The sequence below is a fragment of the Melopsittacus undulatus genome, chromosome 2 (assembly GCF_012275295.1).
Source record: "Melopsittacus undulatus isolate bMelUnd1 chromosome 2, bMelUnd1.mat.Z, whole genome shotgun sequence".
NCBI classification, from domain to species: Eukaryota; Metazoa; Chordata; class Aves; order Psittaciformes; family Psittaculidae; genus Melopsittacus; species Melopsittacus undulatus.
In genome coordinates, this window is record NC_047528.1 from 10,712,558 (window position 1) to 10,856,736 (window position 144,179).

Sequence of the window (144,179 nt, forward strand, 5' to 3'; positions counted from 1 at the left end):
TGAATGTTTCCAGGGCTGGGGAATTTTTCCTGTCTTCACAAGAGAGGTGTTCCAGCTCCCTGATCACCTTTGTGAACCTCCTCTGGATCTGCTCCATCAGGTCCATGTATTTCCTGTAGCGAGGACTCCAGAGCTGGACACAGTACTACATTTGGGGTCTCATGATATCAGAGTAGAGGGACAGTATCACATCCTTCCACTTGCTGGCTACCCTTCTTTCCATGCAGCCCAGTCTTGCTTCTGCCAGTAATCATCCACGCAGATTTCTGTGTTGCAAGAGCTTTTGCACCTAATTTATTCACATTTCCAAAAAGAAAAAAAGATGCAATTTAAAGAACTTTGGGGAAAGTGATGCTTTCCAGGTAATAAAATACAGAAATCCAGTGGATTTAATTTTTTACCCACAGATTCCCCTTAGGGTTTGAAGGCACTAAGAGACTCATTGCATTGCCTTTCATAAACTGGTTACCAAGCACTGCCACCAATTTTATCACACCACTACATGTTGCTCTGGGTAACCACCACCATCAAAAACTCTCCCTGGAAAAGTATCTTCTGGGATTTGGAGATTCTGATATGATGACATAGTTTCCTCTTCTTTTTCTTCTCCTGCATCTAAGGTTTGCTTATGCTTGCCTTAGTTTGTATGCCCAGGGGATTCCTGTTTCAGCCTGTTATCCTGGGGGAAATTAACATTCTCAGTGACACTGCACTACTTTCTTTCTATTGATTTCTTGCCCATGCAATGGAGGGAACATAATCCTAGGATAAGCATATTGTATGTGCCATTCTTTTACAGTGTTGATTGTTGGGGTAAAGACCACTGATGGACAAAAATAACCGTGTTCCTCCGCAGAGCACTGAAACACACAGTCTGAGCTATGGGAATGGTCCTGGGACATCTGTGACATGAGGCTCTTCACAGGGCCACAACTAATTCGTGCTTCTTCTTTGTCCCAGGATGGTAGCAAGCAGCAGCCAGTCCAGGCTGAAAGCAATTAGAGACCCATTCATCATCATAGCTTTGTTCTGTGGGTTGATTCACAGTAGCAAGGGAGGAAGCATCACCAAGGCCCCTCATGAGAAGCAAATTTAGCAGGAGCAGGTCCCAAGCTGTGATCCAGCTTCCCATCAGGAGCACAATACTCCCATCACCTTAGCCTCATAGGCAATCCATGCAAAGGAATAAAGGGAAATCTTATCTCCCTTTCTTCCCTTCTATAAGCGAGCAGATGAAATTCCATTTCTCTTTTTCCCTGCAGTCTCACAAGATCTCTTCTGATCAAAATACTGGAATTCCAAAAATCTTTGCTGGAAAAAAATCTACACCTTAATTCATCTTGGACTGCAGACTTCTAAATGTTAGTCAGATTATACTTGGTTACACTGCCTTGGCACTGGAGCTTGTACTGGAGCGAGGTCCATCAAAGAGGCAAAGTCATCTCACTTACTATATTATTGCTCCATTCTTGATTCTTTTTCTCTCTAGTTTATCCCTTTGCAATAATAAAGAGGCTTTTCACATGATTACTAGCTAAGATAACTAAGTTGCATAGCTATTCATCACTTAAATGTCCCTGCTATGAAATTCCATGCACAAAAGAAAAGGCATAACAAAAGCTTATTTGGAAAAGCAAATATTCCATGTCGGTGTATTCATTAATGGCTGCCTCACAGTCAAATTCTTGGCATATTATCATTGTGTTTTTTCCCAGCAAGACACAGAAATTGCTTGGCAAAGGATTCATCAAAGTACATAAGCATATGTTTTAAATAAATGCTTTAAGTTAGTCATATGGTCAAGTACTTTGCTAAACTGGGACCTGTATGTTACACAGTGGCTGCTTCCAGAGATCTGATCCACTAAAATGTACAGACATACAAGGAAGCGTAGGGTTGACAAAGGGAAAGAAAACTTCAAATCACATAAGGACTACCTCTGCTCCAGATAATACACAGTCTTAGTAACATAATGAGGTGTGAATTTAAATAGAAAATGGAACTATTTTACCAGTCATGGCTTACCCACAGCCTTGTCATCATCAGCCCATAAGTATGGAAGGACATCCATGAAAAATAGGCAAAGGCCACGTGGATAGAAAGAGAATAGGGAAAGGCAAAGATGATTCTGGGGAGATGAAGACAAATGACAGGTCAGAGCTGATGCCACTGGCAAACCAGCAGGAATGGCTGCATTAAGAAGATGAGAGGTGTGGATGAAGTAAAAGTACAATACTGGAAAAAGGAGCTTTCTGTGACACAGAATGAAATAATACAGACCTAAAAACCCAACTTACCACATGCAACACGTCTGATTTGTCCTGCTATAAGCATGGCTTGATATAAATATACTGTCATACTAGCAGTGACTGAGAGAAATCTGGCCATTTCATAGCTTATCACCTCAACATAATAATCTCTACACTGTTTGTGAACACGTGGGGATAAACATTTTGCTCCATTTCCATACACACATATATTTTCAAAGCCTGTTTTCCTATCCATCATTCAAAACTGATTCTTCAGCCTACCAGCCTTGCCTGAAATGTTATTGTCACAACAGCGTTTGAAGTGTTTTCCAAATAAAAGATAGGCACAGACATGCAAAACCTCTCTAAGGACTGCAGTTCCATGAAACCTGGAGTGTTCAGATAACAGAACAATGAGGAATGACTGGAAGATTCTCCTGTGCCTTCCCATAGTGAGTTTCAGAAAGAAAGAAATTAGTTGTAAATTAGCTTTTAATGTCAAGGTACTTTTCCAAGGAAACAAACAATGTCTTCCACACAAAGTTCAGGGTGCGTAGGTTTGTAGTGGAAGTCAGCTATTCATTAACATGCAAGTAAAGTGCTCAGTAAATATCAGCGTCTAATCATGCTGTTTTATGGTAACAAAGTTCCTGCTATTATGTCTCCTCTGTTAGATATGTGCTATGAGAAAGAAATGAATTTGAGACAAATTATCACCTCTAAAACCCATAAAAGCAAGAGCAAGGACTGCTTTTGTTCAAATGTGTTTTCTGTTTGGGGATGCATGAGCTATTAATCATCACTGTACAGGGAAGTGACCTCTTCCACTCCAAGAAATTAAGACAAGGTGGGCCCAGATTCTTATCCTAAACATATGAACTTAACAGGAGGGTGTCTCCTCTGCCTTCAGCATAAGCTTTCTGAATTTAAACAGGTACAAATGAGATCAGCATATTATAACCTTTCAGATACCTATGAGGAAATAGCAAACATAATTTCCAGACAGTTCCAGTAAGAGCATTATGTTAGTAATTTAATGACTAATTGCAAAATCTATTATCTTGGAGATTAAAAGATTTTGGAAGATTCAAGATCAGATTTCAGCTCAAGAAAAGCAGGAAACAAAAAAGAACAATAAACTAAATACTGGAAAACACATGCATGACTCAAAGTCCTGCAATAGAAACTGCTGTAAGCTTTCATACACATTAATATGATTAAAAACAATTACAAGATATGAGGGCGAAGTTGAGCTCTGTATCCAATGTGAATTAGAAACCTTCAGAGAACCACGGCAAAGGAAAAGGAGAGGTTAGAAAGAAGCATGAACCTTGATTTGCCAAACTTGAACAGCTAACGACTGAGAGGCCAAAGCAGAAATGCTTACCAGGCAAGAGAGTAACATCTGGACAAGGCTTAGGAGCTAACCTTCTTCAAAGGCCAGCCATTAGAACTGCCAGTGGCATGAAGCATCTGAGGCACACTAAAGCAACTTATTCAGCAGCATACAGCTAATGGAGCAAGGGAGCAACAACGCAGGACTGCTTGGAGAGGAAACTATTATGTTGAATGTGAAAAGGCTTATAAATATTGTTACAGGGACCTGGCTTTGTAAGAGACTGAGGGTTACACAGTGAGACGAAACATGAGCTCTCACTGGGTAAAAGTGACCTCTATAGGAAAGGCTAGTTTTGAAGACTCAAGTGGGACATAAATAATGCAAAAAGCCTTATGATGGCTCCTCTCAACAGGCTGAATTTAGCCTACTGTGCTTACCCTAATGACTAGGACAAAGAGGGTATTGGGGGCAAGAAAAACAGGGCAGAGATAGTCAAGGGTTGTTATGATTTTTCAAATGAGCTTCTGGGCCAGAGGTTTCATGCACATTTTAGTAGGTTTTGGATTATTTTCCTGTCTTTTATCTCAGTCTCTGAAATGAAAATAATCCTCAGTTTTCCAGACTATACATAACAGCTTCAAATACCCAGGAGGCATAGAAACACACAAATCTTTGGCTTATCTGGGAAAAAGAGAGTCCTGAGAGTAGTCACTGAAATGCAGGAAACTGAGCCATTAGTGGTGTTGGAGTAGATACAGATAATGTAAACTGATAGCACAGACTCAAAACATTAATACCCGAGAAAAATGAACACTGCACATTTGTATGTGCAAGGAGTTAGCCGGTTTGCAAAGAATGGTAAAATGGTGCAAAGGAGAAAAGCAAATTACAAACCCTTTACAGGAGGGCTGGAACACCTCTCATATGAATACAGGCTGAGAGAGTTGGGCTTGTTCAGCCTGGAGAAGAGAAGGCTCCAGGGAGACCTTAGTGCTGCTTCCAGTACCTAAAGGGGCCAACAAGAAATCTGGAGAAGGACTTTGTATGAGAACAAGTATTGACAGGACAAGGGGGAATGGCTTTGAACCGAAAGAGGGGAGATTTATATTAAGTATTAAGAAATTCTTCCCTGTGAGGGTGCTGAGGTGCTGGCACAGGGTGCCCAGAGAAGCTGTGGCTGCCCCATGCCTGGCAGTGTTCAAGGCCAAGTTGGACACAGGGGCTTGGATCAACCTGCTCTAGTGGAATTTATCCTTGCCTTCAGCAGGGGTTGGAACTGGATGAGCTTTAGAGTCCCTTCCAACCCAAACTGTTCTGGGATTCTATGATTCTATAAAGTTGTGAGATGAACCTGTTGGTGCCTTCTTCTTCTTCTGACCTTGTTGACGAGCTTCTAGCAACATACCGTTGTAAGACCCAAAAGCACAGCTTATCCCTTGCAATACATAGCTTAGATAACATCAGTGCTGCAGATCAGTTATGCAGTGATGATAGCAAATGAAGGTTATATACCAGCTAATTCAAGAAGGTCACAGAGGATTGGCACAAAAGAAGCATATCTGATTTAAACCGAAGTTGGCATTCCCTTGTCATGCGAAGGCACGTGAATGAGATTCCTGAACTACTCTTACATCACCACCAGAGGGTGACATATTTCAGTAATACCAACATTTACAGATGCACAGATGATAAGAACAGGAAGGATCTTCTGCATATGCAAATCTTACCTCTGCCAATAGACTCCACGGTATGATGTTAGCCATCCTTACAGTAAACTGTAATCACTCAGGGTCTAATAAACAAGCAAAGATGGACCAACTATGCCTTTTAAGGAAATCAGACTGGGAAAGAGAACCATGGACCCATTCTCTCAACCATTCAAGTCAGCCAGAGCCAAGGTGAGAGGCAGTGGGAAGGTCATGAGTGAGGCTGTAGGACAGAGGAGCACTGAGGAATCTGTGTGTAGAAAAAGACAGTGGGGAACTTTCCATACCTTTAACTCCTATGAAGTTGCTGACACATGCAGGAAAACACAGGTTTCCTTCTTCATTTTTACTTTGTACCCCAGCCCCTTTGTAACCATCTGATGCTTCCCCCAGCCATGATCCCACCTCCATGGGACCCTTCAACCTACACTTATTACCCTCAGAGGGTTCCTGGAAAGGGTTGCTCCAACATCTTCCCTGGGCAAAGAGGAGACGTGTATCCTCCTTTTATTCTCCACAGTAAACAGGAGAGAACCAGAAGGAAAAGGAGAACATGAAAAAGTATCTGTAGTCTGAACAGGCAAGGAAGACAAAGGGAGCATGAGAGAAAGTAATCTGAATCCCATCCATAGAGGGGAAACTAAAAGAAGGAGAGGTGAAGTCCAGAGAAGGTTGGCAGAGGAACTGGAAAAGCAATCCAGCTCTCCTAAAACTATTGCAGTATCAAGCTCAAACCTTCCTTTTTTAGATTTAATACAACAGAAAATAAGTATGTGTCCAATATCTGGCATTCAGCAGGTTTTTCAGCTAGGTTTTAAGGTAGCATAAATACCTAAAAGCCCCTCCGGTTTCCTACCACTAACAGAAGCAATTAAGGCTCATCAATACACTCCTCTGATTTTACCTTGAGCCTTGAAAATCCTTTGTTTTTTCTCCAAGTACTTTGCAGGTATTAAATATCGAAGCTGTAGGCTTTCCTTCTGCTTTGTTGAATGGTTTTCCCCCATTGCAATAAAAGAGCAATGCCATATACAGACTGAGATATATTTGTTTTCCTTCCTATGCCTCTTATACCACGTATCCATCAAGTTCAATGGCCCGTATTTTACTAAAATAGGTGTATTTGCTGATTTTTTCCCCAATATCTTCTGTTCTCTCTACCTTATCCATGTGCTTTCCTAGTCCCACTATCTGAAAGTAAAAACGACATTAGTGTCTGCAGACAAATTGTGGTGCAGTTCATGAATACAAATGGAGTGAAGGGTAACCAGAATCTCCCTCTGGTGTTGTCCTGCATGGCATTCATCCCTCCCTTCATGCCTCTTATTCCCTTAGGATTGCTTTGTCTATTGACAATTTCTCAAAACAGCTCATTATTTTAGCCAGCTGATTTTATTGTTGCTTCATAAAAAGCCTTTATTCTTCATCAACTTAAGAATTATTTCTACAGCCTCAGTGTAGCAACAAGATGGTTTGCTCTTGTTCTTTTTAAAAGGCTCGTATTTTAATCAAATCACAGTGTAATTACAGTATTTTACATAAATATCAACATAAAAACTGGATCTTAACTACGACATTCTCTATTGAGCCATCTAAGTACTTCTGTGTTCCCCATTACTTCTGCGTTTGACCAGCTCACATTACTTACTGTATTTTCATAGGGCAGAGCTATTTGCCTGGATAGAAAACTGGAGCAAGGACAGAGAGGTTGGAATATGGCTTCATCAAAAGAATAAACAGATCCAGACTTGCACTACTGATGGAGAGGCTGAGCTCTCCCAGCACACCCAGCCATGCATGCTCTGAGGTTCCCTCATGCAGGGACCAGCTCTGACACAGGGGTGCAGTCAGCCTGCCTCACCAGCCACAGTATTACACAAATGCTTTGTTTCTGAGCACCAGGACCACGTAGTCTGCTTGATAAAACCTTCTGTTGCATGAAACAGCTTCTAAAATACTCTGTAATGAAGTGGTTGTAATTTGACAGGGAGCAATATTTTCTCCATAAAATTTAATTCAACCTGTAGGATGTAGCACACTGTAATGGAAGTGTGACCAGCAGGTTGAATGAAGGAGGTGATTCTGACCCTCTGCTCCACTCCCTTGAGACCCCACTTGGAGTACCATGTGCAGTTCTGGTGCCTCCAGCATAAAAAGGACATGGAACTGCTGGAACAAGTCCAGAGAAGGCCATGAGGATGATCAGGGGACTGGAGCACCTCCTGTATGAAGACAGGCTGAGAAAGTTGGGGCTGTTCAGCCTGGAGACGAGAAGGCTGCATGGAGACCTCATAGCAGCTTTCCAGTATCTGAAGGGGGGCTATAGGGATGCTGGGGAGGGACTATTCATTAGGGACTGTAGTGATAGGACAAGGGGTAATGGGTTAAAACTTAAACAGGGGGGGATTTTGGTTATATCTTAGGCAGAAGCTCTTCCCTATGAGGGTGCTGAGGCACTGGCACAGGGTGTCCAGAGAAGCTGTGGCTGCCCCGTCCCTGGCAGTGTTCAAGGCCAGGCTGGAGAGGGCTTGGAGCAACCTGGTCTAGTGGAAGGTGTCCCTGTCTGTGGCAGGGGGTTGAAACTGGATGAGCTTTAAGGTCCTTTCCAACCCAAACCATTCCATGATTCATCCTCTAAAAGTGTGCAGGGTGCTCCTGAGGAAGCCTGTCAACTCTTTTGTGATACAGGCAACAAGCTGGACCTTTCTCACAAAGCCAGGATGGAGCTCAAACAGGAGCAGCAAGCAGCAGTAAATTTCCTCTTTATCATGAAATCCTTAATGAAGCAACTGAACTATTTTGAACTATTTGACATACCTGATTGTGGAAAGTAAAAGAGTTATTAAATTGTGCTGTTCTGCAATGTTCATTAATTTCTTTTTATATTAGCAGGTTTGCATTTACTTGGCAAAACTGATGACAGCAGAACTTCGATCAAAATGTCACGGGGTTACATGAGACAGTAAGTAGTTACAATAATGGTTTGGTTAAACTATCTCCTTTGGCCTCCTGGGAGGTAAACCGGGCTTACTGGGCTTTAATGCTGTCAAAAGACTCTTTGTGCAATACCATAAGGACATAAAAACATAGTGAGTTTTACTAGAGGGGAGCATAATTCTGAAGTTCAGCAGAAGGTGTATGTTTGTGTGCAGTGACTAAGCATATGCAAGTAGGAGGCAATTACAGATGGCTGGAAATATGCTACTACTGCAAAACACATATGATGTTTTGTATTCCAGAGCAGAAAGCAGAAAAGCTCTAAAGTACCAAGCTCAGCTACTAGCTGATACAGTGATGCTGAATTTGTGTTATTTAGGACCACAGCATCACATTCAGGAACTGCAGATCAGCAGCAAAAGTTTGCTCACTTCTCTTTTTGAATTGAAAGAACTTAATATGATCATGAAGAATTTACAGAGATAAGAGGAAGGTACCAAGTGGAAAACAGTAAGTTACACACAGTGAAAGCTGCATTAAAAGCAAAGCTATAAGTTAACTATGAGACAGCATGCTTGGAGCATATAGGAAATGAATCTATTAACTACATTTTTCTGGAGTGGTCAGCCAGCCTTCTCTGCTCCATTTGGGGTTGCCTTATCTGTTTCTTGCTGTACTACAGTTCTGAGATTGAGTTGGGCTCAACAAATACTGTGGCTGATTGTAAGCTATTAATTTGAGGTGTATTAATTCTCTTTGATACACTTCACGTGTATTTTTCACTATTATCTAAGCGGTTGCCTGCACATTGGGAGATCAGCCCTCCCAGCACTCACCATTTTGCGTCTTAACTGAGGAGGTGTCCTGAAGGAGGCTTATCAAGGGATTGATGTGGAAGTGTTGAGTGGGAACTGGCATTAACATGAGGCTTGTTGGAGAGGACAGGGAAAGAAACAGGTCCCAGCCCCTCCCACCTATGGGGAGGAACAGAGGCCTTGCATCGGATGACAGGATTTTATTTGGAAAAGAGGTATTTACAAAAAAACAACCCAAAACTTCAAAACCAAACCAGTCTCCATTCCCTAGTCCACCCGTTTAGGTTTCAAACCAAAGAACAATCATACTGATGTCTACTGGCTGGTCAGAGGTGAGCTGAGTGGAAAGAGCCACCCTGATTTTAAGAGAAAACAAGTCTATAAAGGATAGGATGCATGATTAGGACCCATGCTACCGGTCCCACCAGCTTGGTCTTGGAAGAAAAGACAGGTAATAAGACATTTTATATAGGTATATATACATACATATTATCTAATTAGGGTTTTATATTCTTTATATATATAATTGATGTAAATTGGAGCTACTAATTACTTTCTGATTTTTTTTTCTTTCTTCCCCCTCTAAGGTCTGCCTTATTGTAGGGTCGATACAAGGCACAGAGTTTTGCCTTTGAGCCTGGAAATTGCATCAATGAGTGCAATTGCATCTTGAAAGACTGGGAAAATGAAAATAAACAAGGATTTCCTGCAGGAACATGGGAGGCAATATACATTAGCATACTCCGGCCAGAATCTACATGTGCAGCAAAGCTCTAAGAAGTGAGTCAAGCCGAGGCCCCTTTTGGAAAAGTTACTCTGAGAGCGTTCAGACTTCCTCTGTTAGGAAATTAAGCTCCATATACAGTGATGCAAAATAGACTCATCCAGAGGAAAAATGTGGTAATTCAGTTTTTTACTCTCAAATGCTAGCTAGAAGAAGCTGATAACTTGAAGGAAGCCTCAACTGACTGTCCTCCTAATGTGGGCAGTAGGAATGGCATGCTAGAGTTGTTTAGCCTATTTCAGTAAAACTGGTCTTTGAAAACATCTCAACTGGATCTTAAGCTAGCTAACATAATTTGGACCAAGTCTGCTCTCCCCTTCAGTCATCTACCATCTGCATTCCCTCTTCCTTCTCCAATGAACCTCATATATTTGCTCCCTCAAAGCTTACACCTTCTGACTGTTCATCGGTAAGGGGTTGTTGTTAGGTTGACAGCACACTTGAAACACCCTTTGAAGGGACAAAAGGACCAAGAGAAAAAAATTCTCACCAGGATGAGTGCCCACCGATTCTAACCCCTATCCCATGTTTAAGAAAACAGAGGTCTTCTGAAGAAGCACTTCCAAATCTTCTGGATGTGGCAGCACGTTAAGACCTTTTACACTATCTGCATTAGACTCAGTAACAAATGCATAGCTGGAAACATGGCAAAGGCACTATAATTTCACAGGTTAGCTCCAAACTACTTAATTATAGCCTTGGAGATTTAGACTTTATGTTGGGAATCACTGTTGTCCAGAATCCCCATTCATCCTCCAACTCTTACTCTCTACCATGTAGGTGAAACGTGGTGGCTTTACCTGTACAACCTCTGCTGGCCTCCTGGAGAATGACCGTAGGTGGGTATGGGCTGCACCTCAGCCAGACCAATGGGTGGGACAGAGAGTACAGTCACTCCATGAAGGGCCAGAACACCTCTTTCCCTAGCTCCAGCATCCAAACCCAGGGGTTTTTGCCATTGGTAAAAAGGTAGCTCTGAAACAGGAGTCAAGAATACCGAATTTTATTTGACATAAGGAACTGATGGTCCTTTTTATGTTCATATGCACAATGACTCACCTATTGACCCCTGAAAGAACAAATCTTACTGAAAGGACTAAAAGTCAATGGTGCTAATTAGTACAAAGTAATTTAATTGAACAAAAATGCAAGGAGAATCTCTGAAGATGCTGACCCCTGAGGGCAGAGTTACAGTCCTTAAATTATAAGCCAATAAATGGATTAACCAAGAAAGAACCATCACAGAAATTGTGATAGAACTGAGTAACTTATGGAACTTCTGCCACAAAATGCAGCTGAGATTACAATGTTAGTGAGCTTTAACAGAAATCAAGCTAGGGAAAACCTTCCAGTGGGGTAAAAAAGGAAAACGTATCTATCAAGAGGTTGGCTTGTATCAACTACCAAAAAGAACCTTTCACATTCTATTGAAGCAACAGGGATATTTTTAGACTAAATAAATGATGTTTTTATAATCTAAACCATGTTGGCTTGCTATTTTGTAAGACATACTCATTTTTTGCCTTTTGGAGATAAAATGTGTTTATCATCTGATAGCAATCTTGACAGCAGAACCAAGTTTATGAGCGCACTCTGAATCACCATCAAATTTCTATTTACTGCTTTTCAAAATGACCTGCATGACTTCTCTGTTGTTTCCACTCTCACCTAGTTTACTCAACTGAAATGTGCAGTATGACAGCATTATAAATGGATTAAGATGCTATCTGATTTTTGCTCTGATTTCTGTTTGCCTCTATTTTAACTCGGGAATAATGTTCTGTGAGTTGTTGCAAAGATACTTCTCAGGGACAAAAAAAAAATGCATCTGCTCCTGTCACAGCAATAAAACATAGGGGAAATTCCATTCCCCATTCACCTGCAGGACTATTCTTGTGACACAAGGAAAGAAGTGAGGAACTGCTGCACACTTTGAGTTTGCTTTTTAAACTGAATAAATAGGCCAAAAATACATCATAACATTGTGTATAAAGCCATAATAAACCCCAACAGTTCCAAATCACTGCTTTTCTGACTCAATGACTTATGATTTTGATGCACATGGAAAATAAGTTTAAATTAATATGCAAGGCTGGATCCGAAATCTCTTCTATGAAAACAAAAGTTGTTTAAAAGTACAGAGCTTGGGGCTTTACTTAAAGCAAGGAAAACACCCTGATATACAGCTCTACTTCAACTATACATACATGTTTAGTAAAAGGTAAGACACCTTTTACATACAAAGGCTATAGATAAAGGGAAAACACCACAAAACTATACCCATGTTTCATGTCTCACATTCTTCATACCAAACTTATTTCAAATGCTGTTACTATAGATAAAGAAACCAATGCAAAAGGCCTTGAAAGATTTGGGCAGCAAGATAAATACGCTTGGGAACTTCACTATTTTCAAACAGACCTTTTCTGATTGTGCATAGTATAAGAATTAAATCATGCTGGCAACAGAATAACGGGAAAGGAATAGATGGGAAGTGCTCTGCTCCCTGCTCTGCTTGTTCGAAGTTTGCTACCCAAATTAGCTGATAGAAATGCTTCTTCATGCAAAAGTATTTACTTTACAAGCTCAAAAAACTATCTGGAGGATTATGCAACAATCACCCACACCATTTAAGATGCGTCACTAACACAGTACTTTGCCTAACAGGTGACCTGTGCTATTACAGGAACTGCTGGGGATCTTTTTCTATTCCATTCACATGAATTGAACACAGCGAGGGGAAAATGGAAAACTTCAAAACATTGCTTACCTGTTTTTTCATAACAAAACACTGTATTTTAATAGGTGAAGAAGACTGTCTTTGCTCTGTTTAAGTTTCAGAATCACAGGATAGTTGGGGTTGGAAGAGGCCTCTGCAGGAAGCAGGGCCACCTAGAGCTGGTTGCCCAGGACCATGTCCAAATGGCTTTTGAGTATCTCCAAGGATGGAGATTCCTCCACCTCCCGAGGTAAACCATGCCAGTGCTTGGTCACCCTCACATGATGGGTGATGTTCTTCCTGATGTTCTGAGGGAACCTCATGTGTTTCAGGTTGTGCTCATTATCTCTGGTCCTAGCACTGAGCACCACTGAAAAGAGCCTGGATCTGTTGTCTTTACACTCTCCCTTCAGCTGTTTAAAGGTATTGATGAAATCCCTCCTGAGCCTTCTCTTTTCCAGGCTGAACAGTCCCAGCTCTCAACATCCTCCAGTCCCTTCATCAGCCTTGTGACACTCCATTGGATCCTGTCCTGTATGTCTATGTCTCTCTTGTATTGAACATCTGACCTGTTGGTGCCTGGATCTTCCTCCTTAAGATTGCTTGTAGGCTATATAAATGCAGTATAAAAAATTACAATGGAGCATGCAAATGCAAACATTTTTCCCTTCTACAACAATCACATCTTTGTGAATCCAAGACTTGTTAAAAAGAGCCTGAATTTTTAAATGCTGATGAGAACTCTCCCTTTCATTGGAAAGTCACAAGATTTCAGTACTTCTGACAGAATCAGACTGGGAATAATCTGTGTCAGAAGTGCATCAGGCTCCAAGCATGAGGAAAACAGTAAGGTTTAAACTTTATTGTTCCCAGTAAAACGTGTGTTTTTTCTCACCTTTGTATTGCTATCCATACTAGGAATTAATCAGTTGCATTTAATGCTTTCAAAGGTTCAGGTGCTAAGTCAGCTAACTAATGCTACAGATGTATTACACATCTATGGTGACTAAATAAGGCCCTAACTAACCTGTAGCAGCTCCTTCAAAGGACAAAAATATTCAGACTCCACATCACTTGGGGATTCATGGAGTCCATTTTCAATTCTAACAGTGCCTTTTGTGTGACTGCACTGAAGCTGCATTATTCCTTGGATCAGCCTCCTGACATATAAACTCGGGATTCTTTTTTCTTAAGGTAAAGCAAGCAGAGAAAAAAAATATAGTTCCAAACATATATATTTTTTAATATTTAACTATATTAAACATGATTAGTATCTCCAAGCTTAATTTTCCAAAATAGATTTCAGATTTCCTAAAAGACATTCCAAAGGTCAACTATTTCAGGATTTAGGCTGTTTTCACTTTAGCACCAGTGTTGCATTTGAATAGGAACAACTATCTACTGTGGATGTTGGACGGGGTGCAGAAAGCACTTACAAGTGTACTGCTGAGAAACCGTGTGGTTTAAGCAGCATCTAGTGGTTAAAGTTATGTAGGCAGCCGTTCCTATTTTCTCTTACTAAATTTATCATATAGAAAGTAAGGGAAGAGGTTTGTTCCATTGTTTTTAATGGATAGAAGATAAGACAGAAAGGTGTGTTTGTGTTAAAGAAAATGATATTTCATTACCCTTAGTGCAAGACAAGAGGAAAAAGCACTACGGAGTACTGATCACACCCTGAAAACTGGAGCAGACTTACTACAGGAGAAAGAACCAAGTATTTCCAACTGGGGAATGCAGGAATTCAGTTTCAACTGCATCTTGCAAGGCAATTTGGGTTATTTTAGCAAGATAACCTCACGCCTTCCCAGTAAGAGGAAGAATTGAGTGCTCGCTCCACTTGTGTGGATGGTATTTTTGTAACATGGTTGGAGGCTGTCTTGGGCACAGGGATCATAGAAGAGCTTTTGATTTTTGGAGAAGTGAGAAGAGTGGTCAGCAGAACTGTCACCTTGGACTACTGAAGGGCAGACTTTGGCCTGTTAGGAAACCTGGTTGACAGAGTCCCTTGAGAGGCAGTCCTGAAGGGCAGAGGAGGCAATGAAGGATGGACATTCTTCAAGAAGGAAATGTAAAGGCAGAGAAGCAGCCCATGCCCACGTGCTGAAGGATGAGCCCACAGGGAATAAGATGGGCCTGGCTGAACAGAGCTTTGGCTGGAACTCAGGAAACAGAGGAGAGTTTATGACCTTTGGAAAAGGGGGGCAGGCAACTCAGGAGGACTGCAAGGAAGTTGTGAGTGCTCCATCCCTGGCAGTGTTCAAGGAGAGTTGGACAGAGCCTTGGGCAACATGGTTTAGTGTGAGGTGTCCCTGCCCATTGCAGCGGGTTGGAACCAGATAATCTTAAAGTCCTTTCCAACCCAAACCATTCTCTGGTTCTCTGGTCAGTGGTGGACTTGGCAGTGCTGGGTTAACGGTTGGACTCAGTCTTAAAGGTCCTGTCCAACCTACATGATTCTACGATTCTATGATTAAGGTAACTTTAATGAATGCTGCACTGGAGTCAGGTAAGTGACCAGCAAGCAAATTCTTGTAGGTCCTGAAGGAATGATTGACATTACTGTTCCAGGTTTCATTTGCTGACACAGTGTGCAACTATAGCACTGCAACAGGTTGCATGAGAGCTACTAAACTGCTTCAGTGCACTCAGCTAGATTCATGTATTAGACTTTCAGCAGTGATTTAAGTTATTCTAGGAAATAAACCTTGGAGTTCTTCCCCTTTTTATAAGTTTTTTTTAATGTAAACACACTAATTTAAGCAGTGTGGTTCTCCTCCTGAAAAGGAAAATGCCTCACTTTACATTCATAGCCAACAAAAGGAATAATCTCTATGTGAAAAAGATGCTTTTCTGTTAGCAAATTGGTTCAATACAGTTTTATTGTTAAGAATTCTTTATAAGTTGAATTCTAATCAATATATTCAGAAACTATTTCCAAGAACAGAACACGGCTGGACAAAAACATTCCAGAAAACAGTTCTATCATTTATGGTGCAGTGGAATCTGGAGCATACAAATGTAACGGGGAATTAACACATGTGAATCTGCAAAAAAAGCAAACCACTATGCAAAGAGTTGTCTAAGAAAGACTCAAAGTTTCCCAAGAAACATTTATAAACACAACTGACCTTCGAGGTCTCCATAAAGTGAAAAGACATGAGTTGATGTACCCGATGAAGAACAAATTGTGAACGTACTACATCTCTTATTGAAATAAAGCAAACTACATTTATCTGTTGATTCAAAAAAGGAAAACACCCACAGGTTTTCAGCATCCAGTTCAAAGTAAATTGCTGTAAGTTACCCAAAAGGGGACGGGATACAACTGGAGGTAAATATCAACTTTGGATGCAGATTCTCAGACCTAATAGCACATTCCTGTGATGCAGCCTGCAGTAAGATGTGGTTCAAAGCAACTCTGACCTATTTGTTGGTCCAATTTTTGTTTGTCCACAAGCCTTCTGCAATCAAAACCAGCCACTATAAAAGCTCTCTGCTGCTTATGCGTCTAAGATTGCCCTTTGCATGTGAAGATGATGCAGGTTTATCTTCAGCCTCAACCTTCTTCACAAGCTGGAATGCCTATTTTCCAGTTGACAATTAAAAATAAATGGACTCACCCAAGTACTCCAAGAGCCAGGAAACCTCAGCAGAAGGAAAACTTACGTTCTACAGACAAATCTCTACTTGCACCTGCCTCTTTTAGCACATGTGCCCATGGTACTCAAACCCCCTTCAGTCAACATGCAAACTGCTTTTACCCACGAGGAGAAATACTGAAGAGGAATTGCCAGGAGCAAGCAGGTCAGTTAGCACAGCACCAGCGTACTGTAATGAACGTTCTCCAAGGTAAACATGCCAATCCAAACTGGTTTTCTGTTTGGGTTAAAGCAAGGAAAACCATTCACGTGCTGGTGAGTGACACATCTTCAAGGACAATTTAATGGGTTAGACAGAAAGTTCAAGTTATATGTTGGAACTTGCACCATTACCAGCTGTGGCAATCATATACAGTACTCTTGTAATAGGTTTACCTATTTTTCTAGGCCTAAACAGCACAACTGCTTCTAACATGGATTTTACATTGTACATCTTTATATTTTAATTTAATCAGTCTGCTTATACTGTTCATTCCTCAGATTTGGACTCCAGGCTCATTACAACAAAAAATCCCCCTCCCTTAAGCAATGCTATGTTTTATCTTGAAGAGCTGCATTTCAGAACACACAGAGGTATGCTGTGACCAACAGTCATCAGCATGTTCGTGCAGGCACATAGTTCTCCCTGACACAAGAAAGGGACTGGACACAGAAGTTGTCAATAGTACTTTGAACCTCAGAACCACCCACCTTGTGCACACTGGATGTAGAGGAACAACAACCTTATGGTGAACAGTCTAAGACTGAAATTCAGGTACTACTTTAAAACACGAGTGCTGATGTTAATCAGAATATAAAAAGCCTGCGAAGGCTTTATTAAATGTCATTAGATTTCATTAACCTTAAGGGCTTTTTCTTCTCTACAAGAAACCATTTCTATGTATTACAATTGTAGAAAACCAACCTATTTTCTTGAGAGAAATTAATCTAAAGCTCTAATTTGTTGCAATTTGTAGACAGCCCAAGGTGTTTAATCTTCCCAGAAATCTAAATACTAAATGCAACTATTAAATCCTGCCCTTTTTTCGCCCATAGGATTTTGGTGAATGACAGACACAGTGTGAAGGATTAACATGGAATATGAATTCCTGAATAATTTAAAAAGGACAGAGTAATGTTTTGACAAGATTTTATTGTGAAACATTGGATTTAGAAAAGGTACAAAATGTCAACGGTCAGATGTGTGCCAGTACAGTATTTCAATAGTCTATACATGTGGACAGCTGAAAAGCTTCACTGCAGAACGTGTATTTAGACATCCTACCTAAAAGGGCGCTGCAATATTCACAGGCTTAAAATACATAAATAACTTGAGCCAAAATGGCCATTACTGGTCAAGGCTAATCAACATCTGGAAACAGGCTAAGAAGCACAATACGGTACAACAATCTCCTTGCAGATCCACGTTTAAAGAACATCAGTTTATCATGTCAATAACCTACAGCTCCAGGACGCTATTTTCAGGAGTGGGACTCAGTTGGCAAGTTTACAGCTTTTAAAAATTTACGTTAAAAATGAGATTATGGAAGAAAAGCCCCTAAATTTTTTTCTGACTGGGATTTATAAAGTCAATTACTTCTAATATAAAACTTCGGTTTGTTCCTGTAAAATACCCTTCGTGCAGCCTGAGCAGGTATCATTAAGTGATCACAATTCAGACATTTCCATTTGCTAAGCATTTCTGGTTTTTAAAACCAGTTTCACCAAAGATGGGTTGCCATTCAACCGGGAAAAAAATCCTCAAATACCAATTCTGAATTGAAGTCATAAGTTTGCGTATTAAAAAAAACCCAAATGTTATCTGCAAAGAGGATTTCAGCAAGTTTAAAGAAGAGCATTTATAAACATACAAAGTCGATTTTAGGGTATAAAAGTACATGTATACCATATAAAACAAGATTCTTAAATCATTCAGGAGTCTGTCACTGCTGGTACTTGTTTGAACTACTGAAAAGTGTTCATAGTTCAGTACATGGGTGGGCAGCCAAGGAACACTACATTTTAGTTCTTTAATTAAAAGCTTATTCTACACAATTCAGCTTACTGAATGTCAGCAGTTATCCTGTTACCAGTCAGTACCCAGAGCTGAAACTAAACCTTTACTTACGGATGTCTACTTCACTTAATGCCGATCCCATAAATCGCCTCCCTGAACAGAGACTTTAGGGTATATTAAAGTAAGTTTAATAGAGATTTCTGAATATGACTCATGTCCCTTAGGAGCAGAGCTAAACTTAAACTGATGTAATTTAGAATCAAAATCTACCCACAACATTAAAACAACCCACCCTTTGACACCACATTCACTCCCTTAGCTTCAAGGCCATTAGTTTTGGCTACTCTTTTCTCATTGTGTATCTTTAATGGGGGGGGTGGGGTGGTGTGAGAATCTTGCAAGTCATTAAGAAGAATCATCATGAGTTACAACTAAGTACATTGAATGGAACAATGGGAATCAATTGAAACTCTGGGTGTGTATCGCTAATTAAGGATGTAACACCCGGAGTACAGCGTCTGCTATGGAATTAAAATGAGTGCTGTGCCAAATGGGAAAATAATATCAACAATTCACTAAACTCCAGTGTGACAAAAACCAGTCTGATGATTTTGTTCAGGAAGTGTTTGGCATGAGCAGCACTAACAAAAGTCTACACCTCACAGACACAAAGCTACAAAGGTTATCTAAAGCCAGTACTCACTGTCCATCAATTAGCTAGCTCTTATCACTGCTTCAAGCACTGCACTAGCCACTTTGATCTTTGTTTCGAATTTCTCTGTACACACATTTATATTTACATAAAACATTTATTAAACATGATTTTAAAACTTAAAAACCTTATGTACAAAATACCAACATTCCTATAAATAAACAGTTGGAGAAAGGCACTTGCAAGAAAAATCTACAGTAAATCTTACAAAAACCACACTGCCTCTGTTACTGTACAATAGATAATCTTTCAGTGAATCCCAATCACAAGAATGTAAAACACTAATTACTTGTTATAACTAAGAATATAACCGTTACAGTTGTATTTACACTTACATATATGCCTTTTTCTTTTAGTTTCACTTGAGAGCACCATGAATTCCATTCTAAATCTGTATTTTGATACGAAGTCAAAGAACAGTTGCCAGAAACCAGTGTTCAGCGGCAGATTCAGAAACTTTTGGCTGACATCAGTGGAGTTTCAAAGTTGCTGCTTTGTAAAAAGTACACCTAGCTTGTTATTGCATGTTGTCCTTTTAGAGAGAGCACAGCTGTGTTCTCTACGCAATCGTTTCATACTATTGCTGGCAAAAAGTTTCCAATATCAAAAAAATAAAAACATTCTTCAAGCCAGTTGAAGGATTTCATCTGAACAGTAACTAAAAAAAGCTGCATCTTAATTATAAAAACAGGTAGGAAACATGCCAACTCATCGGGTGTGCAAAAATAGTTCTTTCCACTACACAGGATTTTAAGGGCTTCTCAGAATTACTCAAATGTACATTGAGTAGCAAACCCCAGGAGTGACCAGTTCCTCACGGAGACGTCAGTATACTCCCACTTTTATCAAACTTTTTACCCTTTGACAATGCTGCAACCTGTTTGAGCAGTTCTCTGTTTTTGGCCTGCAATGCAGATAGAAGAAGTGTTAGGAACTACTGAAATAGCTCAGACTGTTTCATGCAGTAAGTTCCCATTGCATTTATGAAACAAATACCCAAAATGTGCACGTGAGAATATTCAGTGAAGGTAACAATCGCTTCTGAAAGACGTGGATATCCTTTTTGATATGTGTATTCCACCTTCAGCACAAAAGGTAACCTCATTTTCCCGTACAGCAAAATATAGGATCTGAGGTATTGCACTGAACACTTGTTCAGTCTGTGATGTATAAGGCAATTAATTCAGGCTTTCTTCCCGATAAAGTTTGCTTTAACAAGAGACATTTAACTGTCAATCACTTTAATGCTGAGCCTTTCAGTTAGATCAATAGCACACTGAGAAACTGATTAAATATCAGAGAACAGACACAAAAAACAACGTAAGTTTTGAGACAGCATGTGAGGTAAGCCTCTATCTTAAAGTTAGAAAGCAATTCTTACAGTGAGTTTAATCTGCATGGAGATTGCCTGTTGACTGCAGAACTGCTGTATAATGCATTCGAAGATAAATGTGGCAATGACCATTTGAGAACTTGGTACTGTTTCATTGCTGTGAGTGAATATCCTCAATGCATAATTCCACCTGGGTATTTCTCAAGTACTGATAAGCAATCACTCACCTGCAACTGTTCCACAGTTTCCTTGTGAGCTTTCTCCATGCTGTTCATCTTTGTCCTCAAGTTAGACTCCTGGTACTGGAAGTCTGCCTTCAGTTCTGTCAACTGAGAACACAAATTCTATGAAGATTCCTTGGACTGTTACCATACACAATCTGTGAAATCTTTACAGAATTCTCAGGAGTCTTATGAAAGACAGTATTTATTTACTGTTGTAGTACTGACAGCTCAGCATTTGAGAAGTAGCTTGGAAAGTAAGTATGTCTATTTTATATGAAGAAAGCAACTGCACATCTGCAACTTGTTTTGGTGGGGATTAATGAAGGTTAATCCTCAACAAAAACAAAAAAAACAGATACAAGACACATGATTTATAATCTTAGCTGTTCTTTCAGCTGTGAGATACTCATCACAATCTGCAGTTATATGATATGGTAACAGATGAAATATCTGCCATACAAAGACAACAGGAAGGATTTCTTTGTGTCTTCTTATGCTACAATTTGTCCTAAACCAACGTATACATTCCAGAGGTTCACTGCCTCTCAATCCAGAACAGTGAATTAAACTGTGTTATTAGAAATGTGTAATTAAAATGACTTCACTTAGGATTTAATTCTGAGCCTAAGGTGTAGTACTGCAGCCACTGGGTCTCTCCTGAGACAGGTAGTGATCCCAATGACACACATTAAGGCAGGTATTTCTAAATTGTGATATATGCTTCTATCCAGGCAGGTGAATGCTTCTTCTGCACACATGTGCAGCTGAGGGTGCTACTAACAGTTTGCTGTGTAAGGACCCAGAAGTTTTAAGAACTACTTCTTTAAAAAGCTTGGTGCCTCAAAGCATCCCAGATTAATTTTGAAACTCTCTGGTCGATTTGGCTTTATTGGGATTAAAGCCTCTCTGCCGGCAGAGAAGCCCACTATAACAAATGAGAGCATACATTCCTAAAATGACTACCAAGACTGCTATTACCAACCTGAGTATGTGTCGAGTCACACACAGTGAAACAAGATATTCACCTGAAACTGTCAGCCAAATGATCATGAATAAAGCACAGGAATCCCAATACAAGGATATATACCTCGCTGTACACAGACTGCTGTTCAATGCATGTACTTGCAGCTGTAGCAGATTCCAGTGGATCCAGTACAAAACCACATACCACAAACTAAATACAATAAAAACTAGTAGTAAGATTGTGCCATAGCAAAATATGCAGCTGGATGAGCAACACACTGCCTGTGAACATGCAGCAAGCTGTGGTCCCTTCCTAAGGATCAAGTCTCGGGGCCCCATGGTAATGACCTGGTGTCTCACTAATACCTTGTCCCAAAAAGCAAAACAAGGCTAGGACTGCAAATAACAAGCACTGGTATGACATGGTTTAGATCTTGACTCATAACAAAACACAATGAATGAGGATTGTCTGTAAAGCTGGTGTACAGAGCTGATTTTGTCGCCATATGTTACATATTTCAGAGGTCCCTCTTTTGGAGCACTCTGAACAGTTCAAATGCTGTCCCTATAGAAATCCTGGGACAAGATTTTAGCAGGAACCACCCAGAGAACTGGCCCAGGCATTTATTCCTTTTACTATCTCACAGTCAAAAAATAATCTGCATTCACTTGTTGTAATTGTTTCAGCTATGCAAACACCGTATGATGTGCACAGCTTTTCTCCCCCTGCAGCAGCTGAAGAAAGTGAGTGACACTCTGGAAGCAAGTAATTCATGCCTGAAGGAGCCTTTTAAGTTCAAAGAAACTCTGAGGTCAAATAAATAGTTTTAGCAATGAGGATATTAAAATTATTAGATGCTCTCCCTATGCAAACAGCACAAAACAAGTTACTGCATTGGTTACACAGAAGTAGGTGACATTTCTTTACCTAACCCTTTTGTTAGCTATGCCCAGTAGATCAAATGTAAAAAGAGATAAGAGAATTTCCTACTGACTTGTGATCTTCTACTCTCTTTATAAGAGAGAGGGCAGGGCCTTAATGTCTGTCCTCTGAAGAGAGTCCATGACAGACTGTTCACCTCTTTCACATTAACTACTTAAAGGCTTGAAATAGTGAGTACTTCTAACAACTGGTATATTATAATACTGATAGACATGAAAAAGGGTTCAATGTCCTTTATGCAACACACTGAAGTGAAAGAATTAAGATACTGAACTCTGGTTTAAAAGCGGAAGCACTTTCTTTTCAGGATCAAGAAGCCTTTCTTAACCACTACTGTTCTGACCAGCCATCATGTATCTATAACCAAAATGTTACTAGAAAATACAGTGAACTACATAATTTACTCAATCCTGAACAGTCATTCTAGAGCCACCATTACAGAGTGTCTTAAAAGCTTCTAGTTAACCAGGTAGCAGAGAAATAAGCTCTAATAAAGGCAAAGCAAAGTAACTTATCTTGTGGCTATTTCTCTTTTCTTGTTAGTCATTAAACTGTCCAAAGGGTGAGTTCTTGTATGAGTTTCACTGAAGTCCTTTGGGCTTGACAACTTTGCTTAACTTTTGTTGACTGCCAGGCACCTAATCCAAGCTTTTCTTCTAGTCTCTGACTACCCACAAAGACTTGGTAACCTACACTACACGTATACTACCAATCTTTTCAAATCAAACCACTTAATCTTCATACACTGTACATGTAAATTTGGAAACCAACTCATTAGTTATGGCTATAGTTGCTATAGTTTAAAACTAACCTAAAGTTATACTAAACTCAGAACAGTTACTACTCTTAATCCTCCTCATCCTGTGTGCCCACTAGCCTCTGCAGGCACCTGGAATCTTTGCTGTGACTCAATTTAGAACATGCAAAAACATACAAACCACTGTCTGGCATTTTACCCATTGTGGCACGCAACATGAGGAACAGTGAACCAGACAGCTAGCTTCTAGATGGCAGAAGAGAGGCAAGATTCCTTTTGACTTAGAGCTAAAATACATTAATGATACATAATCCCAAACTTGTCCTTTAAATGGTAAGATCTGATGAGTTAAAATAGGAAAATGTTGTATCTGCTTTCTAGTTTACCTCACCATTTTGACATTGTTAGGAGTCTACAAAATAGAACACAAAAGATAAAGTTCTTCCTAAGCAGGTGCAACTTTTACCTTTTTATCTTTCTCTAAAATAGTCTGATCTCTTTGCTGCAGAAGACGTTTAAGTGACATTACTTCTTCTTTCAGCTGACTTATGAGGACAAAGTTGTCAGTTCCTCCACTGTCTGCTGACTGATTTATAGAGCTACTAAAAATAAAAAGCAATAGTTACTTACAACATCAATAGAAAAAAAAAACCACTATTTTTTTATTTCAAATTGGATAATTAATAATTCCACAAACATCCTTAAGGACCAATGCAAAAAAAGTATGTACCTGACAGAAATGGATGCAACTGGCAAATTACCTTACTAATGGCACACATTACATACACCTGCAGAAATATAATTAAGTATTAGCTTTGAGGGGGACAAACACCTTTTGACCGAAGCAGCCACTTTTATTACAATTGTTTGGCCAGAGACAGAATAAAGATTCAGTCTCATAAATAAAGGTTCAAAACTTCTCTATATACTAGATCAGCTTAAAGGAGCAGCTCAACCCTGCATCTAGTTGACAAAACACTGATATCAGGGAACACTGTTCTGTTGATAACTGTTGTCTCATATACAAGCTTGATTTAATTCTGCCCCAACAGCTTGAAAGCAGGAAAACTGCCAGTTCTCTGCTAATAAAGTCATTTACTTGACTGACAGCAGTAAGATGCCTCCCAGCAATCTGTCTGTCTGGACAATAGTTTCACCTCCCTTGTTCTTCAGACCAAAGTAAAAAAAAAGGAAGCAACTGGCCACAAATCCACAAATCAGCACTCTATTCGGTTGAAATGGCTCAGCTTTACAAAAATATAACTTTACCTATCTCCATTTGATGGCTTGGATTCCAGTTTGGGTTTTTTCTTTGGAGTTTCATTCTGAATAGCTGCAGAGGATTTATGGCTGAAATCAAACAAAATGTAAACCTAAAGCCTCATACTATATAACTCTCTAACATCACCATTTGGTACATGTAAAATAACTAACTCATGCTCCTAGCTGGAGTACTAGAGATTAGCCAGAAATTCAAAGCAAAAAAAAGAAAAAAGTCCTTTATATTAAAACCACAACATAAATTCAAAGGAAATGAATAAATATCGTATTTACCTCTGTTTCCATAGTCCCTGATCTTGTTCTGGACTCAGACTGCTGATTCTGAAACATGCGAAATATACTTGGTAACTGACCAAACATGCCATTACTTCTAAGTTTATGTGAACGGTTATCTGTCCATGGTAAAATCCTCCCATGATGAATTTTCAGCTGGACAGCTGTATTATCAGTCACATTCCTGACCACTCTCTCACAATGCTATAAAAATACTTCTTGGCTAAATATTTACCCTGTTGTAAAACACAAGGGGCAGACTTCAAGACTGATGGGTAAACCTTTCTGCTGGTACTCTCCAATTTTTGTGAACTTTATATTACTACTTTTGCACCCAGCAAGCTGGTCTAAAGCAGCATTCCTGGGTTTCTCATACTGCCATATGAACATTGTCTGAAGTGATGCTTCTGTAGCACCTTAAGAGCAAAGGGAAGTTTTGGATCCCTGAAAATAACTGCTTCTCAGGTTTTTGTTTTCAATAATGTCAAAAGCAACAGACACCATTGTTTAGGAATGGTAGAATATAGAAGATTGCACTCAATGAAATAGTGAATCTGTATTTCTACCTTGTTGCCTCTACTGTCTCATCTTAACAATAAGCAAAAATGGTCAGGGGAAAAAAAGAGTTATATTTATTGGACCAGAAGGATGGACCCATCACAGCCTACAGAAGAAAGGTGCCAAACCAAGGACACTGTGTAGAGAGATACATTTACTTTTATAACTCCTGAGTACACAAGAAGCTCTATTCTGTAGTAAAGAGCTAACTTATTAAATCCTTACTACATGCACTAAATTAGATTTAGCCTGTTGTAACTCAATTTGCAGCAGAGACTTGAAAGAACAGGAACAGTACAGTAACTCTCTGCATGACAAGAATAATATTCTTCCTCAAACTCTTAAAAAAACAAATCTTACTTTTCTCCTTAAGTGAAATCATGTGCATTTCTCTTCTCCTCTATCCCAGTATCATTCCAGCTTATTTTGCTTCTAAGTTACACTTAGTCAGGCAAGCTTCAGTCAAGATGGAAAATTATAAGCCCTAGAAAAGTGAAGCTTTGTGTTTGTATGTCTGGGATCAGGGTCATTGCCACTGCACCCACAGCATTTACTATCCAACACAAAATAATTAAGGAGTTCTAAACTGCCGTAAGCCCACCCATGAAAATAAGAATCATGATTACTATTGTACTGGCATAAAAACCAAATCAATTCTGGGATTTACAACTAAATAAACAAATCAGCCTGAAGCAAGTCAGGGTAGGGATTCTGAGCTAAGTAGCTGTTCTGTGCCCACTGCTAACACACACCTTTAATCCATGGTAAATGCATGTAAAGCAGGAGTTACCACACAGCAGTTACTGCTTAAATTCAAATTCAAGTTTATCCCCAAATAACTTGTTTCTGTAGCCATTCTGTGGGTTCCTCTTCTAGACTTGCTATCAATTTTAACACTGAGTAGTCTGATGATGACCAAGAATTTCTACATTTTGCTGACCTCCCTTCACCCAGACTATAAGTACATGAGGATTTTAACAGACCATGAAACAGTGTTCTCCTACTGCTTTTGATACCATGTTGTAACAAACCTTCTTATTGCCTTTGGTTTGATTTCAGTACTAACAAAACACAGATGAGTTACCAAGAGCTACTTCAATTTCTGAAATACTTACTTGTGATGACTGCTGCTGTGACGATGATGGTGGTGGTGATGGTGATGGTGTTTTGAGTGATGCTGGTCTTTCTCAGTAAGAGATGAGGATGAGGAGTTGGAATGTGAAGATCCTAGGCTCTTCCTCTGTTCTTTTGTCTTCTGTAGCACTCTCTTGTAGGACAACGTGCAGAGCCAACACAACAACTTTCCATCAACCTTTGGGGAAATAATTCACAGCAGGTTGTTTGGTTTTATTTTCAAAGTATACTTGCACTAGAAAAATGCAAGAAAAGTTTGCTTCCGTTCATCTGTTATCTCTGTGAAAAGTCCAGACACCTCTTTGGTATGAAACTTTGGCACTACCACATCGCCAACATAAGCACATTGCCTTTGAATAAAGTAAATCTTATTCCATTTCTTTTTGTCATTTAAATTTACAGGAGAAAGCAGCCTTGGCAAATGTTGGACTTGCTCTGTATCACAAAAGTGACAATTCGGACAAACCAGTTTTAGTTAGACACCAGGTACCCTCTCTCGAGCCCATCGTATTCCAGGCATAATCAGGATGTCCAGACAACGTGTTACTTGTACCAAGTAAACTCTTGTGTGAAAACACCATTATTCCTGAGTTCAGACAAGAGGCTTTTGAGGTAATTTCCTCCACACCTTCTGGAATGTGAAAGTGGCACTCACCAAAGTGATTTGAGAAGAGGGCTGCTCAGAACAGTCTACCTCTTTGGTGCTGTACTTCACAGCAAGGCAGGCACACCACAAGAGGTAAAATGACAGATTCAAGGGATGGACATGCACAAGATCCAATGAATTGGAAAATGAAAAAAACAGTATCAAAGATACCACAAACTGTTCAGCTGCTTGACCTTGCCCAGCTACAACTGCCAGCATATGCTTAACCTTATTTGTAAGGCTGAGTGATTTAATTTAAAGTTAGCTAGCTCAGTAAGCTGTGAAACCTAACTCAAATATTGCAAAGCACAGCAACTTTAATATTAGTGACTTAAGATATATTCCAGTTAATCTTTCTCTTCTGCAGGAGGAACATTACCTGCTGGCAGCCTGAGCATTGACAGCCATGGAACAAAGCCTACCTTCCTTCTTCCCTCCTCTTTGCGATCAAAAGCACACTGCTGTTTGCACTGTTCACATGTCTGAGGTGGGCCATACTTCTTCTCTGAGTTGGTGCAACGCTGACATTTTGTGCCAATAAATGCTGCAATAATATTGCAATATTGACAAGGCTTGGGCTGGAAAGCAGAAAAGTGGAACAGAAATTAATACACATTTACAGTTTTGTAATGAACACAATGTGTCAAATCACACAATGATGCTTCTAAACTATCATGGCTTTATATAACCCAGCTTAAAGAACCTTTTACTACCATGTCTATCTTCAGTACTAAACTTTTCCCCTAAAGTGATACTCCTTCCCTGATCAAAATCAATCTGAGTTTCCTATGAAAACCCACATACCCAATGAAACACATATACAATGGGATTACTCACCTCTACACCTGCTTCTTTAGTAGGATGATATTTTCTCAGTTTCAGTACATTACTAAAAAAACTACTTAAAAACCTTTAAAAGAAGAGTAACCATTTTTTAGACTGAAAGTTCCTGATAACATCCCTCTTCCTTGTGCTACGCACAGATTTGATAACCCTACTGCTCCAAGATTAGTCCCATGATCCCAGCAGTACTGCAGCACACTGAAACAACTTCAGATACCATCAGCTCAGGTTATCAACTTTCATATCATACACTTAGATTAACATGCTGCAGGAAAATAAAGCTGCTGCCAGTCTTCACAAGTTAGATATGGTTAATTATGCTCAATGCCATTCTGGTTTTTGATGAACTACTGCTAAAACCCACTGCTGGATCAAGTCTTGTGCTTCATTTTGCCATGTTTTCATCTTTTGAATGATGTTCTTTGTTCAGTTTACATTTACATTCACAAAGTGCCTGACGACATTCCAACAGCTGTTACGTTTCCCAAATAAGCTGAATTTCATCTGATGTGGTTCACATCAAGCCTACAGAAGTTGTGTGCATTTGTATCACAACAAGATTATCGTGGTGCCTTCTCTGAAGTGGTATCTGCAGAGAGCTCTGATACAATGTGTGTGTTCCTATATTGAAAAATTAGTGGTTTTATAATTGCACCTGAAATTCAACATAAGAAAATGCAGAGTAACATGAATATAGCTAATACCCATAAAATCTTTTCTACTTAATAGCTTAACACGAGTAATGTGCATTCAAAATGTTCAAGACTTCCATAATATAAAGTATGTGACATTATTAAGATTTTCATATTGACCACTCATTAAAAACAGAGGCAGTTAACAGCGTTTGTGTCATCAAGTGTGTGTCTGTGAGAAGAGTAACTTTATAAGCATAAAGTAGCGCTGTTTTTGCTATGAACAGGCAGGCTGCAGTCAATATTAACTATAAAGCTACACATAACCATAGAATCATAGCATCATAGAATAGTTAGGGTTGGAAAGGACCTTAAGATCATCAAGTTCCAACCCTCCTGCCATGGGCAGGGACACCTCACACTAAACCATGGCACCCAGGGCTCTGTCTGACCTGGCTTTGAACACTGCCAGGGATGGAACTTTCACAACTTCCCTGGGCAACCCATTCCAGTGCCTCACCACCCTCACAGTAAAGAACTTCTAATAGAATGACAGAATATTCAGGATTGGAAAGGATCTGAAGATCACAAGCCATGGAGGCAATCAAGAGCTGCCTGTGATTTTCATCATCTTGTTGAAAGGTAATCCTTCTTTTTGATATTTCCAACACAAAATACGATTAACTGCAAAAGCGTTTTATTTAACTTAAAACACGAGTGAAGTTAATCCCGTCATTTAGAACCCAGAGCCTACTCACCGTCCCAAACTGCTTCACGTTCTGGGCACACTTCTTGCATATCGTGTTAGTTTTGCTAGAGATAAAATTGCACAATGTTGAAGTCAGCGACAAGCACGCTCCTCCGAGCTCTTCCCCATGCAGTAACCGCACAGCTCACACACGGGCTGCGGGGAGCAGTGAGACACCAGCGAACACCTCTACGGCCGCGCCCGGTTATCCCACCACGGTGCCACCGGTGTGATCTCCGCCGTTACTACCGGTCACACCCGGCGGAACCGCCGCTCCTGCGGGCACTGCCCGCGGCAGGACCCGAGCCGGGCGCGCACCAGGGCCCCTTCCCGTACCTCTCCTGCTGGAACTCGGACCGGCAGTAAGTGCATTTCACGATGGGGTGGGCGATCCGGCACTCCTGCGGATAGAACAGCGCGTTACTGCCCTGCCCCGAGCCCCGCGCACCGCACCGGGGCCGACACCGTCCTCCCTGCGCCTCCGCTTGCGGGACCCTCCCCCCCCGCACCTTGCAGAGCTGCTGTCCCTGGGAGAGCTCCTCGAACGGGTACCGCTGGTTGCACTTGGTGCAGGCATAAAGCGCCGGGGCGGCCGCCGCCGCCGCCATCCGCGGGGCGGCCACGGGCGGGCCGAGGGAGGTGCCGAGGGCCGGGAGCGGCCGCCTGCGCCGCCGGAGCTGCCGCCGCCGCCCTAGGCCCCGCGCCGCGGCCCCCTTGTGTCGGCAGCGGCGTCACCCCGCGCCCCCCGCCCTTCCCTCCGCCCCGGGCTCGGGCTCTGGCGGCAGCCAATCACCGCCCCGCGCCAAACCTGCCTTCAAAACTCGCCGCCCAATCGCTGCCCTCGCCGATCCCCCTTCTGCCAATCCCGACTCGGGCGCCCTAGCCCTGCGCTGGGCGATGATTGGGTAGCCGCTAGGCCTCGGTGCTGATTGGACAGCTCCGGGTGGTTCCTGCTTTCCGATTGGTTGAAATTGGAGGGGAGGGCTCACTTTGACAAAGACCATCCTCTTCCGCCGTTTACTCCCCGCGCGTGCGCCTAACAAGAATCCCGCGGACTCTCGCTCCTCCTATTCCCCGCCTCCCCGCCCAAGTGATTGGTTGAGCAGCGCTCACCTCTCTTCCTATTGGTTATCTTATGTGTCACTCAGGCTTGAGCCTATACACGCCGTCACCTGCTCCTTCGCCATTGGCTGGCCGGGCTGTCAGTCACATGGGACCGGATTAGCGCGGGAGGTGTCGCCGCCGCACTGTGCCGCGCATTAAAGGGCCAGGCACCGGCTCAGTTCTGTAGCCAACATGGCGGCGGCCCCTCAGCAGCGCACGGTGAGGCGCGGCGGTGGCGAGGGGAGATCCCGCAAGGGGCCGGGGGCTGCCGGGGTTTTCTAGGGCTTGCGGTGAGGGGAAGGGCGGGTAGCGCGGCCGAGGGGCAGGGGCGGTGTGGGGCCGTGGCCTGGCCGTCCTGGAGTGTGATGGGAGCTGCTGTCTCCTTTAAAGGAGAGGTGGGGGTGTGTATGCATAATATATATATATAAAGTCATCGTATATGTACGTGTATTTTGTAGAAGCGACCCAAAAGGGTAAAGTTTCTCTGTTAGTTAGACTCTTCCTCGCATAGCCCCCTGCTAGTGTCTGGAGAGTATATTCGTAAGCGAACGGGAATAAAACGTTGCAATTCGGTTGATTTTCGGAAGTTATTTGGGGTCATGATGCTGAAAACGGCTGTTCCGTAGCCAGGTGAGGCTCCAGCAGTTGTTTGTGTCATTGCAGGTCAGTCGGGCTAGGACAGCAGCCTTTGCTTCCTTCTGGATTGCTGGTAGGGATGTAGCCTCTGGTTTGTTTCCATGTGTGAGATTAAATACTTTACGTTCAACTGAGGTGTAACTGATGTGTACCTGTGTCCATAGGGGCGGTGTGGGCACCTGGCAGCTTTGGAGGTAATATGGGGGCCAGTTCCCTCATTCACGTTTCTCTCAAGGTGCTGAGCATGGAGAAGGAGCAGGACCCATGGCTGTGCTGGTGTTATGAAGAGCCAGAGGCTTGCCAGGGTTTGGTGTGGTTTGTTTCAGGAATAGTTGGGTCATCACTATCATTCGGAGGACTAGAGATGGTGACCAGCATGCAGCATGATGGTCTCGTAAGGTCTTGCATAGCAAGCACCCAACTTGGTGATTTCCCTGTGGAAAACTGTCTCCTTTGCAGCATGGTCTCATATTTGCACCTGTACAATCAAGCAGGGACAGATTAATCTGAGGACTTTTGTATGCTTCCTAACAGGTATTTTTTCTGTGCATGCATAGAGAAGTATGTCACAAAGCTAGGTTTGGTCTTAAGATGATGAATATAGGCTGTTTAATTTAATTAGTAAATAAAACATTTAAGGGGGGGGACGGGGGGACAGACACCAAAACAAAGCAAAATTGCCCTGCTGAAGACTTTTTGTAAGTGATGGGGAAAAGGGGAAAAAAGCAAACTTTACACTTTCTGAACTTTGAAAATAGTTTTCTTCAATACATCTGATGTGCTGTAGAAGAAACTTGACAAAAAATACTGTATCTTGCCAGCATTTTTCCCATTAGGTGTAATGACTAAGTTTACTGTTAAATGTTTGCTTTTAACTAGGGTTATTACTTATATTTAGACCACTCCTGACTCAGCCTGTATCAGGGAGGCACAGGCAGTGCTGAAGTTGGCCTCTGGGTGATAGGGGTTGTTCTTTCTTCCCCATTCTCCCTGCAGTAGCACAGTACTGTGCCACGAGGGCAGGCTGCTGGAGTTGTGCCTCCAAAATGGCTATTTGAACGTTTTAATAACTAAGTACTTTGATATTTATGCTAATAGAACTGAATACCTGGCTATTCTGAGGTGTTTTGACCAGTCCCTACATAATTTTGCCCTGTTTCTGCCCCTTCTTTGATTTCTTTTAACCAAGTATGGGCACTACTGTCACTTAGGGCATTACCAAGCATTTTTTTTCCCTGTTGGTGTTCTGTTTCTTTTCTGAGCTCCCATATAAGAACATGCAGTGGCACCCACTCTAGTTTAGTCCTTTTCCCCAGTGCCACAGGTGTCAACTTGACCCTTGTGCTTTCTTGCTGCACTTACTGCTCAAGAAGCTTCCTGCACTTTTCTGCCTCATTGGTTCTACAGTTTGTTAATAAATAATTGTGACTTTTACTCTCCATGGATCATTGTAAATGATAGCTAGAAAAACAGATTGATAATTTTCCTTCTCCTTACTGAAGCATCAAGTCTTCTGAATAGCTTTTCCATGCCTTGCTGTATTTCTTTACTGCATCAGAGAAGGTAACTGTCCAGGTGGGTCATTTTTTACCACCTGTGGGAGTTGTTTGGTTTGAAAAGTGTCCCTCTGCCCCAAGCTGCTGATTCTTACTTCAGTGATAAGAGGTTTTGTTTTTTCCCTCTCCACTGTGTTTGATTTAGTCTTTGGGATCTCCCTGAGGCCACCATGTGCTGCTGGTGTGTTAAGCTATGGCTGCTCTGTGCTCCTTCTGCATGCTTGAGTATGCAGGGAATACACAATGGTAGCAGCAATGACTTTTGGAAGGTCATGTCTTCAGACCTGTAAGGATTAAATGTGTTCAGCTCACTACTGTTCACCTCGCACTGGTGCACTTAACTCCTGTGGGACTGCTGAGCTCCATTGGTTGCTATTCTGAGGCTTTAGTGTGGCTTAAGGAAGGAAAGACTATAAGGAGTACCCAGGAAGAGCTATTAGTTAGCAAATATGGCCTAGCTGTTTCAGAGCAAATGTAGAGAACTCTCTGGTTTTCATATAGTGGTGTTTGGTTTTGCTACGTTTCAGGATATTCCTGAGCATCACAGCATGATGCTCCCTGTGAGAATTTCCAAGAGCAGAAACAGATTAAAACAATTCTTTATGATGGGAGAGAAATCGAGGAGAAGAGTGAGGAATTGGTGTGATGTTTGAGTCAGGCATCTGTGCTGGGAGATTGCTTGATGCTGTTATGTAAACTTCCTTAGATTTTTCACTGGGGTTATTTAGAAGTCACTGTTTGTGAAACAGAATATAAATCTCTCCTTTACTTAAATGGGAAATGTACCTTGTAGCAAGTAGTTATTTAGACTGAAGTGAGGAATGATTGCCTATGAAACAGACAATATTCCAGCATAATATTTGCAGTATTTATATCAAGCAGATATCTCTAACAGCTATTACACGATTCAAATTAGTGCCTGTTCACTGCATCCAGGTGAAATTTAGAAGTCATGCAACCAGTGGAAAGCCTGTGTTTGTTTTGCTTTGTGGAACTTGATGCTCATGTAAAAACAAACAACTCCTGTCATTTGGATTTCCTGTGTAGTTATTTTTAATTGACAGACAGGATTTTACAAGTGAAACATAAAGATACTGAGGAAAGCTGTGATTCTGGCAGCCCTGCTTGCATTTCAAACTGATTCCCCTTGTCTCTGTTTCATGGGATACCTTTGGTGTGAATCAATGGCAGATAGTATATTGATATTTGAATCAATAGTCACTAGCGTTTGGATTGCTGAGGCTTATGTTGCTTCTGTTACTCTATTGCCTCTCGCCTAAAGGACTGTGTTTTACTCAGTTCATTTTTACTTTGTTATTTGGTCTTTTATTCTCTGTTCATCAATTCTCCAGTGAATCCTAGAATGGTTAGGGTTGGAAAAGACCTTAAAATCATCCAGTTCTAACCCCCCTGCCATGGGCAGGGACATCTCACACTAGACCGTGTCACCCAAGACTTTGTCCAACCTGGCCTTGAACACTGCCAGGGATAGACCAGTTTACCCCTTATTTGAGCAGCCTGTTCTAGTGCCTCAGCACCCTCACAGTAAAGAACTTCTTCCTTATATCCAACCTGAACTTCTTTTTGAAGTTTAAACCTTGTCTTGTTGCTACAGTCCCTGATGAAGAGTTTGTCTCTAGCATCCTTGTAACACTGATGTTATTTTTGCAGGTGTGAGGTTTAGGTCTTCATGTTAACACATCACAGGCTTCTTTTTGGTTTTAAATCCACATACTCTTAATTCAAGCAATGCAGCTGCTGAGTGTAAACCAGTGTGTTCAACAACCTGGTCAAAATATTGTTATTAATATGTTCTTAATTAGGGATCAGTGTTTTAATTGGCTTTCTGTGGTAGCAAAAGTTCTTTTGCAAATGCAGTTATTCCAAGAAAGGCAAAATTATGTTGTGTAGGAAAATGTTATAGACACAAACCAAAAGCATTTATAGAACTGTGCTTAGAAACAGTGATTGACCCATTCAGAGTATTCAATGTCCTAGATTTCTTGCCTACAATGAATCACTTAATTTATAATAGGAAATCAGCTTTGTGTAGGCTTTAAATAACTTAAAAATTTTCTTAATTCTTCCCCCATATTAATTTTCTTCTTCATAATGCATTTGGGGCTGTTGTTTAATTTCTTATGAGATATTTACATAAATATTTATGTATTTTAACTTAGGTCACAATATGCTCCCAACAGTTTGTATTTGCAAAAGCTTAAGGAAACCCCACCAAGATCAGCAAGTGTTCAGTTGACATAGTGAAGTAAAGGTATTATGGAAGGCTGTAGGAGCATTGCATCTGCCTCCAGCTCTTCTCTCTTAGGTTACCTTCAAATCCTGTTATTAAGATGTTTAGTGGTGGGTACATTGGAGAAATTACTCTTGAGAAATTACTTGCATGATAAAAATAAGCATTTATATTTTATTCAATTGGTATACACAAATCAGAAAGCTTTGGCCCGGTAGCCAGGTTTGGATTCAACCATAAAGACAGTACGGGAAGTGCTCTGGTCCTTTTGTTTAAAAGAGCCTTGTTAGAAACATCCAAAAGATGGTAAATATTTGGGTGTTCAGTGTAGAGACTGGGTAATGTGTGGTCTTTATGGGTGTGTTTTTGAGCACAGCCTGAAGCTGATCTAATGGCACGTTGCTGCTCAGAGACAGAGGTACCTTCCTGGCTGTGGTCTGCTGCTGCTTTTCTTATGCTGTTACCACTAATCAGGTATAGCATAAAGTCATCCAGATGTGTCTGTTGGTGAGCCTCAGTCTATGCATGGAAGGATAGGAAAGGTGAATTGAAGGCAGTGGAAAAGAGGGGTTGGAACTATACAGCTGGGAGGGTGAGGTGAGGAGAGAGCATGTCCTCTGCCCCAGCTACAGCCAGTGAGCTATTAAGCTGGATGGGTTGATGTAGAAATGTGTGGCCCTGGGTGTGCTTTATCAGCTTTCGCCACCTTAGTACAGCGTCTTGTGTGCAGTAAGTGTAACCTGTAGTTAAGGAGGGAGCTATTTTCCAACTGACTGTGTATTACCTTCTCACAATAAGGAAGAGACAGTGTAAGTAAGTAGAAAGAAGTGGAAATCAGAAAATAGGAAGGAAAATACATTTTCTTTCTGATACTATTTTTAGTGGAGGGGATTTGGATGTAAAAATGACACAGCCTGAGGCTGTATGGATGGAAATGCAGCTTTTGAGGTATTAGTCCCCTGCAGCAATACTTCTGCACATCATCTAATCGGATTCTACTCTTTCGTTGTTGTGACAGAGAAACAAATGTGCTGAGTAACAGCTTTGTTTTCTTTTACAGGATGATCTTCATGAAACCCGTAACTCTGTGTCAGCCACAGATGGGCTCTCTGCAACTTCATTTATAGAATACCCAAAGCACAAGCCATTTATTAATTCAGATCTGCTGCACTCCCCACAGAAACCAGTAATTCCATATCCTGAAAGCAACAGCAGAGGTAATAGTTCAGCAAAGTTGTTTTCTTAGCTGTTTCCAAATGAGGTGGTGAAATACTGTGTGCCCATACCTACAAAGGTTGCTGTCTTTCATCCTTTTGTCACTTCCCATTGGTGTGCAGGTCACCTGTTCTGTAGGTCCTTTACACTTCTTATTTGAAGAATACCCAATGGAAAAGGTCATGGAGCTGGAGAAAAGTGTTCCTCTTCAGCAGAGAGCTGTAAAGTTGGCCAAGTGGTTTGTGAAACTGTCCTGATGTGTTTCTTTGTCCCTTCTTCAGCCCTCCTCTCCTTCCATCTTCCCTCTCCCAAGATCACAGCTGAGTTTCAAATAAGGAAACATTAGTCCCCGTAATGGTTTGGAGCAAAGGAAGAGGCTTGGCCCTATTGAAATGGGGAAGCTGTGATGGACAAAGGGCATAGCAAAATATTTATGATGTCAATGAAGACTTAAGAGATACAGAAAGGAATTCAGTATAGAACTGATGTCTCATAGCACCAAAAATAAAGTGATTTTATTCCCCCTTGCTCTTCCTTTTTCTTGTTTTCTTGTTTCTAGGCTTCTCCTTTTCCCTTCTTTCCCACTCTGCTCGTGGTATTCATCTCTTCGTCTTGCCTGACCTGACATGAACAAAACCATTCTAGGTTAGTTTTCTGCAGTTTGAGTGAACTGGCTTGTCATGCAGTGAGGCATCCTCCAAAGCTGCCTGGGATAAGGAGAAGGGGCGGCATGGGAATTTGGTAGGATAGATCAGGACCAGTCCTTTAGTGTGAGCTGTTTGGCTCAGGTTCATTGCAAAAATAGTGCTTTTGGGTCTGGAGTTGCATGGAGGCTGAAGGGTGTGAGCAACTTGATATTTTTTTCCCTTATAAGGAAAAATGTGAGAAAGAATCACAGAATGGGTTGGGTTGGAAAGTTCCACCACCCTGCCATGGACAGGGAAGCCTCACACTAAACCATGTCACCCAAGGCTCTGTCCAGCCTGGCCTTGAAAACCACCAGGGATGAAGCATTCACAACTTCCTTGAGCAACCCATTCCAGTGCCTCACCACCCTCACAGTAAAGAATTTCTTCTTTATATCCAATCTAAACTTCCCCTCTTTAAGTTTGAACCTGTTACCCCTCGTCCTGTCGCTACAGGCCCTGATGAAGAGTCCCTCTCCAGCATCCTTATAGGCTCCTTTCACATATTGGAAGGCTGCTATTAGGTGCCCACTACTAAAAAATCATATTGAAAAATCCTGAAATTCAGTATACTGATTTCTGCTTATTTTGGTTCTTCATGGTGTGTGTGTGTCAGCATGCATTACTTGGTTTTAATACTCTAATAAAGATGACTGAATGTTACTTAGCATGCTCTTGGGTTTTACTTTTATCCATTGCTTGAATTGCTTCTTTGCTGTATTTTGTTAGTCATTATTGTAAACACAAGGAGATTTCAGTTTAGGTGTAATAGTAACAATGCTTTTCATTGTTTCAGCTATGCTTATTTCAGCTGAATCCTGATAACAGTAGTATAGGTAAAGAATAGGGTAAAGCTGGTGACTGATTTTTGCCGACAGGGCCAGGTTACCTCTCTTTCTCCTTACCTGACTGCTGTCACCCATTTATTACTTAGCAAGTACCTTAAAGCAGGTAGTCTATTGATTTGATACTCTAAGACACTATTCTCCATTTCAAGGTTTGATGAGTTTTTACTCTGGAAAACTCATAATTATTTTTCCTTTATTTTTTCAATCTGATGCTCAAACAAACCCACACTCCCAACTTTTCTTGTACTCATGTGTTCTGTAATAAAGGTGATATAATTTCACAAGTGTGTTTAAGCACAAAGGAGTGAGCTAATGTGACCTTGCAGATTAGTCTGCTATATGAGCTGTCCTTACAGATGTTCCTGTATTTCACTTTGCCAGAACTGTGTAGGGGAAAGGGCTGATGGTTATGGTTCCTTTGCAGAGTTAAACAATACAGCTAAGAGACGTAATACATCAGATTACCAGCAGATGGTCTAATTGTAGGGTGATGGCAGCTTTATTACAACTGCTTTTCTTTTTGTGGTGATGAATACATAAAGGTTTTGTTGGGTAATTGATAAAGCAGAGAATGGAACAGAAAGAAGAGAAGTTGTTCAACACAAAGGAGATGCATGTGTTGAGGAGGGGAACACAAGTGCAGAAACAGTCAAAAAAGAGCTGCCACTTGAGAATAAACATTTTTATTGCCTTTTCTGATAGCTTTAGTCTGTCCTGTGCTTGGCATGGGATCATTGTGTATTTGTTGTGCTAGTTTGTGTTGTAGAGGAATGAGAATTTAGAAAACTGCTACTTTTTTAGCTATTTAGTTGCGACCTTTCATTTCCTTTTGTTAAAGTCAGAAGCTACACTGAGTCTACAGAATATTTACATGCCTTGTTCTGGGAAATGGGCAAGTCCCAAATGTGACAGATGAAGGTGAGCACCAAAGGCATCTATTAGTTTGAGACTAGTTTTAAGATCAGTTCTGGTTTAAAGGGAAGCAATTCCTGGAAGGAGCCTTGGATGTTAGTAAGGAACGTTCTGACTTTCTTACATAACATGCTTTTATGAAAGGGTTCCAAGTGTTCCCTTGAAGAAGTGATTTAATGGCCTCTAACAAAAGGTACTTGTTCAATTACAGCAATATTTTCTGCCCTGAAGAATCTCCAGGAAAAAATCCATCGGCTGGAGTTGGAACGGCTTCAGGCGGAGGAGAATGTGAAACACCTCAGCAGGGAGACAGCAGACTACAAAAAAGTCCTGAGTGAGCAGATGCAACACAAAGAGCACGACAGGACTGAAGTGACAAAGAAAAATCAAGGTGGTTTGCAAACTTTACATAGATGTGGATAAAACTTGATGTTTGTTGATGCATAAAAACTGCTTTAACTTACTTTGTTCAGCATCTTTTATTTGGCAGTGACACATGGAGTTACGAAGAAATAAGCACACTTTGTTTTAGGGATTTGCATGCATACAGCAGTTCATTAGGCTTCATCTGTAAGTTTCTTTAGGTTGTGCTTTAGTTTGTTTTGGAATTGTTCTGAAAATAGGGAAGAAAAGAAAGATCCCAGGAACAGGCAGTGCATGATTCACTTTTCTGCCTTCTGTTATCTTCAGAACTGGCTTCTCAGCTGGCAGCTGCTGAGTCTCGGTGCAGCCTTCTAGAGAAACAGCTAGACTACATGAGGAAGATGATCCAGCATGCAGAAAGTGAGAAGTCACATCTCTTGGAGAAGCAGGTGTGTTTTCAAGGTAGCTCAAGGTTAAGTCATAAAACTCATGAAGTAATGTCATGATTTTTTCCATGTTACTGTGATTTTTAGTATCAGTGTGCATGTCTCTTTCAGCTGGCCTTTATATACTTAGATGTGGATAATCTCCCTGCTTTAAATTTTCCAGTCTTATTAGGACCCTGGTGTGTTCCATGCACCTGTCTCTAAGGCAGAATTCAGCTCTGATACTAGGAAGAGCTGTTTGCTTCTGCATGATGGGCTTACTACAGTAGGTCATCCTCATCTGTCAGTGTTAAACATGTGTGCCACTGGGAAAAAAAGGTCCCTTTTGTGTTTACGTTCATCAGCCCTATGGGGGTTTTCTTATACTGCTTTTGTTAAACTGGGTTTGAAATCTTGATTCTATAGAAATAATAGCAAAATTTCTATTTCCCACCATCTGTGACTGTGGGAGTTGGCCTATACCTAAAATTAGCTTGAATTTTGTTGTATAGGAGCATGGGTCATCTGTTCATTGGCCTGTATAGCTGTCCTATTTTAGTATTAAATATTTACTGAAGGGGAAAAAACATAAGCTATCTCTATGGCTGAACAATGAGGGGGTGGTTATCACATTGGGTTCAGAGGGAGGAAAGGCTCTGTAGAGTTCTCTCATCTGAATCTGGTTGAGTGTCAGGTTCCAACATGGGTGGACCAGTGATGCTGTTTGCTCCCTGATCATAGCACCATTGAAACTGCACAGAGGAAGCAGCAGTTCCTATGGACTGTTTATGGGCTTCCTTTGTGCTGCAGACACAAGGCTTACTGCAGATGGTTTTGGTTTACTGTGCTTATAATTGTTTTCCTTTTCTCCCTTCAAGGGTTCGTTGGAGAGAGGTCGGCTTCTTGATCAATCACATGTTCAGTCTAAACTGGAAAAGCTGGATATGCTGGAAAAAGAGTACAGCAGGCTTACTACAATGCAGTCCATAGCAGAGGTCTGTCATTTGTATTGGATACTACCTCAGATTTAGCTTGTTTGTTGTAGCCAGCCCTTTATAGCTATATGTCAGTGATGGAGCTGAGCAAACCCTTGTGCTGTACAGAAAGATGGCAACTAAACATCTCTAAAGCTGAATTGTTGTGAAAACTTGAAGTTATTAAGGAAAGCCTGCATTGTCAGGTAGGCTTTAGATCACTGCACCCTACAAGAGTTGGGTTTTTCTTAAGTCTTGAAGGTATCTGTTGGTGTTCCTCTTTTGTGGTTAGTTGGTGTCTAGGCATGTAGGACTGTAGGCATTTCAACTGCACTTCTGAGTTGTGTGGTATGCTGGTGAATGCTAGTGGTTATAGTCTGCTCTGACCCAGATTGGAATTGACTTGTGGGGTTTGGTGTGTTCGTGTTTTAGCCACTTGCCCTTCTTCTTAAACACAGTTATTACGAGTTATTTCATTATTACTAGTTGGTTTGTACCCAGAATTCCAGAGCTGGGCATTTCCAGGCCTCTAGCACTGGCTGGCAGTGGGTTTGAACCAGTCTGCCTTCTCAGGATTCCCTGTGAATCAGTAGCTTTTACAAGTTCAGCATGACCGTGTTTGGTTGTACTGTTCTGTAGTGGGTTGACCCTGACTGGACATCAGGTGCCCACCAAACTGCTATGTCACTGCCCTCAGCTGGGCAGGGGAGAGAAAATATGACAGGCTTGTGGATTGAGATAAGAACAGGGAGAGATCACTCAGCAATTGCTGACATGACAAAACAGATTCAATTTAGGGAAATTAATTTAATTTATTGCCAATCAAATCAGAGTAGGATAATGAGAAATAAAACCAAATCTTAGAATACCTTCTTTCTGTGCTCAACTTCGCACCAAATCTTCTCTGCCTCTTTCCCCCCAGCAGCACAGGGGGATGGGGAATGGGGGATGTGATCAGTTAATCACACATTGTCTCTGCTGCTCCTTCTTCCTCAGGGGAAGACTCTTCACACTCTTCCCAGGCTCCAGCATGGGGTTTTTCCCTGGGCTGCAGGTGGAGATCTGCTCCACCATGGATCTCCATGTGCTGCAGAGGCACAGCCTGGCTCACTGTGTTCTGTACCATGGACTGCAGAGGAATCTCTGCTCTGGTGCCTGAAGCACCTATTTCCCTTCTTCTGCACTGACCTCCTCTGTAGGCCTGTTGCTCTCATATTCTCATTCCTCTCGCTGGCTACTGAAGCTCTTGCACAGGAACTTTTTCCCCTTCAGCCAACATGGTTTTATGAAGGGGAAGTTATGTTTGACCAACCTTATAGCCTTCTATGAGGAAGTGACTAGGTGGAGGGATGATGGTTAGAGCGGTAGATGTGGTTTTTCTTGATTTCAGTAAGGCATTTGATACTGTCTCCCACAGCATTCTCATAGATAAGCTAAGGAAGTGTGGGCTTGACGATCAGGTAGTGAGGTGGATCAAGAACTGGTTGAAAGGAAGAAAGCAGAGAGTTGTAGTCAATGGGGCAGAATCTAGCTGGAGGTCTGTGACTAGTGGAGTCCCTCAGGGGTCAGTGCTGGGACCAGTGCTGTTTGATATTTTCATCAATGACCTGGATGAGGGAACTGAGTGTACCCTCAGCAAGTTCGTTGATGACACTAAACTGGGAGGAGTGGCTGACACACCAGAAGGCTGTGCTGCCATTCAGCGAGACCTGGGCAGGCTGGAGAGTTGGGCAGGGAGAAACTTGATGAAATTCAACAAGAGCAAGTGTAGAGTCTTGCATCTGGGGAAGAACAACCCCATGTACCAGTACAGGTTGGGGGTTGACCTGCTGGAAAGGAGTGAAGGAGAAAGGGACCTGGGGGTCCTGGTGGATAGGAGGATGACCATGAGCCAGCAATGTGCCCTTGTGGCCAAGAAGGCAAATGGCATCCTAGGGTGCATTAGAAAGGGCGTCGTTAGTAGGGCAAGAGAGGTTCTCCTCCCCCTCTACTCTGCCTTGGTGAGGCTGCATCTGGAATATTGCGTCCAGTTCTGGACCCCTCAGTTCAAGAAGGACAGGGAATTGCTTGAAAGAGTCCAGCACAGAGCCACAAAGATGATGAAAGGAGTGGAACACCCCCCTTATGAGGAGAGGCTGAGGGAGCTGGGTCTCTTTAGCTTGGAGGAGACCGAGGGGTGACCTTATCAGTGTTTACAAATATGTAAAGGGTGGGTGTCAGGATGATGGAGCTAGGCTTTTTTCAGTGATATCCAGTGATAGGACAAGGGGCAATGGGTGTAAACTGGAGCGTAGGAGGTTCCACGTTAACATCAGGAAGAACTTCTTTACTGTAAGAGTGACAGAGCACTGGAACAGGTTTCCCAGGGAGGTTGTAGAGTCTCCTACGTTGGAGATATTCAAGGCCTGCCTGGACAAGTTCCTGTGTGATGTACTCGAGGTTACCCTGCTCTTGCAGGGTGGTTGGACTAGATGATCTTTTGAGGTCCCTTCCAACCCTCGGGATTCTGTGATTCTGTGTGATTCTTAACTATGCTATCCTAGAGGTGCTGCCACCATCACTGGTGGGCTCAGCATTGGCCAGCAGCAGATGAGTCTTGGAGTCTTGGAGTCATCTGCATTGGCTCTACAGGACATGGGAAAGCTACTGGCAGCTTCTCACAGAAGCTGCTCCTATGGCCTTCCCACCTCCACCACCTTGCCAGGCAAACCCAATACAACTTTCTGTGTACCATCTGTGGTGTTGGCTTCCGAAGCCTGGCCCAAACACCTCTTTCTGCTGCCATAGAGAGACTGCAAGACTCACTGCCTGGGAACTACAGAGGGCTTAACCAGGGAGAGGCTTCTACCTACCAGTTTCTTCCCTGCCTCCCAAAAGGAGCAGATAGTACATGTTTAGATAGTGGTGTATCAAAACTGTAGGCTTGCTGCCCTGCACACGAGTCAAATGCTGAAGTAGATGGTGTTTTTCCAGATGTTTGACAGTGAATCTTTAGCTAGTTGGTTTGCTGCAGAACATTTAGGTGCTACAACTATTTCTTCCAAGTCCATGACCCAAGGCAGCTGTAACAAGCTGTTTAAGATCTTGACACCCCATTGTGGTGAGCTGCAGTTGTGGAGTACAAGTGTCTACATTGTTTAGTTGAGCTAAACTCTTCCAGAAATGAGTGTCTCTAGGGTTTTGTTCACTGGAAGTAGCAGTGGGTTCCTCCAGGGTCATTGTTGAAATAACTGGTTCAGAAACCAGAATTCCTTTCTGAAGGACTTTTGCCAAGTGTTTGCACTGGTAGCAGCTGGGGTTTGGTGGGGCTGGATGGTTTGTCGTCTTGTGCCTGGCTGGTGAAAGTCATTTCAGCCTAACAATTTTTTTCTGGATCAAACTAGATGTCTTTGATTCTCTTATAACTTTAGAAATTAGTGACTGTTACAGTTAAATGTTTTAGTGGAATTTGATATTAAATTCATGCAATTTTGAAGCAATTCTAGGAACTGAGATATGGATTTAGCTGTGACTAAAAGTCATTTTCTTTGATCATTGTGCTGTCTTGAGCACTCTCTGATTGACAGTTTTGTGCTTGCAGGCTATATTCCTACATGAGCATCCATGTGCTTAGTGTTATGTTGTGATCCCAAAAGAGTGACTGTACTCTATTCAAAACAGTTGCATCTGTTGCCTCTTTGATCTCTGCTGTAATGGTGGCAAGAACACAGGAACATTTCCAAGTTGAATTTGAAGGAAGAAATAGATAAGAGAGGCTATTTCTATACAAGGTGTGCTGAAATGGATGGGAAGTGGTGAGGTGGCTGTACATAAGCAAGCAAGGATTTAACTGCCTCTGATTTCAGACACTTTGCCAGAGCACAGGTTGCATGTGGGTCGTATGGAGAGTCTCTGCAGAGCCACTCCCTGGCCCTGTAAGTATTACCTTCAAGCAGTTTGCCTGTGAAAAGGAAGCATGTGAAGTATCAATTGGAGCACTTGCCTCAAAAGCAGTTTCTAGTGTATATTGCAGCTGTAGTTCTGCAGTGCAGCCTCTGGATAGCTGAATGAGAAGATCTGAACACGTCTATGTCTGAAGTTGGAATAAGGGAACAAGGTTGTTCCCTAAAATCACAGTCTGGGCTTTGCTCTCATATGTGGTCAGATAGCCAGAATTTGAATGTATGTGTAGATGACACTTCTTGAAGAACTGTAGTTGGTAGTAATAGATCTTAATGCCCAAACCCCTCACTATTCTGTGAACAGCAGAAGTGATGAGCCCTCACATCATGCTGTAGCTGTATACTACCTACATTGTGCCATCTTCATAGAATCACAGAATGGTTTATCTTGGAAGGGACCTTAAAAGCTCATCCAGTTCTAACCCCTGTCATGGGCTGGGACACTTTCCCCTAGAGCAGGTTGCTCCAAGCCCCGTCCAGCCTGGCCTTGAACACTGCCAGGGATGGGACATCCACAACTTCTCTGGGCACCCTGTGCCAGGGCCTTACCACCCTCACAGGAGAGAACTTCCTCCTAATACCTAATTTAAATCTTCCCTCTGTCAGTTTAAAGCCATTACCCCTTGTCCTATCCCTGCAGGCCCTTGTAAAAAGTTCTCTCTGTCAGTCTTCAGTTAAACCAGATTTGAGTTGGTATTACCATCTTACAAATCCTGTCATGCCTAACAAGTTAAAGATCTTCATCAGACTGACCACATCAAAATCAACCATTGTCCTGTGTAGTGTAAAGGACAAGATGATTTTGAGTTACATGGAAAATGTCTGAATTGGGGGGGAGGGGGTATTGGGAAGTCAAAAGCCTTCCTTCTGTTCAACAGAAAAAGCTGGTTACTTTATATAGTGCCTCTGTCCTCAATGTTTTATCCAGGGTTTTGCCTTTTGACACCTCTATGTAACAGAGGTTACATGGATCTTGAAGTTACTGCTTAGGTAAAGCAGAATTTGAAATATTTACCAAGCCTGGTGTAGTGAGTTTATTAACAAACAAGTGTACAAATACAGCTGTTGCTTTGAGTTGTGTGCTCCTCTGCCTTGACTTTGATTAGTGGCTCTGTGAATGATCAGTGTTTGGGGGAGGAGGAGGGAAGTTGTTTCATGTCCTGGAGCTTTGGATCGTTTATTCATGCCGTTGTATGAAATCAGAAGGCTGCTTGATAACTTTCACATTGGGAGCTTAAGTGTATCCTGTTTAAACAAGGTTTTCATCTTGCTGGAGGGTTTACAAAGAAGTGTGTGCCTTTCCCGTAGCTCTTTGAAAGAGGCCTTCAAAAGAGTTCTTACATCTTTTTACTGTAAAAAGATGGAATCACTTCAGTTTTACTTACAGATATCTCAGGGGCATCATAGAAAGTTTCCTTCTTCTTTATTAGAAGATGGCTAGATGTTCCAAAATTCCTGTCTTCTAAGAGCGTAACTTACAGATATCAGCAAAAATACCATTACTGGTCTAAATAAAGCTTTCCCTCAGCTTATAATGATACCCAATAGACCTTTGTTAGCCCTTTTGTAGTATGAAATCTTCCAGTATAATGTACACAATGCAACCTATTTTCTAGGTTTTCCTTTACAACTGAAGAGAAAGTGTGGGTATTACTTTCCCTTGTAGGCTGCAACTTGTGTTCAGATACCAGTTGTGGAAGTAAAAATAGAAAAATCAATGAGGTTTAAGCCCAAGCACTTGACCGCTATACCTATATAGACGAAACGTCAGCCAGCATTCTGATGCTGAAGGCTTCACTTAGCTTCAAGTCATTAAGTTGAACTCGGATGCTTTTCTCAGGCTGTTGGTAGTGTAGGCTTCAGGGGGGAAAGGAATTGTTTCATTAGTAATGCTATTATTTCTGTTCACCTTTGACCAGAAAAAAATGAAAGAGCTGGAACAGAAGCTTCAGGAGGAAGAACACGCGAGGAAGCTTGTTCAGGAAAAAGCAGCTGAGGTAAGCAGCAGGAAGTCTCTTGTACTGGTGTGTGCTGTAATTAGCTCTTCCTTTCCAGCAGCTTTGCAACTAACTTGCTGAAAGAGCCTCCAATAGACAGAGTTTTGAAAGCCTTGTGTTAGCTTTCTTGGTTTGGGGTTTACCTGTTTGTGTTTTCCTTCCTGTCTGAGGTGCTGGATGTTCTGAAGTCCTTTGAGCCTTTTGGAAACCTTTTTCTAACAGCACCCCTGCACTAAAGCTGCAGTTCTTCAGTTGGAAGAAGCTAGTAGGAAGAGGAGTAGAAATGCAGAATAATTCATAGATGAGGATGTATGAGTATCTCTGCTTTAAGTAGATCAAGGTCAACAAGTGTACTCCTTGTTTCTAGTTGTAACTAGAAATATTGTAGAAGGAGGTGAAAAAGAAGCAATCTGCTATTGGTTATGAGCCCATAAGGATGATGGTCTTTTCCTAACCTTGAAGAGTTCTGTTCATTGCATATTCATTGAATGCTGAAGAATATGTAGTAATGATGTTAGGGTCTAGCATTAATATTTGCCATGAGTTTTAGGGGGCTGGGAAGGGTGTCTGAAATTCTTAGAACCACAGAATGGTTTGGGTTCGAAAGGACGTTAGAGCTCATCCAGTTCCAACCCCTTGTCGTGGGCAGGGACACCTTCCACTAGACCAGATTGCTCCAAGCCTCATCCAACCTGGCCTTGAACACTGCCAGGGATGGGGCAGCCACAGCTTCTCTGGGCACCCTGTGCCAGCACCTCACCACCCTCACAGGGAAGAGCTTCTAAGATCTGATCTCAGTCTCCCCTCTTTCAATGTAAATCCATTCCCCCCTTGTCCTGTCCCTACAGACCCTGTAAAAGTCCCTCTCCAGATTTCTAGTAGATCCCCTTTAGGGTACTGGAAGGTAAGGTAGGGGATGATTTCTAAAGCCATGCCATAGCTTCCCCTTGGAAGAAACAGCAAGTGAAATATATAGAGCTCACTGCTGACAGTGAGAATCCTGGCCTTGACTTCTAATAGATGGTTTGGGTGGTTTGGTGGTGGTTTTTTTTTGGGGGGGGCAAGGTTCTTTGTTCTCTGGTTTTGGGTTGGTTTTTTTTTTTTAGCTGTCAAATTTAATAGAAGCAGTAAGTCTATTAACTATATGCCACAGGAGTAACTGAGCAGGATTGGGTGGCTTCAGTTTCCTAATACTTTGTCAAGTGTAAAGCAAAGCTGATGTTTTGGCACTTGCCTGCATGGGAGTAATGCAGTAAGATGAACTCTCTAACTTAGCACTGCTCATCACTAATCCTAGTACCAGAGGAAGCTCTCTGTTTTAGTTGACCTTGAACTGCAGAAGCATCCTAGAAACTTGCAGCCCTCCCTTTCAGAGAGCCTATGTTTTAGATAATATTGTTTTGCAATTCTCAGCTTATTCTGTCTCTGATTATCTGGTAATGTCATTCCAGTAACTCCCCTTACTCCCTCACTTAAGCTTCAGACAGGCCTGGAAACCAACAGGCGCCTGATTCAAGCAGCATCACCATTACTTTCTCCAAAAGCAAGAAAGCCCATGAAGAAAACAAAGGAGCCAGAGAAGGTAACATGGGGGGATAGAAGGGCAATTACCGAGGAGTTACATAAGGGGGTGTGCAGGCAATCAGGATGTAGGTTGCCTTTTTTGTTACAAAACAAAGGGAAATTGAGTTTGCTGTGGTGTCATCTGTAAAACATTTCTCCTTTCTTTGCAGAAGTGCTCTCTTGCAAGCCACCTCACTGCACAGCCCCATTACAGACTGCGTCTGGGTGATGTGCCCTTTGTAGCTGGGAAGGTGAGTGGCTCTAATCCCGAAGCGGAATGCTCAGGAGCTGCAGCTCCTTCAGTGGCTTTGGTTTGGAGCACTCCTGACACCCAGTGGCCAAATCGCGTAATGTTCTGTGACTTTTTAGTTTGTCTTCAAAAGGCTTGTTGAATATCCAAAACTTGCTGAACTGGCACTTCCAAAAATGGGTTCTCTCTGCTGCTTGTCAAGCTGTTCTTGTTAGTGCATATTCAGTCAAACAAAAAATGCATTATTGGCTGCATAAAAAGTCAGTTTTTAGATGTTCTCTGTTTTATCAAGTAGGTTGTTGACAGTGCTGTATAAAAGAGTCTCTTTTACTTTTCCTTCCAGTCTACCAGTCCCAGTCATTCAGTTGGTGCCAATGTGCAGCATGTCCTACACCTGATGAAACAGCACACGAAAGCTTTGTGTAACAGTCGGGTGGTAAATGATGCTCCACTAGCAAAACCCATCGGTACTGGTCATCCTGCTAGCAAAAGCAGAAAGTCATCTCTGCCAAAGGACTCCTCTTCATCCCACGAAGAGCTCTCAGAAGTGTTGCTGACTTTACAAGATGAATTCGGACAGATGAGTTTGTGAGTTGGGCATATTCTCAATTACAGATGGTGAATGTAGATGCTTTGTGTTTTGCCTTTTGCTTTAAAGTTTGAATGTTTTGCCTGAGAAAGGTGTTAGTTTTAGGAAGTTTATGGCATATCATCCCTTTGTTCTACTGGCTGTGGAAGCTGTCGTTTCTCCTTGTACTTAAAGAGAGGTCTGAACTCCGTACTTGTGTTTGTATGTAGCAGTACTGAATTCATAAGTGGCAGGGGAGAAGTGTGTGTGCCCTTGATGCAATATTTGTGGTTTGTCTTGTCCTAGTTAACAGAACACAAACTGTTAGTCTACTGCATAACTGCAGTGGATACAGCTACACAGAATAGTAACTGAGTGCTGAGATCATGTCCTCAGGCAGTTATTTGGTCATTTTGAATGTGTGATTTGAAGCTTGAAGCTACTTATGTTGCTGAGACTTCCTGTTGCAGAAGCCTGCCACCAGGATGTGCTACTGTAATAATGCTGCTGACCAGGACAACTGTTGTCACTGGTTGGCCATGGCACATTGAATGTGGCTGGCTGCTGATGCTGTAATGTCCTTAAAGTGTTATTTCTGAACTGGGGATACAAGCACTGGAAGCCAAGGGGGTCTGATACAAGCTTTGTTCTGTGTGAATGCCATACTAGTGATCACCAGCAGCTGTCAAAGCTTGTCCAGGAAGCCCCAACCACTGCAATGAGGGAAGAACTGGAGAGGGAACTTGAAGCACTGGTGGGAAAGATGGAAGCAAAGGCAGACCAAATCAGCAAAGTCCGGAGGCACAGGTTGCAGGTGAGTTGCTCTTCACTGTGTTTGTGCTTCTGCAGAGCTGCTGTCTTGAGGGGTTTTTGTATGTTGTATCCTAATCTAGCAGCAGTTGAATAAAGCAAAATAGCTCCTGTAGAGCAGTAATGCCTAGCTCTGGCTTTGATATCCCAAAGTTAGTCTGTGTATTTCCATCTTTGCATCCCAGTATTTCTGCAGAAGTAATCTTTCTGTCTTACTGTGTCACCCTTGTGCCCTCTCTTTATCCTGTCCTGGGCAGAGCTTTCCCATCTGTTCCTTTATTGCATTTTATACTCCCCTCATCCCTGGAATGTTTTAACTGTTCTTCTTTGCTTGGAGTAAATGACCAATTTATGTCTTGATTTGCACTTTATAAAACCTGAAGTACTGTTTCATAGAATCATTGGATGGTTCGGGTTGGAAGGGACCTTAAAGCTCATCCAGTTCCAGCCCCCTGCCATGGGCAGGGACACCTTCCACTAGACCATGTTGCTCAAAGCTCCTTTCAAGATGTTTTGAATAGCATGGCCTGTTCATTCAGAGCCATAAAACCTGTTGATTCCTTTTTCCCTAATTTTCATTCACTTTAGTGAATTTCTTCCAAAGAGCTTAACCTCATGTGTTTAATCTGGTTAAGCTCATATGAACCAAGATTCACACTCACCTGATGTAACTTACACACAAAATATGTACTGGGAGCACTGCTGCTGACATCCAGAATGGATATGTGAAGTGTTTTCAGTTAGAAGCATTACTTGCCTTTGATCTCAGGATCTTCAGAGGAACTGTTGCACAGAAACAGATGTGCAGTAGTTCCTGACAGTAATGAGTCTGCAAAGACTGAGGCTCCTCACTCACTACTGGTAAAAGGTCTAGGAGTTGGGATTTAGGAAAGTTGCTGCATGCTGTAACCTAGGAGGAGGGAGTACCACTACTTAAGGAGAGGAGCCCAAGGAGCCACCACTTCGCAGTGTGAGAGCATGAATATATCTGTACCTTAAACTGTCCAGTTCCCTGTTCAGGCTTCAGCCAGTTCAGTCTTTGTTTGCTGAGTACTGAGTGTTGCAAGCTGTGATCTCTGGTGCTGGGTGGATACCAGCTCTCCACCTCAGCAGAGCTAGGATATTCTTTTAAAGCTACATCTCTAATAGTACCTAGCTATTGAAATCACTTGTATGTATGTAAAAAAGCTTGTTTTCTGTTTGTTTTGTTAAAATCACTGGATGGCAGCAGTGAGAAGCCAACTTTTTGTTTATAACTTTTTCTGTTATCCATAATGAAGATGTTCCTCCATAATGAACTTGTTTTTAAAGAGAAAACCTAGAGTTCAGAGACGCAGCTGAACACAGAATGCTGTGTAAGGAAAATAAAGTGCTTATGACTCAGGGTGACTGGAAGCATCCATCTGCTGAGCTGGGTGAGATAAGCAGTGGGATATTGCAGCAGTCTGGAAGAATTGCTCAACATAAACTGAAACAAGGTCACTGCTTATTGTTTTTCTTTGGGATTCTCTTTCAGCTTGAGAGACTTAAGAGAGAATGCAAGTCCAGAAAGACTTCTGCTAAACAAGGGAAAGACAGGTTCCCTGTTAGTGAGGTTAAAGTAACAACTACAGTAACCACGAAAGGCAAGAATGCTGGTCCCATCAAAGTGAAACCTGGAGAGAAGAGTCGGAAGAACCTTCAGTTGCTGAGAGACATGCAGACCATACAGACTTCCCTACAGAAAGATGATATCAGCTGGGACTACTGACTGTTCTGCAGGAGAGGTTCTTGAACCTTCTCTGTCAAACCTTCTCACATTCTGGATATAAAGCAGCTGCCTTTCTTGCTGTGTGAAAGAGACTACTGTATGCTAAGTGCACTTTTGAAACCCTTAACTCTCCAACCCTGGGTTTGATGTATGGATCATGGTCTAGCTTAAATCACGGTCCATTTTTAAGGTACCAAGCCACTGAATCTAACCGTAGGTCTCCACCAGTTCTCTTCATGCTGTGGTTCCAGCAGTCCCTACTCTTTCAGTACACCAAGCACTGCACATTTATGTGGGTTAGTGTGTAAGAAATGCCAGTGTGACTTCATGCTATGATCCAGCTGTGCAGTGAGAGGCTTTCTCCACATGCATCTTGTTGGGAAACAATGCTGTGACCTTGAGCCCTAAGGGCTTTTGCCAACTCTGTTCTGCAGGCACCTTAAACTCCGAGTTACTGAAACTCTGAGTGTGTAAGGGAGAACAGGCAAACCCTTCTGAAGGTGTTCTGTGGAGCTCTACTCTAAAAGCTTTCCTAGTTCATGTTCTGCTGTGTTGCATTAGTCAGCATTAATGGCAATGGATGCCTGAGTACTCAGAAGAAGAGCAAAGTAACTTTATTTTACTTAGTGACTGAGTTCTTTTGAAGTCTGAAGCAAGGAATTTTTCTACATGAATGCTCCTTTAAAGCTATAGGATAGGGGATAATATCCTGTTTCCTTGTTCACAGCTTTGGGTGGTAAAGGAGCATGATAAATATGAGCGTTTTAAACTGCAAGTGCCTCAATCATGCCATTCAGTCCTGGCATCTTGCTTTTAACCTGAACTATGTGCTTTGAGCTATCTGCTCTGGTAGTGGTGCAAGTAGTTTTGCACTGACTTGCACAGCTGAGTGAATGTTATTTATTATGTTAATAATTTAAAGAATTTCCTATTAATGGAATGTAACAAGACCCGGGTTACCCATTTACACATTTGACAGATAATAAAGCCAGCTTGCCTGTTGAATGAGTTGTGGGAAAGCTGCACTTCCCTCTGCCTTAGGGTTTGCTGCTGCACTGTGCCCCATGCAGTGTGCTCTGTGATGTATGATCAGGGTGGTGAATATGAGCTGCTGCCAAGCTGCAGGTAAGGTGAGGGTCAGAGTTGTCCATCTTTGCTTGTAGCTGAACTGACTGGGACCTGTGCAGGGTCAATGCAGGCACAAGGGATTGGCGTTTTAATGACACAAGGTTTTTGCTGTGAAGGGAGAAGGTGGCTGTTAACCAAGCCTGGAGCCATCCCCTTCATTTGTGTCAGAGACATGGGCTCCATGCTGCTGGAGGAACCATTTGGAGAACAGCAGTTCATCCTGGAGGGGCTGAAACAGCCAGGGCTGAAACTACACTGATTGTGCTTGGGAAGGACCTTTCAGGATCAGGGTGCTCAGACATGGGTTAACTTCAGCATGACCTCAGGCTGTCCTCATGCAGCTTCTTACTTATGGAGGGCTTTGGAGGTATTTTGGACTACATATGCCCAAGCTGGAGTTAAACCTACCAGGCCTGAGAGCATCAAGGCATTGAGTTGATCCCAAATCATCCAAGTGAATTTGGACTTAGTGAGTTACTTACATAGAGAGATGTGGATCCTTTTACAGAGCAGTTGCTGTGCTAATGCCCTTGTGAAATGCAAGAATGATTACTTACTGTGAAAGTATTTTTGTCATACTGAGCACTGTGTCTCTGTTACTACTGGTCTGCATGGAAGAGAAACTTGTCCAAAGCTGAGTTTTGTTTTCCTGGTGCTCTGAATTTCAGGGTTTGCTCATGAGCATTGTGCAGGAGTATCTACAGAAGGGTGAGAGAGAGATCTGGATTTGACAAACTGTATTTTCAGTGCTGTATTATTCGTCCATGTCATTTGGAGAACCACACAGTTGAAACAAACACAGGAACTTTACCCACATATCCATTTTTATTAGTGTTAAGGAATCCAAACAGCCTTCATTAAGAAACAAAATATACACACAGTCAGTTTGCTAATATAGAATAATGTTCTGAACCATCTTATGTAGTGATTGTACATACAAGCAGATCCTGCCCTTTACCCTTACAACAACTCCATGTTCTCCAGGTCTCGTGTGTGTGGATTCTTTGCACCATTGAACAATACCATACATCCCAGGCCACCCTATAACAAGTGCAGTGATCCATACAGCCTGTGATTCCTCCTGTCAGAAGGTGGCTGTGGATTTCTGTGTAAGCACTGAGACACTGATTGCAGTAGAGTAGATGGCAATGGAGACCGAAGGGGAATGACTGTTACTGCTTTTGAAGGAATGTGGCTTTTGAAAGGCTATTTCTTACATGTAAGTTGGTCTGCTCTTGTACTCCCTCAGAAAATACTTCCTGTTGGGGAAGAGAAGCTGAGTGAAGCAGCATGGTAATGGTGAGCACAGTGTGGGATCCTGTCAAGGAGCCATGCAGGAACCCAGACCAAGCAATGCCCCTCAGCCTGGAGATGAGAATCAGGCTGGAGTAAAGATCCTCACACTTGCATAACTCCCTTTGCTGTCAGATATGTCTTCTATAACCTTGTACTCGCCTGTTTGAAAGATCAATGAGGCAGGCATGATTTCACCCACTTGGTGTTTTATCTTCACCTTTACAGTAAACTTCTGTATTAAAAATGAATTTGGACTTAAGTGTAGTCAGGTGCCACTAACTCTTGAAGTACACTATGAGGAAAGAGACCTCAACCTAGGGCTCAGAAACTGGCTGTTTGTTCTGAATAACTTTAAACAGCAGTTGCAATGCAGGCAGAAAGGCTTCTTTGGTTGATGCACAGTTGCTTCCATTAGTTTAGTTAACAAAACACTGAAACACCTTAAGTACGCCACTATGATCCTCCACAGAAGCATTAAAAGCACTAATGAGGTTTACCTAAGAGGAATGAAGTGATTGATCCCAGCAGCTCACACATGCCACTCAGTGTTCCATAACCTTGTGAGGCTGAGGCACTGGAGGACAGAGGAGCTGCAGAAACCCTGGGGGAGTTGTGCTCTGCTCCCCTCTGACAGAGAGGGGCTGAAGCTGCATCCTGCACATCCAGTGTAAACCATAAACAAGACTCTTAAGTTGCAGAGATGGAAGTAAACTTTGTCCTGTCGATTGCTCCTCTACCACTGTCCCCTATCGGTAGAAGCTGCCATTTCTTCAGATAAGGCATCATTTACATGGCTTCCTATGGTCCAGGTCAAAGTGAAGGGAAAAGCAAGAAAGTGATATGTTCCAGTGGCTGTCACTGCTTGTCCCTGTTGGCTAATGTTCTCATGAACACTGCTGTGCAGGAACTAACACTGGAGGGTTCCTCACTTCATGGCTGTTTTCTAGGCTTCAACAGAGTCAGAGCTGATACTTCCTTTTAGCAAAGGGGAGAGTTTCCATACTTGTGAGTGGATGTTTTTCCTCCACTGTACTTTATCCTAGCGCCCAGTCTCTCTTCAAAACCAAGTGATTTCCACATAAGTGAACAAAGACTGAGCTCCAGGTTTCTTTTAGGTGGCAAGTGCAATGACCTTGTATTATCATCTAGCCACTGAGAAGGTTAATTGCAGAGGGGGCCTTGTTTGTTTCTTTTTGCTTAAGCTTCCTCTAGTGCTACAGTACTAATAAATTACCCTGGAGAGAAATAAATAAATAGGTTGGCATCTCCCAGACACCACACTGGAAAGCAAAGGGGCTCAGAAATGCTGCCCCGTGGTCCTGGGAAGGTACTTGGCACAAATAGTCCCTATCATACAACTGTCTGTACAGGAGCGACGCACTGCGCGGGAGAGCCGGCTCTCTCTGAGGATGAGGTGGAACGGTTGGTGATCTCCCTCTGCAGCTCCTCCACTTTCTTCTGCAGCTCAGCCCTCTTGGCAAGAAGCTCCTTGTAGCGATTGTGGACAGGTTCCTGCAACGAAACGTGCAGCTGAGTGAGGATGATCAGAGGCTGGAGCACCTCTGCTGTGGAGGGAAGGTGAGAGAGCTGGGCTTGTTCAGCATGGAGAAGGGAAGGCCCTGGGGGGATCTTAGAGCAGCTCCCAGTGCTTGAAGGGGCCAACAAGAAATCTGGAGAGGGGCTTTTTATAAGGGCACGTAGGGACAGGACAAGGGGAATGGCTTTAAACTGGAAGAGGGGAGATTGAGATTAGATAGGAAGAAAAAGTTCTTCCCTGTGAGGGTGCTGTGGCTGCCCCATCCCTGGCAATGTTCAAGGCCAGGTTGGACACAGGGACTTGGAGCAACCTGCTCTAGTGGAAGGTGTCCCTGCCCATGGCAGGGGGATTGGAAGTAGATGAACTTGGAGGTCCCTTCCAACCCAAACCATGCTGTGATTTCTGTAATTTCCACATATTCTAAATGGGATTTTCGAGCCTGCTGAGTATCTTCAGCTCCTGCAGGTTTCACAAGGCAGCAACCTCCAGCTGAGCATCCGCAACAGGCAGCAGGCAGTGCTGCTGTCTCATTTGCTGGTTCTTCATTTAGGCTTTTGGGTTTAGGTTTAAGCAGCACCACTGTAAGTTTCCACATTAATTCTTGTGCCTCAAAGGTGTTGAATTCCAAACCGACAGCATTAGTACCCATAGAGAGGGAAATAAAAGACCGATCCTGGGAGGAGACACACGTACCTGGGGTTTCATCCTGGGGTTCCAGCGGATGTAGTAGCCGACCCACAGCTCGAGGTGGCGCATGCTGGCCACGGGATACAGGACATGGTTGGAGTAGCTCACGTACAAGGGGTTAGTAAAGTCTTCCAGTTGGCTGTTGATGTAAGACCAGAGCGATACGGTCTTTTTTGGAAGGCTCTGTAAGGGAAGGGGGTGGAGGAGGCTTTATTTCCCCTACAAATCCCAGCATTTACCTACAGAGTTCAACAGCATATATACATCTGCCTGTCATTAATAGAGAGCCCCTTGCCTTTCTGTAGCTTAAATAATAACCCTGCTCTTTTGATGTGGTCACTGTAAGCGAAGCGCACAGAGGCAGGCAGAGGCACACATGCATCCTGGCACGTGAACACGCAGTGGGAATTGCCATCAGCACAGCAATGGGACGCTGGCGTTGAGCTCTCGCTGCTTTAGTTAAACTTCACTCTTTAAAGTGCTCCTGGGGGACTTGCTCCAGTATTTAATTGCAAAGAAATAAAGAAAACATTTGACTTAGGCCCTGATCTAGTGGAATAATTAGGCCTGTGAATAGTCCCGGTGAAACCAGTGTGGAAGTGCTTTCTAGATTAAGTACTTCACTAGGCTGAGGCCTTAAAACCCAAACCTACACAGCACGGGGCTGTTCTTGTCTGGAAATGACAATTATGCCAGCACTGTGAACTCTAGAGGAAACACGGACCCTGATTTCACCGCAGTACAATGCTATCACTACAGTACAACAGGGTATTTTTTAAACTGTTTTTTCCTTTTTAACTGATACAACCACATCAGGTCCAGGCAGCACTGTCCTCAGTGCACCTCTGCAATGGTAGGCTCTAACCTTCTGGTGACAAAATCCTTCCATCTTCAGGTCACTACTTTTCCTCCTGGTTTCAGGCTGGGTCTGAATGTGCCCATCTATATGGTCCTCCCTTGGCAAACAAACCTGGACCAGACTGCAGGGCAGAGCTGGCTTGTGGCAGGACCTAGGGGCACGTCCCTCCCAGTACTGGCAGCTCTGTCCTCTTGGAGAAACTCAAGCACAGCAAGAACCAGTTACCTGCTGTAACCTGTGTGTGCAGAATGACAACGCACACGTGGTAGTTAACAGCAACCTAAAGGCACTACTTCAAGGAAAAGGGAGGACAGAAAGGTACCAGTCTGCACAGGGGAGGTTACATTAAACTGAGCTTCAAAGAAAAACTGCATTTCCAACTGCCTAGGAGCTATTCAGCCAGCAGTGAGTAGCTGAAAGCCATGCTGAAAGCAGCAGGACTGTCCAGAGGGAAATGGTAATGCTCTGAAATGTGAAGCCTCCAACAGCAGTTTGTGCAGAGGAAAATACCCCATGTCCCAGCTATTAAGAAGAGAGCTCAGCATTACCCAGACCTGCAGCTACTGCTGTCTTTGAGCACTGAAACAACTTCTCTAGCATCATCTGGCCTGCTAAAGCAATCACAGTACCAGGCCTTCACCTTGGCAAGAAGCTGTCTTACCTCCTTCACTCTCTGCTGCTCACTGCTGCACAGGAAGGTCCCAAACAAGCAGCTGTACAGGTGGTCCAGGATGGTTATCAGGAAGTACTCATTGAACTCAAATGCTGTAGGAAACTACAGAGAGAACCAGAAAGTTAGGCTGGGATTTTAGAGAAGGAATTGTAAATCGGCTTTCTCCCACTTCGTGGTAAGGAGCTGTCCTCTCTTTTTCATTCCTAAAACAGGATTTGTCCCTGTTCCCTGCCTGGCTGCACAGTCAGGATCATATTTGCTCCTCCCAGAAGCAAGAGTTTCTCTCTTGGAAAGCTGTTCTACACGTGCAGAGAGGAATTTTGAGCAGAAGCCAGAGGTCTGAAGGGTTTGACCGTTGTGTTTATACACACTCAGGGCTGCTTCAAGCCGAAGCCTGCTCTGCTATGCCTGCCCCTCATGACAGCCCATGCAGTGACACTGGGAGCAAAAGGCTGAAGCACATGTGAAATAATGCATAAAAAAGAACTGGATATTGCCCAGAGCCAAATGGAAATCACCTGTATGTGTAACACAGCCCTTCCCAAAGGGAACAGCAGGGAGGCATCCTGCAACGGGGGTCAATGGTAGGAGCAGGTGTATGGGTGGGAGCTGTGTTTGCTAATGGTGCTCCATGCAGACACAACCAGACCAAAGACAGGCAGAACTGAAGCTCCACAAAGTGTCCATAAGAACACGTGCAGTGAAACACAAAAACATGCTGGGGCAATGAGGAAAACAGGAGGCCTCACAAACCCCCCTGCTCTGCCCAGGCTGCCCCAGTCAACATCCTGACCTCACAGCTGCAGGACAGGATGCCTGCTTGCAGGAGCAACCCAAGCAGAACACAATGGCTCTTAAAATCACGGAATGGTTTGGGTTGGAAGGGACCTTAAAGCTCATCCAGTTCCATCTCCCTGCCACAGACAGGGACACCTTCCACTAGAGCAGCTTGCTCCAAGCCCCGTCCAACCTGGCCTTGAATACTGGCAGGGATGGGGCAGCCACAGCTTCTCTGGGCAGCCTTCTTTTCACAAGCTCACATTTATTACAGCAGCATGCAGGTAAGCAGCACCCACAAAGCAACAAATCTGATTCAAGCTGACATTGTGGCCTGCCTGTGACCTCCTGCATTCACTCTCTCCCCTAAACATACTCCATGCAAGTCAGCTTGTTAACTGCTCCTGCAGCCAGACACAGCTCTGCAGACGTGTGCCACCCAGAACCTACCTGTCTCGTCATCTGCCAGACACAGTCGATGAACTGGAGGAAGACAGGAGAGCGATCTGCATCCGCATGATTCTTGTCTCCATGGCCAACTCTCTGAAACAGAGCAGAACAGAGAACTGAGTCGCACAGGGAAACTACTGGGGTCTCCTCTCAGCCACCCACACCTTTACCAACAGCTCTAGCAAGGTTCAAATGAATCTTGGGTTTCCTTTGTCCCTTTTGTGAAGGACAGCTACTCCCTCCGTCTTTGAAGTGAAATGTCTTTACGGGGGTATTTCCGTGCTAAATGAAAACAGAAGTTGTTTGACCAGCGGCTCCAGATGCTGTGCTGGCACCGGTTCCAGTCAAGAGCTACAGTTCAGAAGGGGAAAAAAAATGGGAATACTTCTTGCTTCAGCTGCAGCTGTCGCCCTGGCTACTGCAGTAGTACAGTGTGCTCCATGTGAGCAGTACCTACAGGCACGGCATGCCGCGGGAACCGTCACACAACACCTCGCAGCTTCCAAGTGCTGTACAAACACTGACCCAACCCATCTCCTGCCACCTCAGCAGAGGCAGTGATGAAAGTATCCCCAGAAGGAGGCCTCCGGCCCTCACCGTGCTGTGTGGCCAACACAGGATTCCTCACAACTACACAGTACATGAGGGGCTGTGTATTACCCAGGAACCCTGAGTACTGTGCAAAGAACACGTAAGTAACAGAGATCCCTACTTCTGTAATACCGCTGTCCCCTCACCAAAGGAAATCACTGTCATTGTCTTCCTTATATAGACAGGGAGGCTAAAATACTCATCATTCAAACACCAGGTAACAGCTTTGCTGCAGCAAAACTTCGTGTCTCAGTTTCCCCACCTTCCTCAGCATCTGACTATGCAACCCACCATTGCATGCACTGTAAACAGACCTTGCTCTATCCATTGCCAATATTAACAGGCACAAGACAACAGCTACCAGCAAAACACAACAGGAACAAAGACTGAAAGGATTCTACTGAAAGGAATCTCTCAATTCCCATCAGTGCAAACTGTAACAAACTGCTGTATCATACATACCCACAAAGCTGCTCTCTGCCAGTTCTAGAGGCACAACCATGAGCTACTCTTGGTCCAGTCTCAAGCTGCTGATCTTTTACCTAAACCATTAAAAGCCTCTTCAAAAATAAAATGTACCTGAAGAGAATATGAGGTCAAGGCCACAACCAAATTCCTCACTCTGCTCAATACCAAGGCATTTGTTAGGTGACAGTGTCCAAGCAGTCTCAGAAAATGGACTGAACTGGAAAGAGAGGTAAAAAATACCTCAGTGGTCTCTGCCAACTCCCCGCAGAAACACAGAACCCAAAGCACACTGTTTAAGGTTAAGCACGGGAATGCATGTCAGTGAGGCACCTGAGAGATTTAATACTATCTGTCCCTCTATCTAACCAATACTGTGTCCAGGGAGGTTGAGAGATCACTGGACTTATAGGCAGAAAACAGCAGCAACAGCAACATTCACCTTTTTTCCTGTGAGTTCAGCTGGGGGGCTTCCTACAGGAAAGGCCTAACTCCTCTGAAAGCCTTCAAGGTGGACAATAACTTTCTGTCCAGTGCCTTCCCAGGGCTGGGCACTCACCAGCTGAAATCTGTGGCCGAAGCTCAGCCACTCCTTCTCCACCAGCACTTCAAAGCCCCTGATAGTCCGGTAGTAGCCGTCTAACATGAGCAGAGACAGGGAGGTGAGCTGGGCGGTCCGGTCCCAGCCATCACTGCAGTGCACAACCACAGATGTCTTCCCTGACTCCACCTTGTCAGCGATGCGAAGGGCTCCGGCAAGAATGAGCTAGGGCAAGGGGGAAAATGAAGTTACGAAACCTCTTTGGAACAGAGACTGCAAATGAAAAATGGCCAGTGACAACACAGGGCAAACCAAGGGCTCTGCCTGCCTCAAGGGGAATGGTAAATCAGTTCCAACTACAACAGCAAACTGGTGAACACATCTGCTGTTCCAGCCAGATGACAACACATCTAAGCTGTGGTGTAGGCACAGCTCTAGAAGAGCTTTTGCATTAAGCTCTGACCTTGAAGAGGTCAGAATTTAAAAGCAGGAGCAGTCTGTGTCTGACACAAACACAAAAGGCCATCGCCTTGAAACTGCCCAGAAGCAGATCTGCCCCTTGTCTGCATTAGCAGGTTCACAATGTAAGCTGGACACTGATAGGAGAGAGAGCTTTGAATTTGAAAACCAACACCCAGAGAAGCTGAAGAATTTTGCCCCACTCATTCTGACTCTGCTTAGACTCCTGAAAAGCTGATGGGTCACAAACTCCCAGCACTTACTGGTCTGGACCATCAGTAACACCAGGATGTCAAGGATCCTCCAGTCAAGAGCTTGGAAACTCTGGGACTCCTGTGCCTGAACCAGGGCTTTCACTGTTACGCATTACCAAGAACACACTTCACTTCCAAAACACCAACTCTCCGTATTTCAACCCCCACACCCATCCCTCTTCCCATCTCTTCCAAGATTCCACATTCCATGAAATCATGGTTTTAGTTGTTTATAAACTGAAAACAAATTTTAAGTCTTCAAATTGCTGGAGCTGGCTCTGGATAACCTTTCCCAGTGAACAGACTGGTACTTGCAGATACTGAGCCACATCAGGGGATGCAGAGATGCGTACCTTGATATGCTCTAGCCAGTGAGTTGACTCTAAATTAGACAGCCAGTGAGTCTCCTCGATATTGGGATACACAATTTCCTTCAGTTTTCTCAGTGACTCTCTCATAACATGGATATTGTGGATGTCCAGGAACACTAACTCTGCATTCTGATAGGCATCCTCGCTCTCATAGCCCCCTCCTTTAGCCTGCAGAACAAAATCCACATACAAATCACTAAGCAAATCCATATTTTATACTTTATCCCCATCGTTTGCCCTGAGCAAACATCAGCTCACAAAATACCACAGTGATTGTGCTTCTAAAGCAGGCAGAAAACACTGGATTTATCTTACAAATGAGAACAAACATGTACAGGCACACACTTTGTGTCTCTCTCCTGCAATAGTTAATGAATGCTATAATTTTTACCAAAGAATATCACATTACAAGCTTTCTTCTTCTCTGTAATTATCATTTATCCCCATTCAAGCTGCTAGCTCACTAGAGTCGCTGTTCTGTCATTTACAGATTTACCATACTGCTCCAGGAGTATGTCCCCCACACTAATTGCCTTTCCTAAGCAGAGGGAAAGACAGTTTCAAAATAAGGAAAAACACCAGCTTTAGTGCAACAAAGCAGTTCTGCCATTAAAACAGGGACTAGAGTGATGGCATGAGACAAGCATTTTAAAAAGGGTTGAAAGGATCCTGGAGACAAGCGACCTCACAGCCTCACCTCTGTGCTTGGGAAGATCATGGAGCTGATCCTCCTAAGAGCTATTCTAATGCACATGGAGGACAGGGAGGTGATTTGAGACAGCCAGCATGGCTTCACCATGGGCACATCCTGCCTGACCAACTTAGAGGATTTCTATGATGAAGTGACTGCATCAGTGGACAGTGGAAGAGCTACGGATGTTGGACTTCTCTAAGGTCTTTAACATGGTCCCCCAAAACATTCTTCTCTCTGTATTGGAAAGATACAGATTTGATGGATGGACTGTCTGGTGAATGAGGAATTGGTTGGATGGTCACACACAGAGGACAGTGGCCACAAGCTCAGTGTCCAGATGAAGACTGGTGACAAGTGGCGTCCCTCAGGAGACACCATGACCAGTACTGTTTAATAACTTCATCAATGACACAGACAGTAGGACCAAGTGCACCCTCAAACAAGTCTGGAGATGAACCAAGCTGAGAGGAGCAGCTGACAGGCCGGAGGGAAGGGATGCCATCCAAAGGGACATGGACAAGCTTGAGAAGTGGACCCATGAGGCTCAAAAAGGCCAAGTGCAAGATCCTGCTGGGGCAGTATGCCAGTACCAATATTGGCTGGGAGGCATTGAGAGCAGCCCTGTCAAGAAGGACTTGGGGCTACTGGTGGCTGAAAAGCTGGATGTAACCCAGCAGTGTGTGCTTACAGCCCAGAAAGCCAACTGTATCTAGGGATGCATTAAAAGGAGCGTGACCAACAGATCAAGGGAGGTGATTCTCCCCCTCTGCTCCACTCTCATGAGACCCCACATGGAATACTGTGTCCACCTCAGGCATCCTCTGCACAGGAAAGACATGGACCTGTTGGAGCAGGTCCAGAGCACCTCTGGAAACAGTTATTGAGCCTCGAGAAGAGAAGGCTCCAGGGAGACCTTATTGTGGCCTTCCAGTACTTAAAGGGGGCTTGTAAGAAAGATGGGGGCACACATTTTAGCAGGGCCTGTAGGGACAGGATAATGGGTAATGGCTTTAAACTAAAAGAGAGAAGACATTTTTTACAGTGAGGGTGGTAAACCCTGGACCAGGTTTCCCAGAGAAGTGGTAGAAGACTCATCCCAGGAGACATTCCAGGCCAGGTTGGATGTGGTTCTGGGCAACCTGATCTAGCTGAAGATGTCCCTGTTCACTGCAGGGGTGTTAGACTAGATGGCCTTTGAAGATCCATTCCAACCCAAACTATTCTATGATTCTTTAACAGCAGGAAGAACTCAGCAACATCCCTACACTTTAAAGATCCACAGATTCAAAATATAAGATTTTGAAAGTATGTTTCAAAGATCATGACACCTGATTCTCAGAAGTGCTGAGCAGCCCCTGCTCCCATCAGGGTTAACAGGGACAGACTTCTGGTGCTGTTAGAGGATGCAGTCTTTCAACCACATGAAGTGAAAAATAGTGATAGGCAAGATCCAGGGTTCTGCAGTTTGACCTCGGAACTACTTTGACTTTTCCCCTTCCAATCTAATCTCATTTCCTGTTGTAGATTAATCCCAAGTGGGCCTTTAGTGGCCACACAGAGATCTTACAGATACCAGTAAAGGTGTAAAAGTCAGATCACTACATAAGATTCTTTTTACAGGGGAAAACCCTTTGTGATCCTCAGCAATCATTTGAAATGGTGGTGGAAAATGTGCTCTAAATTATTGCATCCCTGCTTTAGACAGGAAAAAGCAGCTGACCTTATTGGCTACAGCATTCACACTGGGCCTTGCATCAAATATGAAGATTTTGTGGGACTGAGCATTAGAATCCATGATGGCTTGAAGGTACTTTTCATCTTCCTTGCTTCGCTTGCCACTCACTCCCACCATTGGCTGGCTACAGCGAGTGATCGTTGCTTGACTTTCTGGGTGAATCCATGACAATACCTTTGAAAACAAATGAGAAAGAAATGAAGGAAAAATGGCATTCATTAAACCAGTGAAGTGTTTTACCCGTAATAGCTTTGCTCTCCAATCCTGCCATGTATTAGCTGCTTCCAGGAGGCAGAATTCTATTAAAGAACACTTGTGTCCTTACTCATTCATTGTAGTGGCATTCACAAAATTTGAACAAACAAGAGGTGACTGAATAAGTTTAAGCTTCACTTTTAAATATGATGCAGACTGTTGTCTTGCTTGAGTCACAAACACACTTCCTCACTCTGCAGTCACTGGGCTATGTCTTGCTTTAAGTTACACCATGTAAAGTTAAGCACTAGGGGAACAGATTTAATTTTCTATAGACTTGAGAAGTAAACCAGTGTATTTTCAGTTACCAGTGAAATGATCATCATAACAATGTGTTTTGTCTTAATTTCATTTAATAAGCATTTTCATCAAAATCATCATTAAGTATTCCTCTATCCTGAAAGTCAGAGTCAGCCAGACAATTGTAAACAGCTAAACAGGGCTGCTTTGTGTTTCCCAGGAACTGAACTGAGATTCAGTCTGGGTTGTGCTAAGTTATCTTATCTTCTCATTTTGGTTTAGTCTACATCTCTTTCACAACAGTAGTTCCAGCAGATTATGTTGCTAACTCCTCAAACACGTTGCTTTCACTTTTATTATCCATTGACCATTTATTTGTTCCCTGGAATCCACTCAGCCTGATCTTGGTATTATTTATGGCCCAAAGGTATGTAACAAAGCCACATAAAAGTGGTTTCTTTTGTCCCACTCACTGGTATGCGTCCTCTGGATCTGAAGGATGCTACTCTCTTTAATTCTTCATCAGGAATGTTTACAGGCACAGCTAGAATGGCAGGGTATGTATCACACAGCTCATAGCGCTCATTAATCTTGGTCAACCTCCAGCTTTCATTGGGAATTCCCTAAGGAGGAAACAACAGCAGGTTAGCCAATGAGTTGCTGTAAGACCTCACTCAGAACTGTCAAATCCTCAGACCTGAAGTTCAAGGCAACTTGAAGGACATTTAGGACTGGAACCTGGGTCTGCATTATCTTGGTGACTTGCATTTCATGCCTCTTCTCAGAGAGGTACATGTTTTACTCAGATCACTGAAGAACAGGAAAACAAGAAGACTGCAGATAGGCTCACCTACAGCACCTACAGCAAAGAACTGTGAAGGCTACAGATGTGGCAACACACATCATCCTTCTGAGAGCATCCTTAACATATCTCCTACTCTCATCATGGTGCTTACAGGAGATCCAGGAGCAAGACAGAATGGGTGACCAACACTCCTCACTTAGCTCAAACATGGTAAATGGAAACTGGGGATGCAAAAGGGAGTTATGAGACAGGATGGAGGCAAAGACAGAAAGGAAAACAGGCAGTAAAACACCCCACAACTAAATCAATCTGTTTTGGCCTTGTTCAGTGTTTCTGGCACAGCTGTGCAATCCCCTCAAAACACCATCAATCTAGCAATGGTGTGTCCTGGCTGTGTGACTGTACGTGATCTGGACAGCGATGTGCGACTCTATGTTCCTCTCAGACCAAGCTCCTGTTGTACTAGTTTGACTCTGGCTGGGAGAGCGGGGAATCCACACACATCATTGAGCACAGCGTGCCCTGATGAGGAAGCAGCTCAATAGCTTCCCAGCTGGTAAGCTCCAGGTAACACCTGCAGCACAATGGGGATGATCCTGACAAGCTGCGGACTTAGTTTGGCTGACGCTGGGAGTTAACAGATCAAATCAGTGTGGCTGCTACTGTGTGCCTGCAAGGGGAGATTTAAACAGACACTTGCTGCAGCAGGGGTGAGCACTGATACAAAGCATCTCTATGGCAAAGACAGATCTGCAGTGAACAAGGTGAGACTGCTAAACACAGAGTCTGTTTTAGAGGAACATCAGCTCTTAAAACAACACATGCTCCTGTTCTGATTAAGAGCACTTCATTTTCAGGAGGGTGGTGGGGCACTGACTGCCACTGTTGCAGCTCCAACAGGAAATAAATGACAAATGTAGTTCAGGTCAGACGAGCTGTGGTTTAATTATGGTTGAACCCACACAGGCTGCAGCTGGGTCCCTGTCAGAGCAGCAAGCCACGCTGTCAAAACAGGTCATGGTTAGAAATGGGAGGAGAGGACAGACCTTCTGTCTGACACCAGGCACACACCCTGCTTGTGAGCCACCCTGGTCCTGGGGCCCTCCCTGGGAAGGGAATGTTACTACAAGGAAATCAACAGAGCTGCCAGAATCATGAATACTCCAAAACCCTATTTGTGCCTGAAGCAAAAGAACTGGCAGAAACAGGCATCAAATATTGTGTATACATAGTCCAAGCTTACTGACAAATAAAACATGCTCAGAGGTGCACAGCCACCATAGTATCTCCTGGCCCACCAGCTTTGCTGTCCAGAAGGGAATAGCAAAACTCTTAGTCTTAGCTGTCCATCAACTGTGATCAAACTGGTTACTATCCAGAAGCGAACTAATGGCAAATGACTAAATTGTTCTCAGTCCTGTCCTAGTAAAAGTACACGGCTATACTGCAACAGATCCATCAGCAGTGCTTGGAGATTTCACCTCCCCCAAATCTGAATTCAAACTGCTGTCAGCACATTCTTGGCAAGGAAAATGGGAGCTGACAAGCAGTTACATGGAAGTAAAGCTCCTTTTCATTCTACCTTGTAACTCTGTCAGTGCTTACAGAGATCAAGCAGTCACTGGCACTGCAAAGCATCCTCGCTGTGCTGGACAGAATGGCTTCAGTATACAGTGCTTGGTCCAGAACCAGCAATAAGTCCTTCAGGTGCCACTCTGACAACTTGAATTAAATCTTTCCCCTGCAATAAGAAAATCCATGACAAGCCCTGTGTCCTGGTTTAAACCAAGACACCCCAAAGAAAGAAAATATGCTGTGTCAACATTCACATTTCCTTTGAATGTTTGCTTTCTGCTGGCACTGGAGCCTCAAATCACAGCACCACCCAAAGAGGGCTTTGGATTCTGATCATGACTCTCTAAGGACTCGAAGCAAACAGAAATAAGCCAAGTGGGCCGGAAGAGAAGCTGAATTTGCATCTTCCCAGAACATTTGCCACGATGCAGTGTAGGTTCTGCATTTATTCATACCCCTTCAGATTTGTGCTTTCTCCAGCTGGAATCAATAGAAAAAGCTAAACATGATATAAAGCACACTGGTATTTCCTCATACAAGATGCATTTCACTGCTTCCAGATAAGTTGTAAGCACCTGAAAGTCTAACAGCAACCCAACCCAAACTGTTGGTGATGTAAGTCATGCTGTCATGTTGGATGCTGTCCAGGAAACTAAGGACCAGGTTAGGAAAGCTAAGGCCCAGTTAGAACTCTAAGTGAAGAAGGCTCTGCAGGCTCACAACTGGCTCTGGGAGCTGCCTGCCCAGCACCTGCAGCAGGAATCCAGGATTGCCTCACTAGCTGCAGGTCCTGATTGTCCTGAACCTTCTAGGGAATGTGCCTGCTGGATGTCCACATCAGTGACCAGAGCCTGGTGCACAAGGTCTGGTTCTCCAGGTGAATTAGTGCTGCTACTAGACTCTGATGTCAAGAGAATTCACGTGGTTGGTTGCTGCCAGAGGGCAAAGTGAGGAAGGCAATGTGGCCATGTCTATAAATCAAATATGCCCATGACCATTCTCACTTGAGACTACATCTCACATCCACACTATTAAACTCGTTTATTCTCCAAACACGGCAGTTTGTTCAAACTGCCTACTGGTGATTCCTCGGCCTCTGAACTGTGCCCATGTTTGGGAACAGGTGAGCTGGGCTTGCAGTGCCCCCTCTTCTCTGCTCCACCAGGACCTCTTCAGGTCCCAGCTCTGCTATGGCCCAGCTGCACAATCACAAGCTGAGTCTGCCCAGGACACTGCAAAGCCACAAGAAGGAGCTGTGTGCAAATCCATAGGAAGACAAGAAATGTGTAACTGCAGATAGAGAAAGAGGATTGCTCAGATGGGGATTGCTGAGCTCGAGGTTACAAGAAAGAAAACAACATCATGAAATGTTTGTGTTAGCCAGTGAGTAACTGCTTCATTCAATCTGCACATGTTTTGCTGGAAGAATATCTCTGTGCATGACTAAAGATGCTCACACACACTCAAGTGAGGGATGGTAATAGTCTGGATGAAGCTATGCCTGAAACTTGTGATGAAGGTGCCCCAGTGCTTGGGAACGCTCCTTACAACTATCATCTAACCACAGATATGCAGCCTTTGTGTCACCTCCACATGCAAACCAGACTTGATTTCCCTCTGGAAGGTCTTTCATGCCCTACTTTAGTGTCTTGTGCTCAGTTATCACTTGACCTACACATGCTGTAGAAGATGGAGTTTCTTCATTTGCAGGGAAAAACTGTTTGAAGACACACCAGCATGACACTGAAACCACCACCTTGCAAAGCCCATGTTCAAGCTTAAGCACATGAGGCTCTTTCACTGACAGGAAAAAAGCCAATATCCTTGCTGAAATTACACACAATCAAATCTCTGGGATCCAGTAGATCAGTTCTGAGCTTAGCCACATCCTGAGCCGCAGCGTGCAAGACAGGCAGGGTCCTGAGTCACACACCAGTGCTTCTCCAAGCTGGTTTGAGCCATGAGATGCCAAGAAGCCGAGCACATTAGCTCAGGCACATTCCTGCACCAACACAGGATACAGCTGCCAGAGCCAAGCTGGTCCCTCTGCCATGTACTCGGCCCAAGTTGTGTCCGCTTAGCACAAGAGAGCTGCAAGCTGTTTTGCAGTAGAGACAGAATGAGCATAAGCAGGACCCCAGTTAAACCATGGAACATTTAACAGCTAGTTGTCATTTTACTCCCCCAGGTTACACCAAACAATCCTCTGTAGGATACTGTTCTCATGCTCTACCTTTCCACGCTTGCATACTAATGCTGGGCACTTCTTTTAACCTCAAAACAGGTCAGCTCCTTTTCTGAATTATTAATTTCTATATGTTCCCTCTGAAAGCAGCAACCCCAGCCCTACACTGAGGCTCCCTGGTACATAGAACCAGAGCACAGGATTAGACGAGCATGACTTCTGTAAGGAAACATCACACATTTCCTGCTTCACAACCCCTTGTATAATATTTTCCAAATGCTCCCCACCTTGTTAAGGAAAATGAAAGCTTTAAGTTACTCCAAAGGCATCTCAAGGCCTTTTGGTTTCAACTGAGCCTTATTCACTTTGCAGTTCTGTTTTATACTCTGCCAGCCCACGTGTAATAAAAATCAGGGAGCAATTTCAGTTTTAAATTTCATTTGCCACATGCGATTCCAGTTACCGAATAAATCCCAAACCTCTCTGAGTTCCTTTTGTTCTCCACAGGTTGTTTATTACTCCCCATGGTTTTATACAATCACAGAGTTTTAATAAGTTACATATTTCCACCTTCCCAAGAATGCCAACAGAGAAGTCAGGGGTTTACTGAGTATCCTTCCTAATTGCCACAATCTGCCATCTCAACACACGTCCATCTGAAAACAGAAATTATAATAAATAATAGAATCATAAAACAGTTAGGGTTGGAAAGGACCTTAAGATCATCTAGTTCCAACCCCCCTGCCATGAATCATGCCATGCACAAACTTGCCATATCTATGACTGCAGACATAGAGCTTACCATGGATCCTCCCTGAATGTCCTCTCTGGATGCTTGGTAGCATGCATGGCTTCTGCTTTTGCTCCGCTCCCCTCTCTGTTCCTGCTCCCACAGGGAAACAACCAACCCAGCCTAGGATACACCAATGCCTGGCCATACTGCTGGGCTGTTTATGCCCTAGGCCAGCTCTTCTCTAATGGCTTTTAAACCAATTCCAAAAGGTCCTGCAGATAGTACATATGTCTTGCTTCTCTATTTCTGGTCACAATTCATACAGTCAGAGACAAGTAATCCCTTTATCTGATCTGATGATGCCAGTGGTGCTTCACTCTTAACAAATCCCTGCTGCCATTTCAGGACATAATCCTGATTTACTTTAGTATTTGTTATTGCTTTAACAGAACCTGGCTGGATTAAGAAGAAAGGCTAAGACATTCACAGAGATAAGTTGAACATCCATAGTTATAAATGCTGAAATTAAACAAACAGCCTGAAATACCTACAAGTTTTGGAGAGGACATAAAGCTTCATGCTGCAGGACCTAAATCAATCTAACAAAAAGGATGAAATTCTCTTCCTGGCCAGCTCACAACATAAACATCTACTGCAGTATGGTCTGCCTCTTCCTCAGCAGCTGGTGTTGGTCACTTTGGAGATAAGCTACTGGAACAGATGGATTGTGTGATCTGGAATGGTAATGGCTGTGGCCCATCATGGGTATAATTCAGATAGGCCATGGCTGAAAATTCCAGGTTTGGATTCATTTTTGCAGTTACCAATGCAAGCAAATGAGGGGGGCTTCAGCAGATGGACATTAGTTTGGTTTCTTGACATAAGGGCAGTAAGGCAGTTTTTCCTGTCCACCCAGAAACGATACAGAAGCAGGCAGTAACAAAAGGACACACTGCAGCAGTGTCTCCACTGAAACATGCTTCACACACAACAGGGCTACCTTGAGTCTCAGTTTTCTTTACAAAAAGGCCATGAAGAGCTGCAAATCACATGCATGGAAATTTATGTATCTTTTCACCACACAACCAAACTCCTGCCAACTTTAAGGTACAGCAAATCCCAGTATAAAAACTAATATGGACAGAGAAGCTTGTGTTCTAAAAACAGACATACCAAGATTAAGAAATTGGACTAATTTACCTCCAAATTCTCAAGGGTCACCTTTCCTTCTTTCCAAGTATTGTAAGAACATCTTTTGTACACAGTCTGTTTTAACTGAAGCTTGGCTGAGTGAATGCTGGGCTTTTTAATGAAGATTATTTTGATAGCACGGGTATTCTTTAGTCTTTACTCCAAAGTTACCAGCCCTATACACAAGTACCTTGCCCATACAGCTTGGGCTGCAGATCATTCTTTGTAAACAGATCTTTCCTTTAAAGAAACTACTAAGAAAGAGGTGAATTATAAACAGAGCAGCAATTGCTGCATTATCTGGTCTTATTAGTCAAAGTTGACCTTAGATACAACGTGTGTCACTGATTACAAATGATCAGAGTTTGTCTCTACTAGGATTTTAGGTTGTGGTATCTCACTGCAAAACACACACTTTGCATCCAATACATCTCACTTTCAATTAGAAGCCTAGAACCAGGGATTTATCTTAGGCAGCTATTTCAGGAGGGAACAAATCACCCCCAACAGTGAAGCACTCTCTCCCCATCTGTTAATGACAGGCCTAGATAACCAATTTAGAAGGCATGCCCAGCTTTTAGAAGACTAGAGCTATTTAAATAAATCCTTTCCTTTGGTTTTGGATGCCAGGAAACAGATGAAAAACTAGGCTAGGACAAAGGTCTGGTTTTCTTCTGCTTGTGGGAAAGGCCCAAATAAATCTTTAAATTACGAGGCTTAAATTTTCTTCCTTTTACAAAGGAAAATTGATTTTATCCTGGTAGATCTGGATGAGATAAAAGTTTATTTGTCCAGGGCAAATCGTGCTGTTTCTGTCACTTGAGAATTTTACAACAAGAGTGATTTCACTATAAACAACAAAATTCTCCCATCTTTTCCACCAGGGAGGCAGGATTCCTAACTGACAGCCTGCCACTTCATTAATACCTTTGACCAGTATACTCAGGACACACTGCAACAGTCTCTTCCAAGCTGTGGTAAATGAGAACACTCTCTAGGTTGATCTCTGTGCTGATTCCCCAAGAAAATGAAGACACTCTGTATTTATTTTTTTTTTTGCCTTCCAATTTCCTGTTTGAGACAGGAAAAACTGGAGACAAAACTCATACAAGCAAGAGCTGAGGCGTGAAACCCTAACAATGGGATGCCTGTACCTACAAAACGCACCTTTGGTTCCTCACTGCCAGCAGTGGCTCAGCTCATGACTAAGCCAGAGCAATAGCTTTTTCTACCAAAGCCTAAAGGCAGCTCTCTGCAGCCTGAGTATTCTCCATCAGTGGATGTGATCGTCTCTAAAGCTGTTGTGCTGCCATCAATCAGTGCAGTGTGGGGAACAGTGTCCTAACCCAGCCTGCGTGACACGTGTCAGCACGACCATCCGCTGCTCCATGCGACCTGTAATTGTATTACTGCACAGACCCTCATTTCTGAAGAGGAGAGAAGATGAGGAAGGACATGGCACAATACCCACCTGTCGTCTGTACTCCCAAGTGGGGTCATACACCTTCCATCCATTTTCTGGGAAAACCTCCTTGTACTCAAATGCAAAAAGTGGCTGAAAGAAAGAAAATTTACCGTTAAAAGCCCCCTCAGAGCCCATTTTCAGGATGTCTGGCATCTAAAATAGTAACTCACGACTTTTAGGGCTTTGTGAAAAAGATTTACACACTTCCCATAGCAGGCAATTAGTAAAACAATGTACTTTCCTCTATACACCTGACCTTGCTTTTCTACTACTTAGAACTTCATGGACAAAAGGACCTTATTATTAGAGAAAGAAAAGACTACTCAGGCAAGAACACTTTTACATATTACAAACTAAATCCTTTCAACCAGTACTTAAAGCAGCAATTGCAATGTTATAATGTGACAGAGCAGACTAACTGCATTCCAGATTTGGGGCAGTGAAAACACCATTAGCTGTAAACCTTTGATGGATATCACTGAGCTTTAAGTATTTTTCCCTGTGTTACGAGGGTGTATCAGTAAGCCATTCACCGTGCATGAAGGAATCCAGCACCACAGTAGTATTTTTTCCTGGTTTATGTATGTTCTAAACTCCTACAGAATCAATTTTAAACCAGATTTTAAACCCAGCATTTCTCCTCCTTCAACAAAATGCGCCCACGTGAGCACTGTACCAAGTAGATGGCACTGAACATCTGTGTCTTTTGGTAAAAAATGAGAAGAAAATACTTACCAGATTATTTGAAACTGGGAAAGCATATTTCATGAGGTTCTCAAATATGGACCTCCTTGTTCTCCCTTCAGGCTTGTGAGCAAATCGCAAGTTTCGAATATCCTAGGGAAAAAAGAGGGAAATCAAATTGCAGGTTTCTGAACCACTTCAAGGAAAACCCAAATGCCAGCATTCAAAATAGGGTCACACCACAATGCTCCTTCTGGTACTGATTTAATATGGTACTTCGAACACTGCTGTACTGCACCTCTAGGCTTGGTTCAGTGGTTGTCTGCAGACTCCAACAAAGCCTGCCACAACTGCAGAGGAGCAGAGGGAGTGCACAAGCACCTGATCACAGAATCTTGCCTTCACATGATGCTCTCTGCCTACTGAAAGCCCAGGAGAGAGCCCAGGCACAAGCTATCTCTGACAGGCAGGACTCTGAGACAGACCTAGCTCTTACTGGGCTCTCATGCCCAGCTGTGCCAGTAGGCAGCTGGAAGGGACTGTCTCACAAAGTACCTCCACAGCTGCTGCATGGAGGGAGCCAGTCTGGTGAAAAACAACCAATGCTACCTTCCTTTAAAGCTTCCATTTCTGAGCACTCAAGAGAATGTTCTGAAACTGAAAACTCCTCCACTTTGCACAGCAGCAATTTCTATCAAGAGTGGTAACCCAGGACCTCCTTTCCATAGTCATCTACAAAATCAGATTTGGAAGCTAAATAAAGCATCTCTAAGATGCCAAGATTTTCCAGCCAAACCTACACCTCAAACTCTTGTAGTAAACAGCTTAAAAGCCACCAGCAGGAAAGGAGCTATCAAGTTCAAGCATATGATGATGGTACAGCAAGTTAGAGAGTAACATAAACAGCTAAAGACTTAGCTTCCTCACATAACTGAGATTAGGTAATTGGGCTCAGACAGAGAACATTTCAGGATGCATAAACTGCATCTGTACCACTCTGTTATTGCACTGAACTGCTCTACATATCCTAGGCCAAGCAGGCTGGCATATCTTATCTACAATGAGTGGAGCTGAAGAACCCTGAAAACTACTTTTAAAATCAGATGGATTTTGAAGTGTGTGAAATTTTACTGACTGAAATGCTTCGCAGAACTTCCTACGGAGAAAACCTCTTAAAATATATGCTCCCCCTTCCCCTCTTGCAAAACACAGACAGAAGTTTACCTTGCATACAATCTCCAGCCCGTAGGAATTCTCACCACGACTGGAAGCACCTCCAATTTTCTCCACTCTGTTGATTACACCTAAAGATGCATCTAGGACAAAAGGAGGGTCCTGTAGACAGTTGAAATTTGTGAGTTTAAAAAGGGGAGGGGGAAAAGTCCCCAGCTCCTGCTCCCTTATGCCTATATTCCCAAATTTATAGCTATGATTCCCACAGAATTACTCTCAAAGAACACCTAGGTCTAAATATTGAATAGCCAACAAAAGGAGGTGGTTTCAAAAGCTTACCCGTTCCATGCTTTTAAAATACAGCCTATAATTGGTAACAGTAAGGGTTCCTCTGATTGCTCCAGTGAAGGGGCAGATGTAAGTAACATCCTTCGCTTTAAGAAAAGGGAAAAAAAGAAGTTAATTTCATGGTTAATTTATGAGAACAGAATTATGATAGCAACAATATTTGCAGGCTCTACTTTTTAAAGCATTAAATGAAAATTAGCTTAACTGGGCTTCTAGCCTAGAGCTAACATTCAAGTTTCAGTTCTGTGGAGAAGGTAAGAGTTTGGGTATAAACTGAACTCCAGGCAAGTATCATCACCTAGAATCCTACCTCTACCCCTGGAAAAATCCAGCATTCAGCTGCAAACTGTTTGCTCTTACTGAACAATGTTTTGCCAGTATCTGAGAATATCATGCACAAGAAGATGAGATGATTCCTTGCCTAGATACAGGATTTGAAGCTGATAGCCATCTGCATAAAAGCTGAGGATCATCCACAAGCCGGTCTGTGCCACCAAGGACAGGTGAAGGCAGTCCTCCTACATGGGCTTTCAGGATGTTTGGGTCCTTCTGCAGACCCCTGCACACAGTCAGCCCTGGGGTGAAGGCCTTTGTGCTAAAAGCCAGCAGAGCTACAGCAGCCACGAATCTGTGTAACACCCAACTGCTGGTGATTTCAAGTCTGAAGTCAGCGATCAAGTTACTCTGCAACGATCCAATTATTTCTGAGCCTGAGTGACGGTGACTCAAAGCAGTCCCCTTCTTAAAAGGCCTCAAACGTTTCTCACTTGTTCCAGCAAAAGGCAAGAGGTGCTGCTGGTTTTCCACAGCAAACACCTCCCCTAACTGCCCTTCTGGTTTATATCAATTAAAAACACCAACATTTAAGTTGTTCTCCTCCCCCTCCTCACTGCCCATCGTGTTTTCTGTCACTGAAGTTGCTGCCTGGCTGTGCTGTGGCAATAGTTTATGCTATGACCAACAAGTAATGATACTCCTCAAACACACAAAGATCCTTTCAGAAGAAAACCCATTGTCCAGAGATGCCAGATCCATAAAAGGACTCCCTGCCTCAAGCCTCCAAACCCTACAGGATCCAGTCTGCAAGAGCTGTGTACAGTCAGGAAGACTACTTGCGTCCCATCCAGGTGGCAGTCACCATGCACATGAAGCACACTGGGGTGTCAGGATGGGGACCTGTATTTCTGCTACCATTCTCCCATGAGATTTAGCTGGAAGGGAGGGAGGGAGAGAGACTGCCTTGCTCCAGGGCACTGGCAACTCATATAACTAAATCACCCTAATACCAGCTCTGCTTTTGCATAGTCTTCTCTGAGGCTCGAGATTTGGACATGGGAAAGATCTTTAAAACATGAGGAGCGACTGATTCAGAGCAAAATACATAGCACAGATTTTTTTATTAAAAATAAATGACTATATATGTGCTAGCAATTAATCATTTATTTCAATTCACATGCATTCATTAGAAGGACAACGAAACACAAAATGCTTCTAGCCAGTTCTAATTAAACCAAGTGTTTCATTATTGGCTGATTAGTAATCACTTCTTTTCAAAGACTGGTTTGCAGAGGTCTAAAAGCAGACTCACGAAGCATAACAAGGGTGAGGGCAGCCTGCTTGGTTCTTCCCCTGGAGTTCCCATTATTCAAAATGGAAGTTCAAAATGTTTTTTAAAACCCCACAACAAAATGTACCAATAAAAGTGTGCATTTGTGTCCAAAAGAGAACAGGATTTCTGAGTAACGCTGCTAGAAAAATGTTTTCCAGGTAAGGAATCCCAGGCACGATCCCAAACGCCAGCCTTGCCAGCCTGTAAGCCACTGCACCTTTCACATTTGCATTTCATTAGCTTGCTTTCCTAAGGAAACAATTTTACTTAATTACACTGCACATGTACACAGGTACCTGCATGGTTTGTCTGACCTTAACCCCACCACACTGTGTGATTTCAGCAGTCTCTGATAAACAGGGATCTCCAAAGCACTGAAACCACTGTTTGTGAGAATGGATGAAAAGTATAATAGAGAGGTTTTGTATTAGCGCTAACACCAAGGGAAAGCCTAATCAGCTCAGTCTTTGGTAGATATAAGAGAATCCATGTAGGAGAAAGATACTACATACTGGGATTTACTAATTCCCTTGTCTTTTTTATTTATGAATTATGAAATTCCTGTCTTTTACAGGGCCAATCTTACTCTAGGTTACTGGGTTGCCTGAAACAGTATTTTTTCCTTTCCCTGTAAAATACAAAGACAATTACATTTGCCTTTCTTGACACTTTTAACAGGAAATAATTATTGCTGATGAATAATAACTCTTTGCTTTTTGCTGCCTTCGACTTTTTGCTGGACCAGGCAGCTGCTCTCTGGGAAACTCCAAAAGCCACTCGGTCTCAGGCTTGCATGCCTCATCACATCATTTGTCAACAGATAAAGCACTGGTAACTCTGATCTCTTACACTATTCCCCAGGAACCAAAACCTAGTCTTGTTGTCAGAGCTAGATGGGCCTCTGGACAGAGTTAGGTGTCCATCTGCAGTGCATGGTTGAAGTAGGAGTTCAGCATCCTTAGGAAAGGAGTGGAGAAAAGGATTAAGCATTGAGTTGACAGGCTTTTGCCTTTCTTCCCATTGTTGTTGGGTGCATCTTTTTGGTGAGGTATTTTAATTTCTTTTTTATTTTTAGGACTGATATTGCACTATTCCATATCATTTTAAGAGGAAGGTAATATGGTAAACTAGTGAAGGCAAAATCTTCCACAGAAAATTAGTCTAGAGGCATTACTCAACCTTTCAGAATGGAATGCATCAGCAAACATGGTGCATGTCAGAACAGCTGGGTGAAAAACAGCAGCAATAAAAACTCATCCCTGTATCATAGGAAGTTCCCTGCCAGAGTACTGTATCCTCTCCTTTAGCCTGTGACAGAGATTGGGCACACAATTATGTTGTGTCAACATAAGAAGTTACCCTGTGGCAAAACAACCTGAAACAGTCAATCCATATCTTCTCCGGAAGCAGCAAATGCAAAGCTGTACAACCCACCTCATCCCTCATGCTAAGGTACCTTGAATTGCCTTGTAATTGCTACATGGTAAGGGAAGACAGTTACCTTGGCTCATGCGACGCGCATTAACTTGATTAATCTATGAATGTAACAACCTGATTGTGGTTCTCAAAACATCAGCCATTTGATGACATTGATGTCAGTGACTGCCAATATATTTTGTTCTATGGCTATTCTATTTTGGTTCACAAACAACAAGAAATTTCCTCTTCACATACCCATGTCTTTAATGGTTTCCCCTGGCAGCAAAGGTGGTTCTTCCATTTCAGCCAACTTATTTGTCTCCCTCAGGACCTAGGCAAAACATAGAGGCAGAAAAAGAAATTAATTACATTTTTATAAACCAAGAAGTTTGCACTTACCTGCAATGGGTCAGCAATACCAAGGACGACAAATATTCAAAGATCTTGAGGTATTGCCTGGTGTCTCAGTCTCTGAAAGGCCAACACAAAGCATGCTTCGTGAGAGACCTCGGTCAGTCCTCAAGCACAGCACTGCGCCATGCAGAAGTGTTTTAAAGCAAGGATATCTGCGTTGGAGACGATGCTCAAAGCAGGCTGAGTGCTTTGGTGGCACACTTCCCACATGGCTGCCTTCCATGCTCCAACCTTCTCCTCACCAGCCCATCCCTACAAGTCAAACTCTCTCACAATTACATACGGAACCAAACAGATCAGTTCCTTTCCCTGGTGATCAACTATTACCATTGAGTTATCAATTATTAGGAAATTTCTAGTTTACACTGAGGAAAGATCACATCATTGTCTTCAATGAGGGTCCAACTACCTCAGAAATCCAGATGTGGCTCAGCAGTAGTGACTTGTTACAAAGGTTGTATTTTGAGAGCCATGAATAGGAGGTACAGTTCTGAGTGCCCAACTGACTCCTCCTCTTTCTCTTGGATTGAAGCTGTATCACAGAACATTACGTTTCACAGCTATGACTGCATCTACACAAGGGTTATCAGAAGCAGATGGACATTTTAGGAAAGCATAGTTATAAGTATGAAAGCACAGCCTGAGGTCTAAACCTATGGTAAGAACTAGGGGAGAAGAGCATATGTAAATGATCACAATCAAGGCTAAGTCTGTGTGGCCAAATGCAGACAGATTTAATCATATTGTCCACGCCTCAAAGTCTCCAAATGACCACAACCACAGCAGCACACCCGCAAATGACCACAACCCAGTAACACAGACAGGGAACAGGTTAGTTAGTCCAGACTCTGCCTCATGATGTAGCAACCACAAGACTTCAGGTTGAAAGCTGGCATGCATCCCACCTGGTGGAGATAGGCAGAGAGAGCTCGTGGCTGCTCAGAACTGGATGTGCAGACTCACCCAAGATGCTTTCTTTATCTTAATGTGAAGAAAGAAAAAGAATGGTTTTAATTTTCTATCAGGAAATCCCTGCAAAGAAAATTCAAAGACATGGCCTAAAGTGGCACTCCAAAAGCTGCCACGTCCGTGGTCAACTTTCATGTAGACTCAAGCAAGAAGGAGAGCCTCGGGGGAAAAAAAATCTCTAAACTATGCAAAAGAATGAAAACAAACCCCAAAGAAACCCCACACCACAGCAGAGCATGTTCCAGCATTTTCACACAACAGACTGACATATAGATGAAAAGATTAACAAGATCAAAGTCTTCTTGGGAACAAGATGTACGTTTTAGAAACTGCATTCAAAAGGCTCCTAAAAAAGATAATGAAAGCAAGTACAGTCCCGGCTTCCCAATAGGAACCTCACCACTGCACCCACTTAGGCCAGCTCTCACCAGGGAGGCTTGGGGTCTGCAGCATGGGTAAAGGGGGGGTCACCACTGACAGAGCTCATGCTAGCAGCAACTTGCAGGAAAGCTTCTCCCCCCCCCCATCAGCAATACCAGTAAAACCAAGGTTTTGCTGGTGTAACGAGCAGAAGTCTATGCTGAGGTCTTCTTAGCACAGCTGTGTTGGCTGAAGATCACACACCCCATCAAAGCCCTGACTGACAGCCTCCCCGACAACAGCCTGGGATGCAGACCTGCTCTCAACTCCTGTGTGTCAACTCTGCACTTGAGTAACAGCCTTGAAACTAACAGGATAACATCTGGATTATACCAAATGAGATGGAGTCTCACTGGCTAATTAGTCTGTAAGTGGTGGTCATCTTTGTGGTCTTTTATCTTGGAAGGACATTAGTAACAACACACTCCACACTCAAGACAGGATCAGGATGTCTTTGAGAAGGCCCATACGCAAAGCAGGCAGCAGCTGCTGCCGGGATCACTGCGGTCAGCAGCTGGACCCACTGCTCTCCTGCAGATGTCAGCGGGAGCTCGGCCAGCGGTAAACATTTGGGGGGCTGGGTTACATCTTAAGCCAAAACAAATATGAGGTAAGATACATAGAAAGCATTCAGTGTGACAAACTAGGTGGTCAGTGCTCAGATGGGCTTTAAACACTATACTGCATGTGGGGGAGAGAAGGAGGGAAGAGGCAAGCAGTATAAAAGACAGAGAGCTCCATGTCAACACCACTCTGTAAAGACAAGGTTGAAAGCTTTCTCAGTTTAAAAACTGGCTCTTCCAAGTCTAACAAAATCCATCTGCTCACTCACACTTTCTGTAACATAGAGTCCCCAGGGTCAGAGGAAAGGGTTAGCAACCTCCATTCACTTCAATACAGGGCATCCTGCAAGCACAGCACTTCAAGGTAGACGGCTTCTGTCTCCTTGCCTCAAACCCCACCTCTTTTTCCTTTCTTTTCCTTTCTCTTTCCTTTTCCTTTCCTTCCTCTCTTTTCTCTTTCCTTCCTCTTTCTTTTTCCTTCTCTTCCCTTTCCCTTCCCTTTCTGATACAGAGTTGAGGACTAAATTCATTTTTCATCACCTCTCAGCTGACCTCAGCCCCCATGACCTACCTCAGGTAACACAGCACTGACTGCCTCCATGATGATTTCAAAGTCAGTGCAAGTCCTTCAGCCCTGGGTAAGTCATCCTTCCCAACAGGACGAGACAGACATGGTCAGAAAGCCCAGCACAAAACACTTCCCTGGAGTGCCAGTCTGCAGCATCTGCCCAGCTTTAGACCTTGAACAAGCCTCCTAGTTGGAATGTGAACTCTTGAAACCCATCTTGGCAGAATCCGAGACATGAACAGTAGGCATCTGACTGAAATCCACTTCCTTCAATGGCTCCTTCAAATTGATTCAGGGAAACACAATCTGCGTGCAGCTGACAGTGCAGGCAGCAGGCACAGGAGACGACATCTGGGGCAGTGCTAAAGGGCAGCGGGTGGTAGAATGGAGGAAAAGTGGGTGGGTAAGGAAAGATGAGTTTTGGAAGTAGATCAAAGGGAAAGAATGGGATGGGGCAATGTACATGGAGCTCTTGGAGGATGCCAACACCACAGATGGATCGTCTGCTCCTTATATGACCAAGGAGATGACATGAAAACCCCGTCTGTGTCACTGCCATCCTCCCCTCTCTCCCCAGATCAATAAATGGTTTATTAAACTGTGAGAAAAATCTATTTTGGTACATCAGCCTATTTTCAAGACTCTAAAAATAACACTCCTGGGCCCAGATTTAGCACTCTGCAAGTCCTGCAAAATGAAATAAAGAGCTCCAGTGACGCAAGGAAGCAAGTAGGAGAGCCAAAGACACGACTGCAACAACCCTGCTGCAGGAGAGTGACAGCTGGCTACTGATGTACTAATGCTACTGAGGAAGGTGCCATGTACCTCTGCAACTGAATGTTCCACCTCTGTGTGCCTCAGGCATCTCAACTGTTTCCTGGGAACAAAACTGAAGAGTGCTTACACTGTAATGAAGGTTGCAGCCAGAGCTGGGCAGAATCAGCATTACTTCGGAATAGGACCATGTTGACATAGAGCCACACACTGTCTGTATCTGTCACAACCATCACTAAGATGGTTTCTGTAAGAAACAAATACAACCACTAAAAATCAGTAGACTACATTGCTTTGCTTCTAAGCTAAAGATCTTTGTTTTATTTCCCCCACAGACATGTTATGCTTGGTAAAAGAATCTCTGGGGGAACAGAGAGTTTATTTACACACCAGAATAGCCTTTATTTCTGTCTTTTACCAAATGACATCACCTACCCATTCCACCCATCAGCAGCTCTCCCTCTACATAAAACAGCCCTCTGGGATGCTGAGCATGGAAGTACCTTAGCACCTAACACAAGTCCTGCCTCAGCTCAGAGGGTGTGAGGACTTTGTGCCAAACACCTACCTTTGTTCTCCCCTCAAGCAGTGACTTGGCAGAACAAACCCACACTTGCCACATTTAACAATCGCTTCTCTTACTCCAGGATCCCACCTGTGTTAGCTCAGCCCACTTACCCATGCTGAAGGTGCAGAGCTCTCTTATGCCCTCCCACCTATAGTACCCAAGGCAGGGAAACCCTTATCCTGCATTGTTGACAAAACATGCAGATCTCAGCAACAAAACAATCTCCTTTGCTTGCATGTATGGGGTCAGAGGAAGAGGTTTCGATCCTGATGAAAAGATAAACCTTTCAGGGCACTGCAGTTGCAAGCCCCTCCAATTCCAAGGCATGTTCACACTGCCTCCTAACACAGCAGCCAGCATGCTGCTCAAAACCCCTTCTCCTGATTGACGTCCCTGCACGACTCACACACATAGCTCATCTCAAGCAGTGACAGCCAACTCAGGGTGGTACAAAGTAATACTGCACCCTAACTCTAAGCACAGGGTCTCAGAGGTCTGTACAACACTGAACACTGCTTCAGAAGGACCTGGGAGGATGCATGGAAATCTGAATTCAGGGTTTGCTTTTGCCTGGGTACAAACCAACTGATCCGTTTTCCTCTTGTGCTGTCTGTGAGGTGTTTGCCTACCAGCAGAGCTGCACAGCCAGAATGATAACACACATCAATGCTGGCTGAGGCTGAGCCAGGACTGCCTCCTCCTCCCCAACCTGCCAGAGCTGTAAAAGCTCCTCTATCTAGTTCAGTCAGGATGCCTCAGTTTGCTTAATGGCTTTTTTTAATGGATGATTTTCCATAAACTGGATCATTTTGCCAGGACTGGCTCAGGGTATGACTACATGAGTGAAGATGTAAACCCAGGGCAAGGGAGGGAGGGCAGCAGGGACTGACTAGGGACAGCAACTTTGCCCTTGGACACTGATGGCTGCAGCAGAAACCTCCAGCTAACACAGATTCAAGAAGAGAATACCCGAGGTCCCTCCCCGCAATTTTCTGTTCATTCTTTTCTACTTTCTGCTGAATATTTGAGTCCAGAAACCCCCAAAGGTCAAGCTTTTTGGCTTTGTGTTACTGAATTGCTGTGTTACAGTTTTCCCAAGTCTGCCCAGATTCTTCTGGCCTGAATCACAATCAGAATGATCAAAAAGAATCATTGGGTTAGAAAAAAAAAATAAAACATAGCCCTTTTGTGATGTTTTCCCCCTCTCCCTGGTAACATCCTACACACTCCAAATCATTCTGCACATTTTGAACAGATTTGTTATACATAAAGCCACAGCACTGGTGCGACATGCCCAACCCAACACCATGACCACTTGCTCCAGCATTATTCCTTTCCCCAAAACCATGTCTGCCCCATCTGTTGATCAAACAAGCTCTCCAAGCTTGGAGCTGCTTTTGTTCCAGGTACACACAGTCCTGTTCTGTGTTTCCTACAGCAGGAAGCCAGACTCTTAACTGGTCCCTTGCTGTACACACATATAACCTGTCTGTACAGACAAACACAAAATCCCTTTGCATCCGCAGCCCCTGAACTCACAGGTTTGGCACGTCTACCTCATGAGCATGCACTGGTCAGCAACAACAGGCAGGATATGGGCTGTGAGGACAAGAATGCGTGTGTTGTACGTGTGCAAGACACAGAACTAGTAGATTTTAAAAATATGTAGCTTTTCAAATTATGGGTGAAATATGGGTTTGAACTCACCAGCCAAGCGAAACCCTCTATCTCCTACAGGAAAACATTTGTCTGATACTTCTCATTTTAATGAACTACCTGCAAAGATTCTGCTTGCAGTTAACATAGCTAAACTCTCCTTTTTTTTTTCCTTTGCTAATGTCTTTCTCTCAAGGACTGTCACCTCATTAAATGCCTCCTGAATCAGCATTTGTCCCACTCTGCAGGCAGGGTAGTCAGTAAACTGCAGGAATATCCATTTCATCTGAAACTGGAGATCTACAGCTGATCTAGTCACCCCTGGTGCTCTGTACAGTCAGTGGAAAGCAGGAGACCAGGAGATTCACCCTTAGGATAAGTGCCTTTCTTCCCACCCAAGGCTGAGAACCAGGGTAAGTAACTCCAGTGCAGATCTGGTAGGGTGAATCCCATCTCCGGTGCTCCACTGTGGCCAGGGTAACAATGCCCAGCCTCCAGGACATCCCAATACAACTGAGTAGTCACAACCTGCACTTTCCAAACCTTCTCTGTGCTGAGAGGCAGCAGGAGATGAGCTAGACCACATTCAAAAGTTGCATGAACTGCATTAAAACAGGCATGACTCCAAAGCTTGCAGGACAGGTCTTATTAGCTGAGTTACCAGAGACAGCTTTTGGGTCAGAGCTGGCTCCTCTCTGCTGTCTCAGAGAACCGTATGAGGGAAGTCAGCCTTTCTGCAAAGGCTTAGCCATAGGATTATTTTTACATACTTACGTTATTTTATTGATTTCCTTTGTAAATTAAGAGAAAAAAACACCCAAAAAATATACACTTATGCAACCAATGTTTTTCTCCTTTCAAATGCCTTTTTGTGGTCTCAGACCCATGTTCACCTATTTTTTTCTCTTAAACTGCCCTCCCATTCCAACTCTTTCCTCTTTCACGGGTGTTGGCATAAAAATCAACAAAGGACAGTGCCACTATGGCAGGTGTATCGGACTTATCATTACCCTTACAACGATGCAAAAACCTCTGAAACAAAACAGACACAGAAGCTCTTTCCATCCACCTCAGGAAAAAACAAACAAACCCATGAGGTTTTCTCTCCAGCCAAAGTTGACAGAAGCTGCAGAACTGACACGAATATGTGCAGAATCAAGGACCCATATGTGCAGAATCAAAGACCCATATGCTTTGTTAGGGTAATTTTCCATAGGTTTCTTCTCTCAATGAAACATTTAGAACACGTTGTTTTTCTAGCATTTTGATGCTAAAATGGCTCTGTCTTCTCAATACTCAATTAGAAGGACCGTAAAACGGTAGCTACAAGTACTTGACAAAGCCTCCTGTAGCCGGCAAACACTGTGCTACTTCAGAGAGATTTTCAGCCACCATTTACTGCTGTTTCAAGCTTACTTGGAGAAGATTTATGTGCTATGCATCCTACTGGAAATGCAATAAAACCTAAATTGAGTAAGTAAATGGACTCTGGTCATTATTTTTGAATCAATAAGAATACCACAGCAGAACAACGATAGGAAAGAGCAGCAGTATCTCTGCATGACTGAAGCACACGGACTCTTCTGAGGATTATGACCAGACGGGTGGATAACTATGTTAGCGACATTCAGATCAGCAAGATATTAATTGCAGGGAAATGCTTTGTGTCTTATTCTTTTAGGATATTAGAAATTCAAAGGGGAAAAGGCACAACACTGTTGACACATGGATCATTTCAGAACAGTACACAAAGAATCAAATATATTGTCCAAGGACCACATCAAGCCCATGCAGCTCCTGAGAGAGCCTTCAGCAAATAAGACTAACCTACTTTGGTTGAAAAACAACACAAGGCATTTAAGTTATCAATAAAATGTTCTGACAATAGACCACTTATTATACTACTCTGAAGACAATAATCACATACAATGTACACAGCAATTGCCTTTTATCTATCCTGCCCTGATACAACTAAAACCAAAAATCACACGTACGATCTGTACCTATCATATATATTTTAAGTGCAAAAAGGCTGGAGAAATCACTTACTTACCGCTGTCTTGAAAAAATCTCCAGGAAGAAGCTGAAGTTTAGTATATTTAAAATAAATAATAGTCACCAGGGTAATATAAAGGGACTCCTGCGCAGGAGGAAGTAGGCACCACGCAGTGCTTCCCTGGGGTTTTCTGCTTGGTTTTTTTCTGCTTGGTTTTTTCTGCTATGTACTTCTCCCTTCAGACCTGAGTGTCCAGCAATGAGGAAAAGCCTCTCTTGGCTGTTTAATCTCTTGGGCCCTTGCTGCAAAAGTGCAAGGCAAGGCTTAGAAGCTCAAAGGAACACATTGTTGAGGACCACTCGTTCAACCACGGCTGGCTTGTCTCTTCAAGTTTGCATGGCTTGGTGCCTCAAGACAATCCTCTCATTAGGCTCTGACAGAAAGTCATCATTGACTCAACACAGAAATGCTTCCTGGCACAGAAGGTTGCAGATAGTATCTATTCAGACAAGTCCAACATTTTTTAATACAGAACCTTCTTCAGCGCCAAGGGTTCCACATACGTCTGGAATGACAACGGCTCTCTTTCCCACTGGCAGCTCAAAACCTTTGGACAGCACATTAGGCTGACTCTATCCTTGCTTTAATTTTACTGAATTTTGCCTAGCAAACAACTCACACAGAAAAACAGAGTAATATTTTGAAGGAAAGCATTAAACTGGTTCAATAAAGATCATATCCTCAGTCTTAAGAAAAACACTCTGACCAAAAAGTGCATTATAAATTCTACTAACTAAAATAAGTCACAGAGTCTGTTACCAAGATTTTCACTTTGGACTTAAGTGATATACATATAAGGATTCAAGATACAAGTAAAGAGATATTTACAACAGGTAAACAATCGCACAGGGAGGAATGAAGATGCTCCATTACGTGCAAAAACATCTACAGAAAAACAGATCTTGGCAGCTACTGTGTGCAGTCACAAATCTGCATGCTCCTTTTAAATACCATGCTTGTTCATTCCTGCCTGATTTGTGCTTCAATCTACAAAACTACAAATATAGGAAGGGAAAATGGGAGAAAAAAATCCACCTCTTACCCAGTTTTAGTCAGCAAAAGGAGAATTCTTGCACTTTGTAACTAGGAGAAATACTGCAGTCGATTAGGAAGAGCTGAGAATATTTTTTGAGGAACATATGAAGGCCATTTGCTTATTCTCCTTAGTTTTCCATTCCTAATAGATGGCGATCATAAACACTTCCAGAGATTTCTTTCACTGTGCATTACTTCAAATCCAAACACTCAGGTACCTCTATATATGAAAAATTAGCAACGCTTGCTGTCTTTGCTCTCTTCTAACGAGATGAGCACTTAGGGAGTATTACTGCCATGTAAAGGAGACAGAAAACTGACTGCATCTGGCTTCTCCCCCATCTAATTTACATGAAATCAATATTTTGCAACCCAGAGGTTGGCTACTCTGTGTTTTTGTTTCCTTGCAAGGGGGAGGTGCAGAAAAGGACTTACTGGGGAGAGGTGCAGGGAGGGGACCTAGATTTTCCATCCCCTAGGACAGTTTTAAAAAGAAAAAGATTGTAATTCTTCATGAAATAGAAAGCATTTTGAGTCATGGAAACTGGAATCCTAGAAAAACATGGCAACGGCAGGGGTAAATTCCCGTCACTCATAGGGCTGCCCTGGAATGACCATGCCTGTGGACAAGAGCACCATTCATTCTCCAGAACCAGTCCTTTGTGCCTTTGTTCAACCAACAGCTTCATGCTCCAAAGGAAGCCCGTTTCCCACAGACACACACACGCAACTTGTACAGCCAAAATCAGTTTTGAGAGTTAAAATACTTCTTCCTCACAATATTTTCCTGCTTCTCATTGGCCACTCTTTAAGTCCCTCAACTTGATACCTTTGATAAAGTAAATCATCATCTGTTCTTCTATTTGACTCCTCTTTCATGCCTGTGTGCAAAGGGACCTGTAGAAATACTACAAGCAGATCAGCTTGTAGCTGCATAGCTTCTACTCCTGTACACACAAAAATCATGAGGAGGTGCACCTCCATGTGAGTATAACTGAGCCCAAAGTGATGATGCAGAGAAACACACATGGTCAAGTCCCCACACAGTGACAGTAAAGAGTTGAACAGTTTATTTAAGTCCATTGCAGTACCACCAGTACACATCTAACCAAGCTTTTTGTGACCACAGGTCAATCATCTTCACCATCTGGTGGTTTGCGCAATATGGTCTGTAATTCAATAGCAGTCACACTCCAGTGCACTAGAAGGAAAGCTCACACCACAAAAGACATCTTTGCATTTGCTATGAACGAGTTTTCTCACAGGCAGTCCCACGCAAAGAGTCAAGGGCCAATCCAAACCAGGAATACTTACCCCATATATCATTAAGCGAGAGATGGAACTGACTGGCAGGGCAGTCTTCAACTACCCTGAAGGTGCTTAGGCAGAGGTTTTTCCATGATTTAATGCTTCCAAGTTAGCATCATTCACCAACTGCAAAGTCCCTTAAAAGCAGAACTGAAAACCATTGCTTAAATGAGTGCTTAAAGTTTAAAAAGTTATGCCGTTCTCTGAACCCAGCTCTTGTTGAACATGTGTTACACATAACCAAAGCCTGACACACTTCCTGCGCTGGCAGGGAGATAGCAATGGAAAAAGCTCAGTGAGGCTAGTTTTAGTGATTTACTGCAAAGGATGGGGGGAGGAGGGATCACATCTTTCTTCAATATGTTTTTCCACTAACAATATACATGTTCTACACAAAACTAGTCTAAGCCACTTTGCACTAAAGCTAGAATAAAGTAACACAAAGGTGGCAAAGTCAGTGACTGGCATTTAGGTTAATCCTGCCCAACATCACCTGAGGAACAGGATTTACCTCAACTTTAGAGGTCTACATCTGGAGCAATTACCCTGAACTCTTTTCACAGTCAGAGGAGAAACATGGTGGGTTTCCAATGAGACAAAACTGCACCTCTACTGGTACACAGCTCAAGCTGGGATCCACTGAGAATTAAGTTGCTGCTCTTCAAAGGATGTTCACAACATCCTGCAGCAAGGACTTCCCTAGTTCAGCTGTATGACGTTCTCACCTAGCGTGGGCATTTCCATGAAGCTGAGATAAATCAGATCATAAACAACCTATTTCTTTCCATCTACTACAAAGGAACTGTGGCTGGCTAGCTTGAATGCAGACTTGCTCAAACAGATTTCATCCAGGAAACCTAAGGAAATAGCTATGGCATCCACTGTCTTGGAAGAAGACTCCTTCAATACCTTTTGTCATGCATCAGTTATGTCTCTTACAAAATAAACCACACAGGCTTGCCTGCAATTTCCAATCATGCACACAATGGATAACCAATTAAGGTTACGCAAGCAACTGTTTCTTCCCGTTTCTTACCTTCAGGTCCTGGGCATGCCACAATAATGTTCTTGGATCTCATATAAACCCATTGCAAATCCACTGATTCCTCATATATTAAATGATAAAATTATTATAGAGGGAGCAAACAACCATGGAGGATGGGACACATGCTTTACAATATTTTGTGGGACATCAGGGGAATATGAGGAATTGTGGATCTTACTGTTGCCCTCAAAGGGGAGAATGGTTTCATGGTCATGCGCAGCAATGCCAAGAACAAAGATTTGAACCACTTTTCTGAAGGCTGCAAAGCTAAGCAGGTGACATATGGGTTTGCTGTACTGGTTTCCTCTATCCACGAGATGGATTAGAAGCAAGAAGTAACATAAGCAAGCCAGGATATGAATTTCCATCTTCTGGTTCAGGCTTTTGCTGTATACAGTCCAAAACCAAACCCAATGGAACTTAACAAGCTTTCAGGCAAATGTAGTTTTTAAGGGAAGTGGCAGCAAGCTCTGCTGGCCACATCCTCTGCTTCCAACTGCAGATGGGAAGGATCCATCCCTTTCAAGAGAGCTACTCCAAAGCTTTGAACACAGCAAACTGCAGGCATTATCCTATAAATCAACAGGTGACTCAAAATGAAAAGTCCCAACTGATAAAAAGGAAAGCATTAGCAAGTAGCCTTAAGAGGAGTACTATGAAATGCACAGACATATCTGCCAACAGGCACAGGAGAAAATACCATCTATAGAACTTAGGAGTAAGAACCTCACTGTACGTTAAAAACCACAAAGTTCCCAGATCTGTAAGAGATATTTATGCACCTCAACCCCTTCTGCAATGTTGCCTCTAAGGTGGTTTCAAAATCTCATCCCAAATTACAAAGTACCTATGAATTTCCAGCCCATTTTCACTTCCAATTATTTCTATTCAATTCTGTTCTTGCCCGATCTATAACTTATGCTAAAACATATGGCAGTGTATTTGCTAAAAATTGCCTCAAAAAGTGCATTCCCTAAATCAATTCTAAACAGTTTCAGATTTGAGATCAGGAAGGGGGTTGAAGGGAGAACCTAATAGTGCTTTGTTGTTTTGCTATTCGGGTTTGAGGCTTTTTCTTCTTGTTTCCCCCCACAAAGCTAACTGAAGCAGCCAAAAGTCATTTAGAGTTAGTTTATGAAGTGAAAATTCTATACATTTTGTAGTGGAAAGGCAACTGAACCTTAGTTCCGGATATTGAAACGCTCAATATACATTTAAAAAAAAACCTTCATAAAGGTTATTATTAAACACTTTGGAGAAAGATTTAGGAAAAATCCTGCACATGCATTCAGTAGGAATCCCCAGCGGTTGTCTCATTTACCTCATTACACGCATGTGCGCACACACAGTGTTAATTGCACTCCGAAAGAAAACTGCAGGCACAGACTGCACGAAATGCTGTGGGTCCTTCCCCTGGCTGCCTCCTCCCGATGGACGCCTACCATTCTTCTAAAAATTCCCCCAGAAAAGAGAGTGCTAATTGTAGCTATCACAGAGTGGTTTTCCATCGTCACCGACATTTAATGCCTAAATTTGAGGCAACGCACACATAGAAACAGAGACCAAGCAGAGGTAGGAGTGGTGATGGATCCGTGTAGCAATTCATTCTAGCAGGGAAAAATTAAATACACATCAAGAGCATAATCCCATAATTGGCAGATCCACGTCAAAAATCTTGAAAAGCTTATTTTCAGCCTCTTTAAGCTAACTGATGCAACACCTTCTCATGAGAACACCATGTAGCCCAGGCTCTTGTACCCCATACCACTGAGTTACCACAAAATGCATTAGTTCCCACTTCAGAGCTTACACTTTTCCAGGAATGATGTGGGACTTCCTTTTATCCTCAGAAGTAATAATGTGCTAAGCTCAAATCTCAGTACTTGTGAAGACTTGGGAGTTAATGCTTTCTTGTGCCAAAGCCGCACAAGATGCTCAAGCAAATAAGGACAAGGCTAAAACAGAGACCACACTCATGCCACTGTATCCATTAATGGTATGAACTCATCTGCAGCATCAAAGGCAGGGCCCCACCTCAGAAAGATCAGACAAAATAGGAAGAACAATCAGGATCCTGAAAAATCCCTTACAGAACTGATTTTATTAAAAACCAGCTTGCAGAGCTGTCACAGAGAGAGGACATCTGTTCTCCTTGACTCCAGACCTGAAAGAATCAGTTAGTTGACCACCACGTGTAATAGGTCATTTAGGAGCTAGCAGTAGGCTAGCTAGCCCAGGGAACACACAGTAACCACACTAGCACTGAGAGCAACTGGTTTGAGGACAGGTTGTGGGACTGCAGTTGCACTGGCAACACCAACATGAGAGGCTGTCCACATGCAGAGGACAGATCTTCATCCCACCTCCCAGGCCTGAGCTCCAGAATCACTCTTAGGAACAGAAAGAGAAATAATTAATGCATCAATTCCTCTAGGAGAGATAGTCAACCTTGTAGTTGACTGTTACTAGTGCTAGTATAAACTGCCCCTTCCCTGCTACATCCTACAAGTAGTACTACGGGAATGCTTGTTCTCTAGGTCTGCTTACCATTGTCACGCAATCACTCAAGTGTAAAGGCAAGAACAAACTTTATGCCTACACATAACTGCATCGCAGCCACTTGCAGCACCACTCCAAGAGCATGCTTTAGGTGAAGCCTGGCAGGCTTAAAATGAGTTCAGGCCCCACAAAGCTGAATGCAGGTTAACAGCAAGCAGCATTTTGCCAGCAGAGGCACACGCTCACATTTTGCCTGCAGTGCCTTTATACTAAATAAGTAATTCTCTGCTTCACCACCTCTCCTTAAACACTAAAGCACATGTTCCAACCAGGGCAGAACTTTAGTTTGCTTAGAAATTGATAAATAATAAATAAATAACAGGGTAGGCTGTGAAGAAATCACTTTGCAAATTACAGGAACTGCAGCACAGCAAGGAAGTATGGGCTTCTAATGGCCTCCAGTAAACAATGTGTATGAATCTCTTGCCTGAATAATCTATCACGCAGCTAAGAGAACACTCCTCTGTAGACATTGCTTTTGATTGCTTGTGGGTACAGAGGCCCTGTTGGACAGGGAACCAGACGAGTCCAGGAGAGCTGAAATCCCTGCCCAGACAGCTTACAATTCATACAGATAAGGTGACAAAAGCAGGGAAAGACTCACAAGACACAATGAGTGTTATAAGGAAAACAAGTCAAGCCAACTTAACCACCAGGGAGGAAAGACAACCTCGATTCTAGAAAATAATGTTGGTTCATTCTCTACTTCTAAAGATAATCCCCACGTGTCATAAAAACTGTGAAAAGGCAGTTGAGTTTTTACAAAAGCATGTAGTGACAGAACAAGGGGGAATGGCTTTAAACTGACAGAGGGGAGATTCAGATTAGACATTAGGAAGAAATTCTTTACTGTGAGGGTGCTGATGCACTGGCACAGGATGCCCAGAGAAGCTGTGGCTGCCCCATCCCTGGCAGTGTTCAAGGCCAGGTTGGACGGGGCTTGGAGCAAACCTGCTCTAGTGGAAGGTGTCCCTGCAAATGGCAGAGGTTGAAATTGGATGAGCTTTAAGGTTCCTTCCAACCCAAACTGTTCCACGATTTATTATTCTATGAACTGTGCATAAAAAATGGAAAAAGAAACCCACTTATGCAAACTTCAGTTAAAAAATCAAAATTAAATAGGAAAATGCTTGTGTATTTTTAAAAACACTTATTATACAGTTACAGATGTAGCAGTATTTGCAGTCTCATGGATATTCATACCAATTAATCACTTAACCTTAATCTAAAAATCATGTTTTCTGTATGCTGGAGTAACCAAACACCCCAACTTCACAGGGGGAGGACTTCAAACATATTATAAACTTCTTCACGAAGCCATGTTCTTAAGATTACTTTTAGAAAAAGGTGTAAACTATCATTAGGTAACACATAAACTACTGACTAATTTACAAATCTTAGCTTAATGTTTTGCTAACAAGCTCCTTAGAAAGAAACATTTATATTCTTGCCACTTACGAACAGGTGGACTTCCTGGTATTCATTATGGACTACAGACACAACACTCACAGGACAAAACAATTATCATGGCTGTCAAAGGGATTAGTTTTGCAGAGCGATTTTCAGAGGATTGAATGTCATTTTACTGTCTTTAGATTTCACAAAGATGCTCAAGCACAGCTGACAAATGCTGAAAGTTGTTACTAGAATGTACCAACACCAACAGGTTTATACTCAGGGATGTTTTTTACAAGCAAAAGTATATCAGTATCCCCCTTGGTTTCATAAGAGGAACGTACAGATAGCTCCAAAAAACTCCTGTGACACTGAAACAAGAACTTTGAATTTATAATTAACTAATCAAATAACAGTCTTAAAAGAGCCTTGTTTGGGCCTTTTTATGTCAGAGCACTTTACTGTGACAGATTATTTTTATCCACTTTGGAGATAGCAATCTTTCTCTGAAAGAAGCTACTTCCAAAGACTCAGTGTTTACAAACAAGCGGGAGTTCTCAAGAGAGAACATCTCTTCTATTACACACAACAGAAAAGGATATATAACTGGCAGGTGGGAAGGGTTTCACTTACTTAAAGCACTTAAAAGAAAACAGAGGTTCCTTTGAAAACTCATCTCCAAGTGTGGGTTGCAGAGTCAGCTTTTTGAAGATTAAACAACTTTATAAAGATGCAAATAATATGGTAAAATTAAACTTCAATTTCACCTGTTTGACTTTGGGTCCTTTCATGTTTCAGCTACATAAAATTTGGCATTAACCTGAAAGCTGACATCGTTTCACCATATCCAAAATGTGAGAAGCAAGAAATGTCCTCTCAAGCAGGCCACAACAGATATGTAGTTTGATTTTTTGAGACAAGACATACATACCCTTAAATCTGGAGAGAAGTTGTCTGCTGAGGTGGAGATCGAATCGGATGATAGCGTCAGAAGCAGATTTGGTGTGAGTAGAATGGTCCGATGAGAAGTGGAAAGCATATAAAGAGAAACACCACAGTGTATCAGAGAATGCTCAAAAGCCATCAAGAACTACCACTCATAGTCACATCAGCCATTTTTCACTATATCCACCCTTTTCCTAGTCTCAGTGATTCAGCCCTCAGCAGTGGTTAAAGAGAACCTGCTTTATTCACCACTGCTATGGATTACCAAAGCGTACACACAATTTCACTAACAAATCTCAGCGCAGACTGAGCCAACATTATCACGATCACAAGCCTGATCAAAACCTAAATCACAGAAAGCAAGAGCCTCCATTTCAGGCTTTCAGATGGGAGATATTAGTGCACTGCTGGGGGATGCAAACAGACAGACTCCTGAACGCACGCCAGCACAACTCCAACCGCAGCTTCACAGCAGTGGAAGAAATTCAGGATAAAACCTCTTTCCGTCACACACAACTTTCCTCCTTCAGGTATAAGTGCAGCCCTTAGAAGAATTAAAAAGGCTCTCCAAGCACACCTCTCTGTGATTGCTTTAGCCATTTGCTAAATAGCAAAGCAAAACAGTGATTTTCTTTTTCTATAGTTTCCTAGTGTAGCTGTAAGCAATTAAAATAAGCTTATTCTACAGCATTTTTATGCTGTGACCTCTCCTAGAACCATAATTGCTTAAAATTAGCATTCAATAATAACACTCTTAAAATCCCAGATGTCTGTAAGGAAAGATCCTCCATGGTACAATGCTACTGCCTGAAGCCACAGCACAGCAGCAAACACTACCTGCACCAAGTTATCCCCACACTCTTAGGCCCCAGAAAGGTTTTTCACCTTGGTGTAAAGATACTCTTAAGGATCAGCTATCAGGCTTGCAAGCCTCGCCTTGGACAAAGTTGAATACCAGCAGGAGTATTACCATTACTATTTGTTTTACTTAGACATGTGACAACCTAGAAACCGCTTCCTAAAGGCCTGATCTCCAAAGGAGATCTGTTAATTGTCTGAAAGTTGTTTTGCTGCTCGTAAACAGCCACTAAAAGGCCAAAATGTTCCATTTTTATTTCTATTCTTTGGATTTTGGCAAAGTAACGCACAGGCAGAGCTAAAAACATGAAGGACTACAGCAAAATAGGGCTCTTGCTGGGAATAGTCCTTTCTCTCCAAGGATTAAGGAGTATTGGCAACTCTTTCTTCCTACGAAGTAGAAACTTAGAAACAGAACCTCTGGGAACAGTACACCATCATTTTAAATAAATAGTACTGATGCGCCAATCGAACAGCCCAATTCCACTGAACGGATTTTGTTGTACAAGGTTCAACAGCTCATCACTCAGCTTTCCAGCTTGCTCAGCTCTTGTGATGCTGCCAGGTAAACTCACAGAACCCTGGATGGACTGTGGCACTGGCACACACAACATTGCTCACCCTTCTGCAGCCCCAGGGTCTTCATCCCAGGCAGAAAATAATCTTATACTAAAACAAGAACTGAATCTGCAAAGCCTCACATCCTTACGGATCAAAGGGCCTCGCATATACATTAAATTTGTGTAGTTTCACTTTATAACAAACTTGCCATAAAGTTCACACTGCTGCTGAATAGGCTGCTCATGTTCTCCTCTCCTCCTCCTCTCAACCCAGGCTGCACACCACTGCCATCTCCACTGCACTGGACGAGGCATCACAGGATGCAGGGTTCAATTTGCTGATCTGCTAGGGCAGTAAACTATTAATAAACATGAAGAGAGGCTTCTGTTGGATAACAGGGCTGGCTGGATTCATTACATGGCTGTATAAATCATCAGATGCAGCACAGGGAGAGGGAGGGAATCTGTATCTGGAGATGATGAGGAAGGCTGAGAGCACTTCAGCGCACAGCAGTCTGCAGGCACGCTAAATTGGGCTTAGCACTAAACCACATTTCCACATTACTTAAACGAGCTCAGATCGCTGGATGTGTTCCCTTGAAACTCCTTTCAGCCTGGTTTCTGTATGGTGAGCCTTCATCTTGCAAGCCTGCACCCTCATGTTTGCAAGTGTTTAACGAATTTGATTTTTAAAAGCATGTAAAAAATTAAGAATCACACTTAATGAAATCATCCCATCAAGCAGCACCAGTTACAGTACAGCAGCCCAGAAGGAGATGGTACTTAAAGCTTTCACCAAAGACCAAGCAGATAGAGTAGATGCCTTTGTCATTGGGTGACAACTCTGACTCCTGCCCCCAAGGTCCACACTGAGCCTTCTCCAGCACCAGCTCCAGCCGGGGGAGCCAAAGGCTCAGACTAAGCCTCCAGAAGCCACAATGCCTTCCAGCTCCTTCCCTTTACAGAGCCTAGAGTTTTGTGTATTTAAATGCATTTTACAGGTCAGTAACTCCACAGAGTTTACAAGCCATTTACCACAGATGTAAATAACTACACAAGGGGCACACCAGCAGCTAACCTGGTCCCTGTGCACCATGCAGGACAGCTTACTCACCCAACCACCATTCCTACATCACTGAGCACAGCAACCTATTAGGAGAAGCATTTGCATCAAATATTTCACATCCTGTAGTCACAGAAAAGGGAGCTGGAAAGGTGGGCAAGGTTTAATGGAGCATGCTAGTCTCTGGAGCCCCCAGGTTAGCACACACTACACCCAAACAACTCCTGAGACCTGCCTGTTGAACCTGCTCTTAACAGCTCCCAGGGAGGGAGAGTGCTAACAAAAGGATCAAAACTCTCACCAGTTTTTCTGCTTACACAACTCCTCTGCCCCTGTACATTGCCAGTGCCTACCTAACACACAAGCAGTGATTATCTAATCACTGCAGACCAACGACTTTTTATGAAATTGGTAATTAATTTCACGTCGGCAGGCAAAGGGGCAAACTGCTTTATGCAAGGGAAATAAAAAAAGAGGAGAACCATAATCCACAGCATGTCCGAGCTGTGACAGTGTTTTGTGTTTGTTGATCACACTTGGCTTCAAGTGGGTTTTAATGAGGGAAAGCATTTGCATTTGAGAGGTGGATTTTCAAAAGCTCCCCGCACCAGCTCCGGCAGAAAGCACTGGTGAGGCTCTCTCCAGCTACAGCAGCGCGAGCTTCTGGGAAGTGCCGCCTGCACATACAGGGAACAATACCACTTGGATTATGCAGCTCGGCACAGTGTGCATAGGTTGCACATGTTTGGCTCGCTGCCTCTGTTCTCCTCATCCATCATTTATAGGGAGCTGAGATGGAATGAAGGAGCAGACAACCAAAGGGGCGCTGGCTTGCAGCTCCCTTCTCTTATCGTTGTCAGGCAGCTGCACAACTCCAGCTCTGCTGCTTAGCAAACTAATTAACCTGACATCCCTGCTTGCACATGAGAAGTTCATTAGCTTCAGTGGTTTAGTCAATCTCTCTCCTCTGCTACCAATGCAAAAGGAAAGATCCCCAAACCATGCAGTTTCATGTTCAGGAGAGCATCCTGGGCCTGACACACATCTCTGAGTGATGAGGCCAGAGCTGCCTTCATACCTCACCACCAGCCCTCCTGCGTCATCTTCATCAAACCATTTATTCCTGCTTCTGTTGCAGCTTCTGCACATTATCCCAGCTTTTCCCAATGTAAAGTTAAAGCTGTCTTATACAATACTTTTGGCAGCATAACTGGGTTACTTCTAGTATCGGTCTAAAATGCTGAGGACCCCGCCAAGGATGCTCTGTTCTCACAGGGACACACTCCCAACAGCTGTGGTTCACCACAACACAACACAGAGCAATCCTGAGGCATGGCAAGGGCACCATGGTCAGATGTAACTGCTGGGATCAGGCACTTGGCAAACATCTGAGGTAAGTTCAGCCAGATTTCAGCAAGGGTTAAAAATCACTAGAGCTGCACCAGTCACTGCTAGCTGAAGGTCTGGCTCAATACAACTTAATAAACACACAAACTAACAATGTGATCTCTGAACCTCATTGAGGTTCTAGGAGATAACATACACCCAGGTTCACAAAATACTCTGGGCTCTTCCTGCAGGAAAGAAACTGAGTGCAGATATTCCTGTGAGGAACCAGTGAAGACCAAGGAGCTCCTGGAGCATTTCTCTTTCTATGTTTCAGGTCCAGGCAGCTCCACATCATCACTGCTGATGGATGTCTGTGTCTAGTGCAAAAAGAGACCCTCTAACAGTTCAAAAGCACCTTCAGGTAATGTACCTTACTCCTGTGACTGCCATCCCCATTTACTCCTCTCCTCCCACCCTCCTTCCCCAGGCAGAAGCAGGAAACAGGTTTAGGATGCAATTAACACTGATCTATGTCTTTCATCTTAGTAATTATTTTTATTATTTAAATGCATTTCTTATGGCCAGATTTTGAATGATAAATGAGTCCAAATGAGAGCTGTCAGCACAATGGTCTTGTACAGTACCTGCACGCAGTATTAACCCCTTGGCTATATGGAATACATATATGCAGCTAAGAAGAGAATTAGAATGGAAACCAAGCACCATGACTCAACTCCTGATAAAGAGATCATTGTTATTATTAGGACTATCCCACAACATGCCAGATGGTTTTCCAACATAAGGTAGACTCAGACAGATGCCCTCCGGTGATTCTTGTTCAGGCAATTGAAAGGTATTACTGTGTCGGTAGCAGAATTGAAAGTATGCCAGCATGTTTGGCTTAAACTGTCAGCAAAGGTGTAAAGAAGCTGCAAACAAAAGTCTGAGACATGCAAACTTATCCCATTAAACTATGAAGGTACAGGGGAAATATTTTGTGGGAAAGCAGTGATAAAGCCTTAAGATGCTTGAAAAAGTATCATTAAATGGCATGTGCCTGTCATATCTACCATCAGACCCCTGCAACATAAAAAATACAATGTGTAAGAAAGCAAAGGAAAAGAAGTAAAAAATTGTAGTTGCCATTTGTTTTGCCAACTGTTACAGAAACAGTTTGACTACTGAAGTTATTCCTTTCCCAGTGTAGAGAAGCAACAGTTCTCCCTGTAAGGAGAAAGCACAAGTACAGCTTCTGAAGAGAGTGATTTGATCTCATGAGGGTCTGAGCACATCACAGTGAACTCAGGTCAGGTAGAAGGTAAGAACAAAAAGGCAAGAAAACTGACAGAGCCAAACTGTGAAACCCCACAGCTTTAACCTGATGCAGAGAAATGCACCAATTATGCAGGACTGAGTTCTCCTCTCTGTATCCTTACCCCTGTTGCAGGGAATTTAATACAACATTCTTTGTACTTCAGACCCAGGATATTTTACTTCCCTGTGTCCACCCTCCATAAGAAAGAAAAAACTCCTAGGAGATCTCTATGGAGAGCTTTTTGTAACATCAAGCCTAAGGATAACCATGCAATACAACCTCTTCCCTTAGGCTGTGTGACCCTAGAAGAAAGCAATGACAACCAATTTCATGTATCACATAAAATTTCACAACTTCTGGCAAAATTTGAGACCAAAGTCATGCCATTAGTATGAGGGCTGATCTGGCTCATCCCAGCTTGTGACTGCTGAGAATGCTTATTTCCTAGCAAGCAATTCTTCTTAGAGATTTGCATCTTTCTGTTCAGCAGGAACATAAAAAATGTAACACATATATTATCCCTTCTACTACATTTCTGTTCAGAGAGAACATATGCACATATACACCTTCCCAAAAATAAGGAACAATCCTATGCAAAAAGGGATTGAGTATGATGACAGTGGTGAGGCACTGCCACAGGGTGCCCAGAGAAGCTGTGGCTGCCCCATCCCCGGCAGTGTTCAAGGCCAGGTTGGACGGGGGTTGGAGGAATCTGGTCTAGTGTGAGGTGTCCCTGCCCATGGCAGGGGGTTGGAACTGGATGAACTTGGAGGTCTCTTCCAACCCAAACCATTCTGTGATTCTATATGTAGCAATCTATGAAGACACTTGTCCAAACTGTGAAAAGTAAGGAAGAGATCTCTGCTTGCTTCAGAAGATACTGGCTGAAAAACACCCCAACAAAACAAACAAAAATTACTTCCCCTCCTAAATCTGAAAGTGGGAACCTGCACATACGACTTCAACACCCAGAACTCTGAAAAACTGATGGGACGGGAAGGACACATTCCTCTGGAAAATATGCCATTTACAGTACATCCACAGGGCTTGAGGACACCTATTTTTTGGTAATAATGTCTTAAAATACTAACCTGGCTCACTCCTATAAATAACACAACCAAAATGCAGTCACTGATGATAAAGTCACCTCTCCAACACCTTCTTTATGAGTGTTCCTCCTCTGCCAGAATAAGTAGCTGCTTCATTGCTCGCAAAGGTGAGTCAATTACCCAGATGCTAATTGGCATGAGCTGTTCACACCATCTCCTCTGTATCAAACTGAATGTTTTGTTTCAATAGGCACTGAACTGACATGGAAAACAGGGGATAAAATGCACCACTGAGCGATACAGTTTCAGACACAGAGGTCATAAATGAGAAAAACACTGCAGAGGGCAAATTTCCATTTCCTCTCTTCCTGTTTTTCTGAAAAGCTTCTCATTATGTACATTCCTAAAACTTAATCAAGGTGAAAACTGCAAATTAATGATGACTTGTGGCAAATACAATTTAATTTGGGAGCTTCAGATGCCAAGAAAGCAGGATCCAATTGGTTCAGACTTACAGCAGGGCCATGAATAGGACGGAGCACCTGCAGCACTTGGGCATGTCTCTTAGAAGTATGATACAGAGGTACTGAGCATTGCCTGCTCATTTCCCAAACTCAAGCTGACAGCTCTCCCAGCCCAACACTTTCAATGCTCCTGTTGCTTCCAGCAAAGGAAAAAGAAATACTAAAAAATCTTCTGGATCACATCAAAGCAGAGGGAGACAAAACCAGTGCTTGTTCCCCATGAATACGACTTTGTCCTAGCTAGTACTGGCTATACTGGCCTGGGAAATCCAGCTGCTGCCCACATCAGGCTCTCCCATTTACAGCAGCTCTCTATGGATCTCAGCTAGGGATAAGTGGTCCCCATGGTCCTTATCTGTGTATACATACACCTAAGGGTCCTCAGAAGTCCCTCGTTTTCCCCTCTTCAGGCAAGCATTTGAAAGCACGCTGGCATCTGACCAAACCAGAGCCTTGCAGCAGGAGCTGGGCACTAAGCGCTGGCTTCCACTCCACATGGATGGGGCCAGAACAGGCTCTACTGCTGTAAATTAAGTTCTGGCATCTTAACACCATCTGTCCCAGGACAGGAACCCCACAGTGCTCAGCACTGTGCATGTCTGTAATCAGGCAACCCCTCTCCCAAAAGAGCTTAAGTGGAAGATGAAGCAGTAGTATCTCCAGCGAGCAGTGACTTGAGCTTAGTTCCTCACAGTGAAAATCGAAACAGACTATGCTGCTTCGACAAGTACCAAAGCAAACTACTCCTAGCATAGATGAGATGCTTTCTCCCCCTTCCGAACACCCACTACCCTCTTTTTTGGCACACACAGAATAGTTAGGATTGAAAAAGACCTTAAGATTATCTAGTTCCAACCACCCTGCCATGGGACATAGGGAACATAGGACACATAGGACAGACAGTTGCTATACTCCAGAAGTACATGGAACTCACTACTTTTCTAAACATTTGAAGATCTCATTTTAACACTTGAGCAACCTGTAACAATCTCAGAGGGGGGAGAAAACCAAAGCCATAAACCAGAATGTTTCTGAAGGACAGAAAAGCACCACCAACTGCCAGGGCTTCCTCTGGCATTCAACGGAGGCAGACAGCAATATAATAATGCACCCTCTCCATTCAAAAGGGCCAGCAATGTCAGAGCTTAACAGTACCTTAAAAAGAAGCCATTTCAGCAAACAAATCACTGTGCCTGTGTGTGACAGACCTAAAATAGCCCCCATGCTACTTGCCTGAATGAGAAAGATTCACTTCTGTTGCCAAGCAAAGCTGGGTCTCAATCCGACTTCAATGTTCCAAAGGAGGAAAATGTCATTTTTTAAAAAGTTGATCCTTTTAAGCAGCATCCTGAGCTGAATATATAGTACGTGTTTTCCCATGAGCCATAAAGAAAATGTCCTATATTTTGACCGTGAACAAGCTTTTCTAGGAATGCAAATTTTGCTCTCAATAGTTGCACAATGGACTACAGTGTCACAAGCACCGTTCGTGCTCCATTAGTCATTCTTCTATTCTTTTTTTTCCACCAGAAATCCACAAAAGGCCTACAGTGTGTGTAAAGCACTTGCTAAACAATAGCCTGATTGTTTCAAATATTTGCAAGGTTCCGAGAATAGAAGACCAACACCCAAAGACAAACCAATACGCAGCACGCAATTAATAACAGTGAGCAGCCCATGCTATCATGCTTTCATGAGTCAAACAATCCAGAAGGTAAATAACAGGAAGAACAGCAGCTATCAAGAGGCCTGAACCGATACCCTCTCATCGGCACATGGAAGAGAACTATGAAATTAATCTGTATTCACAAGAACAAAAGGGGAGGTTGGTTTCTGACAAGCTCCAGGCTGGTATGAGATGGTGCTCAGCTACAAGGAAGAAAACAGGACAGACCCTTAGCATGGATTCTGAGGTGAAGAGGGGCTCCAAACACAACCCTGCTTATTGTCAACACAGTGTTGCTAGAACAGTGCTCCCCCTGCTTGTCTCTGTGCCTCTCTACAAATTATGGATGCTTCTGGGGAACATTTGGTGTTGTTCAGAAGGAGATAGAGACTTTGTTTTCAAACAGAGGATGCTGCAGAGGGAGGACTGAATGAGAAGTGAAGAAGATTCCACACATACACTCCCAAGAATAAGAGGTTAAAAAAAACAGCTGAGGGAGAGAAGTTTCCTCACCTCAGGCTTCAGATGGTTGCAGAAGTGCTGCGGAGTCACAGAAAGCCATTAGGAAGATCACTGATTGACAGGAGGTCTGACAAGCGACCACTTGGGCCGTGTCAAATCAGTACATGTCCTGACCTGCAGCTTTCTCCCCCAAACAGCCCCCGCAGCAGCCAGGACAGACCACAGCCAAGGGGCTCACTCACCATGCAGCATGACTGCCTCTAGCAAAAAGGCAACTCAAGAAGACAAATCCAAGTGTTCCCTGATGCTTCAAGAGCACTCATTTCTCGTAGCCCTTCCTGTGGAAGAAGCTGATTCCAGGTCTCAGGATATCTTGTGGCAGAGAAGTAAGAGACCTGGGTGATGCTGCTGCTATCTCCTACACCAGGAGCAACCTTGGATTTATCACTGCACCCCAGAGGAGAAAGAGGGCTGGCAACATCTACCTCTCTCCATGGCTACTCTGAATGCACTCGAAAGTGATGATGGAAATCCTACATAGAATTCAAAACCACTCTTGCAGTTTACTAACATTTATATTTACCATGTAAACTTCCACACCCTTTCTTTCAAACATATTAAGCCAGAAAAAAAACCATAGAAGTAAAAATTTATCAGGATTTCAATGAAAAGTCAGATAGTCCCACGATAAATTGCAGTAACAACTCCAAAGTCTGAGAGCAAGGAGAAGCAGGAAAAATGGAAACCAACACAGTATATCAATTCTTTTGTTTGCTTGTTATTTGTTGTTGTTGTTTTAGAAAATAACTATTAACTTGATCAAGGAAAGAAACAGAAGTAATATCTACATTCCTAAGTACTCACCTTAGGACAGAACGAACTGCATAAAAAGACAAATAAAACTCCACTATTATTATCTGTATTCTGGTAGTGCCTTAATTTCTAGTTACATCCTAAGAACCAGTTCTAAACAGTTTAACCAAATGTATGCTTACTTCCCACAGTGCCTGTGTTGTCTCCATCTTTCTTAAGATTCCTACCTATTCCCCTATTTAAAAAACACCTCAGAACGTAACACGCACTATTAAATGTTCTGGTTTTCTTTCAAACATACACCACGCAACCCACTCACCCCAATAAACCAAACACCCACAGGACTTAAAAATACCAGCAATTTACTCATCAGTGACATTACTTGTTCCATCCTGAAGAAAAATCAAAAGGAGGAGGGAAGAATATCTAAATACAGCCAATCTGGAGAGCCTTTATCACCTAGCAAAACTGACGTGGTGTTACACCTTGATAAGCTTTCACAGACACTGTGCAGCTGCGTGCTCTACCAGACTCAGATCAAGAAAGGACCGGGAACAACTATATTCTGTTCACACCCCAGCCCCTGCATGAAACTGAATCTACCTGCAAGAACCTAAATCTACCCTTCTTAGGTCATCCACACATGCTTCCTCCTGACATTGCAACCTCCCCAGGCGGAAATCAGTATATGAGAAACAAAAAGTAACGCAAAGAGGAGTAGGATCAACATGGTCTGAATGGTTTAACTCCTGATGACAAACACTACAGATGTCTATGCTCCCACCTAGTCAGTGGGAACCCAGGCAATGCAGTCTAAATGTCAATTTAGCTGTCCCACAGTAATTCATTTGAATTACTTCTGGAGTATATTGACTCCTCTGAGGGTAGGGAAGATTTAGATACCTGCTTCACGTGGAGATACGCCAACCTGAACTAGATACTACCCTGGTTTCCGAATGATGAGGGTCTTGTGGCAGATAAGCTTGTATTTGCTTTTCATTTGAACAGACACCAGAGAAAGCACAGAGAAAGAAGGAAATGCAAAAATGAGAGAATGTAATGTATTTTTCCAACAGAAGAAGTGAGAGAAGCCTTGTCACACGTGCAGAGCCTTTTGGACATCTTTCTCATCTAGGTATTCCCCTAGATTGAAAAAGGAACAAGCTTTTTCTGTAATGAAAAAGCTGACATGGCCTCCCTCCCACCTCCATCTTTGTCTAAATGCAAAACTTGTCTTAGTACTTTCACTCTGTCAAATATGGTTAAAGTTGTCTAAATGCTACAAAAAATGTCAGTGGACAAATCAGACAGATTACACAACACATGAAGAAAGAAGGCTTAGGAAACCAGACTACTGATCTCTGCTCTCTCCTTGGTTGCGTGCAGATATAGTTAATATGAAGAAAAGAGGAATTACGTGAGTTAAGAAAAATCTCTTTCCTTTTTTAGAGGACAACCCAACACCCATGCACTTTTTGACCCTGGCACAAGGATGGGGAGTTCTGTGTAGGTTACACCTGAATTACTCGCTGTAAGCTCTCCTTACAGTCACCTGGAGAAACTGAGATGACTCACTCTTCCCCATTGTCTACAAAAACAAACCCCTATAGACTAGCAAAGGTGTGTATCAACCCAGTGACAGGAGACTAATCTCAATGGGGCACCTCTATTTTTTTTTATGTATGGTGGAAGCAGGAAGTAGAAGCAGAAGGTGGAATCCAGAATCAGAATATGCTTTAGCAAATAAGATAAAGACATCCCTCCATGGTGCTGGAGGCAACACTGATTAGCAGAATTTGATGGTAACAAGCCAATGGCCAAGACTGCTCTGCCCTAAGCACATCCACAAACAGCCCCACCACATTCTTCTTCTCACACCCCAGCATTTAATGACCATTTTGGTTGCATGCTTCCTCACCTTTGAAGAAAAAATCTTGGGAAGCACTCTCTCAAGAAGTGTGGGGGCTCATTTTCAGTGCAGAAGCATGATGCCCATTTAGACTGTAGGACAGCCTGAATTTTCAAGAACATCCTACTCCAAAAGTAACCTGGGTAAAATGGGAGCAGAAGATCCCACATTTTTCATTTATCAGAGGTGTTACACTTACAAATGAGATACCAATCAGTTTTGATTTGTTAAAGGTATCCAATTTGCTGGTTAAACCAACTTCTGATGACTGATCTTGGCAGTCATCCTTACTCAGTTTAGTTGTGACCGCACTTCTGTAATTGGCCAAGTGTCTATATTTACTGTTTTGTTCATGTGTACGTTTTGTTCGTACAGTACAACCAGTTTTGCACAGGTAGCAGTAAAAAGAAACTATTCTATATAGAACAAGCTACTTACCATGAACATAATGACTTTGCATAGAGAAATACAACAGCAGAGGCCTGAAGAAGTGGAGACACAGGATGTGGCACAGAGGTGTACAGACACAGGATGGTAAGAGATGGGGCACAGGCTTGGCACTGGAGACCATGGCTATAAACAACTCACCAATCATCAATTAAAGAAATGCAGACCAGGAGCTGGACAACAAAGGGCTAACAAAGAGAACAAAGAAATAGTATCTAACACTCATAAAAGCAACTATAAATAGCAAAAATCAGATATAATGTGGAATTACAGACCAATGAAGAAAGAGACAGGTGTACAGTTGTTTTACCAAACACACTAAAATGATCCCAGGTGGATCCAACAGTAAGGAAAGGAGAAACCATCAACATGAACCTCATACTTCTCCCAGCACGTGACTCCAGATGCTGACAACTCACTGTAACACTTTCCATCACCACCACCAGAATAAAACCAGCAACCCTGGGACCCAAAGGAGTAGGGGAGGGGTGACTGTAACACCAGGAAGAGGGCAGAAACAAAGAACTGCATGAGTGACAACTTTAACTGCATTATTATTCTTTTACTGTAATAACTGCATGTCCACTAATACCATTAGACATTCAAAATTCTAGTTACACTAACAGATTCTTTGCTATATAAAGATGTTGCTGCCTTTTTGCCTGTGAACAAGATTTCAGTTGTAACATTTTGTGCAGGCATGTAGCCTCTTTACATCACAGTAAATAAATCCAGATAAAAATGTTGGTTTATTCCTAACAGGTGTTGCCTGTCTCCCCAGAAGAAAGAGAAAAAAAAGCCCATACCATAAAGTCATGTTTTGCTAACTAGTTCACAGCAGAAATATGATCATATACCCACACCTGCCCCAGATCAAATTCATACCATTGGGTGACTAATGACTCTGGAGCCATGGCCAAAAGACTACAAAAGGTCCAGATCTGTAAAGTCAGCTCTGTGTAACTGCTCCCACAAAATGACTACAACATCACCTTGAAGGGGTTATGGACTGGAAAAACTCTGAACACTTTCTCCTCATGAAATATATCAAGGTTTAGAAAGCAATGGAAAAGAATTCCCGGAGCAGAGAGGCAAGAAGAGAGAAGCAAGGAAAAGAGCTACCTTGAAATCACTGGAAAATTACTGAGTGAGAACATTGCCTGGCAAAAGAAACTGCAGATGGTAGGAAAGGAAAAACAAATACTTGAAAAGTTCCACTGCTTTTTTGTTGCTGTCTTTCACTGATTATTTCTTCAATTAACTCCCAGTTGCTGGGGCTATAAAAGAGCCAGATGAGTTTTAGTTAAAAATTAAGGCAGGGGTAATTACCGTGACAGTGTCTCTTCTGTATTCTCACTTCCTTGGGTTATCCCAAACACCTCTGCAAGCCAAGTACTACATTACCTTACCTTCCTGTCATCATCTTCTTCACGGAGCAATGGGCTTCCCACAGACAAGTAACAAGAACACTTTTTTTCATGTCCTGTTTTACAGCTACATCTTGTATATACACTATGCAGTTATATATACTACACCTTATCAGAGTGACCTCTGGAAGGTTTCCAATGCATTTCTGATGTATACTTGCTGTTTGTTTCCTCAACTAAGCTTTCCTGTAACATAAGCCTTTCAGTGTATTGATTAGGTCTCTCTTTACACTAGTTGATACCCTCAGCACTGAAAAACCACTAACAGTGAAGCAGGTCATCAGGAAAAGATTCATGAAAAAGCAACTGTGGACAATCGATTCTGCTGAGCCATTTAGGAGGTGTTACGACATCTCCAAATGCAGTTCTTGCCTTTGTATGTGAGCTACAAGACAATTAGAAGGGGAAGGGAGATGATAAAACAGCTGAAATAGGTATGAAAATATGCTTGAGACAGGTGTTAACCTGTAAGTAAAGCCACAGCAGGAGTACAATCAGCTAACAGAGAGGAATTGTGTGATTTGACATTGTGAGGTCATCCTCAACCTTAAAATTCAGGTTCCCTAATTGTGTCTCTATTGTAAATAGCCTGTAGTTAAGGAACTATGTATACAACCCCAAACTGTCTAGCAAATAGACTTAGTCAACATAACATTACCATCTCTCTTTGGAGAAGGCGTGCTTGATGGGACCCAAGAGAGTCGTGTTCTGAGCCTAGGTTTACTCCTCACCAGCTGTCTGATCTTGCCTCATCTCTCCACAGCAGTTTTTAATCTCATCCATAGGCTTTCTCACTCTTTGCCCAATCTCTCAGCAAGGAGTCTCAGCATTCAACTGCACATCCAAAACCTTAGTAAAATTACCCACAAGGCGTTAGTGAAATACAGAGTAGTCCTGGCTTAGGCCCATCTAAATAGCTGGTGTCACTGGTTCTTCAACACAAAATTACTGCCTTCAGTGTCTGTAGAGCAGCTAGGACCACAGCACCTCAAATTCCTGTGAGGCCTTTAAACAGCAATATAACATTAATTACAATACAAAAACAGGTGACTGTCAATTGTATTTCATATTCTCAAAGGGAAAGTATACTTAAAACACAAACACATACACTTTTATTAAATGGTCAGAGCCTGCGTGCGTGCCTGACAAAGGAAAACTTCCAAGACTGAAGTACTTTTCCTCTGAGAAAAGTAGGAATAGTTCTGATGAATGCCGGAGCAGAAACATGCATGCCAAAGATTGCTACTAAAAACAGTTCCTGAGTTCTTCAAAGGTCTCTTCACAAGTGTAGTATGTAAATTAAAAGCTCTGAAGTCTTTTGACTGTTATTTTCTGCCCCAAATCTTCGACCCTAAGGTTCTCTTCACTTTGCAAATGTATATGCAAAGCCAAATACAGCAGGCAAACCTTCTCTTTATCCACTCAATATACAGTACAAGAAAAAACAATCTCAGAATGGACTTCAGTTGCAAATAAGTGTTATAAATTATCACTCACATATTAAAATTAATGATAATGAGCCCATCTAGAGTTGCTAATTGGTTCTAGGCACAGTGTTAAGTTTTTCAGATGCAAAATTCGGTTCATTATCAACACTCAGCCAGCAACACACTTGTCTTTAATGGTAACAACTTTTGAGAACTCCTGCTTCACACATATAAGAAATCAATGCACGAAGTTCTCTGAAAGCCCATGGGGAAAATGACAGCTACTCACATTTCACCGAACACCAGAACTGGCAAAAATCTTCCCTTTCAAACTCTAACTTCAATGACTCATCACAAAACAACTCAATCAGCAAAGCTCATACATCTGGTAGCAATGTGGTGTTAGCGAGCCCTTCCCAGCCAACAGCTTACAGACCCAACTCCTTCCAGCATCACTCTCACTCGTGGGGAAAGAATTCCTTCAATATAGCCTTAAATCAGACCAGGTATTGACAGGACCTTATTTGAGATGAAGGGGGGAGTTCATACCTCATGGAGCTATCGCTTCAACAGACCTTGCTGCACTGATTTACACAGAGTTTATGTTTTCAGAGTTATGCCTGCAAACAAAGACAAGGAGCATGATTATTCTCATATGCTTCAGCAAAAGTGCAATGCACAGAATCCACTGTGCCTGCAGACCTCTGTGGATGATAACCACCCATGCAGAGGTGGTAACAACCAACCAGAAAGTGGTAACATCAAACATTGCTACAGTCACGCTGGCAGGAAACATCTGCCCACTGCCTTATCTCTTTCTCTCATTTTACACCGAGGGTGAAATATCACTGACGTCTTCTATGGCAACTTCTCTGCAGTACAATCACCTCCACACTTCTGCACAGGCAACACAAATTTACCTTCTGCAGATCTAACAGAAAGCCTCTTCGATATCTTATTAGACTGTCACTCAGACTGGAGCGTAATATGCTTTTTCACAGAACATTTCAGAGGAATACCTTCACATTTCAGATAGACCTTCACTCACAAACTATGGCACATGATCAACAATCACTGCATCAACAAAATGCCTCATCACTTTTAATGATAAGTAAATATCTGAAGTTTGACATCACCTTTTTGCAGAACATACGACTTTAGGAAGTCACACGTGGCTCTGGCTTCCCTTTCACAAAAGGAAAGATTATGACAGACTTTTGTTGGCCATTCCTTTGAATTCTAAAGGTATAAGGGTCCATCTACAACTTCAGATTTACAAAACCAAGCAAAAACTCCACCCACAAATTCATTTTAAGAGTGCTCTTTGAAGAAGTCTGATTAACTAGCACAGCTGAGATGTTTATCACTTGCTCAGCCAGGATCCCCAGGCCATTTTATAGATATAAAAGTAGTCCATAACTCTGAGTAAAGCTTGCGCTTCTGGACATAACCACACTGTAGCTCATCAAGCATTAGAATCATTGTCTCACCCCACTCCTTGTTCCACCTCACAGGTTGCTTCTGGCCTGACACTGCAGGCACACAAAGCAGTCCTTGAAAGCTGCTAGTTAAATACCACCACAGCTGTTTAGGAGGAGTTGTCTCATGGTCACCTGTCTTCCATGAACGCATGATGCAATGGGAAAGCCCATCCTAAATCTTGACCTTTAGAAACCACAGAGAGCTGCAGAACCCAGTGCTATACCACCCAAACCCAGCACTGGGTGAGACAGCTTACGCTTGGAAAAGCAGAACAGCTGCTTCAGCACAACTAGGAGGACAGCTGAGTCAATCAGCTGTGAGCTGCTCATCTGAAACTAACTCAGAATTTCCACAGAGCAGGGGTTTTTATAGTGGACAACAGTTGTACTATGAGTCTGATGAGGAATTTTCCTAACATTTTTCTAGCTGGGACAGAAAGTAGGTAACATTTGTTTAGCTACTGCCTATCTTACTTTGCGGTCACCGAGACTACTAGTATCTATTAAAATATCAAAGTACCTTTCACTGTCAAATGCCATTATTGCCATATTTCATATGTCATTAAAAGGCAGACAATTGTATGCATGTTCTTTAAGGCACTTATTCATGTGAGCAACTTTACATATAAGTAAGAATGTCTTACTGAAGAGTTAGATCTTAAGTATGTCTAGAAACACAATTACCTAACTTTCAAGCTGGAGCTGAATCCAAATAATGCATTCCTAATAATGCATTCTAATACCAGCAGCTTTCCAAGTCTTCTAAATCTCACATAAAACAATACAGACAACTACAGCTCAGCAAGGCTTCGCATTGCTCACTAACTGTGAATTTGGGATGAGTGACCTACGCATCTTTTTGTTGATATTCCTTTTAAATCAAACAGACTATAGAGACCAATAACAGCGCACTCGTGATCTGTTGTTCTCCTCACATCATCCCCAAAGCTAACTTCTTCTTTTGAAACAAACTCACTTAATGAAAATGTGTTGCATCTCTGTAGTCATAGGTTAACAATTCAAAGTTGGTCTAGCTATTAGACTACAATCACAGAGATGAAAACAAGTATGCTTCGATGCATACAAATAGTTTCATTAGCTTCAGAAGTTGTTCTGATGCATAAAATCAGACTGCAGGGCCCTCTAATGAACAAAAAAAACCCAAAATCCAAAAAAACCATTTCCTGAAAATGGATCTACAGCCCAAGTCGTAAGAAAATTATTTTTGTGCATATTTATTTGTGCATAAATACCACCAGATTTGCAGGGGAAGTTGATAATAAACATTCAGATGGCCACCAGGCATCTCTCATTTAAAGAACCTTAATTTACTTTCTTATAATTTTGCCCTAATCGTGACCATTTCAACTAAAATGTTTCACAGCATACACCAACTCAAGATGAGGGTGTTTTTATTAATAGATAAATGTTTTATATCTGCAGTTATTTCCAACACCTAGTTAGAGAAAAAGGCGTTTAATTGGAACACATAAAAAATTGGCTCGCTTTCTTTATGAGTTCTAGGTGCTGGAACAGAGACTTGAGATTCTGAAAGCTTTTACATCAGCTTTTTACACCCCAAGAAATCTGTTCAAGTCTGGGCCTTCTGAGGGCTTGGAGGACATAGCCTTGTGCATGCTCAACAGCAACACATTTATCATCTCAATTTCCCAACAGCTCCATCTGTGCAGGGCATGCTCCTGAGAAGCTGAACAGGAGTTTCCTTGTAGCCATTGGCTCTTCTGAGTTAAGCTCTCTTTTGTGTCCATAGTCCTGTCTCCTACAGTGAGCAACCTCCTGATGAGTCCAAGCTGCCTGAACTGATGCAGAGGGAAAAGAAGAATATATGGGGTCAATTAGGTAAGGGCAAAAGAGGCCTATAGGCACCTGACACAGAGGAGGTAAATTGCACTAGGAAACTGAGAGCAGGCAACAACTTGATGGAGGATGAAATTAGGATGAGTCATGAAAGGCTCAAGAATGAAGAAACCCAAGTGCAAACTGGGCACTGCCTATCTGGGCAGCAGCTCTGTGGGAAAGAGGTCCTGCTGAATCTAAACCCAGCATGGTAGTACAGAGATGCTGGCAGAAAAGAGGCCACCAGCACCCTGAGCTGTAAGAACAGAGGCAGAACCAGAAAATCCACAGAAGGACCCCCATCCACTTGGCACTGATTGGAGTGCTTCTGGAATACTGCATCCAGGTTTAGGTGTCTCCCCAGTGCAAGAAAGATGCTGATGAGCTGGAGGGAATTCAGGGAAGAGCTACCAGGATGGTGGGACCGGAGCACCTACCTATAAGAGAGGCTGGAAGAGCCTGGAGCACAGACTGCTTTAGGGGCCTGAAAAACAGCCCCAGTGCCTATGTGGAAAGACTCCAGGAGATGACAGTGGGCTGCCTAGGGAGGCTGTGCAGTCTCCATCTTCGGAGTCACCACCTCTGGAGGTTTTCAAGCCCAGACTGGGTAAAAGCCACGAGCAGCTTGATCTGACCTCAGAGCTGTCTCTGGTGTGAGCAGGAGGCTGTCCTGAGAGCTGCTGTGACCCTACAACCTGGGCATGGTGAGGCAGCCAGAACGGGACAGGACGACCTTCATTCATGAGGCTGTCCTGAGAGCTGCTGTGACCCTACAACCTGGGCATGGTGAGGCAGCCAGAACAGGACAGGATGACCTTCATCCATAAGGCTGTCCTGCTTTCAGGCCCTGCAGTGAAACCCAGGGCCTCCCTTGTCCACCAGCCAACATCCTTCCTTGTCCATCAGACAACATCCTCCCTCGCTACCCTACTGCGCTCTCCTGCATCAAACACACAGCCCAGGCAAGCTGTGCTTCCACAGAGTTCAAACTTCACCGACAGGAGGGTGCGAGAACAGGAAAGTGCTTCCTCTTCTGTCGATTACAGACCTTGGAAGTTACACACATGGCATTAAAAGCCATTCAGATCGTGAAGTCAAGCTCTCTGAAAAGGCAGCGAGGACAAACCCACGGATGCTCAATGCACTCCAGTTCATCACTGGGAAAGCACAGGGTAAGGCCTGGCTTGGGAACAGCAGAAAGGCAGCTGTGGAGCCTGGCACCCTACCCTGCCCCTGCAGCAGGAGCTCACTTGGCGGTTATCTCCTAAATCCTGTCCCTGCACACAGCACACAGCTTCGGTCACTGGGAGTGCGTCTATGGACAGGCTGGTGGGCTGGCACCTCCTGCTCCCATTAAACGCCTGCAGAAAGAACCAGCTTGGCCGCAGTGGAGCAGTGCCCACGCCTGCCTGGGTGCACCATCGCCCCGACGACACGGGAACAGTGAACCGAGCACGGGGACACCCCACCGGGATACCCGATCAAAGGGACACCCTGCAGGGACACCCCACCGGGATACCCGATCACAGGGACACCCTGCAGGGACACCCTACCGGGATACCCGATCACAGGGACACCCTAGGGGGGCACCTCACCGGGGTCCCGATCATAAGGACACCCTACGGGGAAACCCCACCGGGATACCCGATCATAAGGACACCCTACGGGGACACCCCACCGGGATACCCCGGCGGTGAGGACACGCCAGAGCCTCCTGCCCACGAAAGGAGAAAATGGCACCAGCTCCCTCCCCCGGCTTCCTCTCCTCTGCCGGCCCCACCTCGCCCTCTTCCTCTCCCCCCACCCCCAGCGATGGCTCCTGACTGCGGAGGGGCCGCTCCAGCCGCCGAGCCCCGCAGCGGTGCCGCAGCACCAGCGGCCCGGCCCCGTTACCTGGAGAAGGAGTCCCCGCTGGGCAGCCGCGCCGCCGCCCGCCCGGCGCCCAGGCTCTCGCAGCTGGAGCTCTCCTCCATGCCGGGCTGCGGGCGGCCCGGGCCGGGCAGCGCTGTCAGCCGAGCGGAGGGTGCCCGGCAGGGCTGGAAGCGGCCATGTTGGCCCGGCGTGCCGCGCGGGGAGGGCGGGGCGGCCGAGGGGGCCGAGCTGCGGGGCGGCATCGCCTCAGGGGGTTCTTCCCTCAGCTCGGCCTGGGGTGATGGGTCTGTGCTGTCGTGTGCCTTCCCTGGCTGAGGGAAAAGGGTCGGGATTGTGTCCGACCTCCCTCAGTGGGAGCCGAGCCGGAGCCCGAAGGGCCCTCATTTCCTCCAGCCTAAGGAGCGAGTTGAGGGGAAGGGATGAGGGAGCCAGCCAGCGGTGAGGGTGTTTGCTCATGCGGGCACCGAATGGGACAGCATCTCCTTTCCTGGCCTCTTAGAAGCAAAGGGAAGGCGGCAGCTCCCTGGTTCCCTCCCTGGGGCACGGTGGTCGTTGCTAAGAGCAAGGTCTCGTTGAAGGATCCCCCTTGAAGCCATCATTTGTGTTGGGCTGCTGAGACCCCTCTGCTGTACTCAGTTATGTACCTGGAATCAGGAATGTTTTGGGTTGGAATGGACCTTGAAGATCATTTAGTTCCAAGCCCCCTGGACGGGGGGGGACATCTTCCACTAGGCCAGGTTGCTCAAAGCCCCATCCCAATAGCTGTGCTCCTGAAATTCTTAATTGCCCTCATCTGCTCTAGAATCCCATTTGAGTTTATCCCTCAGGAGCTGTGGAACACAGCAGCTCAAAGTAGGGTGAGCTCACAGGGTCCTGCATGGATCCTCTGCGTGCTCGCAGTTAGAGAAGCTACCTGCCCATTAGCTCTTGTATATAGGTGACCATTTGTGCCCAGGAAGCTTTGCATCCACAGCTCAGTATCAAGTGTTCTGCAGGAAGAGCCGTGGTCCATTCAGTTCCTCAGAACTACTTGTTGGGCGAGAGAAAAGCTGTTGGCATTGCTTATGAAGACTGGAGAATTGCATCTTAAGCCTTGTCTACCCAGCACAAAGGTGTCTTCCAAATGCACGTCTGTTTTGGCAGAAATCACACGAGGCAACAACTGAAGCACTGGGGAAGGTCACTGAGGTTTCCAGTAAGGCCTTCTTGATAAAGAGCATATGGTATCAGGAGCAGCAGTCCAAATGGACCTCTCCATTTGAAACACTACCTCAAAACAGCATTAACCCTGTATCTTCTAAATATATGAATACTCTGTGGCTGTAAAATACTTCCTGAAACATCCTCTCTCTTTGTGCTCCAAGGACTAAATTAGTTGATGTATTTGCTTCTGTTTTTTTCCCCATTTTGTTCCTATCATCAGAGTGTAACTCCAGAGCAGTTTAAATCATGCAGAAGCCCATGAACAGGAGCAGGATGCTGAAGCAGGGTTACAGTAGCCCCACCTGCGACTGCACAATGAGACTGTGAGTTTGCTTCCATTACTCTTCCTTTTCCCTATCAGCTGCTGTTGAGCACAGTTGATGTGGGATGTCTCAGAAGCTGGTTTAAACTTCAAAACACTGCTTTGTCAAAGCAGGGTGTTTTGACTGTACTTTTTACTTAACCTTCTGAACAGAATGTTTCTAAATTGACAAATGGGTTTGTCTAGTCATGGGCTGGGCTTTTTCAGCCTAGAAAATTGAATTTGTTTAGGCTTTTCTAAAATGGAAACTCTGTTTTATGATTAGAAATGGGATTTTTGTTTTTTAAAAATAAGCTAATTGCTAGTGGTTTATTGCAGTGTTAAAATCCAAACAAAATGCTATGACATTGTTACAATAAAAGATTGATAGACTTGGGATGACTTTGTTCCAGCTGTAACATTTTTTTAATGTTGATTTTTATTTCTTTTTCCCCTCTAGTTAGGGGCAATAAATCTTTCAGAAGTACCATTTACTAATGGAAAATGAGATACTCTCTCTCCCCTTCTCTTCAGCTTTGCCTCCCCACCTCTCTCTGGGCGAGCAGACTGTGTCCTCTTTGGAGACCAGCGGACAGGGGGTGCTGTAGCAGCAGTTTGCATCTCTGGGAAGCAGCCATGCAGTTCCTTTTCCCGCTGGTGCGCTCTTTTCCCAGCCTTTCCAAGGACAGAGCTCCTTAGAGGGGTAACCCTTGGGAGAGGTCAGTGCTGTAGACCTAGCGCAGAGCAATGTATGTCTCCCTTTCACATCTTATCAAATAGCCTTGTGGCGAGTTGGTATTACCTCTATTCCTTCTGCTAAGCTTAGTTTGATAGAGGTGCAGTTGTTTAAGAAAGTCAAGTAGGAATAAAAACAATATATAAACCTCGTTTGCTATGTGAAAGTATTAGAGTGCCTTCCTTTCTTCCTAATTTGCTATTGATGTGGCATCCCTAAGTAGTTTATTGATGAAGTGCTCTATTTGCTTTTCACTGCCCTGTTTTGTTCTTGGCTTTATCCCCAGGGCCTGTGAAGCCCTTTAGAAATTCCCACTGGTGCTTTGTAAATGAGAACAAAGCTAATCACCTCCTGGATCTCTCCTGCTGCTGAAAGAAACTAGCAGTCTGCTCAGTGAGTCTTTCTGCCCAACAATACCACATTTTCAAAGTCAGTCAGAATTTTCTCTCTGTGAAGTGAGTTACCTCGGGGCTCTTACAAGTGGTGGGGAATTAAATAAAAGCCCTGACATAACCAAAACCAATTAAGAACAATTCACAAGACTGTTTTATAACTGATGTAAAACAAGCGTAGTTCAGTCTGTTAACCTACTTTTGCTTGCCACATCCCTTACCATTATCTTACAAGTATCATCATTTGGGTTTTTTTTATGAGGGAATGTTCTGCCGTTTTGTGATTTGAACACAGGAAACAGTAAAAGTAACATCATATCTAAGTAATAAAATTATCTATGTTAGTATTTAATGCCATGTGGCTGACACAGCTGAGGTAAATGATATCCTAAAAGAGAGAATGACAAGGAACTTTCCTGAATCAAAGGTGCAAAAGACTGTGTCCAAGTAAAGGATAAGCAGACATCCTCCAATACTTTCTGAACCTGTACATGGTTGTAACTTTTGTTTGTAGCATGTAAGAAGTGTAGAATCCATACCCTGGCTTTCTTAGGTGTTTAGAGACTGTCAAAGCTGTGGTGAATACAGCAGAAAGAGGATAATTTTATGTATCATGTAAAACATAATTAAGTGTGGGAAGTAAAATGTTTGCCTCAGTCCTTAAGTGTGAAAGGGAGATAGTATTTGTGTCCATTGTATTTAAATTATGTGCCTGTTGAGTAAGGAAGGGGCTTTCTAGCTGTGTATACATAGACCTGTATCTGGTATATGACAGGTGAATATGCCAGATGTTATAAACCCAAATGTTCTCATCCCTGGAACTCCACAGCTTTGCTGCTGCACAGCCAAACACAGGCCTGCCACATCTCACACTGTGAGCACAGTGCTCCCCAAAGCTAGGGACAGTCATGCATCCCAGGCATCCTTACACAACTTGCTTATAAGGGTCTGGTGGGGATATTTGGTCATTGTCTGTGACTCCTTGACTAAATATACCTGGAGCATCAGGTGCCAGAGCAGAGGAGGAATCATCCTCTGTGGTGGTCAAGGAGTGGACCGTGAAGCAGGACCACATGCTGAAATGATTCTCTCTATGAAAGCATGCTCCCCTGCTTCAGTCTTTCTTACAACCCGCCTTTACATGGTACAGCTCACCAGGCATTCCCCTCCCTCCTCCTCTTCCCCATCACACACCCCAACACAGTTATTTGCAACACCTATAAATAACAAGGGAGGAAAAGCCCCAGTCCCTCGTGAAAATGGCTGCCTTGTCCCCTTCACCGCAGCCCCCACATTAAAATCATATCCATCCTACAACTAGCTCTCCTTGCTGGAGCTCTGTGGATCTCACATGTTTTCCCCACTATGCTCACACATCCCCATGCCCTGTTAGCCAGCACATTAAATTATTCATAGCAATGGCAGCTTCACACACTGTGCCTTCCTCTGTAGTAGTCCACATCAGTGAGGCAAACAAGTCTGCAGCATGACTGAGTCCCATGATTGTTCTGAAAACCACACAACCAGAGACATCCTTGTTTCTCCCTTTGATTTACTAGAATGGTTCTCAGATTTATTACATTTTCTTGTCTCCTTGATGTACAGCTTAAGGGCAGTGGGCAGCCAATAAAAGATTCTCAGTGCCTTGGGAAGGGTGGATTGTCGCTGGTGAGATCCCACTGTGATGTATGATCATCAAATCACACTGGAGGTGGCATGTGTTCCTTTTGTCAGGCTCCATCAGCTGATAAAGTATGAGGTCAGAAACAGCAAGAGCTTTGGCACACACAGAGAGGCTGATGAAGAACAACGTGCTGTGGCTGTGATTTGGAGCTAGAGCTGCTTGTGGTGGCAAGAACATCTGTTACAAGATGGTCATGGGGCACATGCATGAATTTGGTCTTGCTGATGCATGATGCCTGTGCTGTTGAAGCTGGAAACAAATCAAAACCAAGAGAGGAACTTACAGCTGCACTTAAATTGTCACCACATCTCCAAGACTACTGTACTTAAGGTTCACCTGATCAGACTGATCACCTTAGCTCACCCATGATGTGGTTCTTTACTGGCTGTGATGGCACCCTGACACTGTTTTTGACTTGCACCCCTCCAAGTGTCTGACAGAAGCAGAAACTAACAGTCAGCGAGACTGCCACTTTTTATTTGCCACTTGTTTGGGTTTTTTCTCAGGCAATCGTGCATGAATTGGTGCAAGGTGTTACAGATATGGACCTGGAGGTAGCTCTGCATGCTGTAGCTTGCTACCTGTTTACAGACCTTGTCTGATGAGCAGAATGTTTATTCTGCTTGTTGCTCTACCTGTGTAGTGCTTTCTTGTCCTCACTCTCATCACCAGCTCATGGCTGCTCACAGAGCAGTGAGACATTAAATATCACACAGGCTAATGAGTACATCAGTTTCCATCCCAGTGTGTACAGACCGCTTCCTGGAATCATGCATTTCACCCATCTTTTAACTGCCTTATGCTTTTAGTTTTTAATAGTCTCTGCAGATACTGATTTATTGCAACGTGCTGTAGCGTACGTTTGCTTATAGCTAAGCAATGATACCTGTGCAAGCCAAGGCTGCCAAGGTTAGTACTTCAGTGCTGTAACAGGCTGTGAAGTCTGAAGGTGCAGGCACCCTGTTCATATGCAGATGCCTCACCTCCTGTGTGCTGCATTCCTCACGCTCCAGGAGCAAGACTTCCATTACACTCTTCAAAACACATTGCAGTTTTAGAAGATCAGTTTTTAGTGTCACTTCAAATAAAGTAGTAGAGTATCTTTCCTCCTAAAGGACTAAATACATCACAGCAGCTGTCTGGCTGTAGACAGATTTGGGCTGCAACACTCCAGCAACTCCTTGCCATCTGTATAATGGTCTCCAGTCCAGCAAACTTGAATTTAGAATTACCCACAGGAGTTAAATTTGAAAGTTCAGGTGCTTATTAAACCGTCACTGCTGGAAGTAAATGTATATCCAGAACTCACGGGGTGATCATGCAGGAAAGAAGGACATACAAAGCGGTAAGAATTGGTTTTGATATCATGAATCATTAGAAACATGATTTTTCTGAGGTCTCAGCAGCATGTGCACTGAGTAGTCTTGTTAGGATGGAGATAAGTGTTTACATGCAGAGTAAGAGTCTCTGTACATCTTGGATCTCAAATCTTTATTTCACAGTCTTGATTTATATACCAATTTTCAGGCAAACACAGTCATTTTAAATACAGCTAAATTTATGTTTATATTGTCTGAAGTAGTGCTGTCTTTGTGTAGTGTGTATGCACACAGGGATCTTAATCTACAGTTGCTGTGTTTAATAGCTATGGTTAGGAATGGTTAAGAATAGTTGAGTTTGTATTATTTATGCTTCTTATTAAGGAAGTTGTGTATTTGTGTCAGTGTTTTAATAAAACACAATGAAATGGTGATGGTAAGATATGGAGGTGATATTAAAAATGAGAAGGACACATCTAGAATATAAGATACAGTAGGAATTAATTCCTTTTGCTTTCTCTTTTATTTACGTCAATGGCACAAATTTCCATGAAGAACACTTATGCAGTTGTCTGCCTTTCTTTTAGAAGCAATGGGATAATCAGGTCTAGTAATACAAGGCTTGGGGGCTTGCAGGCTTAACAGTGAGTGCAACATAAAAGTGAAGTATTTGAGGGGTGTTTGATTATCTGCTCTGTTTAAGTAATGTATCTGCAGCGTGCCTCCAAAATAGAAATGACATCTTACTGTCATACTGGGGCCAGAAGTGAACCAGGCTCAATACAGCGTGGATATGGTCAGACTGCTCCAGAAAGAACCCCTTCTAATGTGAGCAGAAGCCAGTTTGCTCCACCTGGTTTCATGGCCAGCATCTCTCCCTGACCTCTTTTGATTTAGCAATGTGAACGTATCCAGGGAGCTGTTTCCCATTGCCTTCAAGGCTATTATACACCTAGTATGGGAATGCTGGCCAATGCTTCTAGGAGCACCAGGCAGCAGCAAAGAAGAGTGTTTGCTTCTCCCAGGAAGGTGGTAGCAAGTGGGAAGGGCACAGATGCAGGACTGAACAGTGTCCTACAAGTGATGTCAGACTCTGAAGTTTTGCCATGAGCTGAAAGGACCAGCTGCTCTTATAACTGTTCTCATACACACGAACACCACTTTCCTCCTCCTGAAACTAGTTTCAGCTCATTGTCTTGTGTCTATCCTGCCCCTTGGTTTATAATCAAATCTATGTTGTATTCACCAGACTAATGCATGAAAGAAATATCCACGCTGCAATGCCATGTGTACCAAAAGTTAGGAAATGCCTGGTTTGAATTTCCACATGTAACCTGAACGGATGCTGCTCAGACATCCCATCTCTGTGCTGGATGCAGTGAAGGCTCAGGACAAAAAGCATTATGGGACAGTGTAATTAAAACTTAGTTTAATGCCTGTACATAAGTGTGGCTGAATTCAGGCTTCACAAACAACTCCAAATATTCCATTTCTGGCCACATTCCAGGATTTGGATGTCAACTTGCTTCTACCCTGCATAGCAAGACTCTGATGTGGTGCTGATATATGAACTCCTGCAGTTTGTGAAGGCCAAATATAAGCATTAATTATCTTATGTGTGTGTAATAAATTACCTTACTATCATCTGCAGTGAGTGACTCCTGAGCTTTCAGTACTGTAACTGGGAGGCTTTGGTGGTCCTGATACCCTCATTCCTCTGTGCATGTCTGTGTGGTTTGGGTCTGGGATGTTTGAAAAGGATTGCTGTCTCATGTGTTTGGCTCAAAAGATAAGGAGGAGGAGTACAATCCAGAATCCTCTTTCCTGCCCTTCAAAGGCAAGGGCCTCCATATGCTACTGTTGGATTGTTTATGAAGGAAAGTGATAGCCCTAATTTCTCAGCTGGGGAAATCCTGCCCCTGACAAGGAAGGGGAAGGATGAGAAGTAAGTTTTAGTGCCAGATCTGTTTGCACTACTGCAGAGGGAGAAGCCTAAGAGAAACTTCCTTTTTCTTCCTGCCTGGGCATGGCACCCCCTATGTCCATCATGGGGGCCCCAGAGTGGTGTGATGGATTGTGAAGCACCATCTCCCATCTGCAGCTGCTCTGGCAGCTCAGCAATGCCTTCAGGCAATATCTGCCAACAGGTTCAGCCCATCCTCAGTGTGCTGATAGATGAGCTCAGGTGGTTCCTGAGTGCAGACAGGTTGAAGGCTGATGCTTTGGTTGGGACACGTTTGCTTTGGCCAGCTCTTCTACAAGCGCAACTGCAGAGAGCAGAGGTGCTTGTGGGGTTGGCAGTGCCTGAGCCAGCAGGAGCTGGGAATGAGCCCTGGCTTGAACTGTCAGTGTGTGCCTCACAGCTCCCTCGGATGCTTCAGTCCTGCTGGAGTGTTGCCAGCATGTTTTCATGCCTAAGGAAACTGAAAAGTGAAATAACAGGGGTTTAACATTAAAAGTCTCAACCATAGCAGAGTGGAATTTCCCAGGGCAAAGATACTTCTTTACTCCAAGCGCATTCCCTGTGCAGAGAGTGAATACCTGCTTCCAAGAAGTGTAGGTTTGATCCCTTCCCAGAGAAAGGTCACGAGAATCCTCTGTAAAGGCAAGGTTTAAGTAGCACTAATGTAGGATGGTCTGGCATTCCCCGTAAGATATATTAATTCACTTTTAGAAAGGAAGAGAAGGGGAGAAGTGTCCTGGTTCTGTTCAAACAGATCTTCATGGGTAAGATTTAAAGCCTTTGGCTGTATGAATATGTTGCTCAATAACCTGAACTCAGCTAACACAGTTAGCTCAGTGCCCATTATAAAAATGCTTGGATAATATTCTATGGAGCACATTCTCACTCTGATTAAACCTAACACAAAACTATTTCAGATTTATGCTATGGTGACAGTGAATATGAACAAAGTTATTTTCTTCACTGTGGGGCCTGTGAAGTCACAAGGAACGTAGCTGCGATGGGCAGCTTAGGAAATCAGGGCTGTGTTTGCTCAGACTGAGTATTTGCTGCTACAAAAGAATTTTACTTTCTTCTCTAAGGATGCTACTCCAAATTAACTGTTTCAGTGCTAACGCCTTTCAGAAAGAGAGGCTGGAGCAGGAGAGGGGAAAGATATAATGAGTGAGATTTGCACCTTTGCTCTGCCGCTTCTGTAATGAATAAAAGAAGAACGGGGAAGGAGAATCCAGAAAATGCAGCTGGAAGAGATGTTCTGTGCACAAACAGCCATTGGTCTGTCTTCTAAAAATGCTTTCAGAAGCACTGGACCTGGTGTTCTGAGAAGAGGATGCTGGAGACAGAAAGGTGCAGAGCAGGAGCAGAGTAGCTGCCCCAGGCAGAGCTTTGCTGTCTGGAGGGCTGTTGCTGTGGGGTGTGTTAGCCAATGATGTCCACTAAGTCGTCTAAGCTATGCAGAATAGCTTGGGATAAGGAACACTCCAGGGTGCCTTAAGGCCGCTTTAGCCTTACTCCTGGAGCTGCAAGATTCTCAGTTCTGTAAAAATCTGATTTAATGTCATAGTATCTCTCATAAAGAGAAAGATGTCTCTTCTCCTTTAGAGACTTTCAATTAGCTTTCAAGCTAATACACTGAATTTACTTGAATCCTTAACTAAGCCTACTCCTCAGAAAGCACCCACCCACTGACCTTAGAACATCACCAGGAGTGTTTCTGTCTCAGATCTGCTTTTTCTGATATGGTTATAGAGAACTTCAGAGCTCTGATTCTAGGTACAAGGCAGATTTAGCAGCAGCAGCTGAACTGGTGACCATCCGTGCTTGCCCAAGGGAGCTACTCCTAGGGGAGGCCATAGGAAGCATCGCTCTGCTACCAGCCAGTGAACCCACAGTGTAGTGGGATAAACTGAAACCACCAGCCAGGATACTTGCCTCCTGTTTCCCAGGGAGGAATTTGAGCTGGGCTTATTTTTTGTCCATGTTGGGAATCGTTCACTGGTGTTTTAAATCGTGAACTTTACATCACTGTTTTATCCTGCAGGATAGCGTGTTCTTCACCCATCTGATAAGAATCATTGAGCTTCTTTGTGTATGAATCCGTTAGGTCATGCCAGCGTTTTCCAGCTATTGTTTCAGGAGTCCCCTTCCGGTATTTAAAAAGGGGAAATATCTTCTTTAATATCGTCTTCCAGCTTTGAAGCTGTGCTGAACAACAAAGACAGACAAACATTTAATTCTCCCCTAATCCCTTAAATATCCTTACAAGCTCATGGTGTTCACGCACTGTTAAGCCCGTCTCCTGTAACAGCTGTATGTCTTCTTTTAACTCTGCCTTTAAAGCCTGCAGCTTCAACTGGGGTGGAACAGGAGCCCACGATACTTCATCCCGTGGTGGCTGTCTTTCTGGGTGGTATGGAGAGGGATGGTTTTCCATAATAAAGCGATCATCTGGATTGAATTGCAGATATCTAATCCTCACACAAGCTACTCCTGTTTGGTTTTGTGAAGTGAACAAAGACATCAACTTAGACAAGCTCTGGGCTGGATTCGGATACCTCTGGGACCTTCTGATCATTGCAGTGATTAGCCAGCCTGCCTTGGTAACTTAAACACAAAAGGGCAAGCATAGAATCAAACCCTTTTTCTCCACAGAAGGGGGCTCAAATGGGAGATTTCCTTAACTGCACCCCCCAGAAAAAGCCTGAAGGGGCAGGCAAGACAGCTGGGACAAACCCAACCCTCTTAAGCCTCCTGCTGTGATTTTATGATACGGGAGCAGAGTGGGCTTCAAGGAGCTGCCCTGCAGGATAGGAAGCAGGTTGTTGATGTTAACATGAATTTGTGAGTAGTCATTGATTTAAGCCCCGCAAAACTCTTACTGATTTTATCCCTTTTCTTTCTCAACATGAAAACTTTCTGCTTGTTTTCTATAGTTTTTCTGTCTTTCTGTGAGGACCCACAGACATTTAGTCCATTCCACTGCTGCAGGCAGATAAACTATACCAGTGTATTTCTGTCAGCTGCCTAACCAGGTCCTGAGGACCTTCAGACCCCATACCCTCCTCAGACAGCCCATCCTCATATTATCCTTTCTGTTAAAAACTTCTGCCTGTCATCTATCCTGAACCCATTATTTCTTGGCCTGTACAATTCAACATGGAAATACATAATCCTTTTTCCTGGCAGCAGTGATTTATCCATTTAAAGACTTTTTATCCTATCCCCACTCAAACCTCTTCTTATTTAGGCTGACCAGCCTTAGTTCTTTTCTATCAATCATTTGCATTGCTTATTTCTGCCTGGAGTACTGCATACTACCACAGTACTCCACTTTTGCAAGCACTGGTGGGGCTAAAATCTGAGAGCCAGACATCCCCATTTTGACCAGCATGGCCATGTGAAGCCTGGTGTCAGCATCCTCTGATGGCACCTTAGATAGCTTTATATAAAGTAGAATTTCTGGGGCTAATCTGTCATCCAGATACACAACTGCACTTTTGAGGTGCTGAGGTCATTGAAAGACTCTTCTTTATTGCACGCTTTGGTTTGCTGAAAGCTAAACCTGCTCTAATAGCTTTGGAGGCACAGCAAAGGGTATGAAAAGGACACTGTTTGGTTTATTATTTTTGCTTCAAGAAAACCAAAATAGGCCACTATTGAGTCTTAAAATCACAGCTGTTACAAAAGAGTATTTCTGGGGTTTTGTACAGGTTTATGCACTTGAGTCACTTACAAAAAGACTATATTCAGTGTTAAAAAGTAATGAAATGTTTTTCAGGGTGATTTCTTTTTTTCCCCTGTTTCTTCATGATATACTTGTTTAAAAGGCACTATCATCTTGTTGACATTGGGAAGCTTCTCTTTGTAACCATCTAAAACACTCAAGACATTTTCTATGGGAAGGTTTTAAACTCCCCAGCATAAACAGATAGTCTGTTGGTATTTGGATGTAGGAAGCTAGGAGATTATACGTTAGAACAGGCTAGACTAACTCTCTGGGGTTGGAAGGAAAGTTAACTCTTAAGATTAGCTTGTAATGGTTTTCCTATAGTAAGATCTACACAACTAATCAAGACCACTGTGATACACTATAATATAAAGATGCAACATGAATGTGGGCAAGCTCCTTTGATTAGTGGATTAGTTTCTGAAATTAAGGGAAGGGTTGGCTCTGAGGGAGTACTATGCATGAAATCCTGATTTTAGCTGTACTAATGCAGTTGCTGCTCACATGTAAATGGGGATACTATGTAGCCCTGCAGCTTTGATGAGGCTTTTGGGAACACAAGTGGTGTTTTTGCCTCTGCTGGAGACATCCTGCAAGCCTGGCTATCCAACAGACCAAGGCTAGCATGTTCATACTAAGGAAACCACAAAACAGAGTACAACAGGTTTCTTTACACCAGTTTTAATTTGGTGTAGAGTTCAGATACAGAGTTACTATGAATAACACACACCACTGGAAGTCTTGCTGAAGGGCAAGTGACATGGAAGAAAAGCAGGTCCTTAGGAGAAGAAGGAACTCAAAAAGAGAATAAACCACCATTGGCAAAGTTGTTGTGAGGGTTCACAAAGTGTTATTTCGGCCAATGCATGTATTTTAAGACATTCTTCAGGATTCACCTTAAAGACACTTCAAAGTCTGATGAATCAAATAATATGGCACATGCATTCTGACACAGTTCTATCTTTAAAAACTACACTTCAGGAAAATCTATCAAATTCCTTCTAAAATAAATTTAAAGAGATGCAGCAACTCGCTGAGTCCCCAGATAGGCTTCTCCTCGAGAGATGAGATGTCTTTCATTGATGGAAATTACATCTGTATATGAATTATACTGCTACACTAACCTGACTGGCACGTGTGCCCAGTTATTCATCAGATCAGTTTATGGAACTACCCCTGTGGGCTACTTCTGCAAGAAGGAGCTTTTCAAATCAGATCCTCAAATACTATCACAATGATTCCCAGTAAAGACTCCTCAGTCAGCTGGTTCTCTGGAGCTAGTGCTCTTCCCTGTTGTGCTTAAAGACCAGGTCAGCACAAAACGCAATTTGAATACATTCCTGGTTTTATTTTCACCATGTCACTCCACATAATGGTGTCAAGGGCAATCTCTGCCCTTCTGTGATGTTCACTGACCTGCACAATGACCAGGAACCTCTTCCTTTCATGTCAAATCAACACTGAGGGGTAGATTTTGCCGTCAGATCCGTTAACTTGAACACAAGCTGCATGCATGCACTGCGCTCAGCATTTCACCCAGATGCCTCACAGCACCACAGGATTTTCCTGATGTTCCTGCACACGAAGGATAAAACAGAGGAGCTGTGTCTTGTAGAACAAGGCAGACAGTCAGCCAGAGTGAAAACATCGCAGGCAGCCCTCCAAAAAACATAGATAGAGCATCTTTGTTGTCTCAAGCCGTGTACAGGAATGCAGAACATGTCTGGGGAGCGCGAGCTGCACACCAGGCACACACACAGCAGCCAGAGGGGCTTTAGCCGTGCTGCTGCAGGAGATGCTGGCTCTGTCGCTGCATGTCCTGAGCAGCTCCCCTAACCTGGTACCCAGGCAGCAACAACACAAACATCAACACGCAGCCACCAGCAGCTGCAGCCACATGCTGGGTGCTTGATCTTCAGCACAGAGAAGGGTGAATCTTTACAGAGAAATTTAAGCTTCAGCTCTTTGACAGCAGTTCCTGATAATGACAATGCAGGATTGGCAAATTATTGTTTGGGGTTGGGTTTCTTTTTTTTTTTTTTTCTTAAACATAGAGTTTTATGTCCTAAACAGGCTGCTTTTGTAGAATCATAGAATGGTTTGGGTTGGAAAGGACCTTAACATAATCTAGTTCCAAACTCCCTGCATGGGCAGGGACACCTTCCACTAGACCAGGTTGTGCAAAGCCCGTACAACCTGGTCTTGAACGCTGACAGGGATGGAGCATTTACCACTTCTTTGGGGAACCCATTCCAGTGCCTCACCACCCTAACAGTAAAGAACTTCCTTATATCCAATCTGAACTTCCCCTGTTTAAGTCTGAACCTGGTACCACTTGTCCTATCACTGCAGTCCCTGAAGAAAAGTCCCTTTCCAGCATCCTTATAGGCTCCATTCAGGTCCTGGAAGGCTGCTCTGAGGTCTCCACACTACCTTCTCTTCTCTAGGCTGTCTTTGTATGGGAGCTGCTCCAGCCCCCTTATCATCCTCTTGGCCCTCCTCTGGACTTGCTCCAGCAGCTCCATGTCCTTCTTATGCTGGGGACACTGGAGCTGTATGCAGTGCTCCAAGTGGGGTCAGTTCGCCTGATGGGTTCTGTAGCATATGGATTGGGATTTCATCTTGTGAATCCTCCAGTAAGACAGTAACTTGTGTCTGAGCTGGTTTGTCACAACTTTGTAAACCAGAATAAAAAAATGAAATCAATTCGATATCTTATTTAAACTGATACTTGGGATATGATTTGGAACCCCATTAAAGGGGCTCTGTCAAAGTGGTCTGTGTGACCCAGAATGCATAACTTAAAAATTAGGGTGATGCAAGCTCATACTATAGTCTAAGGTTTTACTGCAGCAGGACTGTATCCATGTCATCCCTGGTTCCTGTGGCTGCCAAGCCACTGTGCTGCCATGGGAAGGAGCAGAGCTCTTGGCTGTTCGCCCATCCGAGGTCGCAGTGCTTCCCACCCAGGGATCGGATGCAGTGGGAAAGGTTAGTGCTCCCCTGGACCTGGTGCAATTCCTGCTTTTCTGCATCTGGCTGGGGAGGGAAAGCACTCACTGCCCCCTGTGTCTCCTAACCCCTCCATGTGTTCTTGTTGCAAACATCAACCTGGGCACAGGAGACTGATTGGGGATGGCATGGAGGTGGCACAGGGTGACTTGTGTCCATATTGTTATACCTCTTACACCTCTTACCCCTGGTTGCGGGACCTGTTTAGGATGATGATCATTGCACACAAGCGCTACCAGGGACCTTCACAGCCTGGTGGCATAGGCTGTGCTCCAGGGCCTGGGAGGGGTCCCTAGCTGTTTTTCAGCTCACTGACCTATTTCAGACATACTCTTGAGTAAGTGGGGTGTGCCCTATGTTCCTGTACCCTGGAGTGCAAGGGAAGCACTCTCTGCCACCTGTGCTGAAGATGCTGAAGCAATTTGTGAGCCATGCACCTCCTGGTGCTTCAGCATCTCCAGTTGGGATGGAGAGCATGGGCACAGCCTGGATGGCAAGGCACAGAGGGACAGGGTCCAGCATCCCTCCCCTGTCCCTCCCTGTGCAGCCCCAGATGCTATTTGCAGAGCTGTTTGTGGGTGGGAATCAGATATATTGGGATAAAAAGCCAGGAGGGCAGCAGCCAGCAGAGCTGGGTTCCTGGGTGGCAGCCATGAAAGTCATCTTTGTGCATGCCTCAAGGGTGAGGGTGGGCATAGGGCAACTAAAAGGGCAGATGTGCATCATGGAAGCCCTTGAGCATCACCAGCAGTGAAGCAATTGAAGTATGGGAAGCCCCGTTTCATTTGCTACGTCTGAAAACAGCACAGCCTTCGGGCATGGGTAGTGCTGTGCTGACATTTGTCCCATTGAAGCATCCCCTGTGCTACCTCTTGCCACTCAGTTCATGGGGCAGGAAGAGACACCCAATTGGAGATGAAGCCTGGATAAAGAGGAAAGCCTCTCAAGGAACAGGACATCACTTCCTCAGGGCTGGCTTGCTGAAAGTAGTCTGGCAGGGATGAATACAATCTGCAGGCCAAAGTGATCTGGTGCATGCTGGCATTTCTTTAGGCTAATATGAGGCATAAAGCAAGGCAAGCAGGGAGGGAAGGAGGAGAAGCCCATTGCCTGGTTTCTGGCATTTCATTAGTGGTCTCTGCTAGTGGGGAGAGAAGGGCAGATATCTCCAGGGTATGATCCAGAGCAGGGCATGGACTTGGGGACTTGGCCAACCCTCTGCTTCAACTTTCGCAGGATCCCATAGGAAATCACTGTGCTGCAAGACAATGCCAACCCATTCACCAGGAGCTAAAATACCATGTGTTACTTGTTAACCCTTGTGGATAATGAAACCACGTCTTCAGTCAGTAGGAAAACATCACAGCTCCCCTGCAAAGAGGCAGATGGAGCTCCCAGAAGCTGCCAGATGCACATTTTTCTCACCCCCCTCCTAAAATATCACTGCAATTTTAATGCACTCAGAACAAACCAGCAGTTGCCTAAACAGACATCCATTATAAAATCCACATTAAGAAATGAGACGCTTGGGATAATTTTGATTGATTTACTTGGCAGAGTTTTGATAGCTACTGAAAAACATACTATTCATGTTTAGGTGAAAAATAAATGGAGTCAAATAAGTGTCACTGCATAGTACTAGGAGGTATATACAGCCACATGTAAAAATGCATAAACACAAACATTTCTGTACAGCAACTTTTCCTCTCAGTCTGTATAGAGAAACACTGGTTTATAATATGGGGAAAATATAAAGCAGACATACATGCAACAAGGACATGACAGTTACATAGGTCCCACCTGCCTCCCAAGAGCTGCAGTAATAGTAACAATAATAATAATATTAATAATAAAAGCCTTTTTTTCAGGGAAAAAATGTGAAACCTGGAATGTTTTCATGTTGAGGTTTCCAGAGAGCTTCAGATGTCAAACATATCTGAAGGCGATTTAAAGGCTTGATTCAAAGCCCCGTGAAGGCAATGGAAAGAGTCCATTGGTTTCGGCGAGCTTGGGGTCAGACCCAGCTGTTGAACCACGATCCCGTTCTGCCCTCCCCCAAAACCCAAAGTTGAAGTCTGCAGATAAAAATAAACAATCGTATCATACAAAACTTTGTATATAGAATACAAAAGGTAACCGTTGACTTCTTGTATAAAATACAACTTTTCGATAGTATATTTATTTCACATATGTATAAATATAACCCAAATAATATGATTTTTATTATTCCTACCAAAATATTATTACTTTTTGGTTGGTTTTTTCTTTTTTTTTTACAAAAGTTTACAAAACAAATAATTCTTTATATTTACAACCCAATACTGTGAAGAGTGCCCAGTCCGTGATGAAAAATAGACTATAAGGGTAGTGCACTTGGCCATGGCAAGGAAAGAGGAAAAAGACACTAGCTCTGTTCAGATACAGGTGTTCTGAAGACATGATACTGGATTCAAGTTTTGGTTGTAAGAATCTTTTGAGCTCACGTTCCAAACGCATCAGGACTGCAAATGGCATCAGCCTTTGTAGAACTTACTTCAGACAGGCTGACATTGATCCCAGGGATGGCACTCACAGCCCAGTGTCTTCTTCACTGCATGCTGAGGCCAACAGGGCAAAGCTCAGCTCTGAATCCACCACCGGATGATATCCTGAATCCTTGGGACCAGCTCCTCAGCTCAACAATTTTTTTACATCATTTGAGGAGCTGGAAAACAATCTTGTCTTAATACAGAAACCAGTGGTGGCCTCTTCAATGGCACATGAGGGTAGTTGAAGTTACCTGACTTCAGTGCCCATTGCACATGAAGATACCAACTCAGCCTTGGCCTGAGCGTCATCGCAGTTGTCTGTTCCTACCAGAGCTTTGGCAGTCTGTGCTGACCTGCTCATGGATGTGGTGCATGCCTCTGTATGAGCCACATGAGCCCATGTTCCCTCCACTTTGAACTGATGTAGCTGCTATTTCAGTCTAGTTTACTGGGGACTCATTTGTTGGACTGCATCTGTATCTCTCCAAACTGAGGTGTGATGCTGACCTGGGCTGAAAAGCTCTTGAAAGACCTGGAAAATCTTGTACTGGCATATCAAAGGGACCATGTGCACCCCAGCCAAACTGGAGACAAGAGGGAGCTTTCTGGGCAGCTGAGCCACCACGTTACACAGTGCAGGGGTGTGCAACCATCACTAGCTGGGTCAGCAGAAGGGACTCTTCAGCAGGATTTCTTGTCTCTCCAATGACAAACATGTCACAGACCAGCCCACCTTAGCTGGCACATCTAGCCAAATGCTGTGTTACACCTTTCCTGGAGGTGCTGCTGCTTGTTTCTGCACCAGCTTCTTGAATCATCATGAACAATTGCGCCCACATAGAATGACAGGGTGAAATGACTGGAAAAGCTTTATTAAAGCCTGTCTTGAGAACTAGGTCAGATAAGTGCAGAGGCTATTGTCAAGTAGTCTACTCATCCCAGTGTCACTAACAAGGATGAATAAAGAACTTGCATGGGGCAGAGCAATGCCTCTTGGCACTGAGGCGTGTGAATGCAGGCATTGTATTCCTTTGCCACATCTCGTTCTAGCTAATTCAGAGGATGCTGTAAAAGACATCACACCACATCATTTTCAAGAACAGCATTTTCATTTGACCTGTAAGATCTGTTCCCTTCTGTGAATTCTCCTGTGTGACTCCCTGCAGAGCTGCTTTACAGCGACACAGCACCTCCTTCTGATGTCCTCACTGACCAAGTCTATAGCAGAAACTTTTAACATGGTCGAGACTATTCCCTGTCACCAAGTGGTTGGAACAACCTGTATCCTTCCTGCTCTGCTCTGCTCACCTGTGGTGGCTCCAAGGTGGCTGCCAACTGTCTACAGGTATGGTCCTTGCCCAGGGATAACCCCCTCATGATGCACTGGTTAACTGGGCCATCCCCAAACCCAGAACAGATGATTGAGTCCAGCACCCAGAAATATTGCCCCAAACTGTCTCATTTACATACACAGATGTGGCTGAGTGGAGCCTCCTACTGTGAGTAACCCAGGTGGTTGTAACTGTTTTCATGCTCGTTTCAGGGGCAGAGCCACTCAGACTCTGCCTGACAGAGGCTGTGGGGACCTGGGTCATCACTGGACCTCTTCCAGCTCTCCCCATATGGTGAAGGGATAGAATTATAGAGCCAAAATGTTGTGCAGCCAGAACTGTAGCCTTTCCTGGACAGAGATGCTGGCATTTCTGCTGGGGTAAACCTGTTCAGTTGAAGAGGACTGGGCTGAACTACCTGAAAAGGATAGCAGCTTAGCTGAGCCACTTCATGTATTTGCCCTCCTCTAAGCTGGGCTGGGAAAATAGTTGGTGAGGGTCAAACCATGAGCACCCTTCTCACTTAAGTTGTCCATTAAGTCCCTGGAGTCCCTGGAGTAGGGCAAGGTGGCAAAGTGAGCATCCTGAGCTTTGGTGTAGTCCATCTCATGTTTCCCTCAATGGCCAAAGTGATTGTGCTGCTGGCAGGACAGTAGCGTCCTGTGATAGGTGCTGAAGGGATGAAAGGGAGGAAGTGAACTCTAGAGCACACCAAGTAACACACTGGATGATCTGTTTCCTTCTTCCCTTGGATGAGGCCACTTACCCTTTTGTGTGCTACAAAACACAGAGGGCTTAAACCAAAATCATTGGGAAAGCACATGTGAGTTTGTACTGTGTAGAAGTGAACAGTTTTTGTAACACAATGGGATTTACACAGGGCCTGATGCCATCAGGGCTGAGTAGTCTTGAGGAAGTTAAGGGCCATGAAAATGATGGCTGAAGAGCTCTGGACCACTTGGGCTTGTACTTTGCACACAGAGAAACGATGTTCCACAACCACTGTCTGGTGCTTGCATTTGTGGCAAGCTAAACATGCTTCTCCATGCTGCTCCCTTGGAAAGAGCTGGTTTGCAATGTGCTGGGCACTGGTGTGGGGAACAGACCCTTCACGTGCTTTCACTTCTTTGTGGCAGGTATGAATATCACTTATGTTATCATTCACCAGGGAGACTTCAGTTATATTCCAAGAGCAACTCTTCAAACAGGGCAGTTGCCCTACATGGTATCTTAAAGGACAGCCCAGTTACTGGAGTGTAAATTGATAAAGCAGGTTGTTGGCATCTAAAGAGAAAGCTAATGTCCTTACTGCCTCTCCATTTCGTTTGACCCTTGGTACTGTCACTTACGAGTGGTTCCCCAAAATTTCATCGAGGTTGATGTCTTTCATCCAGTCATCGTTACCAGGTTCTGTTTTCAGTAAAGAATCTATAAAGTCTGAGTCACTGTTGAGTGCAGGTCCTATACTGTCACCTTGCTGTTTCAGAAAGTCAAACGCTAGGTCATTGCCATGGTCACTGCCCTGGTAAGCCCGGGAGTTTTGGTTGGTAGATGTGAAACTGGTTGATGGCAGAGATGACGGAGGTGTCATACTCGTTCCTGGCTGATTCAAGGTAGGCACAGTCTGTCCTCTCAGCTGGTTAGGTCTTATGCTGAGACCTCGTAGTGAGCCAGTGGATTGTCCATTTAGAGTCTGCTGCATTTGGTTTAGAGGAGACCTCATTTGGACTCCTGCTGTTAACTGATTAGGAGGTGCCAGTGCACGCTGAGGAAAATGCTGGTTGCCTACGCTGCGTTGTAAAGACTGGTTAGGATATGGAGTGCCGGTGGGGAAACGGACCCCTGCGGGTTTCAGTGCATCCTGCTGCTTCACTGCAGCCTCCTGCGGCGCCCAGTTCTGGGCAGTGGCAGTAGCTGTGATCATCACGTTGGCCGGCCTTTGAGCAGGGACACCTGTAGCTCCATGGTTCAAGCTTGGCCTTACTTGCTGTGAGTTGACCACTGACCCTGTCCCAAAAGCCGCTGTGTTGTTTCCCTGTGCCATGGTTTGCTGCCGAGACATCATGGGGTTATTCTGACCGGGCAGGACTTGGTTTTGGTTCCTGTGTTGCTGCATCTGATTCATTCCTGAAGTCACGTTGTATGAACTTGGCTGGTTGCAAGGAAGGTTCCCATAGCAGCCCATATTCCGATTGGCAGGAACAGAAGGCATTCGGGTCCCAGCAGGAGTGGACATGATGCTGGAGCTCTGGGTCATGATGCTATGAGTTGAAATTGGGTTGGACAAGGTCATGTTGGAGCTCATACTCACTGCTGGTGAGCCACCTGGAAAGGAGAAAACAGAAGTGTTAAAGCAAACAAGAGATCAATGTGTGGTGCCAAAATCCAGTTTTCTAGGGGCAGAATTTCTTGAAGAAGATAATTTGCTCTTCAAAGGACTTGCATGAATTTGCTCAAGGTATAAAGATGCCTATCATCCAAAGGTGGTTTGGCCTACATGATGCCATTCTACCCTGTAGCTGACACCTGCCAATGAATCACAAGAAGAGCCTCCAAACCTCACACAAGCTCACTTGTGGCAAATTTGCAGCTACATACTCTCTATTTTGAGGCCACAATCAGTCATTTATGCAATGTAAGATGATTGCTTTTGCAGTGCAAGGCTCTGAAATAATCCCTGAGAGACTGGCTGAAGAAGACCACATGTTTCTAAACATAGCCAGTGTAGATGGCACTGTGGAGACCCCCCCCCCCCCTCATGGAACACAGTGAGCTGCTCCATAGTTTAATCCTCTTTGCTACTGTCGCTTCCAGTACAAGCCCTACAAGAAGTCAGATTCAAGACAAATGAAAGATGTTTCTTCACCCAACGTGTGGGTTAATGAGGAAATCTTTGCCACGTGGCACAGTACAAGCTAAACTCTTGTACCATTCTGGGTGGCTCCCAAAGTGTAAGAGCTGTTGGATAGGCTTGCTACACAGGTACTACCACATTTTGGGAATTCCCTGAGGGACTCAGAGGAGGAATGGAAGAACATACACCTCTGGAGCTTTGCTGGTTTGTAGTAGCAATTGTTGGACATGGGATACTACCTTGGTTTGAGCCTTCATATATACAACAAAACCACACTGAATTTGACTAACTTTGACTTCATCTTCAATGTTGTATTAGTCTGTGTGATTAATTTAATTAGTTGGTCCATCATCAGTTCCTTCTTCCTTGCACAGGTCATGCTTGCATCGCTCTCCAGACACATCAGTCTCAGTCTGAGGCATGTGTGACAATGACACTGAGCTGTGTGGTTCAGTTGATATGCTGAAGGGAAGGAATGGCATCCAGAGGGACCTTAACATGCTTGTGAGGTGGGCTGGTGCCAACCTCATGAAGTTTAACCATGCCAAGTGCAAGGTCCTACACAGCAATCCCAGGCACAGCTACAGGTTGGGCAGAGAAGAAATTCATGGTAGTTCTGCGGAGAAGGACTTGGGGGTGTTGGTCAATGAGAAAATGAACATGAGCCAGATTCAGTTTGCACTCACAGCCCAGAAAGCCAACCGTATTCTGGGATGCATCAAAAGAAACGTGACCAGCAGGTCGAAGGAGGTGATCCTGCCCCTCTACTCTGCTCTTGTGAGACCTCACTTGGAGCATTGTGTGCAGTTCTGGTGTCCTCAACATAAAAAGGACATGGAACTGTTAGAACAAGTCCAGAGGAGGCCACAAGGATGATCAGGGGACTGGAGCACCTCCAGTATGAAGACAGGCTGAGAAAGTTGGGGCTGTTCAGGCTGGAGAAGAGAAGGCTGCGTGGAGACCTCATAGCAGCCTTCCAGTATCTGAAGGGGGCCTACAGGGATGCTGGGGAGGGACTCTTCATATAGGGACTGTAGTGACAGGACAAGGGGTAACAGGTTAAAACTTAAACAGGGGAAGTTTAGATTAGATATAGGGAAGAAATTCTTTACTGTTAGGGTGGTGAGGTACTGGAATGGGTTGCCCAGGGAGGTTGTGAATGCTCCATCCCTGGCAGTGTTCAATGCCAGGTTGGACAGAGCCTTGGGTGCCATGGTTTAGTGTGAGGTGTCCCTGCTGATGGCAGGGGGGTTGGAACTGGATGATCTTAAGGTCCTTTCCAACCCAGACTGTTCCATGATTCTATGATTCTATGTCTTCCAGTCCTTCAATCCTTCTACCTCTTTTCAGAACTTGACAGTTTTCAACATTTGATTTCGAGGCTATTTCAAGACCCACCACAGCTGGTCACAGAAACAGCTCTTGCACACTTCCAGGATGGATGCAAAGTAAGCTCTTCTTGTTCAGCACAGTCTCAGACTGTGTTTCCCTTTTGGTTGATATCACACAGCCTGTTTGCAGTGATATCTGGGGACCTATCAGCCATTTCCTTATGTGTTATGCTGATTTTGTATTACTCTGTTTTTTTAACCACAATAGGCAATACAAAGTCAGATGATTTACAGGACACAAAATGAACAAATATTAATATTATCAGCCAAATATGTGGTTTCATTGAAAATGATATCATGCTGGTTTGCAAAGATTCTTTTGCATAGCCCATGTTGCCTGACATTCATTATAGTCCCTTCCCAATTCTTTCTTATTCAGGCTGTATCAGCTCCCCAGTATTTTTGCTGAGCTCTGCATTTGGTCACTGGGGCTGCAATTACCTACTTCACTCTTCTAATTTTTGGCATGGCATTCGCAGTCGTCCTTGGAGTCTCAAGACTAAATAAAGAGTGACATTAAGAATTTGGAGAACCTCTCAGCCAGCTCTTTCAGAACTCTTGAAGACAAATCATGCGCATACATATTTAAAGAGTCTATGTTTAGGAACAGCTGTTTAATATACTGTTCCTGTTGAAATTTCACCATAACGATGTTCAGTTCCCTCAGACTGGGACTGAAGAAAGAATTATCATCTATTCCTGCCTTTTCTGCATTATTTTTATACATCTATGCGCTATTTTCATTTATTAATGGATGCAAGGGTTCTTTCTTTTTAAGTACTTAAAAGTAATCTCTTCCTAAATCATTAACACTGAGTGTGACTCCACAAGCAGAGCTGCTTTTTCCAAATCAATAGAAACAGAGGCCTAGTTTAAGAAGCTCACATTATCCTGGAAGGCAGGCTTTCCCACCAACTGGAGCTAAGCTGGAGACACTTGCCATAGACAATCTAACTGTGCTAGCTTAAGCACCTAAATTCAGTCCCCAAGCTGGGCAGCCCCTGGGACAGGAGATGCTATGAAGAATCCATCTGGTTTTACCCCCATATGGACCACTAGATTCTCACAATTGGGGCTCAGCAGACAACCTCACAGTTAGTCCTCTTTTTGGCTTTGCTAGTGGCTTGTGCATTGCTCACTGTTTTCTGGAGATACTGTCACAACCTTTTAATAGAGATGGGGGCCCTGACTCTTTGCTCCCTTATGCCAGCACAGGAATCAGTGGTGTTTCAAAAGACCTGGAACAGCCATCTGGGGAGAGCTGGTTCTCTCCCTCCATCTCAGCTACAAGCCTGTGTAGTCCCTTCACTTGTCACTGGTGACCTCAGGGCTACCACCACACTGCCCTGCCAATGCCACTCTCCTTAAAGAGCACAAGCGGTCGGGACGTGGGTTGTACTTGTTGTGCAACAGATGAAGCTTCCCCTTTCTTTGCATTGCTATTTTTATCCTTTTTTATTTTTAACGCAAATATTTTCCATCCTGATTTCTTCCAGATGGGAAGAAACGCTTCCCTGGCAGTGCTGTGTTCAGCAGCTGGGCACCCCAGGCTGCAGCCATTCCCAGCAATGCCTTCTCTGCCTGATTCACCTGCTCTTGTCTTGGGGTTTCTTTCACCGTGGCACTATCATGAAAAGCAGAGAGCAATAAAAAGCTTAACCAAGTGTCACCGAACCCCCATGTTATTTTATTCAACTTCTTGTCTCCTTCCACGACCTGAGCAAAGCTATTCCCAGAAAAGGGAACAGATTCCCTGCTGTTATTCCCTTATGCAAGAGTTTCCTAATCGCTCCATCTGGTAGCTCTGCTGCAAGCTTCCAGCACAGCCCTTTCTCTCAGGCTCTCCCAAAAACCTGCTGTCCTCCCTGGGCTCACTCATCAGGGACTGCAGATTTGAATGGACAACTGCTGCCAATCCCACATGGTTCAAATCCAGGAGATGGGGCTCCAAATACCATGAGACTGGCAAAGAGTCCATCAGATTAGGAACAACAAGAAGAGCCATATAACAATGGTGATCTACTTATTTTGGAGCCTTTCAAAGATGTGGCTGCAGTAATTTCCATGAATTGTTTTTAAGTAAAAGCCAAGAATCAGAATCATAGAATGGTTTGGTTTGGAAAGGACCTTAAGATCATCTGATTACAACCCTTCCACAATGGGCAGGGACATCTCATACTAGACCATGTCCAGCCTGGCCTTGAACACTGCCAGGGATGGAGCATTTACCACTTCTTTGGGCAACCTGTGCCAGTGCCTCACCACCCTCACAATAAAGAATTTCTTCCTTATATCTAACCTGAACTTCCCATGTTTAAGTTTAAACCCATTCATTATCCCTTGTCCTATTGCTGCCATCCCTGATGAAGAGTCCCTCTCCAGCATCCTTGTGGGGCCCCTTCAGATACTGGAAGGCTGCTATAGTCCAGGTGTAGGACCTTGCACTTGGCATGGTTAAACTTCATGAGGTTGGCATCATCCCACCTCACAAGTGTGTCAAGGTCCATCTGAATGGCATTCCTTCCCCCTAGTGTATCAACAGAACCACACAGCTTGGTGTCATCGGCAAACTTGCTGAGGGCACACTCAATTCCATTGTCCATGTCACCAACAAAGATGTTGAACAAGACCGGTCCCAACACCAATCCCTGAGGGACACCACTTGTTACTGGTCTCCAGCTGGACATTGAACCGTTGACCACAACTCTTTGAGTCTGGCCATCCAGCCAGTTCTTTATCCACTGAGTGGTCCACCTATCAAATTGATGTCTCTCCAATTTAGAGACAAGGATGTCATGTGGGACAGTGTCAAACACTTTGCACAAGTCCAGGTAGATGACATCAACTGCTCCACCCCTGTCCATCAGTTCTGTAGCCCCTTCATAGAAGGCCACCAAATTGGTCAGGCAGGACGTCATCTATGATGATCCTACTGCTCCATTCCTCTGTCCTCAGGGGAACTGCATTGAAATCCTTTCAGGTTTAGGCCTGTGCAGCAAAATAATATGGCTTAACTTAAACAGAAGAGGTTTAGACTGGATATATGGAAGAAATTCTTTACTGTTAGGGTAGTGAGGTACTGGAATGGGTTGCCCAGGGAGGTAGTGAATGCTCCATCCCTGGCAGTGCTCAAGGCGAGGTTGGACAGAGCCTTGGGTGATATGGTTTAGTGTGAGGTGTCCCTGCTCATGGTAGGGGGGTTGGAACTAGATGATCTTGAGGTCCTTTCCAATTCTAACTATTCTATGATTTCCCCTTAGTAAAGCCATGCTGGCTGTCACCAAGCACCTTGTTGTTTTTCATGTGCCCTAGCATGCCTTCCAGGAGAATCTGCTCCATGATACTGCCAGGCACAGAGGTGAGACTGACTGGCTCAGTTAGTCATTTGGTTCCAGGAATGAACCTTTAAACAACACGCCAAATCACAGTATTCCACAACAAATTGCTGGGGTTGTCAAAGCATTTGCTTTATGAGTGGAGGAGGTACCAAGCCAGCAAGCAGGGCTTTTTCTGCCCTCACCATGGGTTATTACTTTGCATCAGTGGTGCTTGTGCAAACTTACACGAGAAACACTCAGGCCTGTAAGAAAACAGCAGTTTCCAGACTGCAGAAAGTTTATTGCTGCTTGAACTTGTAAACAAAGCAAAGGAGGGCATGAACATTGCCTGTGAGCAGCCCTTCCATGTGCAGCTGGGCTGTTGGTGCCAAGGCCTGCAGAGGGGCAGGATGTTGGGCAGAGGGGTAGGATGTGAGTGAGCTGCACTTGGGAACTCATTAAATTCATAATAGGAACTGAAATGCTAGAAATGACAGGTAGGAAAGAAAGACTCAGATCCCCAGCTGAATCTGCAGAGCCAACAGTTATCAAAAAACAAACAAACCAAAACATCCTTTTTTCCCCTCAGTGTGTGGTATAAAAAGATACACTAGAAGGCGAAGGATCCTTTTTATACTTACATGCACAGACGCTTTGCAGTATAAAGAACATCCTTTGATCCATCTGCTGCATTTCCCCCACCTCCTCCCTCTCCCCAGCAACTTTCCCTTACTCTGCCTTTGCTCTCAGTGCAGCCTCCAGCTAACCAGCAAGGTGAACAGCATAAAAGGCATGAAACGGGCAGTCCTGTGCTCCCAAAACTAGACTCCAAGGGGGTGAGGGCACAAGTGCTGGAACAAAGCGCTAGTCCTGAAGTGTTGGACATTTTCTGCCCTGGGCAGTTCTGGTAGAAAGCAGGAGCTTTTACTCCTCTGTTTGACTGATCTGATGAACTGTTGCTTGTAGAACAGCACTGAGGCTATGACTGTGGCATATTGAACAGACCAAAAGGTCTGTTTGCTCTGGTTGCCCATGATGCTGTCATGTAAGGTACATCAGTGCAATCAGTATGAGGGTCCTCATGCTGTACATGGGCTGCCATTTAAAGGGAGGGGTGGTTCTCAGTCTTTGAACAAGATGTACCATGTACACGAGAGAAGGCATCTGGATGGGGCGAGGCTGCATAGTTAAGGGGACACCTCAGCATCAAGTATTTGAGGGCACAGCTGCCCCAGGCAGTGCTAATAGGAAGAGTACCATCCCGTCCTTCTCCATGTCTGAGATGCAGCATCAGCCTGGATAGGCCACTAGCTGTCTCTCCAGATCATACATCAGCACTTCTCAGTGGTGTGGGACTATAAGATATAGCACATGAGAGCAGCAGGCACCACTCCACTGTCTCGGCAGATGTGTAAATGGATACCCAGAAAATAAGGACCTGGTGCATGCATGGCTCTTCTGGATGGTCTTACAGCTGGAAGGAAGGAAGGAAGGAAGGAGGTAGGGAGGAAGGAAGGGAGGAAGGAAAGAGGGACATAGCTTTATTTAGCCCATGGGCACTTACCAGGATATTGGTTTGTTTGTTGCATGTTGACCACATTCCTTCTTTGGTCTTTATAATCTGGTGGTGGTCGTGTCAAGTGTCTGTTCAGCTGATCTTGTGGAGTTATTTTCTCCTAGAGGATTAGAGTAGAAATATATTAATTTCCTTTGCTTTATGCTTTCCTGGCTCTGTTTTTGCCCACCTCTTTCTTTTCTCAGTATGTACAAATCTGACGTATTCCTTCTTTTCACCCTCTCTGGTCCACAGGAGATGCATTTGGGAACCTGTGCCCCCATCCACTGAAGTCTGCATGGAAGCCTTTCTGCTGGCTGTATTGCTTTTAGTCTGGCCTAAGTTTTCTTAAAACCACTGAGAGAACAGTGCTGGTCCAGTTGGTTTTCATGCCACTGACCATTGCCTTCTGCTTCCCCTTACATGTACATGGTGCTGTCTTTCCTCTTACACAGGGATTGCAAGCAGTTCCAGGGATGTGGCATCCACAACTTCTCTGGATAAATGAAATCCTCAATTTAAAAGCCAAGCTTTCTAATGGATTTTTTTTTTAATGGCAATAAATGTGTAAACAAAAATATATTCTCTATAAAAAACTGCATAATTTTTGTTTAGAAAACATCCCCATAAACACATGAATGTTTTTCCAGTTCTGTGTTGTTCTGTAATTATTGAATGGCATTCATTAAATATGTCAGTATTATTGTGTCTACATCTTCCTAGAGAACGGAAAGTTTTGGATTCAGAATGTCAGGCCAGCATAAATGGGTCTGCCCTGTAGGCTGAGAGATGCAGGTTGAGGTAAATAAGCCACGGGCTTGGGGTGCATTGCCAGTGCAGCCTTGGGGAAACAAAGCATCCTCCCTGCAGCCCTTCCCTAGCTGCCACAAGGCTCCCACCTTGCTTTCTGCCTGCCTCATGGACATGTCAAGCTCAGCTCCTCTTCCAGGGCTTCTTTTCTTCTCCATGCTTTGGCAAGTAGGGCTACCAAAGAACAGTGAATATGAGGATGCAGAGGGCACGTACTACTGCTTTTGGCAGCAGGGACTCTCCCCTATTGCACTGGCCATGGATGATGGCACATGAAGCACCTTCAGCTGACTCACTTCATGCAATATCAATGGCAACACCAGTTTAGTGGAACTAAACTAGTGGGTTCTAGCACATATCACTGCCAGCAAGACCACAAAGACCCCCCATGCCTCCTTAAATGACCAGAAACTCCCAACTGGTCTCTCAGATACCAAAGAAGAGAGAACAACTGGCTGTAAATATCTGGAAATGCAAAAAGAAGAACAGAGAAAGAAGAACTCATTTATGATCCCAGCCATCCTCTGTGGTCAAAGGAGCATACTAATGCACCTTAGCTTATCTTGCAAAGAAAACCACTGACAATATTCATATGCCTCAAATTAAGCATATGCTTAGACTGTTCTCATAACAAAACCACAGTAGCTTGGATACTTGCGTTGTTTCATATAAACTTAAGAAGGTTTCAAAAGGGCTAAGCAAAGTGCTGAAAAATACGAGGCACGCTCTAGAAGGCCTAGGCATTGCCAAATGACCTCAAAGTTTTGGGGGCTTTCTTCTCCCTGTCTTAGCTTTCTTTTCTATTGTTTCTATGATAATCTTTTCCATGTAAAAGAAGGAATTAGAAAACTTACCGCTTCTGCCAACATCTGCTGCTGTAGAAGGAGTTGTTTTTGCTCCATCATTTGCCGCTGCAGAGCCTGTTTCTTTTCCATCAGTTGCTGATTCAACATTGATTGCTGGGATGAGTTCATGTAACCACTTCCAGTGTTTGGATTTGAGCAAGAACTGGAGCTTGGAGTGGGGCCAGCTCCCTGGCCTACCACAGAGTGTTGATCCTGAAACAGAAGAAATGGCTTGTGAAGGATGAAAATAATAACAAGCATCAAGAAGGGGAAGTAATCCTTTTTATGCAATTAGCTCCAGTACAGGACACACAGACCACAGGCTCTCAGGACAAGTGACCATTACAAAGGCTTTGTCAAAATAAGAAGGGGATTGAGTAACTGCATCGCTCATGGAAAGCTCTGAAAACGTGCCAGGTGGTTCCAGTGGAAAACCTCAATGTTGTACCAGGGGCCTGAGAAACATTAACAGAAGTAACGGGGCAGTGCTGAGGATCCTTCAGGAAACTTGCATAGCGCCCTATGGCAGTTTGTTTGACCACAAGGGAGCCAACTCGGCATCTGCTGGTTCCCACCATCTGGTGAGCAGCAGTGAGAAGTTACAGACTCATTGCTAGAAGTGGCATCTATTCCTGGAAAACACAGAAGCGTTGTTACTTCCCAGTGGGGTGAATGGTGCTGCTTTCATTTGCCCCATTACCTCTGAGAGACTGCTAATGAACTCTCATTAGTGGCAGGATTACATAGGCTTAGAGTTTACCAACTTCCTCTGTAAAACGCATGTGTAACTGGACAGGACTTTGAAGAATGTTTCAAGGTCTCCCTGGTCTTTGTGATGGATCTAGATCCGATTCCTCTTCCCTGTGTGCAGCTTCTTGAGGAAGGGATGGCAAAAAGTCATCTCAGAAGGCAATGGGGAGAGTACTTGGGGACTCAAACCACACACACATAGGATGAGAACAAACATGGGATGACAATATGCTACTTGTCTCCTTTTAGCCATGGTTTCCCTAGGGAGCAATATGTTTTCTGTCTGCTCCACCAGTGTCTGGTACTTGGTCCTTTACCAAATCTAGGAAGTAGCTTTCTCAGTGCACAGACAAAAATACTCAGCCTGTGTTGGATCACTGGATAGTCAGGTTATTTCTTAGCCACCCAGCTACAAAGAAAATAGGATACACTGGGGAGGTCTCAACCATTATGAGAAACACCATTTCTATGACTCCACTTTGTTGCAACTCATCACAGGAGCCCAGCCACAAAATTCTCTATAGATGCAGCAGCATTTTTGCCCCGCACACAGGAATCCGCAGCTGGGTTCTGATGCTCGCTATTATGCAGTGGTTCTCTCAACAACAAGGGGTAGTGCCAGGGTCTGGCCTGCTACTTAGGTAAAGTTCTGCTCCATGGCTATTTCCAACCATGGCATCCAGGGAAATACAGACTGACCAACAGTGAAACAAACAATGGTGAGGTGAATGTGCTGAAGACCATGGAGCACTGATGCTCATCACTCTACAAGCTCCAGGGAAGCTCATTTCTGTGCCTTAGCTTTTGCACACCCCCAGTAACACA

At 43.6% G+C, this 144,179-nt stretch overlaps 4 protein-coding genes across 8 annotated transcripts in view; 1 reads left to right on the plus strand and 3 right to left on the minus strand.

Moving 5' to 3' along the window:
- Positions 1 to 17,325: 17,325 nt before the first annotated feature.
- On the minus strand, positions 17,326 to 29,865 carry FAM76B (family with sequence similarity 76 member B). Of its 4 annotated transcripts, none has more exons than XM_034060014.1 (10): positions 29,764 to 29,865; positions 29,591 to 29,655; positions 29,265 to 29,319; positions 27,454 to 27,609; positions 26,367 to 26,563; positions 24,694 to 24,741; positions 24,409 to 24,489; positions 23,606 to 23,738; positions 20,480 to 20,581; positions 17,326 to 19,823 (listed from the first exon to the last, which is right to left on the minus strand). In XM_034060014.1, the coding sequence occupies exons 1-10, from the start codon at positions 29,860 to 29,862 to the stop codon at positions 19,734 to 19,736; spliced, it is 1,026 nt and encodes a 341-aa protein (XP_033915905.1). In that variant the 5' UTR covers positions 29,863 to 29,865; the 3' UTR covers positions 17,326 to 19,733. The 4 variants fall into 4 exon arrangements, with proteins under 4 accessions (XP_033915905.1, XP_033915904.1, XP_033915907.1 ...); XM_034060013.1 differs by having other exon boundaries at positions 23,606 to 23,741; XM_034060016.1 differs by lacking the exon at positions 24,409 to 24,489.
- A 613-nt stretch (positions 29,866 to 30,478) lies between these two features.
- Positions 30,479 to 52,108, plus strand: CEP57 (centrosomal protein 57). The gene is made up of 11 exons (XM_034072421.1): positions 30,479 to 30,577; positions 35,862 to 36,018; positions 38,674 to 38,853; positions 39,153 to 39,274; positions 40,129 to 40,245; positions 46,085 to 46,162; positions 47,640 to 47,744; positions 47,896 to 47,976; positions 48,319 to 48,563; positions 49,213 to 49,357; positions 50,870 to 52,108. The coding sequence occupies exons 1-11, from the start codon at positions 30,551 to 30,553 to the stop codon at positions 51,101 to 51,103; spliced, it is 1,491 nt and encodes a 496-aa protein (XP_033928312.1). The 5' UTR covers positions 30,479 to 30,550; the 3' UTR covers positions 51,104 to 52,108.
- A 929-nt stretch (positions 52,109 to 53,037) lies between these two features.
- MTMR2 (myotubularin related protein 2) lies at positions 53,038 to 93,664 on the minus strand. 2 transcript variants are annotated; one of them, XM_034072403.1, is made up of 14 exons: positions 93,564 to 93,664; positions 77,558 to 77,633; positions 74,266 to 74,360; positions 73,978 to 74,088; positions 72,805 to 72,906; positions 72,076 to 72,159; positions 64,589 to 64,738; positions 63,606 to 63,794; positions 61,174 to 61,359; positions 60,126 to 60,332; positions 58,511 to 58,603; positions 57,272 to 57,385; positions 55,758 to 55,934; positions 53,038 to 55,039 (listed from the first exon to the last, which is right to left on the minus strand). In XM_034072403.1, exons 2-14 carry the CDS (start codon positions 77,601 to 77,603, stop codon positions 54,878 to 54,880), a joined length of 1,716 nt encoding a protein of 571 aa, XP_033928294.1. In that variant the 5' UTR covers positions 77,604 to 77,633; positions 93,564 to 93,664; the 3' UTR covers positions 53,038 to 54,877. The 2 variants fall into 2 exon arrangements, with proteins under 2 accessions (XP_033928294.1, XP_033928303.1); XM_034072412.1 differs by lacking the exons at positions 77,558 to 77,633; positions 93,564 to 93,664 and having other exon boundaries at positions 73,978 to 74,069.
- A 35,841-nt stretch (positions 93,665 to 129,505) lies between these two features.
- The window catches only part of MAML2 (mastermind like transcriptional coactivator 2), a 212,002-nt gene continuing 197,328 nt past the window's right edge, over positions 129,506 to 144,179 (minus strand). The window contains exons 3-5 of the mRNA XM_034060133.1: positions 142,614 to 142,817; positions 140,959 to 141,070; positions 129,506 to 134,157 (exon numbers count right to left, since the gene is read on the minus strand). Of these exons, the coding sequence (XP_033916024.1) occupies positions 133,178 to 134,157; positions 140,959 to 141,070; positions 142,614 to 142,817 (1,296 nt within the window). The 3' untranslated portion in view covers positions 129,506 to 133,177. The remainder of the gene's footprint in view (positions 134,158 to 140,958; positions 141,071 to 142,613; positions 142,818 to 144,179) is intronic.

Bases quoted from the DNA above. Each gene is read 5' to 3' on its own strand.
- CEP57 (XM_034072421.1), top strand. From the start codon at position 30,551: ATGGCGGCGGCCCCTCAGCAGCGCACG. The intron at 40,246-46,084 runs GTCTGTCATTTG...ACCTTTGACCAG, and splicing joins CAATGCAGTCCATAGCAGAG to AAAAAAATGAAAGAGCTGGA. The intron at 47,977-48,318 runs GTGAGTGGCTCT...TTTTCCTTCCAG, and splicing joins TGCCCTTTGTAGCTGGGAAG to TCTACCAGTCCCAGTCATTC.
- MTMR2 (XM_034072403.1), bottom strand. From the start codon at position 77,603: ATGGAAGAACCACCTTTGCTGCCAGGGGAAACCATTAAAGACATGG. The intron at 74,089-74,265 runs GTAAGCTTTTGA...AACTGTCTACAG, and splicing joins ATTTTAAAAGCATGGAACGG to GACCCTCCTTTTGTCCTAGA. The intron at 55,040-55,757 runs GTACGTGTGTCT...GTTTCGTTGCAG, and splicing joins ACCCCAGGATGAAACCCCAG to GAACCTGTCCACAATCGCTA.
- FAM76B (XM_034060013.1), bottom strand. From the start codon at position 29,862: ATGGCGGCGGCGGCGGCCGCCCCGGCGCTTTATGCCTGCACCAAGTGC. The intron at 29,320-29,590 runs GTACGGGAAGGG...TTTTATCTCTAG, and splicing joins TCCGAGTTCCAGCAGGAGAG to CAAAACTAACACGATATGCA. The intron at 24,490-24,693 runs GTAAATACGATA...GTTTGATTTCAG, and splicing joins CAGGGACTATGGAAACAGAG to CCATAAATCCTCTGCAGCTA.